Source organism: Parambassis ranga, chromosome 20 (assembly GCF_900634625.1).
Source record: "Parambassis ranga chromosome 20, fParRan2.1, whole genome shotgun sequence".
Taxonomy (NCBI): domain Eukaryota; kingdom Metazoa; phylum Chordata; class Actinopteri; family Ambassidae; genus Parambassis; species Parambassis ranga.
In genome coordinates this window covers 15,316,659-15,460,837 of record NC_041040.1, presented here as the reverse complement: position 1 = coordinate 15,460,837, position 144,179 = coordinate 15,316,659, and the positions used below count along the sequence as shown (strand labels likewise).

At 40.8% G+C, this 144,179-nt stretch overlaps 1 protein-coding gene across 2 annotated transcripts; it reads left to right on the top strand.

Annotated features, from left to right (window-relative positions):
• The first annotated feature begins 26,102 nt into the window (after positions 1-26,102).
• On the top strand, positions 26,103-124,260 carry cdh7a (cadherin 7a). Of its 2 annotated transcripts, XM_028432840.1 has the most exons (11): positions 26,103-26,339; positions 61,975-62,269; positions 72,561-72,680; positions 87,312-87,479; positions 89,394-89,581; positions 91,582-91,835; positions 93,288-93,424; positions 97,164-97,285; positions 109,829-109,946; positions 113,904-114,152; positions 123,746-124,260. In XM_028432840.1, exons 1-11 carry the CDS (start codon positions 26,103-26,105, stop codon positions 124,258-124,260), a joined length of 2,403 nt encoding a protein of 800 aa, XP_028288641.1. The 2 variants fall into 2 exon arrangements, with proteins under 2 accessions (XP_028288641.1, XP_028288642.1); XM_028432841.1 differs by lacking the exons at positions 26,103-26,339; positions 72,561-72,680 and having other exon boundaries at positions 62,242-62,269.
• The last annotated feature ends 19,919 nt before the right edge of the window (positions 124,261-144,179 follow it).

The window sequence follows — 144,179 nt, the reverse complement described above, 5'->3', positions numbered from 1 at the left end:
AGAGCTTCTGCTGTCACTGTCAGTCATTAACAGAAGCCACAATGGGTTCTGACAGATGAAAGAGGCAAATTAATTCACAACCAATATTAGAATTTGAAGTGTTACCATCTTGGCATGAGCGGGCTGCGTTCTTGCAATCTGCTTATTTCACAGGAAATGCAGCCAGAGCTGGAAGACAAACAAATCAACAAAAAAAAATCAACTCCAAACTTGGATTTTTCAATCATCTTACTTTACATAAATAGCATCAGCATGTTTTTCAAAGCCATGTGTGATGTCAAAATTACATTATTTTTTCTCAGATGTTTTACGTTTTGCTGCCTTTAAATTATTTAGTGTGGACTTTCCAACAAATAAAACAATATTTATACTTCTAAACACAATTTTAATCAGCACAAGAGGATAAAGAAATGTCCTTTTAATATATACTAATTCATCAAGTCACTTTACTCAAAGTGTCATGAGACTCCATTATAACTGCCTACCTCCACTTGGACTTCCTCCTTCCGTCTCTGTTCTGCTTCCCGATTGTGTAGCCGGTCCAGGCGATGCAGTTGATGCAGGATTGAGGCCATAGCTTTGTTCAGGCCCCAAAGGGAGGCTGGAGCCAGCGAGAGATGCCTCTCTCTTGTGTCAGGTTTTTATGTTGCAGTCGATGAGGCGGCCTGTGAAGGCAGTCAAGCGCTTCTCTATATACACTACATTTACCAACAGAGATTTAGATCTGTGGCTGGAGGTGCTAAAGTATATGACTGTTTTTCACACTAAGTAACCCCTTCTAAGAAATGAATAGCTAATACAGCTTTCCTTTGACTGTACAGTGCATTTACAAAAGGCTCATTGGAAGGTTCAGCCACTGTCCTTGGACTGTTAAGTTTGGTTTTTGTGGTCTAACATCATTATGTCAAGGCAGAATTAACACTAAATCAAAGGACCTCTCGTGCTTTTTAGCCACATAGGTTACACTGCTGAAACTGGCTTATTTCAGACATGGAGAACCTTGTTTTACACTTAAACGTTTAAGGTTTATGGTCTAAGTTAGTTGTTGTTGACTGTAAACGTTACATAAAATACTGTAGTAGTGTTCTACGTGGTCATCTGGGTGGCAGTAGCTTACCGGTGGAGCGGGTCATCCAATAACGGAAAGGTTGGCGGGTCAAACCCCACTCGTCCCAGGTTGTTGTTGTGTGTCCTTGGGCAAGGCACCTTACCCACATTGCCTCCAGCACACTCACTGGTGTATGAATATGTATGAATGAATCGGTGGTGGTCGGAGGGGCCGTAGGCGCATATTGGCAGCCATGTCTATCAGTCTGTCCCTGGGGAGCTGTGGCCACAGTAGGTGTGAATGAATAATGCATTTCAACGTAAAGCGCTTAGAGTGCCCAGCAAAAAAAGTGCTATATAAGACCAATGCATTATTACTGTTATTTTAAGAACATTTTCATGAACACCAAATTCCAAGCTAATGCTAATCTGCACTGCTAAGTGGTTAAATCAAACTTTATCTTCCAGAAACAACACAGTTTGATTTAAAGCAGGACTCAATCATCATAGCCAAGAAAATAGTAGAGAGGTTTGTTGGAGATGGGAGGACTTTGGCTGCTTTGCATTTCCCAATACATGAGCAGAGGTAAACCAATGTCATGAAGTAACAGTCTGAGCACCAGTTTCCAATGAAAACTACCATCTGTGCTGCTGATAGATGACCTGGAAAAGGGTCGCAGTGTTACAGGGGCTATCTACACTGATCTCAGCCACAGGAGGAAATCAACAAGATTCAGTTTGGGAAGCTGTTATTTTACCAGCCCACAAACCCACCATTATCGAACACCCATCATATTCTTTCCCAAAACGAAGGAGGAACTCACTTTGACAGTCGAGATGATGTCATTGTTTTTGTGGACACCAATCTGGAGGTCCACAAAAAGTGGATGGAAGTGATCCATGTATGTGTAAATTGAGGTTTTCTAAAATGGACTCCCTCTACCTCAGGCTGCAGATTTATTACTCACACCTAGTGCAGAGTGGTATCAATTTTCTCTCCAAGAAAATAGGTATATTTCCCAGCTCTTCCTATAAATCTTGATATACACCACTATCTCCCAAATACATTCTTATCTAGAAAAAAACAAGTATAAACGTTGACAGGCAGCCTCAGCACACAAGAATCAAGTGGAATTATCACAGAAGCCCTCAGAAGTTTTAGAATCAAAATGCTTGTAATTTAGTGTATTGTTAGCATTAGATTATTCTTTTTTTAAAAAAAAATCCATTAAAATAGAGTGCAGAATGGAAACTAAAATGCCATAAAAACATGGAAGCATCTGCAGTAACTCAAATCTGCATTCTGTCTCAATAATGAAATTTGAAAGAAAGCCCTTGAGAGATTAGGGATTCCCCTTTGCCAACAGATGTTTGTGAAATGAAAGAGTTTCAAAGAGAAGAGGCAGGAGAGGGGTGGAGGGGGTGGAGGAGGGAGTGGGGGAGGTGGGGCAAGGAAGCAGCCGGAGTGTAATCTTGAGATGGAGGGAAAAGCGTTTGGGTTCTCTCAGCATTTTGTGCAGCGGGGGTAAGGGGGACAATGGATGTGGCTGATTTCTACATTGTAAATGTATTAGAGTGCAATCCCCCAGCAGAGGAGTGCTGCATCAGGATCAAGACTTAAACAATGTTGCCTTGCCTTTATCTCGCCGCCACACTCTCCAACAGACCTGCTGGAATTGACTCGCAGTCTGTTATTCCCAAAAGCCTGAATCACAAACAGCTCCGTCTCCTTCAAGTGCGACTTCATTACAGCTTGAAATATGCTCGTATTCAAGTATACATTGCTCTTATATTCCCCGGCTTGTGTGACATTTGCATCGTAATTTAGTTTACACAGTTCTGTGGTGTGTTTTTTTCCCCACTTCTCTATGGGGGGGGAAAAAAGTTAACTTTATGATAACCTGCAACCATCTTTGACCTTCAGTGATGACACAGCATCAAATACTGATACCTGAGAAAGAAATTGCTTCAAGATGGGAGATACAATCTTCTATTCGCCCTCTGCACAAATTCAACTAAAAAGAACACTTGTTAAAGACCTCCACTTTATTGGGCTGAAGCTGTCACATCTGATAAAGCTCACTGTAACCGAGTGGGCGACCCAGGGACAGCGGAGAGACCGGGAGATTGGTTGGTGCCAAACTTGTGTGACACTAAAATGCACCTTTCACTCTGAAGAAGATAATTTCAAACTGCAGAGAAGGAAGAAAAAAAATAAAACAGATGTCACACAGCCTCAAAATGAAGAAGATCCATGAATTAAAAATATCATCACTGCACCGCACATGTTTTGGATCACCTCAGACTTTAATGACGATCATGAAAAACCACAAAAGAAGCAAGAGAAGACTTGCAGTGTGCAATCGTGAATGAACACATTAGCACATGCTGACAGATGAGTCTTAATTGTTACCTCTGGCAAATGGGACTTCACACAAAAGAACAAAAGCTCTCCTCCCAGCGCCCTGTTTGATGCAATGTGACGATGACCTTGCTGCAATGCACCCTAAGAGTTTATCTTGACAGACTCCCTAAGACTGTCTCTCAGGTGTCGCACTGATAGACCAATTCATTTAACTCTGTCACGATCCGAGGCTTTGGAGGCTGCTGCTTGATGAATCCCTATTGTTCCTCTCCCTGTCTGTCTGTTTGCACTCCTTGAGCTACATTACTGTTTCAATAGCCAATAAACTACCATGTGAAAAAACAAATGGTGCTGTTTTCAGTGAACACTGTCCTTTCTGTCCCATGTGTGATTCCATGGTAACAATTATAATAACACCACACACTGCTGGACACATTTTATTATCGGTATATATTAAAATGCCCAATTAAAAGAACTTTTTTGCAGCTCATTACAGAGACAGAAACCTCCGTGGTATTTTGTGAAGAGATATAGACCGATAGCATTTAGGTTGAATGCAGGCATAAGCACTCACAAAGGGTGCTGTTGCAGGTAGAGAGTCTGTGAGATTTGCGGGTCCCGGCGCAAATCCCGTGGGAACCGGCAGGATTGATTTTGTCTTGAGCGGGAGCGGGTGGTCAAAGAAAAGAAAATACTGGGTTGCACGATTAAGCTTGAGTCAGAGCGGCGGGGCAGTGCATGGAGAGATGTGAGGAGTCAAAGGCCGCAGTTCAAAAATAATTTTTAAGATGATCAATACAAAGTCTAAGCTACTGACATGTTACAAGGCAGAGAGCTGGATTTTTGCTTGTTGCAAAAGCTGTAACAGAGTTCTGGCCTACGCTGATAAAACTGGCCCATCAGGCCAGCAGATGGAGGAGAGGCTATGACTAATTTTTATTAATGTATTAGTGAAAGTTTTGTAATCTTTGGTCTTCTATATTTTAAATCCCATTACTCTCATAGCCTAATTAGAAATACATCTAACAACTCTTTAAATCAGGGTGAAAAATATATATATTTATATGAAAACCGAATTATACCCAGTGTTTCTGCTTTCTCTATTTCTACTTGTGGTTGGGTTGTATACAGTGAGCGTTGCAGATGACAGGCAGTCTCATTGTGGCTGTCCAATGAACCCCTTGAAATGCATGTTATAATGATGTTCTATAAGTGAGGAGGCTGTGAGGTTGCTTAATGACACCTTGGACGGGGTTGTGCTGAGTAGCCAAAGTAGCAGCAAATGTAACAAATTACTTTAGCAGTTGAGTAATCAGTAAAGTAATGAGTAGTATTAATGGGTAAGTGACTATATATATATATATATAGTAGCATATATACACTCTGGCTCTCAGCAAGAAAGTGACCAAGCTGATATCCCAAAATGTCAAGCTATTCCTTTAAAGGCTTCATTTATCTTTTGTCTCATTCTAATCTCCATAACCTTACGGTTGTGTTGCTGCACTGAGGGGATGTGTGGGGAATAGAGCAGCATGACAGAGGAAAGAAAAATAACCAGATATCTTGTCTTTGAAAGACGATTCCTGTTGCAAAAGACATTAGCCGATAAGAATGATTTAATATCCGTGTTGAAAGGTCAAACACAAATGCAGGTTTATAGATTTAAATTCTGCTCAAAAAGTCATTTTGCACCTGGTTTCACAATAGCTTTGTCTCGCCTTTTATACCATTTATACAACTATGAAAAGAGACGGTGTCAAAAGAGTGATCGTCTTTTCTGCTGTCCTTGGACACAGATGCATTTGTAAGTAAATAAAGCTGTTTTATTCCACTGTAAGGAGCAAAGTGAGCCAGTGAGAAATGTATACACTGTAAGCTAACTCTTTGTCCGAACAATTGGCACAGTTGTTGTTTCTAAATAATTACCAAGAAAAATCACAATGGAGAAAGTTTTTCCAAGAGCAATTTGGTGGAGTACTTTTCTCTACAATGAATTGTTGTAGTTTCTGTTACATAGCCCTGAGTTAGTAAAGCTACTCTTATCTACAGATGCTTTGCTTGCAATGAAAAAATGATTACATTTATATGAAAGCAGAAACGACAACACTTAATCTGCTTTGATATGAAGAGACTAGAAACCATCATTGTCCAGAAGAGCAGGTGGACAATGGGACTAAGGGGTCTTTTGTGTCCACAGATTTCCACACATTACACCCCAAGGCCACTGGCATCAAGCAGCACCTGGGACTAGAAGTCAGCAAGTCACAGTCACATGTTAGACACACCAGAACAGACTAGATGCTTCTATATACTAGACCATCTAGTGGCCTTATACAAAGGTTTCTGTGGCCCATGAAAAAGCAGCATAAAGCACAATGATGTATACAAATGTTTCAATCAATCTACTTCTTCTCCAGTTATATGAGTTAACTAGAAACTAGCATCAAATTTATGTAAACACATCAGCCACAACAGTGAGCCTTATGGTGTAAGGCTGTCACTCACATATTCAGTAACAGCAGTTTCCGAACTCCCACAGTATAGTCAGGTTCATTGTTTAAGGGCCAGAGATTGGAGAGCAGGATGGATACGAGGGCTGTTTTCCTGCCTTGGTTTGTTTATTGCCTCTTATGCCCAAGACCTGATGGCCACGGCCATCACAAGGAATGGAGGCTAGAAAAACAAGATCACATTGCATATCTAGAACTTCACCATAGATGGGTTGTTGTTGGACAATTTCTCTAATAGATAGTAACACATGGTCTATGTTAGAGTGTTTTCAGCTCCTTTAAGTGAATAATCTACCAGAGGGTGAAAAATATTTAGGTTTAGCCTCTCTACTGCTTCTGCATTGTTTTTGATTTCTCGCTTTAATCTTCTACTTTTGTCTGAAGACATTTCCAGACAGCTCAATTTAATCTGAGAACACAGTCTGAACAGGGGGACTGAAAAGTCCTCTTATAGTCACCATCCTTCGGTGTAATGCGTCAACAAATCACCACAAGTGGTTGCGTCTGGCTGTGCATACTCATCTCTGAGCAGCTGGACTACCTCATTTCCAGGCAGGGGAGTGTGTGAGTGGTATGAGTGGTTGTGCCTGGTTCAGCGGTGGGCATGCGGATGTTAGATGAGCCATTGATCCTTCGCAGCAGGCTCTTCCACCAGGCGATTCCTCCGCTTTGCACCACCCCTCCCCCATGCCATTGACTTTCTGCCATGACGTTCCGCTGTCACGGCAGGACCTGACATTTAATGATCCTCTGATGGAGTAACATCACATTTATCACTTGCCGGCAGATGTGACGAGGTGAAATCTGAGGAAGGTGCACAAGCTGGAGCAAAAAACAAACAACACAAACCTGGAAGATGGCCTGCAATTTGAGGGACTGCAGAAATAGTCTTTAAAATTTCTTTGCGGAGACATCTTCTGCAAAATATGACAAGGGACAATCAGGATTGCATTTTCAGGGCAGCGCAAACGTGGCTTCTATTCCGATATGACATTCTCTCTACCGATACAGCATTTCACTAATAGCCAAACAACTCCCCGTAACAGCAGCTGTACAATCATACCTGGCACAGCAGGCCTGTCATGAGTTTGGATGTCTCTTCACTTTTGGTATTTTTAGAGAGTTTCTAGGGTGGTGTCATTTTTACGACTCAACCCTGCAAACAACCCCAACTTTCTCACATTAATGACCGAGCACCACCTCCAAGAGCAAGAAACTTGTATTAGTTTGTGGTGCTACATTTGGCAGAAGATGAGACAAAACGACGCTTTGTGTCTTCTTGTAGTTGTGTGTATAAGTGTATATAAACACTGCCATTAACAACAGGACGTTTTACTATTATAGCCAAGAAAATAGCAGAGAAGCTTGTCAGAGATATTTATAGAATTTATAGCTGCATTAGTCCACCTAATTCCTGGTTAATCCAAATATGGGAAACTTGTTAACATGTTTATTTCTGCTGTAAAGTTGGACAGTTCAACACAAGGGCATAGACTTGGTCTCAGCTTTGGTAGGGACCTCACCTGAAGCCCTGAAGGTACAGCTTCTTCTCTCTCAACCTGCTCCTTATCATTTGTACTGGATTTCTGAGTTTCCTATGGCATAGTTATAGTTATTATTACCTCTTGTCATTAACCTGATGGCTAATATTAGCCAGAGTTGGTTTATCCTGTATGCTTGACATCATACCAGTAGTCTAACAATTTAGTACAAAGACTGGTCATATTAGATAGGTTTGCGTTGGGTGGTAAAGCTAAATAATGTCAACCTGTTGTGGGTGCTTACTCTCTGTGTGTTGAAATAGCTCTGTATATATTTTTTCTATTTTAGTGGCATTGTCTCGGCTACAAAGCAGAAAATCGGACAAAATTAGTTTGAATATCAAGGTACTAGAAATGTTACTTTTTTCTGAGCGCATACAGTTGAGGGCTACCAGATAACTTACATTGTCAGCACAGCTCACTACTTGCCACCACTAGATTCGCTTTGTGTACATCCATGTGTGGAGAACGTGAGCCTGCAGGCCCTCTGTTTCAGCCAATGAAATTGCAGCATGGATAACTGTTGCTCTAGCTCTATAATACAGAATGCTGGCATGTAAAAAAAAACAAAACAAAACAAAACAAAATGTGACTATAATTATAGTATTTAATTGGAAAAAAAATATGTGAATAAATTCATATTTTTGTTATATAAAAATAAATGCTAAATAGGTAGGGACTAGTTTGTCTTCCCAAAATATTGGTGGTGACATCCCCCATGGTCCACATGCAAACTTATGCCCTTGGTTCGACATAGAGGTCTATGGAGACCGACTCACGTTTGAGTGGGCACAGAGTAAATGCAGTTCAATCAGCAGAGACCAGTAACAGAATGTAAAAATTCATTCAATTATGTACAATAGAATGTGCTCTGGTGTATAGAGAAGTGGGAAGAAAGGGAGGTGAAGCCGACGAAGATACATCCTCCCCACCACCTGGTCTAGACCTGGTGGTAGAGAGGACTTTGATGAAGGAGAGTATCAGAAGCTGACCTGGCCTGGGCTCCTGACTGGAGGTGCCTGGGGAGGAGGAGGGCTGAGGGTTCGATCTGAAAAGAACACTGACAGCAGAGTGGACATGTTTTAAATATGAAGCTTGAATGTGATTGTCTGCATGAGCAAGGACATGGTCACTGATAGGAGAAGGAGGTGCTTCTATTAACCAGCTGATAGAAGTATGAAAGGAAGGTAGGAGAGAGATAAGAGGAGAAGAAGGAGAAGGAGTGAGTGACCCAAAGTAAGAAATATAGAAGGTCTGATGCAGCCTTTATCTTGTGAGTCCTGTATAAACAGCACTATGATGGAAACAAGAAGCTTAATCGGTGTGGGAGGCTCTTCTAAAAATGTTGGCTTCATCTATAAAACCAGGAGTGCTCTGTTCTCTGTTTCTCCAAACCTGCACTGGGATGACCTGAATAAAAGGATCCGGCCTGCTAACATTCTGCAATGACAGTTGTCATTCCAGCTACAAAGAAGAAGCCTCCTTTAGTCTGCCTCTGTCTGATGTCACGCCCCACCCCCCATTGTTTCAGTGGTTGGGTTGTGTGGATGGTCAATTGCATTTGAAGTTAGACCATTTTAAAATACAGAGAGTTTTCAACTGTGCTTTGACAGTTCAGGACCAAAGATGAAAGCACTTACAGGTCGGGCGTCTCACCTAACCGCTGTCTGTTGGAATAGTAAAAGAGAGAATATTCAATAATAGATCAGGTGAGCCCTTTTTAGGAAGATATCCAAGGCAAATACACATAGATCCAGACAGAGGCTATAGGACAGCAGAGACCAGCTGAGACAAACTGATGTCTTCTTCCTATCCGATATACCGAACTGTCCAAAATCTAGTCCAAGTACGTGGCTTGAGGTATTCTGAATATCAGCAGTGGAAGTGTTATATTCAGAAGTGATTCAGATACTATTTGGTAAAGCAAAAAAAAAATATCCCAAGTGTGCTCTTGCCTCCAGCAAACGGTCTGAGTTACATCTAAAGAAAAAAAATCTGCACTGTAAGTTAAAATAGTGACTCTAAGGTCGAATAATAATGCGTCCCTCTGCGTGGCACATCGCTGCATTAAAAAGCTGCCTAACTAATTTTGACCAGGGATAAAAAAATAAAAAAGAAGATGAAAAAAAGAGAGAAAACAATGTCGAAGGACACTGAAAGAGATGTGTTAATTTACAAAAGGCTTCAGGAAGAGTTAATTAAGCCAGCTGCAGGATTGGGAGAAAGTGCTGAGTCCTGGAGACACAAAATATTTATTCATCAGCCCATTAATGTTTAATTCCTTTTTTCCCCTATTTTTAAAATGGAGAGAGAGAATGGAGGAAAGCTTTGAACATTTGACCTTATATGTAAAAGTGTAGGGTGAGTCTGAAGAGCCCGAGGGATCGTCTTAATCATTAAGAACCCCCCCCCCCCTCCAAAAAAAAAGGACAGGGAAAGAGAAAGAGAGGGAAGTCGCTGCTTCAGCCTGGATATTTTCAGATCAGATTATTGCAGTTTATTCTTTTTTTTTGTTTTCTGTAAAATTAATAATCTATAGAAGGTGATCCATAATTGCCGAAGACAAATGGATTTGTGACAAACAAATTAAAGCCTGCAGCGACTCAGCAGCAAGTATCCATCATGTCATACGTAACACTCCACTATAGTGAGGTAGCGCTCCTTCAATCCTGCTGTCTGATGAAAGGACGGGGCCCTCGTCTGAGGAGGAAACAGTCGCGTGCTTGATTTGTCTGCAGCCTAATTATATGGCAACAAACGAGTTGCCAATCATGAGAATATATTGTCTGGTTTTATCTCAGGAACTCATCAAGTCAACCCAATTAAAAGCTGCAATGAGAAAGACATCGGCAGCGAACAGGGCTCTCATTCAGTTAATTCATGATTGCCAATTAAAATAGAATAGCGTGCAAAGTTGTAAAGCTGTCAGGAGGGCCAAGCTAAATTACCCTTTTCCACTTTGAATGATGGATGCGTTCATTGCTCTCCCTTATCTTATTTATTCTCTGGGCAGAAGAGGGTGGGTGCGGGTGGTGGTGCGATGGAGCAGGAACAGTTTAAAGAATGTGTCGCTAATGAAGAAGGTCCCTCCTTTTTTTGGAAGAATCTGCCGGTGGAAGATTGTTCAGCTTTTCTAGAAGAGAACTTAATTAAATCACATACAGTATCCTAGGTCTTTGCAAGCGGCCCTTAATTTGTTCTTACAATCACTTATAAAATGAAATCTGTATATTATATTGATATTGATATTCCTCGGCTCCGGCTGTATGTGCGTCAGAAACATGCACATCAGTTATTTTTCCGTCTAAAATTCACTGTCAACAATGGCACTTAAAATGTGTCCACGACAGTTAAAGCGAAGGCAACTTTTCCTGGTTGTGTCTTCTGCACCATTAGCCACCGTTGCCGTACTATTGATGGCCTAATTAAAACGTGTCAGCCTGAAATATGTCACATTTTTTAAAGGCTGAAATTGATAGCTCACATTAATTTTCCACTTTCTCAAAATGACCTTTAATTTCGCTCACCAAATGCAGGCTTGTGTCTACACTGACACACCCTCTCGTTCCTGCTCCTGAAACAATATGTCAAAGCGCTTTGACAACTCACGGATTGGGAGGCAGCCGTTAGCGGGAGCGGCGCGCCTCAGAGTTCAAATTGAAGTCACTCACAGATTTTAAATATCCTCCAGAAAATGATATGCCAACACCCCCCTGTGCAGTAATAGCTTCTTCTTTCTGATCATCAACATAGCTGATAACCCTTCTAACCACGCTTTGACTCATTTTCATCAGGCTCATTTTAAAGGTTCTTAAAGCCACAGTGCAGAACTTTTGTCTCCCCCTACTGGAACAGAAATCATTACACAAACAAGAGAATAATAACATAATTGGTCAAACATCAGAAATGTTTAGGCTTTCTCTCAGAGACTTCTCCCTCCTGCACCAGGGCAGGAATGCACTTGTCCATAATTGTCTTGATCAGACCCACATACCGTGAGCTATATAAAAAGCTAGCATGCTCACCTAATTGTGACCCTGCAGGAATTGTCCAGGAATTATTGACTTAAGGACGTATGTGGTATGTTTCGTATTTAATCTGGATCAATACTGTTGGTGTAAAGCTAGTCTGTTGGGAGTCACTAGAAACCCTCAAATGGCCATTAGAGCAATTCTGTCTTAGCTTCATTTCTACATCTTGGAGGTTTAACTTGCTTCTGTCAAAGATTCGTTTTCCTTTAAAATAATGCTCACTGGCAACTCATAGCAGTGTAAATCCCCACTCGTCCATAGCCTGAGAGGGTCTGCGAGACCTGAACCAGCACTGTGTAACTCTATGTGTTTTGGGTAGGGAACTACACATGATATGCTTTATAGTGTACATCAGACATGACTGCAAAGCTGCTTATAAGCTCAGCTGATTAGATATTTTCTGATCGGGTGATATGGCAGAGCCTGCAAAGGAACCAAAGATCATCTTGTCTGAGAAAACAACGAGAAAAGTTGTTAGCTAAAATGTTTGCAAATTGCTAACATGAGCATCCCAGAACATGCTTCTCTTGAAATATTTGGCTAGAAAATACAGTTTGGCAAATGAAGTTGTGTGGCTTGTGACAAATGGGTCCATTATTGGTGATAATGAGGTGACACAACCGACTTTAAATCCACCACTAGTCTCCTAACTGGTAGATGCCGAAAAGGCCCATGTAACACTGATCCAGGAAACGCCTTTTAGTGAAATGTCTTGTTTGGACGCTATATCCTAATTTATTTCACACGTTAGCATATGTGAGAAAACTGTATGTCAACACCTCCCTAAAGACAGTAGTATTTGTAAAAATTGGTAACCCTTTCCGTCCCACTTCCTGTTGCAGTTTGGTCTCTTTCACTTGTTTCTGGCAGGCCCAGCTTTTATATTTCCCCCTTTGGGATTTTCTTGTGAAAGCAAAGCAAGCCCCGAGATCCAGAAGTGTCACTGCAGTGAGGTTTTCCTCAAAACAGGTCAGAGAAAGTGATAGTTTCCGTTTGGGTTCTGGTTGCCAGGACTTTGTTCCCATTCTCCGGAGACGTGCTCCACAGGTCAAGCTCTTTGCAACAGATTAAAAGAGAGTGTCACCCGGCTGGGGGATCAATGGCACAGCGTAGGAAATGAAAGCTGTGATGGACGTGGAGGACCACATCAGCCGCTGTCACCATGTGTCTACTCAGAGCATTCTCTTCATCCTGGCAGCTGGCGGGGCCTGAGGGGGGCCCTGTCAGCTGACGCCGGCGTGGCCCCGGCACATTCCTGAACCATGGAAAACCCATAGGGGCCTTTTCTTGAAAAGGCTTACAGCTCTTCAGACACTCGGACCATCTACTCAATCAACTTCTGCCACTCTGTAGTTTGCTGTGCTGCTGCTGCTGCACCGGAGGAGAACTTTTCCAATTTCAAACACGGGTTTGTCCTCACATGAGAAATCAAAGTGTTAAAAGTGAAAAGAAAAAGAAGAAAAAGAGAAGAAAAAACACAAGACAGAGAGCGGTGAATCTGTGGTCCAGTGTGTGAGTTTGTTTTGTGATCATGCTGATAATCAGCTGAGCTCATTGTTGCTTAATCCTTATTTCATTTACTGATTGCGCCCATTTTTCAGACAATGGATTTAATCACCATTTGACGTCCTCCCTCTTTTACTTACTTCCTCTTCATTTGTCTCTCTGTGCCTGGAATCTCAAACATTTAAATCTTGAAATATTATGAGGGGTGAAATGTATCTAAAGATAGCTGAAGAGCCGTGCTTTTTAACCCTTCTCACGTTTAGAACAAAAAGCAGGCAACATATTAGAAGATCTGCAACAAACTTCTTTGCCATTTTCTTGGCTCCCATGATATGCTAATGTGACTGTACAGAAGACAAACGCACTTATTTACACATTTTTAATTTTGGAAGGGCAACCCTCTCAACCACTTCAACAAGTGGAAGTCTACAGCCTATATTTGACAGCCTATAGCTAGCTACAATAGCTAAGCTAACAGTGGTCTTATCAAGGATCGTTTAGGTATTCAGGAAACTCACTGAAGCCAGTGGCCATGGGGGAAATCAACAATTTACAAAAGGCTGTTTTGTCACTTTCATGCTTCATTTGAAAGCAACACAGGTTGTTTTATAATTACGCCGAAAGTTTATCATTATGAGGCAGCATCTTATGACAAGCTGAGGTATTCCCTTCCTTCTCTTGAAGCCTGTTTTCTTTCTTATTTTCTCCATTTTAGAACAATGCCTGACTTTATATTCCCCCTCTGTGCTCAAGACCAACTTGTTAAAGAAAATAACTGGTAATGTATTTTGTTCTGTTTGCCATCCACCCCCTGACTCAGCAAGTGTTCTGGACTCAACCCCATTCACATAAAGAAATTTTAATGGGCAGAAAGTCTCTGGCCTAATGAGAGATATTTGAAATATGCCAATAAGAGGACCTGTTGTACTTCTTCAGCCTTCATTATCCGGTGGATTCCGTCACCCTGCTTCTCATCTGTGCCCGTGTTTTCCCATTTGACACTTGTTGGTTGATTGAGTCCATTAAATTATCACTGTTCATTTCCTTTTCTTGAGAATGGGGATTCAGTTCTGTTGCCAGCAGGACAGTTCAGGCCCCCGCAGGAACACAGGACACCATTTGATTTTCAGGATCAGGATGCTTTTCGGCTGACACAAACACCACCTGGGCTGTTGGCCGTGCTGTTTGTGTTCACCTGTGTCTTGCAAGAAGAATGGAAAAAAAAAGGCGCTGCTTGTCTCCTTGTTACATGGTGGCCAGGAAATGCGGGGGCTTGTTGGAGCAAACAGAATGCAGATGCTTGTGGTGTGGGAAAAAAAGAGATGTGGAAGGAAGAGGAGCGAGCAGATGAAGGGATGGAAGGGGGGGTGGGAGATAACAAGCCCTTTGCCAACCAGGCAACCATGAGTACTAGTGCTCTGCTGGAGTGAATGCAACAGGCCTGGCTTTTTCAGGCTGACTACTGGAGCATGTGAACACACATCTTCCCCGCCATGGGAGAGGGGGTCTGTCATGACAAAGCCAATGTCTTCGCCTTTTTTTTTTTTTTCACCATCCCTTCCTGCTCCTCATCAATGTCTCCGTCTCGTCCTTTCCTCATGTCTGTCTTGCTTGTGCTCATTGTTGTGCTCCTTCTTTCTCCCTCATGGTATGTAACACAGGGTGACATTATTTTTTTCTCCCTCTTTTTTCAACTGAAAGAAAAGCATCTGGCTGCATTCAAGGCTTGTCGTCAGAAGCTTGTAACATTTGCCACCTTTCAGGGAAATCCTAATTGAAAGGACAACAAATAACATAGACATAAATACATCCGATCTGATATGCAGCTTCAAATGCTTGTTAATGTAAAGGAGCAGCGTTGAAGGACAGACGACCAGCTTGACTTCTCACTGTGGTATATTCTGCATAATTCTGATCTTTTATGTATTAAATGTCCAACCTTTTGCAGAGTTATAAAGCGGAGTTACAAAGTTTGTATAGGATGGCAGCTGTAGTCACCTTGGATTTAAATCAGTTATCATGGATAAAAGGAATCCAGGTATTATAATAAAGGGCTTCATATCATACATAGAAACTTCTCAAAGTGTTCCTGCAGTGAAACAGCTCTGTTCTTTATTCTTCTATAATCATAGTCATAAAGTCATATTAATGCACACAGAGGAGTCTACCTGCTTTTCTGTTGGGCAGAATACTTCCATGCTATCATGCTATGTTTAGCATAAGAGCAAGTACACAACAAGAAATGTTCATACAAGTAATGAAGTTAAAGTGAGAAGCCGGTGCCTTGTAGTTTTTGTGTCAGCTTATCCGCAATCTATGTAAAAAACTCACAATTATGACTTCCTCTATTTACTCATGAGCTCAAGTACAGGACCAGTACCATCACCTTTGTGTGATAGAATGGGTTGTGTGTTCTTACACAGGTTATGTCCCAAAAAATGTCTGGGCTGCACTGTATGTATGAACAGAAGTCTCAACAGAAGCTGTACTAGCTATCACTCAACAGGAAAAAGCCAAAGTAGAGGGTAGACATGCTATCAATGAGTATGTTTGAGTAAAAGCAGAATTTAAGTAGTTGCTGTTTTTGTCCAAAGCTACTGTGATCGACATGGACTCCTCCTTCATCTTAGCAGGACAGGCCCAGTCATTATGCCCGCCAGCCTCTTGTGGTTGTGCCATTAGTGCATATAAACTCGTCCACCTCTTCACTAGTGTAGCCAAGAAAAGACAGAAGGGAGAGGTTATTTTGTGTGTGTTATTTTTGAAGTACTAACCAAACCCTGGTGTCCACACATATTAATTAAAAGTGAAATTTAGAAGTAAAGGACAGGCAGATATTACATTTTTTTTGTTGTTGTAATTTTAATCCACACACAATTATTTATGTGTATTCACATTGGATCAAGCAGCCACACAGTGACATTAACAAGCTTTAGAAGAGCCTGAAGTAGTGTAGTTTAAAACACAAAGCTCCACTGAGTAAAGAAGCAGCAGTGTTGTCACCACAATTATACAAATGAAGAGAAGTCATCTGATCTGTTGTTGATATTAAAATACAGATTAGTCTTCATCCAGTGAGAAATGAATGGCGCTCACAGAGAAGCTGCCCTCTGCGACTTCATGTTAACATATCTCCTGTGATGACAGTATTTGGCTTTTTGTAGAGAGTTGCGGATCTGAGTGTGAATTGAGAGCATGGGCTAAGCTGCCACAGCTCTCCTGCTCAGTGACACACAGAACACTGAATGCCAGCGAATGGGTGCGTCATTAGGATTCGGATCAGGGTGCCGTCTCGGCCGACACAAACTGAGGTGAATGAACATGTCTGTCTGCAGTGAGACGTTTCTCTTTCAGGACCTGCTGTGACGCGTCTGGAGGGAAATTGCTGAGAATGACCTCTGTGCTTGTCTGTTATCTGCACCTCTTCTCTATCTCGAGTATTTACCTCGATTTTTTTTCTCCCCATACTCTCTTTTTAAGGGTTCTCTGTCTCCATCTTCTTGAGGAAGATGTCACTTTATTTCCAGGAGTGGAATCGGCCGCCGCTGTTTGAAAGATGCCATGAGTTCATGATAAACTCTCAGTAACATTGATTATTCACACAGATGCAGAAGATTGTCCTTGAAGAATGACTGGCTCTGCAGTGTTGGCAGTCAGTGTCACCAACCGGCAAGTCATAATTTTTGCTTGTGTGCAAAATTGCATCTGCAAGCATGAAAACATTTTGCAAAACACCTGCATATCAATGAGGATTGAAGCAATTTTTATATATGGAGGCGGCAGGCAGGGGCGCTGTGCGCTGCAGAATCTGCTGCAAGAAATATGAGCAAAAAAATAAAAAAAATCTAAAATGGGAGGTTGATAAAAACCTGTTACAGTAAATTATTCGAAGTCTAACCCTCTGCAAGACAAGTTCTAAGCTGCAACTCAGCAAGATTGCCATTCCTCCCCTGTAATCTATTTAACCCTCGGGGGAGCAGGAGCGGTACGGGCTGAATTAGTGTAATCTGAATGAGGGTTTCTTGAATATGGCGGTTTCAGCCGGTGAGGAAACTGACAGACAACATGAATATGACCATCTGAATCGATACGGCCAATCCCCCATGATTAGGTCATCCATTAGTTCACTTGATCTTTCAACCCTTTTACATTGCGTCTGATGAAAAAGTAATCACTCAATACTTACCGCATTAATAGTCCAAATCCTTCTCTGTCAGAAAACAGGAGCAGGAACGTTCTGATGCAGCGTATGCAAATAGATTTTTGTTTTTTTCGCTCATGGTGCTGAAGTCAGGACGACATCAACTCCCCGGCCTTGTCCCTTGAACATCAAGGCCCCCTCCGCTGCCTCTGATCCGCGGCTCTCTGCAGCTGTGTGAAATGGATGTTCACATCCAGCCTGCCTGCTATGCAAAACCCTCGCCGGCCCTGACGTGTCAACAAGGAGAAAAATCAATCAGCAAACAAGGAATTTAAATAATAAAAAAAGGAGAAACAATTAAGGGAACATTTAAAACTTATGTGCAAATGTCTTGCTGCAATTATGGAGGAGAGAAGGAGAGTCAGAGATGAATTAGAACAACCCGCTGAATGGAATTCAATTTGATGATAAATCGGAATCCCGCTGTCAATATCACGGTGTAAAAAAAGGTCACATGCTTTGAATCATTGCGCTGCCAGTGCTAAGAATGCAAAGGCCAACATGGCGTAGAGAATTCTGTTTTCATAAACTTACAAACCAGAATCAAACTAATTAAACTGCGAGTGAAGATTTTCATATTACTCTGAGGATTTCCTTATCTGTATCTGCATAATAAGAACAACCCGATGATCACATGTGGCTGTTTCATCCTTGTTCAGCTGCTCTTCCCTTATCCTCACTGATGCTCTGAAAAAAAAGCTAACACATGCTATGACAGCTCTTTAGCTGTGTTTTCTTTAAATGTCCAATGGGGAAATCAATACCTTGTTTAGGGCTCAAATTGTCCTGTCAATGGTACAATCATCTGTTTCCAATGACAGCGAACGGCACTTACTGGAATCATAATGTCAGCTGTCTTTTAGCAGGTCAGAGAATGACCTGCAATTAAATTTACTGATCAATGTACTCACTTATTTAGCTTGTGTGATTAGCAGCACCTATATGTGTTATGTCCATGCATTATGCAGGCACATATAGCCTAAAGGGAACCTCTGCAGTTGCCGTGGGGTATGTGGAAATTTTGAACTAGATTGACAGTAATTATCATTAAATAAACATATATAAATCATATATTTATGTGGAATCTGTGATGAAGGAAACAAAGTGTGAAGAAGATGGTATAGAATAAACCATCCAAACAGTGACCTGATTAAATGTGTAATGTGTACTTTAACAAATACACTTTAACAACCAATGCAAATAGGTCTCACCCATGTTTTCAAGTGCTTTGGTGCTTTAGTTCATTTTTGATGTTTGCTAACAGCCAGTAGACATTCGGTGGTAAAATAATTGTCATGATAAAATCTCCCTGGTTTCTTACCAGGCTTCAAGCTTTATGTTTGTAATTCTGACAGATTAGCACCCTCTAAACAATAATCTAGTCCCTAATCAACCTTCACATTCATGTCTTTGGTATGTGGGAGGAATGTGCAGAAAGACCCCACCTGGGTTTGAACCAGAAACCTGCAGCACTAATCACTGCACCACTGTGCTACTGCTGTATTGATCTGATTAGGTGAAGTTATGTAAGGATGAACACTGACTAACCACTGACTGTAACTGCAAATGTGAGGTCAGATCGTCTCACTTTGCCCCTAGTGGCTGGCTGCAGTATACGTCTTAAACCCCACCTCCTCCATGTTAGAGGGCGGGATATGGACCCAGCTAAGATGATGTATAAAGTTGGCTTATTGATCACAATTCTGTTTCCCTTATTGAGATGGAACCAGCACATTGTGTTTGAAGGTGGACACGACGTTGTAGCTATGCAGGTCAGCTCCAGTCCGTAGTTCACAGTGTCAGGTTGGCATTAGCTGCTACCTGCGTCTTCAGTCCCTGGGGGAGGCGTGACGATCCCTTGCAACATTACGCCTGAGCCACTACAGTTTCCAGTGACTGCTTTCATTTCATTGATTGTAGGAAAAAGACAATAGCTCAAAGCCAAAACAAGCTCTTCAAAGGGAGAGGGAGTAATTCGTCCAAAACCCTGCTGCACCTTCTGTCCCCAGCATCAAACCTTTCATCGACCGTCAGCTGAGAGCTCTCTAAGAGACTGGCACTGCTCTCTCTTATAGGGCTCTGGAAAAAGGGTCCGCCCACACGTAGTCACCAAAATCTGAGAGCCAAAAATCAGTGACTAAAGTGAGGATGACGACATACAAAAATAATAAAAACATGGACCAAAACACCTAAACATTAAACAACAACTTAAAGTCAAACAGGCACACTTAAACACACACTTAGGACTTACAGTGGTGTTAGTGAATGGCTTCTAAGGTTGTGTGTTTGTGATTATATATGTTTGTCCTTGCAGGTCATATTTTATTAATGTTCCATAAGCTGCTACAGTGTGCCGTCACTGTTTTTCTTGTTAGTGTGTGAACAAAAAGACCCATCAAGCCGTGTGTCACAGGGGAGCAGATAACTGTAGGCCAGGTGAGTGGAGGTCAGAGCATCCTGACGGAGAGAGAAGAGATGGAGGGAGGGGTGGTGGGTGGTGGTGGTGGTGGAGGAGGAAGAGGAGGAGGAGGAGGGAGGGAGATGTAATGGAGGCATGGCGGTTAAATGCCGGGGCCGGCCGAGGAGATCCGGAGGGAGCGGGACGTGGGCCACATCACCTCAGGCATCTCCTGACCACGCGTGATTGATGGGGAAGAGCTGACGAGCCAAGCTCCCAATGTCACTCTCCAATTAAATAACTCTCACCGCTGAACTGCTGCCTCTCCCCCCCCACCACCACCTCACCCATACACACTCCCCTCCTCCTCCTCCTCCTCCTGCTCCTCCTACTCCTCCTCTTCCTCTATTATGACACACAGACTCTCCACATGCACCTCTCCTTTTGTCTTCTATCCAACCGTAAACATCCTCTCTGGTCTTCTTCTTCCACATTATTTTCTGCCTACTATTATTTGCTAACTGCTCTTCCAGGTGTGACAGACAGAGGCTGCTCTTTCGATTAGTTTGGGTCAGTGCTCCTTTGTGACAGAGTTATTGTACGGTCTCCAAAATGCAAAAAAAAATACCACAGAGAGACAAACACAAAGAGGCCGATTCGGTCATGACTAATGCACAGAAAATGTAATGTGCACACAGGTAAGCCTAAGCAGTGTGTGTGTGTTTACTGTCACTAATTAGGAGTGTATCTAACACTCTCAAAGGTCTGTGAGAGAGGAGGCTTGAGAGAGGCTGGCCTTTCTGTATGCTGCATTCCTCTGTCGCCACAGGAGCAGCTAATTGGCTGAGAAGCAGAGAGCTCAGGAGGGACACAAATATTCAACATATTGTGTGAATTAAGGTGAAATAAATTGATGAAAATGTGCCAAAAATAAACAAAACAAAACAAAAAAAGAAAACTGGAGGAAGTTTCTTTTTATTAACACGTGTGACTTAATTAATTCTCAAGGTGAAGTTGGGATGCTGGATTCCTCCTGTTGGTGGAAGGTGTCAAGAATTTTGTATTGATTTTCTCTTCACCACCAATCGTTTCGCACATGCCATCTGCTGCCAAAAAACTTGGCAGCTTCCAGATTCGGTTCTTCGTCTCCTCCTGCCAGAAGCGCCGCGTGTGTTTTCTGGCTCCCTCTTAGCTTAACTTATTTTTGGTCAAACTCTTCCGATAGGCTCCACTCCACGAGGATATTTGGCACGTTTATTCCTTTCGCGTCTCCGCTCTCCTTCGCTCGCTCGCTCGCTGCTGCTGCTGCTGCGCGTCTTCTCCCTGTTGTTGCCCATAGGAGAGATATAGAAACCCAAAGCCCGCAGCTGCTGGGGTTCCCTGCACAGACTGGGAGAGAGGTAGAGAGGGAGAGAGGCAGCACTGCGCAGGAGGGAGAGAGAGAGAGAGAGAGGCACAGAGAAAGAGAGGAGTCAGACGTGCCACATCCCTGCCATGGGTGAGCATTTACGCGCGATCCAGTAGCCGATCACCAGCTTCTGCTGCTGTGCCATCAGGACTAATTTCACCATGGCAACTTTAAAACTCCTCATTTTGACATAAGCTGAGAAAAAAAATCAACTTTTACCACCAGGATCAGTGTGGCGGTGAAGTTATTCCGTCCTCTCTTTGGTGAGTAATTCTAACACATCTTAAAAAGCTGCTTCATGTGTTTGGATCATCCTTCACTGCGTCTGTCTGTGCATTTATCGTCTGCATGGGTATGCTGTGCGTTATTTTGTGCCCCACGTTGCTTTATAGTGTAATTAGTATTCCACGGACACAGGTTTCCTGCGGCGGTCGCTCACGGAGATGTTTACTGTCGGTGCTTTTTTTCCGTGATTCGCCTCATGTGCGTATTTTTCCTTTGCCTCCTCTCCTGCGTTCTTTTTTCTCTCTCTCTAAGTTGTGTGAAGAGATGTTTAATTGATCTGTGTTACATGATGCGAGCTGCTTTCTCTTATTGGTGATTGAGAGGGGGGAAAAGGATCGATTCTAGAACAGGTGCGCATCCCTGCGAACTTTTTCCCCCTCCTCCTCTCTCTCTTCCTGCATTGTGCAGGTGTGTTGACAGCCGATGCGCAATGATTGATACTTAACAGGAGTCAAAGCAGCCAGGTCACATGGGTGCGCACGGCACGAGCACGCAAAGGACAGTTATACCTGCAGAAAATAACCTGTAATCAAATTATGAATTTTCTCGGATTAAAAAGAGGGTAAGATGTTTCGAGGAAATTCATAAAACTGTAGAATAGCTGCAGTGGGATTAAGATTAACCATCACAGAAATTGGCCCCTACTTGTTTGAGGGCCAATACAATGAGATTATTATGCTTCATTGACCTGATATTGTCATAGGTTTTTGTGTTGTGCAGGTTTAAAATTCAGTTGTGTTACCATGCAGCAACAAGGGCACAAAGATATGTTTGTATATGTATAACTTTTTTACAACAAACTTTTACTTTAAAATCCTTTAAATTCATTATTTCTGGTCAGAAGACGAGTCGTTTGAGTTTGGCTTAATGCTAAGTCTTCAAATCTGTATTTTCTTATATAGAAGAGAATTATATCATAATTCAGCTTCCGTGATGCAGCCAGCAAATAAGGTGTCAGGAGATGAATTCAAATGAACACTGGATGAGATATTAGAAATCAGCGTGTGAAGGGGAAGCCCACCCTTCGACCACAGGGCTCGGGTTCAAGCTCCTGCGTCAGCACAACGGCTGCTCAACGCCCTTGAAGAAAACAGCGAAGCCCCCACCGGCTTATTGTCGCTCTGCAGCTGACCCCTGTGCTCCTCCAACAAAGACGAAGAAGGACAAAAAATCAATGGAGCGCTGTAGTATTCTTATTTTTCTGAAGGTCTTTTAAGATTTTAACTCTGAGCTTTAGAAGTTGTTGATTTAAAAAAAAAAAACTCTTTGACTTCACAGCAGTGTTTTGGGGAGTAGAGGACCATGCACGTTCACAGTGATGGAGGGGAATATGGATCAGAGGAAGCGTGCTATTGGTTACTGAGCGCTGTAGCACTGGTAATCCTGTTGTGAGACTGGCAAATGGGATTAGAACACAGTGTGTAAGAGAAACAGAGCCGGGGGATGACTGGGAGGCTTTACGTTCACGGCTTTATCTCACATTTTCACTTCATTTAGCATCGACGGTGGACAACAATGATTGTGAGGCTCCTCCACAGGCGGTGTGGCAGATATTTGATTACATGTTACAGACAAATGATGATGTGTTGTGATGATATGGGGCTTTAATGCAGGATAATCTGCCTTGATTAATGAAGTGTCTTTAATTTTAGGAGAACATTGTGCCAATCCTTGATGTCAGCAGTGTTTTATATGTTTGACACAGTCAGTCAGAGTACGTGGAGACATCAGGCCTGATGAGCTTCAACAACTTCCAGCAAGTGAGATAATCCATTTTAGAGAATATGTGAATTTACTCAACTTTTTGAGGTTTTTCTGCACCTGACACCAACAGCGTCTCCACAGCACAAACCATATTTAAGGTTCTACACATTCTATCATGCTGGATACCAGCTGGTGCAGCTTCAGCAGGACTTTCACCCAGGACAGATGAGTTTGACTCCCACCTGATAGCAGTTTAAGTTTTGCATCAGGGGGTGTGTAAGAGCCTGTGGTTGCCTGGTTTTGTGTACCAGCCAAACTCTTTCTGTCTGCATGAGAACAGGTGCTGACGGATGAGAGGTTTTGCCTTCCTGCATCTAAGACTACATAAAGTGAGAAGACTTTAGAAGAAGAGACTGTGTGCCAGCGTGATTGCACGTCCTGAACTGGCCTGCTATTCATCATAACAATAGGGAACTTATAGGAAACTATATTGAACTTAACCCCTTCGGACTGATGCAGAGAGGGATCTTCATCGATTAGATGGATACTTACTGAATGCATTTATTAAAAAATGTGAAATTTAAAAATGAAACTCAGACTCCTTTAGTGTGTTGGACACGGTCCACTGGTCAACTGTCAACTTATGATTAATCACATTAGAATACATATTCGTGGTGACAGTAGCTCTGATCCCACCAGGGAGTATAACTAGCTTTGTTTAGCACTTTGTGTTAGCTTTAGGCAACAAAACTGCTTGGTTTGGTCAAAACTTGGGTTAAAAGTTATCCACATGTGTTTTTATGACTCCAACCCCCCACAAAAATATAAAAAAAAACCATTGGTATCCTCCATTTTCCATTTTCTCTGCCTTTATTGTGAAAGTATTTGCTGCTGTGGGTTTGTGTCTCCTAGTCTCTTGTCACATCCATCTCTCTGTTTGCCAGTAGTGCGGTTAATTTAAAGCTAGATATTAAGTTACAAAGTGATGCTGCATTGGGAAATGAAAAAAAAAGCTTTTCCCTGCTGTATGAATTGCACAATAATTTCAAGTCAACTCGACTGTAAATCAGGAACAAATAAAAAGCCAATAATGGCTTTATTGATGCAGCTGCAGCTGCATTAGCGTTATCGCCGCTGTGTATCTGACTCGCTCAGGCTTTAGGGATGAGAAGCATTAAGTTGTCCGCTTGGCTCTGACTGACCCTGCGCCGATCTCCTCTCCCACAATACCACCGCTGCAACCTGCCTTCACAACTCGTGCTGCCCTGCAGCCAGATCTGCTCCACTTTCCACCTCTACCATTAAATTGTCATGTATAGGCAGTGACTTTGAATCAGTGTGTGTGTGTTGCAGGGTTAAAGTGTGTGTGTGTGTTTTTTTAAAGCAGCAGCAGCAGCAGCAGGAGATCATGGTGTTATCACAACTTTTTCCGGCCTGTAGTGGTTTGTGTGCTCTTTGACCAAAAATGTAAAAAAAAAAAAAAAAAAAACAATTCAAAGAAAAAAAAAGTGCCACAATAAATCCTCACGTGTTGATGGTGCTCACAAACATCTAGGTGTCTGCAGAGGTGACAGTCATGCTGCTGCTGCTGCTGTGATTTATCCCAGTATTAATTATTGGTGCAGGATAATGACTCTGCTGTGCCAAAGTACAACAAATCACTTCCACAGGATGTGCGGTGCTGTGCTGTTTTTATTTTGCTGGAGGGGGGGCAGAGAGAGAAGAGAGAGAGAGGAAGTAAAATGAGAAGTGGAGAATCTGTGTGGGAAGAAAGAGGTCACTGTATGCCAAAGCAATTACCTTCCTCATCCAGGGCCCTGCCAATACTCCACGTTAGAGGAGACACAGAGAGGTCAGTGAGGGGAGAATAAATATACGGCATGGTCAAACACTCCGAACGTCTGAGCACCTACGAACTTTCTGAGCTCTCTATAAAAATATTTATCGTTGAATTGGACGGCGGTACTACACAGTTTACGTAATTGCTCAGCTGCTCTGTACTGCCAGGATGTGTTGTGACATGAAGAACATTATCTGTCAGGAGCGGATGCTTTTCTTCGCTTTGACAAGTCTTCATGTTCTGGCATCTTAGGGGGATCTGTCACAGCGTGACGACGGCGGGCAGACAGATCCCCTTTGCATGTGCTCGGCCCGGGCAACAGACTGCTCGGAGTAGAGGTCAGGAGCGCCCGGGCCATCATGCTGCTGACAGCTCAGATTTATTTTTAATCCCGGTGATGAGAGCTCACCACACAGATCATGTGGCTTGTTAGCCCCGCTTTCACCATTAGGCCGCAAACTTATACAAAGAAAATGTGACAAAATAATGACCTTGGTGAGGTAAAGCCCAGATAATTGAGAGCCAGCTGAAAGGATTGTTATTCTGTGCAGCCACCGTTGTTTCATTCAGTGTGAAATGTCTTTGCTGGCATGCATTGAAAAGCCAGGTCATTTTCCCTCCATCTTATCCTTATTAACATTTTGACCTCACCCAGTTTGTCTCTGGCACACGTGTCAGGGTGTGTGTGTGTGAAGGGCGTGTGCTGGTTATATATTTACTGTCTGTTCATTTTTGACCAATTTCTTGGTGATTGGTGAAAAATGTCATTATCATTGCATCAGCAGGCACATTACTCGCTGTCTGAAGTGACTGCGGTCACAGAGGCAGTTTTGCTGACGGTCCTTTCTCTCTTCTCTCCTCTGTGTCTTTGTCTCTTTGTCTTTTTCCCCCTCCTGCTCTCTCTCTCTCTCTGTTCTGATAGGTGCCAATTATAAAGGCCCAGCGCTGAAGCCTCCCCGGTCGACAGTGACCCTGTTAGCCAGCTTTAATGTCAACTCTCTGGCTCCAAAGTGGAGGGAATTACCCCACTTTTAGTCTCCAATCAGGAAAAAAAGAAGAGCAACACGGCAAAATGCAGAGCTTGACTTTTTTTTCAAGCCAGCGTCTGACTGCGCCTGCTTTCTGTTGAAGCACGGGGTCAGGACTGTGTGGATAAAACCCTGAGGGTTTTGACATTTCAGCTTTTCTGTGTGTTTTTACCCCCCCTTTCTTTTTGTAATTTTTTGCTCCTTTTCTGGCCTCTGCACTGTTTGGAGAAGGGCCCAAATGATGGGGTGGTGTGGCTCAGGCGCATGCAGAGCTCTGGCTGTCCTGGCGCTGCTGTTTCCCTTGAGGGAGAGAGGCTGCTGGGGGCTGAGTCCCAGCTCTGGGGATCTGGAGAAGTCCCCGCACTCTGATCCAGACCCCTGGGAGGTCCTGCACAGGCACAGACGCAGCTGGGTATGGAACCAGTTCTTCGTATTGGAGGAGTACACAGGAAATGAACCGCTCTATGTTGGCAAGGTAAGTGATCTGTAACTGTTAATGGGTCAGTGTTGCTACATCCAGACCAAAGAATCAAATGTGCCTGAATCCCACTATGATTAAAGTCATACCCTATTTTCTGCAGGTTTACTGCACCTGTACAGCACATACACATATCAATAACCTCTTACCGTAACAACCTGCAGAATCTGGGACACAGCAAAGCCTCACAGAGTGGTACATATTCCCATTGTCCTATATAAATGAAACAAATGAAAAGCCAAAGCGCAGACAGTGTGGGAAGGTGTTTTATTGCGTTTTATTCCAGCCAGGTTGAAGTGTGCTCTCGTGCAAAAGCGCACTTTTAGCCCAGACGTCGGTGTACAATGTGACAAGGTAATTTGCATTGTAATCAGTCCCAGGAAAAGGTGTTTATATATTTATATATATATATTACTCAAATGTGTCTGTACAGTAGGTGTTCTGCCAAGGTACAAGCTGATAGATCAAAGTAATGCATATTTTGGCAGGTAAATAAGTATAAAACCCTCCCTATGACATTTAAAGCAAGGCACAAATGGCGTAGTTAACGTAAGGGTGCACTGACAAAGTGACTAATCATGCTTTTATGAGAAATGGCAACACCGCTAGTCTGTTACATGGATCCTATTTTCCACAGTGGAAGAAGTATATACACAAAACACTGAATGATACTTCAGTATTATTACTGAAATACTGTTTGGATTTGTTTTTTCTTTCTTCAGATCTCAGAGTAAATGTCTTTAAATTTGCATAATAGTGAATCCAGGAGTCGCCTCACATTGTTTTGTCTGACAAAAAAGAATTAATATTAAAAGTTTTCTTTTATTTTGTTAACAGTAAATAAGATGTAAAAATATGTGATTTAAATGTTCCACTGAGCATTTTTATTGTTTAAAAATGGCAACAGGAATGTCAGCTCAGTAGGCTAACTACTATGCTAACAGGCTGCTGTGTAGCCGGCAAGCCATTCAGCTACAGAGGAAGCTAACTATAGGCAGCAGCTTGACCACCAAGGGTTGAATTAATCCTTTCAAAATAAAACCTGATCTTCTCCGTTTACTTACAGCATGATAGGTGACAAGGACCTGCAATGATGCTCAGAGTCTGGAAGTTAGGTTGTGGTGCAAAAAGTTCTCAAGCTTTTATTTAAAAGTTTCGGATATTTAGTAAGACATATGTTGACAGACAAAAATAACAATAATAAGAAGAAAGAATGGACTTGTTTAACAAGTTAGCTACAATAGTAACAGGCAGATCTGAAGTCTGCTAGGTAACAATTTGACCTTAAAACTCATAAAGCAGATTCATAACAATAATATCATAATTAAAGGACCGTAACTGTATGTTGAGTGCCACCAGTTTAAACAGTATCTCTTATTATATAATGTAAATACACAGCAGTGTTGCATGATCTTCCCAACACTGATGAGTGTACATTGATAAATTGCAGTGTTTAATAAGCATTTATGTGAATTAAATTCATATAAACACTTTATTTATAGTGATAAGCAGTTTACTGGTACAATAATTATGATAGAGAAGCAAGGTGGCATCATTTGTCCAATAATGGAAAAGAAGAAGAATGGAAAAAAGCACCACATGTAGCTATAAGCTATACAAAGCAGCAAACAAACTGTGCTGTGATATGAATCTAGTTAAGGTCTAAAGATGTTTGTGTTGATTCAAAGACTCCTGCAGTGTGAGGGGTCTCAGCAGCACAGGATGAATGGACAGCTCCAGCTAGAGAATGGCTCCAATGTGTGCACTGTGAGCCAGATGGGTCTTGGATTGGTCTCCAGATCCCCGTTATCTTGGAGAATTTTCTGGTCTTATTATTAAATTAGTTTTCATCTTTCTGCTCATCTGCAGGATAATCATTCTCATCTGCATGTATTTGCCGGGTCTGCTCTCACAAGCCCATTTCCTTGCTGTCTCTGAACTGGATTAGCGTCTCCAGCTGGAATTAGGAAACATTTGACTGTCCTATTGTTCTCAGCTCTGTTTTCTTGCCAGAGGGATGCTGGAAGAAGTCATCTAAATGAGAATGTGTGTATGTGTGACACTGGCTGGAGTTCAGCTAAAGGTCATTTCTTGTCCACCAGTGATCTAAAATAGCATTTCTTATGTGATGTGCGTGTGCATCTCCAGATGTCTCTCTGCTGTGCTTTCTTTTTTTTTTTTTTTGCTGGTGAGCATCTGTTGTGTGATTCAGGTGTTTTGTCCTTGTCCAGCATTGCCCATTTGAAAGTTAAAAAAGCGAGGCCGGTAACACAGTCAGGAATTTGGAGTGCCTCTTTTCTTTTATGCACGCTCGTGTCTGATTGCTTTTCTTGTTAGTAAATCCCAAAGGACGGGAACGGACTGATTACTTATTCATAGATGTGTAGAGATCTGCTTATCCACATGCAATATACACAAACTCATTTGCAAACCCGCTTTCTAAGTGGCCTTCCTTTTATTTTTTTTATACATGTATTGATTGATCTTTTATTGTGTTTGTCTTTTCATTCAAGCATCGCAGGGCAAAGAAAACACACACAGAAGCAGACATGTTGAAAAAAAAAATCAAACATCTTTACATCTAACCCCGTGCCCGAGCTCAATCTAACCCTTTCAGAAATACTTCGCTCCCTGCGGGCAGAGCAGGCTGCCTGGGAGTTTGAGAAGCTGTCACATTATTTGTTCCCTTAGATCATAGTTGTCATATGGTGTGTGTGTGTGTTTGTTTGATATCACAAGGGCAAGCTGCCGCTGTAAAGAGTCTAGGCGGGACACCCTGACCTCGTGAGAGACACGGAAGGTCCTGCCATGTCAGGGCGATGACCAATGAATACCTCACATAAAAAAAAGCTGAACCTCACACTCTAAAATTTGCAGCATTTGCAGAGTAACATGACCCGTAATTGCTTTTGTCAGATGTATCTAATACGACAAACAATAGGAACCTGTGTCCAAACAATGGCACGGCCGCTGCACAATTTTCGGTCATTTGTTTTGCTGGAAGCAAAAGGGAAATATGATATAGTCAGTAGGAAATAGGAAGTCATCACTTTGGTCTGGCTGCTCCCTTTGCATCTGCAGTCTGCTTGGCTTTAATGCATTCTGTCAGATTCTGAATTTCACAACCAAATGTCTCATTATGCCTTGGCACTCAGCCTCGGGTAAGTGTACTGGCCTGGAATCAGCTGCAGTCACATCAAGCCAGTGGAAACATACATTAAACAACCTCAAACCACACAGGCACACACACACGCACAGCCTCTGCCACAAAGCGGTGACGCACATATTTAAACAAACGCTGGAGCAAGTCACCCACTTAACAAACACTTGCTAGTAAACATGATGAGATCTCTGCAGGGTATTCCTGTGACTAAATATTTGCAAGTGTTTGTAGCATGTGCTGAATAAGCGATGTTAGGACCAATTATGTAGCATGTTAAATTGATTTTTGTTTGTCTCGCCTTCATTTACACATTAGAAGTTTTTTCCTCAGTCATTTCTTGAAGGCCGGCATACTACTGTAACATTTCTGCAGCGTTTCATTTAACACATGCTGGATAAGTAATGTTCATGCAATACAATAATGTCATTTTTAAAGTCTTTTTGTATTTTGGTGGGACTAAAACTTGTTTTATGTGCTCAATAAGCTATGGATGCAGTAATCAGTAGTCACTTTTATAGCACATTTTACACATTGGGATATTTAAGGCTTTAATACTTTTAATTCCAGTTTTATGTGCAGATTTGCAATTTTATCTGCATCGCGGCTGACGATGACAGAAGTCAGGGTTTAAAAAATAGGGAGGTCCAAAAGTCGATATGATAAAATATTGAATATGCAAAAATATGGCACAAAAATATGATACCTGAGCCTTCTAAAAGTACATTTGTATTATAAAGTAATTGGACATTCACGCTGTTTCTGAGCCCTGGTGACATCACCTGACATGTGACTCGACCATGAGATGATAAAAGCAGCAACACAGTCAGCATACGGTGGTGGTATATTGCTGTATGTAAGACTTAAACACTGTCAACGCTTTTGTTTTTTAATAGCTAGGCTTTGCTTGTAGTAAGCTTCTTTTTTCACTTGCTGTAAAAAAAAAGAACTTACTTGCAGATGGGCTTAGTAGTACGGCTTAAGGTAAGGTGTTAAAAAACAGGGTTAGCTAAAGGTCATAGTATGTCTAAAAAAAACACACATTCATTAAACACGTTTTAAAATAGAAACTTTTATCTTCTGCATGTCAGTGCAAATCAGTGGATACTACAGTTTGCATAAAATAAAATAAAAGCAACATGCAACATGTTGCATGACTTTGGTGGAAATTGGTGTGTTTTTCATACATGTTTCGGTGATACCAGGCTGACTGCTTAGGGTTAGGGTGGAATTTATAACATTTTCCTTCTGTTCAGCAGCACTTTTGTAAAAACATAGGTTTCAGAGATGTTAGGAGATACTAGATAGCTTTACTTTTTAGAGTATTTTCCCTCTATTCAGTAACTCTTGTAAACCTTGCGATTTTATATAGATTTATATAGATTTATGCAGGATAAACCAAGGTTCCGAATAAGCAAAGTTAGGAGCAAATTTAAACAGCGTTAAAACATTTCATTAACGCTCCTTGATTCACACTTTGTAATATTTCACATCTATTGAGTAACTGTTTGTAATGCTTACTTATTGTGAATGGGAAAGGTCACAGATAAAGTGAAGTACTGCTTCAAATCGAGGCTGGTAGGAACACACAGACACACAGCCCTTATGCTGAATCTCACTTATTTATAGAGATGTCTTCAAAATTGGCAGTGTGACTAACCATCCGGGTAATGGATAGACTTATTTCACCTTATAATTCAGGGTGCTTTCAGGCGGCACAAGCCTGGGCTCTCCAGCTACACATACAAAAGGATGTCTTTCAGTACAAATAAAACCAAGTGCAAAAAAATGTCCTGATGGAAGCTAGTATCTCCTTGCAACAAGTGGTTGTATCATATTTATCGCCACTCTTTATGAGCATCCATCATGAGTCGTTTGACCTGGTACTGAGACCCTGGTGTTGTGTATGACAGTATTTCAGTGTAATCATTAAATAATATGCATCCCAGGCAGCAGGGATAATCCCACAGAACATGCTACCATGCAGGCTACATCATTAGCATTCCATGCGACGTTTACTGTCAAATGGGTTAGAATCATACAGCGCTGGGCGTCGCTGCAAAGGTCAGTCTCAATAGCATCTACTCGCACTGTGCTGGTGCCGCAAACACATCAGTGCAGCCGGGGAGTGCTGAGAGCAGCATGTTGAGCAGGAGAGGAGGGTGATTCAAGCTGACAGGAGGAGGGGGACATCATACACACGGTACCCAGGGACAGGAGCTCACATAGCGGAGAGCTCATGAGGCATCCTGGGGGCTTCTGGGATGGTGGGAAAGCCTTTATCTGAGCCAGGGAATCAAAGAGGATAAAAAGAGCAGCGTAAAGTAGACAGGAGGGTGGTTATCAGCGGGGTAGGGGAAAGGACAGGGGAGGAACAATGTTTACACTTGGAATATCTCTCTTAACGCACATATAGGGCCAGGGCCTGAGTCAACAGCGGCGAGGCAATTTTTAGATCAAGTTCAGTGAAGTTCAGGACCAGAAGGAGGTCGAGACAAAGTCAAGGCAGAGCAGGTTAAACAGAGCAAGTAGTTATTTTACAGTATTTTGTTCCCTAAAAATGTACACATCAAAACAAGCACACCATGTATTGTGTTTTTGTTTTTACTAAGGTAGCATCAATATATCAGACGTCTGAATAAAAAACATGCCAGCATTTAGTTCATGGGTGTTGATAGGCTAAAACTTTCTCATGGTATGTGATAAATATTTAGTCCTTAGTTCATAGTGTGTGGCATAATGTTCATTTATAGTGTGGTATTTTATCACAATGCAAACATGTTAAAACTAAATATAAAATAGAAGGATATGTGGTGATTTAAATTTGGCAGAATCATTTTTTCAACCTCATGAATTTGACATATTTTGGACAGGCACAGGTACACACCCTTTCTGGTCTTTCTATCCTATTAAACAGGAGGTCCAAAGTGCCTGTCTCCATGTAGAAATGCACTGCTTATTATGGGATTAACATCCTCCTGGGGTTGCAATCCAAAACAGTCCAAAACAAATATGAAGTATTTCTTGAAGAAACAACATGATGCATGATTGCTAACAAGCGGGATGTGAGGGTTCTTGCTGCGGCCGATCAATAATGATTACTGTCCTCCGTGTATTTTGACTTTTGATTCGTGAGTGACATCAATGGAAATTGCTTTTCTATCAAATCAGGGCTGGATCTAACAGGATGCAGATATGTATTTACTCAGATGTTACAAACAGCCCGTCTCAACATCAGCTTTTTGAGAGCTGCTTGCTCTTCTCGTCCCCTGATTCAACTGAATTTGATAAATCTGTCAAATGAAAATGTCGTCTTGCAGATAAGGTGCTAAAAATGAAGTACAGCCTGTGAAAACAGGCAGAGCAGCAGTAAGAGATCCACAATGTCTCTTTTTTTTGGCAAACTTATGTTATTATTCATAGCTCGGATTCCCTCACCCTCCCCTTGTGTTACCCCTCAGCGATGGTCTCCAGATTTATGGTGGTCTGTTGATTCCTGGGTGTAAACACAGGTACGTCATTTTGCCGTTTAGATGTGCTGCTTGACATGAAGAACTCTTTGTTGTAGCTTGTAATAATGTAAATATTTTAAAATTAAATATTAAGGTATGTAAATGGCAGGGGGAAAAAACGATTTGAAGTTGTATTTTATTTTGTTTTCTGCCTCTATCTTCTTTCGTGTCTGAATTTTTCCTGAAGTGCTGATGTATTGAAATTTCAACATCCCCAACAGGTTTGATCCTGAATAATTCAAGAGAGGTCCTCAGCCTGTGCTGAGAGTGTAGACGGACTGTGAATACACACAAAAGTTAAGTTTTAGATCTCTCTTTTTTTTCCCCCTCTACAAAGAGGATAACAGGTGACCTGGAGACTGTTGCATTTGGTATAATGGGGGTATCAAGTATTCAGTGAATAAAGGCAGCAGGGCCGGGCTCAACTGCATACAGGTACCTCATGTTTTACAAAGAGGATGGTTAAATGTCTGTGACTTGGTCCTTGTAGATGGTTTGGTGAAGTTTTAAAAGATAAATGGGAAGACCGTTTACCTTTTATGTACTGTGTTTAGCCACTTGGGAAGCAGAGAGATGCTGGTCGGAGGCTACTCCACCATCCTCCTCCTTATAAAAGGCTGCTCGTTTTACCAGGGATTGACTGATTGCATTTCGCAGGAATATCTGTATGAAATAAAAGTGCGTCTGGAATTGGTTTTCATACAGCCTGGTCCACCATTAGACATGAGGTAATACCAATGTTTCCTGAGAGTGTGAGATTCAAGGGATATTGGGTTCCTCCTTTTACTCCAGAAACCTTCGGAGAGTTGCTCATTGTTGCTCAAGTGTGTGTTTGGAGGTTGATTCATTACCTTCTGCTGCTGATGGGACTCAAGTTTGAAGTCTATCAAAACTCTTTCATTGAATTTGATTCTAACAAACACTGAGGCCCTACAGTAATCCGATTGTTCCGCACTTTCAGAGGCAGTCTAATTTCAGAAAAACCCGTCTGAGTGAGAAAACAGGTTTCCTCTTACAGGTTAAGAGAGGAAAAAATAATGCAGTTAACACAGCCAAGATTCTGAAGGAGAAAGCCAATTATATTGTTGTGTGCATTGCAACTGTTCATGTGAGTATGTGTAGTATGACTTTAAATTTGACCAACTTTACTAAGAACAAGCTTTCGATAACATCAGACAGATGCTAGCTAGGCTAACATTGGCATGCTTTTTCAGACCTTTTACCAAGAACTGAGAAGTGACTAGGTTTATGTCAGACTTATAAAAGTGTATCTTCTATGAAGTTTTAGGACCAAAAAATACAATTTGGACCTACATGATGATTCACCCTTTGGAGAACATGAATATCTGAACTACCTTTTGAGATTACCCTAATCACAGATGTTGAGATTTGACACATTTTTATCAAAGGTTTCCAGCAAAATATCAGCTCATTCCTCAGAGACTCATTATTATAATTAAAAAAACTCGATAGGTAAAAAGCTGAAGGTCCTACATAACCAGAGGGGGATTACAAAATCATGATCATGACTCATTCTAGACTCATTTAAATTTAAAAAAGTACATTTCATAACGATTTACAAGTATTTTTACCAAACTTTGACTGTAGTGCTACATGTACTTAAATATTTAGATATATTTGTTGTGATAAGTGAAAATGTTGACATGCCATGACAGTAGGATTCATCCCATTGTCTATATACATTTTTTTAGTGATAATTTCATATAATCAAACTAAAACATCCTTTAAAAGATAATATATATATATATATATATATATATATATATATATATATATATATATATATATATTGTCAGACATTTTAATTTTATAATTGTTTCATCACTAATTCATCATAACACAGAGAGAAATCCCTGAGAGGGTTTCATCATCGTCTATGTTTGCCTATTTTGGTGGCTGGCATAAGGGAGAAACCTGCTTCACAAAGGTGTGTGATCACAAAAGGCAGATGGAGAGAGGGGACACTCAGCTTTATTCTGCAGACATGATGAAAGAGAAGCTGCTGAGCCCACTGTGCTGTCGGCAGGTAACAGTCGCTGATCAGATCCACACAATAATTACATATAAGTCTATAGAATAAGACACGATGGATAGAAACACTGAACATGTTCAGATCAATGTCGAGAATATTGACAGCAAGAGCCGCACAGCATTTCCTATAATAAGCTGAGTGGAGATTGCTGTTTGTGTATCAGTGGTAGAAAGTGTCTTGACGTCAGGCTGATTTTTGGAGAGGGTTGAAGGGAATGCATAAGCGAGTTATCTGACTGTCTCACCTTAACCTGATTACCCGCAGTAATCTGCTTTTATGTGTGTATGCATGTTGAAATTGCAGCTCTGCTAAAGTAACTTGAAGCTTTCTATCTCCTCACACACACACACACACACACACTCAGTTTTCATCCACCCCAACCCCCACTCTGCTCCTCTAGACATTTACCATCCAATGGATGAAGGGACCCTAATATGCTAAAACCGGGGATGCATTGGCCACCTCTCGCTGTAATTAAATTCAGTCATAATGAATCATAGCCCCTAATCCTAAAACAGGCTATATTTCCACAGGGAGCAGAAATGACCTACATGTACTGGAAAAGCTCTTAGTATAGCCTTTCTGCTACAGCTCTCTTTCTTGGCATCCACCCTGAAAGCATGACAAACACACAAACCTCACTTTGAGCTGTGTTTAAAGTAACTGACAACTGTGGCGTGCTTATTTCCATATCAGTGCTGTTCATTTATATATATCACACAGGGCGTAGTTAACAAAATCTGCTAGCTGCTTCAAACGCTTCACAGAAAGTCATGTCACACTTTGCGGGTTTTTCTTAACAACGCGGTCACATTTTGCAATTTAGAAAAAAAAAAAAAAAAAACTTGTTCGGCTAGTTTTGTGACTTGAATAGCAATGCCGTGTGACACGGCTCATTGCTCCGTGGAGAAGAATCTGTGCATAGTAACACGAGGCAATTAGGGTATTGTATGAGCCAGTCATCGCTCTAATGTTGGTGATTCACAATGGAGCCTCTGTACCTTTGCTCTTGGAGGTGTATTTTATCATTTGCAGACCATGTTGGTTGCAGCCCAAGATACTGTCAGCGGTTTATTGTGTAAAAAATGCGCTCGGCAGCAGGAGAACACAAAGATAATGCGTACTTTGTTTTTTTCTGGTTTGAATGGTCACAGATAAAGAAGAAACAGTGGATGTCATTGAGGGAAGTCTATTAATTATGTGGTCTTTCTTTATGTGTTTGAATCACGATGTTGAAGTCATTAAGCCGTTGTTTAATTGCACACAGTCACTAATTGAATCACAGAATGGCAAAAATTTCAGCTTTTGAATTCAGGCTTTTATTAATGGGGCTGCACTATTGATCATGTGATACTGCAAAACAGATTTTTTTTAAGCTGAGCAGATTGGATGTTATTTTTGGTAAATTATTTACTCTCTTCTGCATGTATTTCTCTTAAATAGAAAATGAATGCACTACTTACACCTGGTGTATCTGAACAGTAACATTAGTTGAGGCAAGCAGCAATTCTGGTATCACTAGTTTTTGAGTCAATTCTTCCCATAAATGATTTATACAGACAGAAATTTGCCTCTACTATTGACGGTTATCTCCAGACAGTCCTCTGAAGTCCTGTTATTTGTTCTGTATTGCTATAATTTGGTAGCACCCAAGGAGGAGTATTTTTCTTCAGGATAAAGCACTTTGGTGTCTCCTTCTTCAGTCCCCATCAATAGAGTGTATACAACTATAGATGAATGGTGTGACTGTGACGTCACCAGGCTCAACCTGGCTAACCCCTGAGTCCCTCTGGATGTGTTTGCACCACGTTCCAGCTACACCACAACAGGTGCAGTTGATTCAGTCTTAAAATCGCACCAACCAGATTGAGCAGGCAGAAGGTCAGGAAGGGGAGCGAGCCTAATTCCAGGTTAGTCCGAATAGAGGCAAAGAGGCGGTGTGTGAGTGGAGCTAATGTGGCCGTATTGCTCGTTACTGGTTAACACAGGTCCAGGTGGTAAACTGCCGTTTTTGACCCTTCCATGTGGGCTTCATTTCTCAGCCCCAGAAGTTGCCACTTGTCCTTATTCCTCTCATAAAATACCAGCACACACATTGGGGTGTCATCAAGTTGTTCCAGCAAAGACAGTGTTTTTATATAACGTGTGACTATGGACTATGGTTGTGAAATGTGATCTGACTCATAAGAACATCTTCCCAGATGGTTCTGTGTGAATATCAATTTGGAACATGAAGTTGCCCCAAAGGAAGTCTGTGAAAGGTTTACAAAGTGTAGCACATCATTTGGTAATGTGCAGGCACAAAGCATTGTAGGTTTGTTTTAATATTTTACACAGCAGTAAACCACACTTTAGTCATAGTATTACTGTTTTTGAGCAGACCCACATAGTAGCAAAAGAAACATGATACACGATAACAAACTGTTCAAACAATGAATATGTTAAATACAAATATTGTATGGTATTAGACTGAAAAAGCTGAAACAATGCAGGACTTATCCCTGCAGTTCTTTGACCACACAACCCTCACCCCCGCTTCCATAGCATCCAATTATACTATCTACATATTAATTAGAAACAATGAATATGCAGTCCCCTCCTAAAGTAGTGGGACAGTGAGGCCAATTCCTTTATTTATGCTATAGACTGAAAACATTTGGGGGAATATGAAACAAGACAAACTTTTGCATTCTTATTTTGTGATTTCCAGTCTTTCACTCCAGCCTCTTTCAGTTGACCTACCACTTTTTTTCACCACTTTAGCAGGTGGAACACATGCTCTATAAGGTTTATGTATGGACATTGACAATGACCAGTCTAAAACCTTCCATTTCCTGCCACTGACGAACTCCGTTGTTGTTCTTGGAGTGTGTTTTGGCTCAGTATCTTGCTGCATGATGAAGGATCTCCCAGGTCGGTTTGGTTGCATCTTTTTTTTTTTTTTTAAATTGGCATATGTTACATCATTAATTGAAAATTAAACTTTAGCCAGGTGCTATCTGCTATGTTGTCAGATCACATCCAGCTGTAAATGTCTGGCAAACATAATGGAAATGGGCACACTGTTCCAGCTACAACTGTATGTTGTAGTCTGTAAATGGAGTTCAGCTGTAATGTCTGTCAAGCTGTACTCAGACTCATGACTTGCCTTCAGCGACAATGCTAACATTTCATGTTTCACAAATGTGACATTTCCAGTATTCTTCAGTTTATCTTAGCATTTAGGCATTGCTAATATGCATTAAACTTAAGCTACTGCAGTGAATGCTTTTCAAGGTTACAACCATATTTGTTGTGGTGTTTAAAATTCATCCCAAGGGGAACAAGATGATCTGCAGTAAATTTAATTGCAATCATCTGACATTTGTTGACACATGTCCCCCAAAATTAACTAGAACTCATTCTCTGGGAACCATGAATGCAACATACAACATGAGGCAACAGTAGTGCTAATCCATTTTGTAGGTGTTAATATAATTAGAAGGATAAAACCTTTGACCTTTGTAACCTGTAATTGGTGAAGAGCTTGAAAAATGTCATTAAGGTTCATCTTCTGAGAACAATTAATTAATGCTTATCCATTGTAAAGATATTGATAGAATTTCTGGAAAAGCAAACAATTTAACTTGCTGTTAGAACTACATGTGAGAGCATGTGTGCTTACCAAAGTCATTAATAGTCATCCTCTGGGAACCACGACTTTGGAAAACCACAATTAGTGGTGATCTATTGTAATGATGCAGATATTTTTTTCTGGGTATGCAAATAATTTGACATGCTATTAGTGCTACCAGACTCAGTAAGATGTATCCTTTTTGAATCATGAATATATGAATTGAAATTAGTGCCATGCCATGATAAAGATACTAGGTATTTCACTGAATAAGCAAATACTTTGACAGATAAGCGATACCAAATTCATGAGGATTCATCCTCTGGGAACTGTGAACGTATGAAAAAAATGATAGCAGTCCAACTTGTTTTTTGTTGAGGTATTTCAGTGTACAAAAAAATAATGACCCAAATGAGTACTGCAATTAGAGCCATTTCATCTGACCATGAAAGGGAAGCTGAGGAAACTAAGCTGTATCACTTTGTTCAGAGGTATTTCATTCAAAGCCTCAGCTTAATGACCAAATTATGTAGTAAATAATCAGAATGATGAAGTGACCTTTGCCGCTCTCTCTCCTCATCTAAGGTGCAGGCGTGGCAGTAAAAGCATAATTGCTTCAGTGAACACAACGAGCCCACCTCATTACTGACTCCACATGACTTATTTTGAAAATTTGATGCAGTTAGGATCAGACGTTGGGGGCTCAGGGCTAATTCATGGAACCATAACAGCAATAACTGTATTGAAAAGCGCTGGTGGCTGAATCAATTCTGCTTCTTTTCATTCTCTTACCCCAAAGCATTCATTCAATTTCGGGAACAACGGGGATAAGTGGATCTTGGCCGGTGCAGATAATGTTCAGTTGTAATTTATCTTTGAGTTTTTTGTTATTTTTTTCTGTTTTTTGTGCCCTTATAAACCAAGGGCAATTTCCATGAGTGGAATTTAAACATGCTATTATATATATAAATTTTCATCTAAAGGGTCTATTCTTCCTTTTTTCACTTTCTCTTTTCCTTCATTCCTCCTTATTCTGCAAATGTGAATAATTACTTTTACAGCTAACCTGTATAAAATGTTTCTCAAAGTCATGAAGACCTCAGGCTGGCAGTTGGCTCTGACCTACAAACAGTGTAAACTAAAGGTGTAAGACAAATTATTTCTCCTCTTTTAAAACCACATTTCTGTGATTTTTTTTTTTCCTTCTTGCCAGCAGACACTATTTTGACATGCACAGCTCAAAGTTTTGTTAAATTCAGAGGCTTCAGAGAAGTTTGAAGGATTTCTGTGAAGATATCATGTTCTTGGAACTCAGCCCATTCATTTTCTATGGCGGAGATGAGTTCATAGCCTGACAGTGTTAAATTATGCCGAGGGGCTGAGGCTATGCAAAGACTATGGGATGATTCAGAGATGGATTGGGCTATGATCTGAGGTTGTTATTGAATTTGGCTCCTGATATCCCTCAGAATGAAGAATGGAGTCAGTAGAGTGATTTGCTCTTTTTTTCTTGGTGCAAGACTAAATATATTCACTACTGGAGGGATTGTGTGCACATCAAAAGTCTTCCTTCCCAAAGGCCCTCTCATGTTGGGGTTTAATAAGGTATTTTATTGTCTGAAGTAGGACTGCTTGTTTGAGTTGTTTGTAATCCCTTTTGGATCGTAGCAGCACAGTTGGTAGTGTAAAAGAAACACCGTTATCCTCGTGTTTTCTTTTCTGTCTCCACAGCACAGAGCTTCAGTTACATGTTATAATCCAGGTGGGCTTTTTCCCCTCCCCTAAGAACTAAAGGAAAGCTTGAGTCACAGGGGGCGGGATTCAAGTTATAGACTACAGTGCTAGTAGTGGGCGAGGGACATGTTTGTTGGTTATGTTATGTAGCTGCAGCACCATGGAAGAAAGGTGAATAGAAAACATCTACAAGGTGAAGATGTAACCGGAGAGTAGTCCTTGAACGTCTCATTGTTGAGTGTTGTATCGATCTTAAGCGCTGCCTTCAAAGAATGAGTATTCCTACTGTAAATGCTGAATTTGTGTTGTGTTTTCCACTCCTGGTTTCTAGGTAAAAGCCCATTGGTCACATATCTGACCATGCTGGGTGGAAAAAGTGGAACAAATGAATACAATTACACATTTTCCCTTTAATGATATGGCCTAACCATCCATTTCTGACATACATTGAGCCAAATAAACAGCCCTGGGGAAACACACTTCCGTCTCTACAAAGCAACTTTGTTTACATTGTGTTGAGTCAGATGTATGTTTACAGCTAGAACCTCTGTTGTCAGGCAGCACTTGGTTCTACATTTGCTCATTTCAGGCTTAAAGTTACCAAAACTAAAGCATGAAGGTTGCCTTGTAGAGTCCATTCAGGAGCATGAACAGGGAATCACAGTGTTGAATGGAGACTAGGTCAGACTGTGTTTTGTGTCCTTACTGTAATCCATCAGAAGATTTTTACACATTGTGGTAACACCTATTTAACAGGCTCTTATTGTAATTAAAATGTTCATTTAATTAAAGTTTCATGAAAAAACTCCAGTGATTATACAGGAGAAAAATAAAAAGCTTTTCTTCCAGTTTGAATAATTGAATCACAGCTTTTAACATGAGTAGTACCACATTGCACATGGTTTTGATTATACTCACTGTAATTTAAGTTTAAAATAAAATATTACATTATAATTATAAAAACAGTATTACTTACACGTGTTGACAAATAGGTTGCTAGATGTATCTTTGCTTTTAAACATAACTATTAAAGCACAAACTGACATTAAATCAATACACACAATTATACAAGTCATTCATCTGGCAAGATTGTGAAGGGACTGTCATTACAGCTAAGGTTATACACCACAGTATGGATGCAGGACCACAGTGTGTCTGAATCTCTTTATGTTTAAAACATATAGCAGGCAGACTGCAGCAGTAACCCGATCAGGCACGGCGACATCTCCCTCGTGGCAATCTGACATGAAAAATTGGCACTGTATGTGATACAGTATAGGAGCACAGTTTGACTTTCAAGTCAAAAGCAGTGAGATGTGTCATAGATTTGAAATAGACTGAGTACATACATATATATTTGACTCTCAGCTGAAAAGTGCTTCACTTGACAGCAGCAGGAGTTTTTCCCTGCTAAAGCTGAGAGCTGCAGGGATTTGAAAGCAATAATGTACAGATATTTTTATTAAAAATTACTTTATTAATCATTAACATAATTTTTCATGTTAAGCACGATTTCTAAAAAAGTTATAAAAAAAAAAAAATCACCCCCTGCACAGTTGACACCAGAATCATTTTTTGTTGCAGGCCAGGTTACAGAGGTGGATCCCATTTTCTGATTAGGTGAGGTGGGGTCGTGCGCCGCCACACTGAGCTCTCCAGGAAATCTAAAGTCTACTTTGCAGATGGTTTCCTATATGATTGGAAATAGAGGTGTAGGTTAGGGATACTCAGATAATTGCAGTGTGCATCTTCACCACTAGGTGCAACTTATGTCTACACACAGGCCCTCTAACATTAACCTAACAGCTGTGGCCACCGGATTCTGATGTCAAATATCAAGGATTTATGTTTGGAGGAATGTAACACAGCTGCAGCTGACAACAAGAAAATGAACACAAACTCCTCCAACCCTCACACCTGAGTGTTTGTGTGTGTGTCAGCATGTGCACCTGCTGTTTCTAATACAAAAAAATAAAAAAAAGTAAGTAAGTAATAAAAGTAACTTTTTACAATTTTAGAACCTTTGTTGTGAAACAAATATGTTTTGCACCTTATCACACATTTTCATGAGACTGGGTTGAACCTAATGTTCGGACGTGGATGGATGGATGTTATGTTGTGACAAAGTCTTATCAGTTATGTGTTACAGTTTAATAAGGTTATCAGGTTGATGGCACCTTTTTTTCTATAATCCTGACACTATTTTGCTGCAGGAAATCTGTGATTCCTTAAAATGAGCAAACAAATGTGACATGATCTGTATTGACTGTTATCTGATACACTGTCGACACTGAATGTGTGAACAAGTCTCACCTGTTCACAGTGTTTTTTACACATAACGCACAGAGAGAAGCAAGTGCAGCATGATGTAGTGCACGTGTCAAACAGTTATTTAGGAGACTGCCGTCATATGTATAATATAGTATTGACGGGTGCAGGGCCATGCTGACAGCGAGCTGTGGGCTTTCATGATAATTAGCCGTGGACTGTAATGCAGCTGCCTAAATGCATTGTGGGATCATTTGTGTCTGTTTTATTTCCTGTAGATGATCGCTCCTACTTTACATGGCGTCCCATCATTTAAAGTGCGCCATATAAAGCATATCATTTACATGACGTTAAGCATGTGTGTAAATGAGACGTGCAGTGTAAAATTAAAATCTCTCTGTTCCTTTGAATCTGAGACAGGCTGATTTTATTATATGTAAATTCACCTCCGAAATTAGCACATTAGGTTAAAAGTTTGTGAATTTAATCATCGACTGTCACAATCTCAGTGGATATTAATACTGACAGGACTTAATGCAGAAATGCCACCTTTAGTAGTGGATGTAATTTAAAAGAATATGAAGATCAAGACACCAAGAAGAACTAAAATTAAAACCACTGAAGAGATCATACATCTTAAGTGAATATCATTTTTTAAATTAAGTGAAGTAAAGTAAGTATTAAGTGAAACACAAATGAAAAGTCTATTTGAACACCAGTAACACCAGCAGATGCTCTGCTCTTAGACAGAGAATGTTTCATGTATATATTATTATTATTATTATAACAAAAAACTACATCTGTTAGCTTTTGGTTGTTTTTTTTTTTAGGATAATAAAGTTTTTTTTCCATGTATATCTGCTGCAGACAATGACTCTATCAGCTGTCCCTGCCAAGTACCAGCACCCCCAATCTGCAGTTTGTCAGCCTCCGTATGCCTAATTCTGCTGTCTTGCCCTTAATGTCTGTGTAGTAAACTATGACGTCATGCGATCATTCCGTTTGTAATGATGTGTTCTTGCAGATCAGACTCTAACAGCCTGCCTGCACTGAGCATTAAAAATGTGCAAGCCTTTGTTTTACTTGTATAATGGAAAAACATGCATTAGTGTAAAAATCAGGTGTGAATCTGTCCCTGCATTGTGCAGATGTGGAGGACACTGCATTTCAGCCAGATTAAGTTGTAAAATGACTCTCAGGATGATTTAATAGTCACAAAAAAGACACTTTTCAACTGATTTATTAAAGCAAAACCTGCTTAATTCACTTACTTGGCGTTTAGTGCTTAGAAAAGTGCCCTTTCTAGTGTTTTGATAGATTGGTTAAGTTGTAATTCCTAAAATTCATTGTACTTATCTCAACCTGATTGCACTAACTGTAGCACTCAGCTCAAGTTTGTTATGACTAAAAATAATCACAATGGTTTAAGCAGAAATCCCATGAAATGCTCTACTAATTAAATGTTGTTTTTTATTTATTTAGTTCAGTTTCTGATGTTTTACTGAACAGAATGATAAAGAGAGAGAACTCTGAGCTCTACCTCACTCACTGCATAATCTCCAAATAGGGTGGGTCTTGTGTTTTGTCTTGTGTACTGTAGAACGTATGGCTTATCATTCGGCAACATCACCTGAAGGTTTCTAAAGAACTGTTCTGGGGCACCAAGGGTCGCCATGATGGCAGCGACTGCGTTTGCCTCTCTTAACTCCTGGTTAATCCAAATTCAGGCACAGAAGGGAAGCATAACTGGGAAGCAGGAAGCACTTGTCTGTCACTTAAATCAGTCTTGTTCATAATTATGCAAAATGTTAAGGCTTATTAAATTGATTGATGACTCAGCAGGTTGTAAAGGTGTTTTGGGGGGATTTTTAGTGATGTTTTGAACCAGCCCACAGAGGCCACAGAACTGCAGTTTCTGACAGCATTGGATTTATTTATTTTTTAGCTCTGCAAGTGGCCGCTTGGTTAAAACTGCTACTACTGGTGACAACTGCTCCGAGTTTAGGTTTTGGAAAAGACTAACAGAGTAAGAGGGGCTGAATTGGTGTGGATGTGTAAGGCTTGCTTCACATATTTTATTTTGAACCTGTCTGAATTTCCAATAACACAACTCAGACTTTCATATAGTCTGTTAATAACAATAGGATGAGAATGAGTTGTAATTGTCCTATCTTCAGATTAACATGCAAAGGAAATAGTTAGTTGTCTTGTGTCTTTGCTTCTAGTAACTTTTAGAAGTAACATTCCATCCTGTTTTAAAATGATGAGATTAAAAATATGTACATTCTGCCAAGCCATGCTGCTCTGGTTTGATTTAGAATCACAGACCATGAGGAGTCATGACTCTCCCATGATGCCCAAACTCTCGCTGACTCCTCATCTGTTGGCCTCGGGGTCTTCTCAGCAGACGGTGGCATACGCAGCAGAGATGTCGAGCTCGCTCTGGTGCTGTCTGGGGTACTTTAGGCAGCGACGCGGCCACAAGCTGCAGATGAAATCAGCTGTTCTTGATGGTTAGATTCCCAAACGTGGTGTAAACAAAACACCACATAATGGCACATTTACACAGAAAAGTGTGCAGTGCAGTGGCAACTTCAATTTATTGTTGTAACTTATTTAAACAGAAGCTGGAATTTTGCTTCCATGACAGTTTTTAGTCATTTCTCTTATTAGTACTACTAGTAATAAAAATCCATGTCCGATATACATGTGAGTATAAAAGCTATTTAGAAATTGAAATCTTATAATTACGACGACTCCCGACAGGACATGAATGCAGCGTTAGACCATTAGCTAAATGCTGCCGCACATAAATCTCCCTCAAGCATTTGTAATTGACAATTTCCTCAAATTGTCTCAAGCCTTAAATAGCACCGTCAGTCGCTCCTACATTTGCTGCGCTGCTGATTTGCACATGTAAATATGGATATAAGCGTTTGGCAACAGAGTCCTCAGAGGGCGTCTGTTTCTCAGCTGATGTGACTGATATACAGCTCCATGAACGCACCGGCTGTCTTATTGGCCCAGACGACGAAGAAACTTCACATGCTCATCAGAAATCCTCTTCACGCGTTAGCTATGACTTTTACTAAAGGCCACTTTCAATAAATGTCAGGCTCCAAACATTGGTAAACAGTTTTAGCTCTGATCAAATTCCAGAGGGGTGGTATACACGCTGAGGTTACCATGTCTGTAGGATTACAAGGGTTCCACTTCGGAAATGGCACATTAAACAAATGGAGCTTTTCCCACTGGTGACGGCAGTATTTATTCCCACCAGTGAGGAGGCCTGCCCTTTCACTTCATGTCCCGCTCGTCTGAATGGTAAGCCCCCCTCCCTGTACAGGCCCGTTGCTGATGAGGACCCGCTTCACTCCTGCTGGGAGCAGCTCCTGACAGATGAAATCTTTTTATTCAGATTCTGTGGATCAACTTTTTCGGTACATTTTTCCACCTCAGTTTTGCCAAAACATTAATTTAGAGGAGTTGAAATAGGAAGATTGGATCGTGCTGTTTTCTCCTGCTCCGGTTTTTGATGTGTACCTGTGATCTCAGACATCCTTTTCAGTATTAGTTCTAAAAGAAAATGCATGGTAGTATATGGTATTTTAATAATCATAAGAAATTAAATATTTACTGCTAAAAAGAGCGATCAGATAGGGTTAGGGTTAAGTTATATATAAAAACAGACATGGCTTAACCCTTTCAACCCCACAGCAGTTAAATAAACAACACTTCAGTATTAAAATATGGTAGCTACAGCTGTTTTCTTATTAAACTATATTAAAGAAAAAGGGTTGAGCTTGTAGAATTTAGTGACATCTAATGGTGAGGATGCAGATGACTACCATCCTTATTTCCAAGACAGCCAACCACTGTAATAGAACCTTCCAGGATGTCATGAATGAGTTTTCTTTCTGTGGGTTGGCAGGGCCTAACTCCACCCCTAACTCCAACCTAACCTAAAAGAATTGGGCACCCACCTGCCACAAAAAAAGTCTATGGATAGTTATGAAGTTACCCTCAAGTGGTTATTAGAGGAACTGCACTTTAGGCTTTGTTGGCTTTAGAAGAACCTATAGTGGCTGCAAATGTTCTGGCTGTTGTACAATATATAGATATTAGAGGAGGCAGATGACTCCATGACTACATGAAAAGTATATTTATATCTGCTTCCCGATTCTTTAAATTTGTGATGTTTTAGTGGGTTGCATGAGGTCACGCATAAAGGCGATGAGTTGGTTATTGTTTCCTGCTGTGCTATTTTGGTACAGTGCTGCTCTGAACGTTTCTCTGTTACTTCCAAAAGTATGAGAGGTCTTTTGTGATGCTTTGAGAAGTGTTACATAAATTTATTTTACCCTTTCAATTAAATCTGGCAACTGCACACAGATTAGAGTCTAAAAGAAAAAAAACATTGTTGATTTCGTTTTTTTTTTTTTTTTTTTCCTTTATGCTGACAGGAAATGAGTTGAGGAGACAGAAAAACACACATGTACATGTTCCAAATCCTTACAGGCCAGAATGCCCAGAAGAAACACTTTGTCTGCTAAGGTCTTAAATGATTAAGTAATAGCAGTCCTCCCCTGTTTCCTGGAATAGTGTGATTTATGGCCAATAATAAGGTGGTTATCGTCCTCCTGATCCACATCTCCAATATTTGGATTGTTCATTGTCCTTGTCGGTCATCTTCAGCTATGTATTGTAGGTGACGAGCCCCAGAGAAGAGATTATTGATGTCACTGTCATCAGGCGGTCACCTCGGAGCGATGAGTGCTCTTCACTGAATGAGTTTTTAATCAAAATAATGTGTGTCAAAAGCCATCCAAACCTGCGGAGAGCCTGAGTGCATGTGGAAAACAAGGGTAAACAAACATCAGCAATTATCTTTGCCCAAGCATACAGAAAATATATGAATGAAAACACTGTCACAATCATTTAAGAAGAAGTTGCGCTGGTGGGAAATGTATGCAATTACATATATATTTTTTTCATGAAACATTTTTGTGTATATATTTTACCTGGAGACATGAATTATTGTGGACGTACAAACTATTTCATCTTTCACACATTATTTGCTAATGCCTAACCTGCCAGATATTTGTTGACTGATGGAAATGAATGGAAATGAATAGACAAATATATCAGAGAGTCATTTGCTGCATCCATCTTCACAAGCCTGAAAATGGAGCTATGCTTTGACACAGGTCTGCTTTGAGCTACATAAACAGGCAGCAAAGACTATGAGAGTTGTAGAAACAACTCTACAGTTACTAAAACCCGAACAACTAATCAAAGTGTTTTCTGCACCAGGCTGTAAACATGTTTACATGTTTACTGACTTACTTTTTGAGTCACCCTCAAGTGGTCAGGTTAGGAACTGCAGGTTTAGACTCCAGCCTTGTAGGCTGCCACTCACTCTGGACTCATTCTATAATATGACACTGTATCTAACTATGGATAGAGCATCCATGACATCACCCATAGGTGTCATTATGTTGGCAGCTTTACAGTAAATATTGTTTTTTTCTTAGCCCTAATGGTTGCCACTTATTCTAATTATGAGGCTTACATGCTGATGTGTAAGAACAGTCAGCTTTTCCATCTTTTCATTGTTAGGTCTTTGTGGCTGTTAACATTTCTTGGTCATTTTATTGATGATTCCTTTAAAGCTGACCTGTAAATGATGCTGGAGGAAGCGTTGGATTTATCCTTTGGGGAGTGTGAATATCAACCTTCACGGTAATCCATACAGATCTTTCAATCTGAACTGAAAGTGTCGACTGCCAGACTGATAACGCAGCGTTTCCATGCTGCTGTCAGGCTTTGTCTAAATATGAATTAAGTGGAAGAATCTTCCCCACACACAGAGGAGGAATTGTGATTATCAGCTGCTTTGGAGTGGCGTCCCAAAACCCCTTGCCAGACAGTTAGCCCTCCACAATTTAATTAATGTGACTCTGGTAACTCCCGTGTGTGCTGTGCGACCTCAGGTGTGATCTCGACAACCCCACACCACTTTTAATGGCTTAAAAAAAACCATAACAAGTGGTATTTTTCTCTAGTTGTTTTAATGATATCTGTAAAAGCAGACCTGTAGTTGTAGCCTCTTAACGAACTCCCAGGGCTTTTTTTTTCATTTTACAGCCAATGGGGGAAGACAGATGGAAAGCAGCCACTTTGGAAGGGCCCGCCATCTTTGTTGGCAGAGGTAGCGCTTTCTAAAGTTCCAGAACATTTTTAACATTTTCAGAGGAGACAACACAAAGCTGTTTTTTTGTGGGAAGACGTGTTGGAGGTTTCACCTTACATCCTTGACATATTGTAATAATTGTACGGGAGAGCAGTGTGTAGTGGAAGTCACTGCGGTGCTGTGCTGTGCTTTGACAGCTCAACTCCTTTTGTGTGTAATTTTTCATCATTTTTTTTTCTCAATATGTGTTTGATTAAAAAAGTTTTCCACTGAGGGACAAAAAATGCAGAAAAACTCTACCCAGCCAACATTTGTAATGTAAAAGTTTAGCCCTAAGAAATCCTGAAAGCAGAACACATACAAAGCACCATTATGATCGTGAATCATCTCACTTTGACTCAGAGGGAGTAAAAATACTCTTTTATATGTTTTCTGCCTTTCAAATAGAAAATTAATGTGATTGTTGAAGCTTTTGGTTGTAGAAAAATATTATAGTTATATTTTTTATTATATTGGACTACTGACATTAACCACAAAGGGCATTATGTTTGCTACACTGGTTTATTTAGGTGAGTTTAACCCTCAGGTGTCATTATGGACATTTTTGTCCATTAGGGTAATTTTTGCCTCTTTACCTGGCCACCATTCTATCTGTGTTGGTGCATATGGCACAATTTTTTGTAACAAAGACTCTCTCTAGACACATTTTAGAATTCAAATTTCAATTTTTCTAATACATCACCAGAACACTGTGAAACAAGGGTTAAAATCCTTAAAATTATTAAATGTTTGGTAGTTTTGAGCAGAGCTAAAGTTGTTTAACAGATTTATAAAGAAAATTATAACAAAGTATAAGCAGAAAAAATATTAATCCGTTAAGTTTTCATAGCATTTTTTAGAAGTGGACATTTTTGTCCTTAATGACATCAAGTAATCTAACTGGCATTTAAAGGGTTAATGCTTAATGCTACGTCACTGAAAACTCTATATAAAGACCTGCACTTAGGTACATGGGCCTTTTTTCATGTATAAGAAATGATATTTGTCCATCCACATTTGCAGTGACTTTTGTATTTTTTGACTGTACACACACATCTTTTTAGGCATCACTATTGTGTGTCCTATTCTGTCATTAATATTTGATGTGTTGTACAGGGCGTACACTTATATAACATATTTAAATTTTCTCTAAATGTTTAATGCAGCCTTCTGAGGAGGTTGCCCTTCATTTTACTGTACATCTTGTATGATCACAGCATTTTGAATCTCCCATAATGGTCATGTGGTCTGCTCTTTAATGAAACAGTAAGCGCCTCCGTCAAATATAATATTCTTCCACATTTGAACGCAAATAAATTGAGTAAAGTGCTATGCAAATATAAGTGAGTGATATCCAGCCCTTCATTTTAAGTAGGCAGCCCTACAGTTGAAATAAAATATGTCAATCTGTTATAAATTAATAAAATACAAATATTCATAATGTATGACCTGGGGCTGCAGTCAATAGTAATTTTATAGGAATGCAGAATTTCACAGGATTTCAAATGCTGGATGAGCAGAGTTGGAGCATGAAAGCTGGACCAGAGGTTCAGAACAGTATGTCAAGTGATATTAATAGCCCACTGTACTGTACAGTACAGTACGGTACTGTGTATCCTGCCCTCGTCCTTAGCTGTAAAAATGAGGTATTTTCATCATTATGCCATCATTTGTGTGTGCTGTTGTCATTGTGTGTCTCAGATGCCTGTAGCAATGTCACCAAATGGACTTTTGTCAGACACCATTTTGCTGAAACAGCCATTAAAATTCTGAGATTCCATTCAAACCAATTGATCACACAATTGAGCTGTCATGGTTGTTTGTAAGCTCTGCATGTCTGTTACCATGGCAATCCAACATGCTGTGAAAGGTTGCTGTATGTCCTGTTTTTCATAGTTTCTTTGTAAACATAATTCACACTGTGAATACAAAAGGTTTTTTTAATAACAGGGTGGCAAAAGGTTTTGATGAATAAAGTAAATATTTTTATGTTTTTGTAAATACATTTTTTTAAAATTACCTTTTTATTATGGACTCTTATTATAGCTTAAATGGCACTGCAGTCTGCCTGGAGTTTGTGTTCAGTCGACACACAGACTTTTACATTCAGATATTTTAAAGGCTGAATGTAGAAATGCAGGCTGAACACATCAACAAGTCTGGGAGAACCCAACAAATAAGCTTATCAGGTTTACCTTCACTCTCACTTTCATCACACAGATCCTTGCAACTCAGAAAATGTAACACTCGCCTTACATTGTAAACAATGAAGGCGTCATGTTACATTTTCACTTAGCCGGCACATAAAGAATCACTTATATATCTATATATATATTTATATATCACTTATATATATACAAGTCTGCAAATAGCTAACGACCATCTTAATTGGTTACTTTGACAGATTTTTGGTTTGTATCAGTGATTTTTTACAGTGTATGAGCAGAGTGTTTTTATGTTTTTTGAATAGTTTTTTTTTTCAGTTCAGTTCTAAAGACTGAAGTTTCTACCTTTTGTGCTCAGTACCATTGGGCACTGTGAAGCCTGATTATTGACATGGAGTAAAGCTGTGTTGTTTTACTTCATCATTTTCTCTGAAATCCTCACAGATGTCTCAGATTAGAGGGATTACTGTTGTGTGATGTTTTTGACAGCATCCTAATTTTGATTAAAAAACACATTTAGCTGCCAATTTTTTTTTTTGATTCTTCGCATCAAATAAATCTTCATTTTCAAACTGTTCTTGTCATTTATAAGAAGGAGAGAATGTGATTTACATAAAGATGTCTGACGATGTAACAGTCATTTGCTTGGGGCTGACAGGTTAAATGCAGATTGTTGTGTTTCCAGCATCTTCCACACCGATGCCAGTGTCGGTTAATAACAGTCACCTTATGACCTTTTTTATTCTGTTAAGCCTGCTCTGCTCTGAACTTCTTGCATTGACACCATCTCGGATGGAAATACTCTCTCCTTCTCACTGTCCTGCTTCTCATTCCGTCCATCAATAGGCTGTCAGTTGTAGCCTTTACTCACATGCACATGAAAAAGAGGAGTCGTCACAACGATAGCATCTAGAGGAGCCTTTTTGTGACAAAAGAGCTTTGATTCCTTCCCCAATAATACTTTGAAAACGATGCCTATTCCTGTCTTCCATTTATGTGCATCTGTGTGATGAGGGCAGCTAAATGCCACCCACACACACACACACACACACAGAAAATACAGTGAAAGCTTGCCCTGATTGCTAGCGTGATTACTTTCATTGATGTGGATGACAAGTCGGCATGGTGGGAAGACTGGCACACCAGAGAAGGCAGCGGGGCACCAGGCTGAAAGGCCTGAGGAGCACTCCTGCATGTCTTTAATTAACATGTGTGTGTCAGGGGATTCTCTGAACCTGGCCTTATTGTGCAAAAACTAAATAAGGAATTTAGTGTTAGTCACATTTGAAATAGATTTGGGCAGCTCTGATGTGACGGATGCTGCGTCTCTCTTTGATTTCTGTGTATCTGTCTGTATTTGAGGGCTACACTGTGACTGTGATGCTACACTGTGTGTGTCCTTTACATTAGCACTGATGCAGCGCCACAATACTTACAGTTTCTAAAACATCTTTAGTGTACAGTATAATGTGCTATATAGTATTTTAGTGGGGTAAACCCATGTAAGACTCAGTAGAGAGGTGCATTCTGATTGTAAAGACAGTAATTAACCATTGAGGTCTATGTGAAGACGGCCAGTATGAAGTAATAAAGGAGGAGAAATGTTCTTGTAGGACAGCTGCTCACAAAAAAATTGCTCACTAATAATGAACAATAATGAACATATTGTCTGCCCATTAATGCATTACATGTACAAAAAAATGTAGTTAAATGTAGTTAAAGCATTATTAATATCCTCTAAATATACGCCACAAAAAAAAAAAACAACAAAAAAAAAACAACCCACTAACATCTGCAGTGGAAAAGGGTACAGTTATCATTCAATCCCAGGTCTGCAGCAGTCCCAGGGTTTTATCAGCTGCAGTCTTTTCCCTTCACACTTCCTATATAAATTCACAGATTGCCATGTTTCCTGCAAATTTCATCCATCTCTGTTCAAGCAGCACTCACCAATGTAACAGAGTCACCAGTCTCCATGCTGTTTTCTACCCCCAGAATCTGTGAGAGTAGGCGTAGGTTTTCTGGCAGTGCGTTCATTATTTTAGAAAAAAAAAAAAAAAAAGAGAGAGACTTTCATCACAATTGGAAAAGAGTCACTTTCCTTGTACTTGTGTTTAAAATGCTGCATATAGAGTACAGTACATGTTGATTTAATATTCCCCTGCATGGTGCAGGCTGCTCTGTTGTCTGTCAGATCTGGTTTAATTTTTTTGAAGCAGAGTCTCTTGAGCACTGCAGCAAATACTGAGCACAGACCGAGGCACCGTCTGAATAAATGTCCCTGACACCCACATTCAGGATACTTTTTTTGTGTGTCTAATGCTCAAAAACATGAATGAGTGATTTAATAAGTATTCTAATAAGAGATTTAAAAATATGTGTGTAGAATTTTGTAGCATTAGCCATCTTGACTGGAGCAGAGAGGAAATCCCAATTCAATTTCCCCTCGCTGATGCATTATCTCCTCTGTGTTGCGGCTCAGACAGCAGGTGCAGATACGAGCCGCCTGCTGTCTGATGGAAACAAAATGTATAAAAATGCAGTCAGAATTCTGAGAATCATTTTTCTGACTTTGACTGAAAGCCGTAAACTGGCTTCACACCAGAGCAGGGAAACCTGTCTCATCCCCGCTGAAAAACGGCTCCTCAGCATTTTCACATTTATCCTCTAAAAGGAGCTGTCTGCACTTGCTTTGTACCTGCTGTCAGCTCATCACACACGTCTGTTTGGACAGATTTAAGTCTATTAAAGTGCCTTTTCTTTTTTTGCCCCATTGTGAATCGGCTTACTTGGGACAGAAAATAGAATTTCAACCAACAGCAGTGTTGTTACTCTGTTGTTGGAAATAAAGTGACACTTCAATTACTTTAGCTTATATTTTAACTGCTGTCACTGCCAACATACACACTTCAACTAGAGCTTGCCTTTCAACTTCAACTGCTTTTATCTCTCCTACAACTGGCAATTCAACTGTCTTCAACTCAAATTACTTTTGGCTTTTATCTTGAAGTTTTGCTTTTTGTTCTTCTTGTAAACTTTAGGGACTGAACAGCCTGTTACAGTTCCACTGTATATACATTAGTTTTAATCCATCTGTACACCAAGCTTGGTATATTTTTATATTACATGGTTCCATGGTGTAATGGTTAGCACTCTGGACTCTGAATCCAGCAATCTGAGTTCAAGTCTCGGTGGGACCTGAGGGTTGTCCAATAACCAGAAGGTTGGTGGTTCAATCCCAATCCCCTGGTCACTGTTGTGTGTTCTTGGGCAAGACACTTCACTCTAGCCTGTGGTGCGCCTTGCTAGTCATTGTATGACACTCCTTGGCAGCAGCCTTAAACAATTTCCCTCTGGGATTACTAACGTATCTAAAAAAAAAATAAAAAATTACACCGGTAGTTTTGCATGCAAGTGGATGCTGTGTCCAGGCATGCATTCTTTCATACAAGTCTGGTTTCATAGAATAATTGTTCTACCATTTTGCATGGTTTAATATCTCAGATGTAAAATTAAGGTGCAGTTCAGATAAGTGATGTCTACTTGTTCTATTGTTTGCAGGCTGACTAGCAACCAGTTTATAAAGAATGGAGTTGAAGGACATGAGGCGCCTGTAGAATTTATTTGAAGTGCTTAAATCTGAAATAATCCTTTGCCTATGCTTTTAAAGTTGACTTTTGTCCCTTTAATCATCAGTACAACATTTCTTTGGGTCCTTTTATTTTGAAAATTCTACTTTCCATAGGCACATGTACAGCCCTCTCTCTTTTGTCAGCTGTTAAATCATACATTGTTGTATAAGTAACAAAACAAAAATACACTAGTGAATACCCCACTGTTGTTTTTGTTTATTTTTTTATGTTTATGTCTTTATAATGGTTAAATTGGGACTACAGGTATCATAACTGGAGATGAAGGTGATGCAGCTTCTTGCTAATCAAAGCATGTGTGTATGCATTTTGTTCACCAGTTATTTTCTGCAATGATAAATAATTGGAAAGATCTTATTGGCTTTATATTGATAGGACCCGTGTGATGCTAACTTCCACCCTAGCCTACAGAAATTATTCATCTTCTGTACTCTATAGCAGACCGCACAATATAACAAATCATCAATCAACAATGTCTGTCAAACAATGTATGTCAGGAAAGGGTCACCTTCAGGAGTAAGATACCTATAAATATATAAGTTTATTGCTGAAACTAATTGCTTCACAATATAGAACATTGACATTTATATTAAAACATAACAAAATAAGCATGGAGGGTAACATGCAGAGCTCATGTGTACAGATCCCATGCATCTGTGCACCACTGTGTGATAGCTGACACTCTCTCCATGGTGATTACTAATACCCCACCTCCCAACTTAAAATTGAAAGAGGAGCGGCTGAGCTGCTCTCAAAGCACAGCACCATGGATACTCACCAGAACATGGCCCAGTGAATAGATGAAAAGCCAAGCATGTCGGGAGCTGATGTCAGTGACAGCTGCACTGAAGCCCCCATCTACATTTTTAGCTCCTTTTTTTTTTGTAGCAGAATGACCCGCCGTTGCCCTGTCTGCTGTTCTTTTTTATTTCAGTTTTATTTTATGTGATGAACTCCCTGCTGGCTTTACATACGGCACATTTAAGTGCCCAGTAATAGCCTTTACTTTCGGTTGGATGTGATACAATGAAACGGCGCATGATTTACTCTGTAAGAAGGCTTGGTAACTCTATGTGCAGCTTTGTGATAACGCAACATCATCTAAAGGAAAGAAATTAAAGTGCACTTTCACATTTTATTTTTGAGATGTTTTCTGCTCTGTCTTGCTTGCTGTGACCCGTTTTAAGCCCAGCTGAACAGAGGTTGCTTGACTCTGCACTGGATCCAGCATTGCTCTCACTTTTTGTATCCATTTGAGCCTGTTCACAGTCTATTGAATAGAAGAAATTGTGCTCTACTGAAGAGACATTCAAATGCAAAGCTTGAAACGTGCATCCTGGGCTTTAAGCATTTATTATTTTGGACTTACCCATCCATTCGTATAACCCACTTTATCCTGTACAGGGACGGAGCCTAACCCAGCCATCAACGGGCAAGAGGCTAAGAATATCCCAGACAGGTGTCTATGACAGGCTTGATACATAGACACACACACACACAGTGAACCACTCACACCAATTTTACCAATTAATCAGACATTATGCTCATTTAACAACAGGTGAAAACAAAACCGCTCGTGATGTCTGGGGGACTCGACCCACAGTCTCCTACATGACAGTCTGCCGCGGTGCCTCAGACGTTATTGACTGTATTTGTCACATGTTTGGATGATCTTATGTTATGTTAGCATAAACATAATCATTTGTTGTATCTGGCAGTTGTATTATTGACTAAATGGCGTTTCCTTCTTTGCACACAATTCTAACACAACATGAGATTGTTTGTTGTTGTGCACACATTTTTACCACGTAAACAAGACATCAGTGTTTAGATGATAGATAAAACAGTCATGACTGCACAGTAGACAGCTAATGGCCTCTATATTTACAGTATCCACCAATGCATAGGCTTATTGTTTATACCTTAAAGGTGGTGTTATCATGGGTTTGTCCATACATGCGCAGTCTTTGCCATGTTGTCTTTCTGGTAACAGTGTTCTGAGCACCTGAGCTCGAATACACAAGCAAAAAACTCTGACTTTCAAAGTCAAATATTAAAAGTGAACAAATAGCCATCTACATATGTCCAGGCCTGGTAGAAAGTGTCTGCAGTGTGATGCAGAAGAAGTTTTCTCAGCTCTCAGCCTCTGTAGGAAAGACTCCATGTTTTTCTCCTTTTAGTGTTGTACAACCAATTGAGTGAAAAAGGGAACAAAACCGAATTACACGTCTTCATGTTGCACTGACGAAAGTGAAAATTCAAAAGCTAGAACAAGTTGAACACGGTGTGCTGCAGTTTCTGTGAAAGGACAAGCACAAATCGGTGCATTCTTTTATGCTTTTTTACCCTTCTCCCTCACTACAAGGTAAACAAGCAAACACAAAGCTAACAGGCTGCTCCCCGGAGAACTGCCTGCATACAAAGTGATGATAAGTGTCAGCAGTGATTTCAGAAGGGTTCATGTTCAGATCCCTCCCCTCCTTCACAATCCCTGGGAGTGCCTTTGAGCTACACCGCTGTGCAGTGCTATGGCTGCATGCTGAGTTACACTCACCTCAAGGGAAGCAAAGAAAAGAAATACAGAGTATTTACATTTTTGCAAGTGAAGCAACTATCAGTAAAAGTAATACACGATGAAACTTCAAATACAGCCTTAAAAAAAAAAAGCACTGACGCTTTTATAATGTGTTGGATTAATGAGAGATAAAAGTATTTGACCAGGGTGTAATTTTAATAAGCCCTGCCAAACTATACATATTTAATGGCACCCTCAGTGAGAGATGAGATTTAAAGATGGAATGTGAGGAGCCGGTTGCTGCACTGTTGTGTGTCCTTCTTGAAGCCAGAAGCCAAACAGTCCACTGAAAAAGACCACACAGTTTGTTTGACCCCCCGACCCAGCCTGCATGCTTTGTGGCCTGTCAGCGTTGTCCTTCTCGTCCATTGGCATTTACTGGAAACTGCCACGGATGGCTTCCTCCAGATTAAATGTTGACTCTCTCCAAGACTGACAATTTAGCTCAGGTTTGCTCCTGACAGCGGGAGATGGTGAATAAACAGCAAGCTCCATATGAGAGGCAACATATGCATGTTTAGGCTTGAGGACACAGAGCCAATGCAATCATCGTGCCCCCAGCACGGCATCCATCAGCCCGCTGATGGATTCCATTAATAAAAGACCTTTGGTTGTTGTATCCTCTGTTCAGCGTGTACTCCTTCAGCGCCACCAAAATAATATTGACCTAATCACTCTACACCCCTGCAGCGCTGGCTTGCAACGTGAAATACCACTGTTATTTATCCCGTAATGAGATGTTGACATTTAAAGATAAATTGAAAGAAGAGTATCAACAGTAGTCCTGTGTGAGTACACTGTAATATGAAAAGACGTGCTGTACTCGACAACAGGCTTTTGTCATTGCATCAAACAGGAGTTTAATTGAAAAGTGCTGTAGGCAGTGCGCTTATTGCCATTTTGAAATAAAATCATGATGACAATAAAAAAAAAAAACTGGTTCAAATCTCTACTGTAAAAACTGTTTTTTTGAGGTGTGGATATCAAAAGCCTTGCAGCATCAAATGGGTTCTGGATCCGGACGCAAGATTGCCAGCCTTTGCCCTGGGTTTTGTCATAGTTAGCTGCTGACCTCAGCTGGAGTTCTTGCAAGCAAAGAACACAAATGTCATGCTGTCCAAGAGGAAGACGTGCTGGCAGAGTTGTTCTGAGTCTCACCACGGTCTCCGTGGCGGAGGTTACCAAGATTGTTAAGAAGCACCACATGGTGCTGTGGGTAGAGGAAATTCACATTGAGAAGCAAAAGGCTAAGCCTCCTGTTGGTAACATGCCTCTTCAGCATCACTTGGAGTTCAGGCTCCTGTAGGAAACAGAGCAGTCTGCCAGATTCCAGCAGACAGATTCAGGAAAAAGAAATGTTGTTTGAGCTCTTGAAACGCTGAGCAGCTCTCACAGAAACTAGTCTTTGTAGTTTCTTTCAGTTAGGAAAGATTATTCAGTGTTACAGAGCAAAACATGTTGAACAGACATGTAAAAAGCATGAAGCTCAGTCACAGATGAAGAGACAGAACCGGACCCCCCAGAGTCTAGACGATGCTGGTAGAGCAGAGGTACCAGATGGCTGATAGAGACTTCAGCTAAGAGTCCCTGGGCAACCACAATGAGGAGAACAGGGTCTGAAAGGCAGAGTGACAGAACTGGGATGTTTAGTGTCTAAATTTGAAGGCGCAGCAAAGACAGACAACTGAATCAACTGGGACACAAGTGTTTGGCAAAAGTAGAGCTTTGAGTGTCTGAAACCTGCCTGTAATAAACAGCATATCCTGTTTTTTTTGCATGTCTTGAGGTATTTTTTTAGTAAACTCTTCAATTACAACTGAAAAACTGTCAGTAAGACCTTTATTCTGACCGCATCAGACATAAAGTGTTTATAGCTGGCTATATTTGAAGGTGGAGTAGAAACATGGATGTTGTAAACAATAACAGATGTAATATTGTTGAAATGTTCATTTTCAGTCTCTCCTGATGGACATTTATAGTCTTGTTCAACCCCTACAACCTCTGCTCTCTTTGCTGATGATGCAGCTCCGTTGGCTTTACGAGGCATCCAGCATGCCTAAGAGGTGACGGAGGTCAGCACAGTGAAGCCTGATCATTCAGTAAGAAAGCAGAAAGTTGAAACTAATATAAAATCACAGCATGGAGCATGACTTCAGGTCTAATGTCACATATCCAAAGCCGAAGATTTCACACATGAAGTGCTGTTAGGTGAGAATCATGATTGTAGTGTGCCAACAGTTGTATTTCCACCATTGTGATCCAATGATTGTAATTTAACCGTTTTGGGGCATGTTGATTGCTGTGAGACAATGATGGGTTGATGACTGCAGTTCAGCTTTTGTGTGAGAATCATGGATTTGTAGCCTAAAGATATTGGGCTGATAATTGTTATTCAACAGTTGTGGGCCAACAAACATTAAGTTCGCTTAATGATTTTCAAAATATAAATAATGAGCTTTCCTTGAGAGGAGGCTGATAGAGCTACAGGCAGACTTAGACTGATAGAAAAAAAAATTCTTATCTGGTTCTCCCTGATTTTAGTAATTCACAGATGACAAGATCCAACACCTGGTGAATCCAAAACACGATTGCAGTGCAGATCTTGCTGCCTCAAGTGCAGCTATAATATGCACAATTTTAACACCTAACACTCAAGAATCAGAAAGAGCGCTCCTTGAAATGCTTGCTCTGCACACTTTACTACCGAGGTGTGTTTTTTTTTTATTTCATGTTGAAGGTGAAGACAGAAATATGCACTCTGCTAAATGCTGACAGCTAAAAATGGTCCACCTGCCCGTCTTTAAATACCAACAACGGCCTTCCCCTAAGATATATGTCAGTTTTGTGTGATCACTCTGATGTTAACCATGTTGAAGGAGGCTGATGGCCGTCAGACAGCTCTGACTTCAAACAGGATTATTCAAGGTTAGTTCCTTGTCATGATAATTTTAATTTCTTTCTTCGGAGTTGTTCAAGGATTATTAAGTCGGAGGCTTACTTTGAGAAGGGGTCCTGAAGTCATCTTTAAAGTCTTGACTTGCTCTTCTGAGATTAAAACTGTCACAAACAGTGTTGTATCGACTACAAAGGTGCGCTGATGAAAATGCAGTTTGTCTTTTTTTTTCTTTGTAAACCTGTACAGTATGTCTGCCTTCGGAACATCATAACAGCTCCTAATAATAATTTTGTTTATTCTAAGAAACTTTTACAGTGGAAGCCCACAGGCTTTGAGATGAATAGAGTTTGATTTAAAGGTATGTGTTGTGCCTTTTAGATTTAAGGAAGGATGGTATATACGCTCATTAAGAAGCACCGACCTGACAGCGCGACTCCTGGTACACACTCTGAGCTGTTGTTATTGATCCTCAGAGGGCAAAACCTGTCAGATCCTTTTTGCTAGTGGATAAAATTAAAGACGCTTTATGGCGATGAGAAGAAGCTGCAAAACATATTTGAGCCTAAACCCTGAGGGATGATTGATAAGTTTGTGCACTCAATAGATTTTGTGGTATTAAGTAAAAAATGCCACTGGAGGACAGTGATCTGATGATCTCCTTGTTGTTGTTGTGGACTATTTGGTCTATCTGGTCTAAGATATAAATGTATGAGAAGAATAAATTGTATATGTTTTAGGTCATCCCGGGGCCGTGAACTTCTCAATCATCACAGAGAATACTCTCATTCGTCAAACCATCTGTGCTCATTTTATTCCAAAGAGAAGAGAAAATATAATAAAAAAGGCAATAAAGAAGCACCACATGGAGGCCAGCCTTCACTTAGCAGAACATTCTCCCTGGTATATAAGTGGTGGTTTGAGTGCTGGATTTGTGTGTCTGTACCTGACATTACAGTAGGAGGTTTTCCACTGTAGCAGATGTATTTTTAATAAGACGGCTCCCAGCTCGGCTTCACAAGCACATTTAGAAAGCTTTGCATAAATCTTTGGCAAAATGTACACTGGATGAGAAATGTTTCCTGATCTATCTGGACTGGAAAACATCTGCAGGTCCATTCGGCGGCATCATTGTAGTTGTATTGATTCACACTTTTCTATGAGATGAGTTTGTTATTGCCGGTGGGGTGGGGTGTTAATGGAAAATTGGTAGTTTTATTTATAATGACCATTACATTAGTTAGCAAGTCACTGTGCTATTACATTAAGTGGCAGCATTTCATTTCATCCCATTATTTGTCGTCGGATGCAAATGGTGACGGGGTTTCTGTAATTCATGCATAAATGGTGCACGTTTTTGATCTTTTGATCTGATTTGAATTTTTGGACCGATAAACATGATGTGTTTGCTTGTGTTATTTGTACAACAGCTCCAACATGACAGTGAAAATGGTTTAAATGTTGAATATTTTATAAGGCATTTACATTTTTTAACGCTGTTTGATATTTATAAAATGTATTAAATAATGTGAGTGCTCTAAAATACAAGTTTAAATTCCAATCCAGTTCAATCAATTTAGCTTGTTATCTCTGAATGGGTAATGTGAAGTATCACTTGTGTAATCATTATTTAATGATTCTTCGTGTAAGAGTCCTGTAAAGAGGACAGAGGCCCTGGAGTCATCCTTCATGAGGACGATCATCAGAACTGAAATATTTTTGTTTTTCTTCCTGTTTACTGGTTTCATTCATTTTGTTTTTCTTTTGCTTCAACCAGCTACACTCAGATGTGGACAAAGGAGATGGCAAGGTGAAGTACGTGTTATCGGGCGAGGGTGCCACCTCCATCTTCACCATTGATGAGAACACAGGAGACATCCACGCCACGAAGCGCCTGGATCGAGAAGCGCAGGCTTACTACACCCTCCAAGCTCAAGCTGTGGATCGACTCACCAATTTGCCTGTCGAGCCAAAATCTGAGTTTGTGGTCAAGGTCCAGGACATCAATGATAATGAGCCCAAGTTTCCTGATGGGCCGTACCTGGCAGGGGTGCCAGAGATGTCGCCGTTAGGTAGGAATTCTTTCTCCATACACACTCTCTCTCTCTTTAACTCTCACTTTCTCTCTGACTCACCATCGCTCCAACATCTGCATTTAATAATTTTCCACCTCACTGAATTCGCCTTCATCTCTCAGTCTTTAGGTCATTGGGGGGGAGATCGGGATGTGTGCAATATTAATTTCTGATCAATGCGTCGGCTTTGTATGAATGAATATGCACTAATCACATTGGGCCCAATTTAAACTGCATGAAGCTCTCCTTGTTCATGAGCTCCACATCCTCTGAGGTTGAGGTTAAATTACTTTGATTTGGGCGTCCCTTGGCCGGACAGGTCGGGCTGCTTCTTTGTCCTTTTCATTATTAAAAATGCACTGCACTGCTCTTTAAGGGTTCAAAATACTTCTGAGTCAGTTGTTGAAAGCATGATGATGTACAAAAATTCAAATAGCAAGATGCCCTTGGAACTCGTGTCAAGGCAAATAAAATGTGTGTAGCACATTCAGTAACTCAAAGTAATTCACAGGAGATGCCGAGAATATGAAAGTCAAAGAAGTGGAAGAAATGAAGCTAAAGAAATCAACGGGTGTTTGAAAAAGATAGAAATCTACTTATAGACGCACTTTGTTGTAAAAGTGTTGAACGAGACTGTGAAAATATGCAATGATATATAAAATATGTAAGAAAGAGCGTAAAGCTGTGAATTTACTTTGTGTAGGATTTATCAGATCACAAACACAACATTTATGTAAGCTTGTGAGCCACAGATGATCGGACCAATCAGCATCATCATTTCTAAACACATGTTTTAGCTAGTTTTCCTGTCTCCAACATGCTAACTTACTCTCAGCAGCTTATTTAATTTTCATGGGATTATGTTATAAAGTTTACTACTATTCTAATGTTAGCATGCTATCATCTGCTGCTATCAACACAAAGTAGCCATCTGAATGGAATTTCATGGACCATAAGTATAACAATTGGACCTGATGGTGGCGCTAGAGCAAAAGTCAGATGCTGATAAAATGTGGCACAAATTCTTGTGTGGAAGCGGATGTCATGCTAACCTCATGACTCAGGAGTGAATGCTGAATATACGCACTGACACCAAGATAAATACCATGCTAGTCCAGCCTGTACCTTAAAGGATATCCCACTGGTTTGCTGGTACTGGATTAGTCAGAGGATCATCAAAGATATTCTGGCTCATCCCTCTGAATGTCAACAAATGTCATAGTAGTGCGAGATACAAGGAAAAGTCAAAAATCATTACCAAAATCATTATAATTCACTCTCAAATGTCATGGCAGTTTCCTGCATTACAGCTGTGTGGTAGATATTTCAGTCTGAAACAAAGCGATGGACCGGCCGCTGTCCTCAGAAGTTCATATTCTGCGGATCACATTAGCATTTATTACTGCAAATGCTCCTGTTATCTGTTACAAAAAAAAAAAACACTTCTGCTTGAAACGGTCATATCAGACCTGTCTGTGACTGGCTGCATGGTCAAGATTTCCTCCAAGGTTTGCTGCTCAGGCTCCAAAAGCGAGTGAATGCAAATGAGTGACAACAACATCCTGAGGCCATTCAACTTAGCAGGTGTATGAGGAAGAAGAGCGAGAGAGAGAGAGAGAGAGAGAGAGAGAGAGAGAGAGAGAGAGAGAGACCTCCATATTGGTAAGCCAGTGTGTTGTTCATATAATCAAAACATTCAGTCAGTTCACCAACGCCAGTTTTGAGGGCTTCTTATTTTATCTCTAAAATGAATTTTCTAATTTATCTTTAATGCTAAAAAGTATTTTTGATCACTGGGAAACGGGCTAAACTGCTGTTTCCTAATGCTTTTAAACACTGACTGTATTGTGATGAGGATTCTGGTGTGCCTTCATTTGCATATTTATCACTTCACATATGCCAGCACAGACCTCTAGGCTTAGAAATGTTGATGAGTGACACATGTTTGAAGACTAACTTCGGCAAACCTAAGGTCTGAATCAGGCTTGAAGGCCACTGGCATTTTTTTTCTCAACAAATTAGACTCAGAGTTCATGCTAGCCAGTTCTTCAGGTGCCAGCCTGCTGAAAATGTTTCAGAGAAATGTCTGAACCAGATGAATATATTTCTATCCATCCATTATCTTGTCACTTATCACATAGGGGCAAGACTGTAAGCAAGAGCAGCTCAGGCATCCTTAACTTCCTCCAGCCCCTCCTAAGGGTTCCCAAGGCGCTGCGAGACATGCTGGGAGCTGTGGTCTAATCACATGTGAGCTGTGACTGGTGGGATGGAGGCAGGAATTAGCTTAGGTGTCAGGAGACAGAAAAGGTGGCCTGGGATTTTCATTTGATTAAAAAATACAAACAGAAAGTTGGAGTTATACAAAAAACTAATTTATGTAAAATGATGTTATGCAGTCATCAAATATGCATGTAAGGAACGACAAACATCATTTATGTGAGAGCGCTCAACACTCTGATAGCAGTCTTCCGGGTAAAGTGCAATGGCAATGTTATTATAAGATAAAAACTGAATACCGATGTAAAACAGGAGTGAATGGCAGGCAGTAATTGGGTCCCATCACTGGGTCCCTGTCAGAGCTGTGAGTGGCAGTGTTACACAGTTTTTACAATTTAAGGATCTATGAATTTCGTCATCAATGGCTGTACACGAAGCTCTCCGCAGACATCAGCAATGTTGTTGGCAGCCGCTAGCTACAAGGGCACTGCTCATATACTGAAAAACATAAACGGGTGCTGGATGTATATTTTGTCTTTGAAGGAAGATAAAGACCAAATATTCCCGGATTTTAGAAAAGAAGTGTGTCTATGTGAAATATATACTTTATCTTCCCTCCTCCAGCAGCGTGCTGCATGTGTATGAATCGACCTACTGGTCAGGTTGTCAGGTTGTAGCTGATCGTTACAAAGATGTGCATTGAAGTGGAAGGGTAGAGGTATGTACAGCGCTGCAGGTGTTCATTCAGGAGTCTCTGGTTTGAATCCCCCCTGACACTGTTAGCTGTCTTGTTTTCACTTGCTGTTAACTTTGATTATCACACATGTTAAGGTTTGTTTTTTCAATCACAGAATTTAGCATTAAACCCTACTGGCTAAGGGTATGCATTGAAAAGCAAGGTTGGCTAATAACATCTTAGAACATATTTATTCACAACATTAAACATTTTTTTAAAGAAAAAAACTAACTAGCTAACTAACAATGAGCTCACAGCCCCATAACATGTAGACATGTGGCCGGGATGTACATACACACACACGTTCCATTTTCAAGCACAGAAAGGGCTTAAAGAAATATGCGAGTGTAAAGTAAATCAGTAAATTAGTAGGCCAAAACAAAGAGCTGAAAGACACTTTACAACTCCATAAAGCTGAAAGGAGTCTGGTTGTTTGAGTAAGTGCCTGCAAAAGCTGCCATTTAGTGACTCATCAACACGTGGTAAAAGAAAGAAAGATGTGTTGCAAAATGTTTTTAATGTTAGATTGTCTGATATCTTCCTGAACCTGACCCAACTGTGATTGAAGGTAGGACAAGTAGGAAAGAAAACAGTACAGTATAACATGGGATGCAAAACCCACCTCTAGGGTGCAAGTCCAGAAAAGGATTAATCCTTGTCAGTCTTTATAGCCTTTTACTCCCCTCAAAGACACTGTTGTGGGATTAATCCTTTTCTGTTCCTTGTATCAGTACAGTATTTATACAGACATTACACTTTTACTTATGAGCTTAGAAAACGTCACCCTGATCCTGGTTCTCAGCATTGCCTCATCACCTCAAACATGCGTTGTAGCATAAAGATGGAAATTAGTGAAAACAAAGATGTCATGGCTCCCTCAGAACGTTCAAAGTCAGAATGAAAATTCAAACAGGCATACAGTGGCACTGGGAACTCTTCCAAAGGGAAGCAGTGCTTTGCTTACAACACAGGCAGGGAGATCTCTGAAGGATTACACAGCTGGCTGTCAACGGGGGGTACAGAGCTCAGGCTTAAGGAACCAGAGGATTAGAGTACAAGGGCTTGGAGTCTCGCGTCCAAACCAAGATAAGACAGCAACTCGGTACATCAACCACAGAGGAGGGTGCGTTCGCACTGTGAGCTCCGAGATGCAGGGTCACCCCCGGCACTTTATTTAGTCTGCCAGTTCCTGTGAAGGTCTTCAGCACAAGTTGTGTGAACAACGGGAGAATAATGCATTGGCTCTTTGTAAATATCTGCTCCAAGCGATTATCAATGCAATAAAGAACAGGGAAGGGCCAAGCACCTCTTGTCCTCAATAATTCCTTTATAGATGTCTTTAAATCATTAATGGTAGCAGCTTTGCACCGCTGATAAATGGGTTCAATTTAGAGGAAATCATGAATTTAATTAATTAAAGTAATTAGAGGCAGTACTCGTCCATACACACTGAGACCTTATGGCCCGAGGATCTCTGAAGGCTTTTGTCTTAATCACGGCAGGGATGTCAAATAAAAGACAAGAGAGCTTGAGGACAGTTGGAGGTGTGACAACCGTGAGCCTTGGCTCTCTCTCCAGCTGCACGGCGAAGGGCCAAAGGAGCAGTTTGAGGGCTCATTACAAGCATAGAGAATGTAATGTCAACCCAAGGCCACAGCGCTTGAATTTACTACTCACCAGTCCTATATCCAGCTGTCATAGTTCCTGTCTAATTCATGAGGGTGGAGATCAAGGATGGGATAGTCATTTAATACTGGAAATGAAAAAGGCGTTCCAGCTTAGGGAAAGTTGATTTAAATGATTTTTTTCGTCATCACAAGTGGAGGTTCACTGCAGATTTTTTCACTTTTCATTGTGAGGTGTAAATATACAATCAGGTTCTTCTCTACGTATGATGACCTGGATGACTGAGAATCTTCATCAACATACAATCAGGTACAATCTACGATAAAACATTAGAACATAAATTATAAACCTCAGTGTTAAATGTGTAAATTCTGCTTTAGGTTAATTACTGTGGACAATATTATCCTGAGAAGTGTTCCTAGTTGTTCATCTTTCCCTTTAACATACATCAAAACACCTCTGAGTATAATGCAGTGCACGGTGACATCATCACCTCAGGGCTAGAACATCATGACAGTAGAACATGTATGGCTGAACATTAGGAGCATCATAACAGCTCTATGACAGTTGTATTGGGTTAGCAGGTAAAAATTAATACAGCGGACAGTGAATATATTTGCATGTTAAAGACACAGGCAAAAACCAGCAGGCGCTTCAGCTTTCTTCATGCTGCTGCAGGGAAATATGGATTTCAATTGCAGATTTGTAGGATTGCCTGCAAAGTTACTTTCAAAGAATAGAATCCTAATTTGGTCCTGATAAAGCTGTGAACACCCCCCCACCCCCTTACGACCACCCCCCACCCCCACCCCCCCAGCACTGAAAACATGCAGCTAAAATGGAAGTGATGTCAGTTCCTTAGCAGCTACTTCAAAAATGAGTCAGTGTTGTCACACATAGAACCATAGTGGTAAAGATTCTGCTATACTTTGTCACTTTAGTGATGACTTTGATGTCCTTGTTACTGATGGAACTAGCTTAGCTCGCTGTGGTGGCCCCAGCTGTCGCCATCTTGACAGCTTCATACTCAAAAATGGGTGGAGCTACTGCAGCTGGTGCAGCTGATAGCAACATACAGTGCTTCACATTTGTCATTAAACTCATAATTTGGACAGTTAAAGGTTCAGTAAAGTGGCTGTGTTACAGAGATTTCTCTCAGTTTTGGAGCCACCCTCAAGTGGCCATCTGAGAAACTGCAGTCTTTGGCCCAGCTTGCAAATCACCTCTAAATGTGCTTTGACTCCATGTCTGAACGCGGCCTCAGTAACTTTCTTTAAAAGTTTCATATTTGCTTCGCAGTTGCAAATAAATGTGAATTAAACTCAAAGCAATAATCCCTGCTCATCTGAAACAGCGGGGAGCAGGTGTGGTTGTGCATGAATGCAATCAACTTAATTAACTCTGGCAGCTTTGAATACTTATGAAGGCCTTACAAAACGACAACGCTAGAAGAAACCGTTTTTTAAAATTGACTTCCTGTAATATATGTATATCAGAATTCAATTTTCTGGCCACGTATATATTTGTATACATTGAGAGGATGTCAGCTTTTATTAATATAAAAAGTTCCATCCTGGGTCACATCGCTCAAAAACATTTACAGTTTTGTATGTGCGAGTGGCTGAAGAATACCTGTCTCCGCTTCAGATTAGGCATGCCACATTTATTTTCATTACAGGCAGATGACAGTTGCTCGCTGAGGATACAGAACTGATTAGGAAACCTGTTTTTGTACACAGCTGCACAGGATAAATAAAAAACAAATGTCAAGATCTGATTCATCAACAGATGACGGACAAACGTTGAAGGGACACTGACAGGGCTGAATTGAGTAGCAGACGACAGCCTGGTGGAGCAGAGAGAATCTGTTTAAGATTTCAGGGTGTTCAGTTTGTTTGACATCCTGCTCACCTGACTGGTGGTGGTGCCTTTCATACGAATGTTATTGTTTGAGCGGGATGTTTGTTGGACTCCACAACCCGTAGTAAACTGCTTAAAAATAAACCTTTAAAAAGCAGAGTCCATATTGAAAGTTAATTTACAGCCTCGCCCGAGGAGTGATTTTAACTATCAACACGTAATAGAGATTCAGACATCGCCTGAGTTCTCTTTCATACAGCCATCCTTTGACCTTGGTGTTTTAAACTACCTGCAATATAACCTGTCATGACTAAGAGGTGATGATATAATCTTGGTGTCCTTCTACAACCAGTCTGGTGATAACTTCTCCAGCTTCACTGTGCCTTTTTTTTCTATTATTATATTGTTCACATCCAGGGCCAGAGCCTGTTAATTCTGCTTTATGACCAGAATGGAGGACTCTAATCTTCAATTTCCATGATCACTTCATTCTGTAAAAGCCTGTAAAATACATCCCATGTTAGAAAGTGAGAGTTTTATTAGGATGTTTGCCTCAAAGTAAAATATCACCAACTTGTAAGACAGCACTTTCTGCCATGTGCTAGGGCTCGGGTTTTCCCAGATGTGCAGCTGTGAAATATTCAAGCATCAACCTGCAATTCAAAGTGGAGAAGGGTTATTTTAACAATGTCTACGGCTGATGATTTCTAACAGAAAACGCAGCCTGTTTGGGGTAATTTAATAAAAGGCTTTTCCTCCCCATCATCATATGTATATCAGTTCTTTTACCGAAAATTACTTTGCATAAAAAAAAACCCAGACTGGAACAATAGAGCTCATTTATACTGTAGTAAATGACCTATTGAAATTGATTGGTGCTGATTGGCGCTGATTATGTTTTCTCTGTGAAATCTTCAAACGCCTTCCTTGCTTTACCTTCCGAGCCACGGCTGTCAGCTCGAGTCACGTCAACCCATGTTCAGTCGATGCATTTAAAGAGAAGTGCAGAAGGAGTGGCGTCTGATGTCTCTGCTCGCGCCTCGGAGGAAGTGTGGTAGAGAGGACAGTACTGTGCCGCATGCTGGAACAACAGTTGTCAGTTGTCAGCAGTTGAGTTTGAAAACAAATTTCCGTCTTGTAGGCTGGGAGGATGTTTGGGGATCTGGGGGCCACTGCTGGGCAGTATCACAGAATCTGGCTTTATATCGAGCAGGTTTTTAAACTTTATCTGCACAATAAAGTCAATAATGTCATGTTTTTGTCCCACTAAACTACAGACTGATAGAAAATGTAGCATTAACTCATAAACTGCCTCAGTGCACTAGCTAATACCTGGTTGGTAGTGTTATGTTGGAAAATAGATGTAATAATTTTACAATATTGGATAATAATAATGAAATTAGAATAATACAATATTAATTTGTAAAGATGCTGTACATAAGGAACATGCCTGCAGCAGATGTATAGTAAACTAACTGATGCTACTTTACAGGGTAAAAACGGTAGCTCTATAGCCTATAGATCGCATAGCTGTGTATGAATGGATGGTGTTAGCTTAATGCTTAGCTTAACGACTAACACACAGGGTAGTTTTAATTCTGACAAATTTGAAGCTTCTTTCGTCAACAAAGTTTGATTGTGCACACACACCATACCAAAAAATAATAACTAAAAACTATCTTCATCATTTGACACTGTTCCTGTCAGCATGTAATGGCCTTTCTACACTGTGCAATTTTTAGCGATCTTATAAGACAATTGCATTCACTATGCGACGTGAATCTAATAAACTTTGGTACGATCGCCAAGTTTGATGCATGCACATTGTACAATGACCATTTACTGAATCGCAGCCGATCACAGGTTACGTCGTATGTCAACATGTGAGGAACCTGTCTCACAGTGCGTCGTAAGACCACCGTTTTAGAGCCACAAAGATATCTCCACGATTCTCCTACTGCGACAGCCCAAAATCGCACAGTGTAAACCGGGCATAAGGAACAACAAAAGTTTTTGTAAAAGCTTTGTCCTGAAGAGCGGGAGTCGCTATGCCGATGTGCAGAGACTTATTTAAAGTTAAGTGCATCCTCAGAAATGTTCTGGCAGTGTCTTCTGGTGTTGTTGTGCACCTTTAAAAGACAAATACTATGTATTCTAACTAAACTAAAATACAGCAACCAAACCAGAAAGAACATGTTCACCTCACAACCTGTTCCATTTCAAAGCCGAGACTAAGCTAAGACCCAAACTAGTACACACCTCCAACCTGTACATTGTAGAAACTACACAACCACTCCACAGAAGTATCTCTCAGCACAGGAGAGCCAGCTTCATGGGACAAGACTCAGCAGTCTTTCTACATCTCAAAGAAAAAGGGCACTTTCTTCCGAGGACAACGTCCACATCTTAGACTGAAAGAGTTGTCAAGGAAGTCATCTATGTTAAGCTGGAAAAACTTTCCCTTAACAGAGGTGGTGGACTCAGACATCGTCTTTCTACCACATACAATGCAGCTTCCATCCTGTACCAGGAAGTTTCACACACACACACAGTGTCACATGTGCCTAGCATGAACAACGGGCCATCTGTCCCCCTGCAGTCACATAGTTGTTAGACATTAGACACACCTGAGCATCAACAGACAGGTAGGTATGCAGACATTTAGAGCTTTTTTTATGTGAGTTCCTTTAAATGGATTGTATTGTATATGAAATGTAAAACCTATGCCATGTGTTCATATTTTTGATGAACAGTAGTGTGTTTTGGTTCCTTTCGATTCTCAAATATATCCTTTCTCTCTCCATTTATTCCACACTAAACCACAGTTTGCCTACACTAGAATCTGACAGACTATCCTATAAGCTGTCTGTGTTACAGGGCTGCCTCTCATATCAGATATCATTTGTTTTTCATCGTTACAACTTTAATATCATCTCCCGGAGCAGTTTGTGGACTCTAAATCAGTGACTGGATGGGCTGCCATCTGTGCATGCTAGCACAGATTTACACAAATATAAAGAGTTATTTAAGAAGAAAGGGCAGGAGGAAAAAAATGCCTCCCAACTGTCTTTTTTCTTTCTCAAAACCTAGTGTCATAAAAATCTTTAATCTGAAGTTTCATTCAGCACTAATTGGAGCAACACAAAGATGTAGTGTCCTTCTGTAACATTGCTGCAGGACAAAGTTAAACTCTTTGACTTTTCTAAAACCAAAGATTCCATTTGTGTGATGTGTTAGGAGATACATAGTAATTATGCCTGGTCTTTTGTTTGGTGGGGGTGAAGTGTCTCTTTAACATGCACAGATGGGGTGCAGAACCCATTTGGCTGCTGAATTAGAATCAACAGATTGAAGTTACCAGAAGAGATGCTGGCTTCTAACGGATCTGTGTGAGGCAAATGGAAACAATGGCAACGAAATGATTTCCAAAAGGCTAGGAGTTTCACTTTAATCCTGCTGCAGCATCCCTGCAAAGCACCACAACTTAAAGTATGTCTGAAGACAGCCTTTGAGGACAAGAGCCAGTGCACAGCAACACATCGGATGTTTGGGTCCTGCTGAAGAGAGACTGCTTTAAACTCACTCAGGGAAACTTGTCTGAAAATAAAATAAAAAAACTGAAGTCGTCCTAATAAAAGAAGACAGTGTAAGGACTAATAAGATTTGCTTACTGCCTCAGAAGTTACATTCTCATTGCTTTCCTTTTTTTTTGTTTTTTCACGCCTCCCTTTTAAGCAGCATTGGTCACACACTCTGTTGATATGATGCCTATTTCCACATTTAGCTCTGTTTGACTTGGCTTCTGGATGTTGTCTTGGAAACTAATGAAGGCCTGTCTGCCCACAGGAACCATGGTAGTGCAAGTGGCAGCCACAGATGCAGATGACCCAACATATGGGAACAGCGCCAGGGTGGTCTACAGCATCATCCACGGACAGCCGTACTTCTCGGTGGAGCCAAAGACAGGTGCGTATAGAGGAAGTCTATACCACAGGTATAGAGATATTGTACTGTGAATACACAGAATCATCGGTGAGCTTCACATTTATTTTGCATTGAAGTGAAGTGAGGCTGAAGGAGAAGCAGTTCAGAATCAGATCAAACATCAACCATCTGGAGGAAGACAAAAAGGGTGTTTTTCTGACTTCATTTGTGCTTATTTAGACATAAATATTTGAGCAGCTATGACTACTCACTTACTGTCACACTCAAGATACTTTCAAAATATGATCTAATTCAATGAAACACAAAAAAGATGCTGTCTCCTTGTTTATCTATTCTTCTCACCTGGAATGCTGCAGTGGAGAATTTAGTCACAAGCATTACTCAAGAGGGATAATAGGATAGCGTGTTTATCTCCTTCTGTGTTATATATATTTACATACGTTTTCCATGTAATTGCAGAGATCATCAGGCCTTTCCTATGACAAAAAAAACGATTGGGTAGTTACACTTTTGTAGCATTGAAGGAATTCCAGTACTGAGTATCCCAAGCAATCAGCACCAGTGCTACCCGTTCAGGACACTTTAACCCCTGCAGAGCAGACATATTTGTCTCTTTTATGTGCTCACGTCCACTGGGGTCACAGTAAACATTTGCCTGTGTCTGTCTGTTTTGACGCCTACATCTGACAATACTAATGTCTCGCTGAATGTCTCATCACTATTTAGTACAGGGTTTGAGATAGAATTATAGCTCTTACCTAATCCTCCATCAACACTATATCTGAAGGCAGTAAACTGACACAGGCGCATCAATAGGGGTTGAAAGCATTTCAGCACTTTGGTTCTAGTGATGCCTTAAATCAGGTCTCTGGTCAACACAACCTCACAAGATTTATGTTTGTTTTACAAAATGCACTAACAAAAGGTATCTCACTGATGATTTTACACAGTACATAAGTGAGTAGTATACAACGCACAGTGTTTTTATAAAGGTCAAAGTCACACAATCGACACGTCTCACCCTCGATGGCTCTGTAGGAAAAACAGTGTGACCACCAACCAGCCAATGAGGCTGTTGGAACAGTGAAGTATACACTATATAAATGTTACTATATATAGACACCGTCAGTAGGTTTATTTTACAGAATCTGATCAAATAAAATGTAGCAGCTAGCATTAGCTCACTAGATCAACAGCTTGTTCAAATGGCATTAAAATGCCTTGGTGTATGTATTTAAACAAGGGTGTGTTTTAGTGCCCATAAATCCTTTAAAGTGGCTTTAAGTATGCTCATACACATGCAAATAGCTAGCTTTCAGTACACTTGAACTGCACTTTTAGCTCCGACGAATAAATGCACTTTGCAGAGAATGCAGCAGACAATCAAGTTATATAAAATTAGATATCAGTATTCAAAGTAAAAAAAAACAGTCACAGTCTGAGAAAGAAGCTAATATTAGCTGCACCTTGGCTGTGAGGTGGTTTGTTTACTCGTGTGCCATTTTATCCTGAGAAAGTGCAGCGGCAGTCCTCTGTACATCTTTATCGCTGGCTCATTAGCCACTGCCCTGCCGAGGCCCGGCTACTTCATGCAAAGCACTCTTGCAAGAAAAGAGAAAAATATGGGACATCCCATAATGTTAGGCTTCATCCTCTGCTTGAAGAACAACATATACGCACACACACACACCGCAATTTTATGAATGTGGTTCCAATTCATGAAGTGGGGAAAGCCACTGCAATGCAGGGATTTATGTCGCTTATTTTTCACGCTTGGGCAGACACAGAAATAAGAGAGATGCTCGACAAAACAAACTCAGCTGTGACCTGTAGGGTTCACTGTAAACATTCAATAAGCCCAACAACCGGAAGAAAATGGAGCATTCAAGAGAAATGAATGTATATCACAAGAAAGGAAATAACTTCATACTGTGCCGGCGTTATGGATGTGGTGTCTGAGGAGGAAAAGATGTTGTGAGCGTCAACATTCATCAAGACATTTAGCTGTGAACTGCTGCACAGTATCACAGAATTTCTATGTTGTTTTTCACTTTCTGGAGACCTCCGACTAATGAAGCCTCCCGCTGAAGCTTTCATTAGTGAACATTTCCATGTTACCACATTTTTGGGGTGAACATTTACACGTTTTATACACTCTAAATGAAAAAGTTCCTCATGGATACTATTTAAGCTCCGGCAGTTCCACTGGGATTCTTCTAAGGCTGTAAATCTTTGACTGTAAGTGAAGTTCCTTGTGTTGCTTAGAAGCTAAAACGTCTGTGGGCTAATTAATGTGTTAAAATGTTGTGATCACCTTCCTAAGAAAGAATTCATACCTGAGTGTTTTTCTAAGTTCTTTTTAATGCCATGTATGAGGCAAGTGCTTCAGACGCCCATGTTGATTTGAGCGTTGATCCTTTCAGCCAAATAATAGCTGATATTTTAGTGCAGATTTAGCTGTGAGATTGATGTCACATTTTAACAAAACGTCCAATAATATGAAGTCTCACTGAGTTTCAATGACACGTTGCCACTTCTACAGTATGCACTCAATCACAAAGTCATTGAAAACCTCTAGTTTCTCATACATCCACATTCATTGGACACACTGAATGAACTCAATCTGTAGGAAGTATAATCTCAGCCTTTGTTGACCATTCACCTACCAAACAGAAACACTTTGGTTTTGCCTTTAAGTCTAATCTGTAGCCTGTTTTAGCTAGATTAACCCTAACCCTGCCCTTTAGCTGATAAATGCTCCAAAACAGCTGGAATGTTTGTGTTTCTGGGGAATAAACACTCTTCTTCTACCCCCTTTACCACAGTACTAATATTGTCTTTGAAACTTTACCTGTGTTTCAATCCAGAGGCTACAACCTCTGGAGGACGTGGCCTTCTTGTGAAGGTAGAGCTGAGCAGTGTTAAATTAGATGGTTAGGCCTATGAAGGATTTTCTGTTTGGTTAATCATCTGTCATCTAGCAGCCTTGACCACTGCAGCTCAGTTTCCAATGAATCTTGGGATAGCTTTGTGAAAGGGACAACCTTGTCGCTCTTCTATGATGTAGTCGGCCTTAGAAGTCAGCCTCAGAAGGATGCAGCACTGAACTGAGACGTTCAGCTTTTGTCTGCTCGCTGCTCACTGTATTGTGCACAGCCTTGTATTTGGAGTAACACAGTGCATCTGTGGGACACTGAACCCCAAATTGCTCTTAGAGAAAAAAAAACACAAAACTATCTGCCAAGTGAGTTTTCGGTTTAAGCATGAAAAGTTGCTTAGTGCAGCGTTAAGCATAAAACCCAAAGCACAGAGTACACAGATAAATCCCACATTGGTACTCTTTCTGTAGGACAATGGCTGGTTTATTAACCTGTCAAACACACACACACACACACACACCACAATGTGCACCCAGAAGCAGCCCCTGGGCCCCTTGCCAGCTCCTCGGCTTTCTGCTGCCCATCTCTGTCTGACCACGACTGATTATACTTGGCTCTCTTTCCATTCACGTAGAAGGTGATTGGATCTCACGGTTATGAGATGCAATATCGGTGTCAGGATTGAATAGCGTAGATGGCCGTCATAGAGGCATGACTCCATAGATGGGACTCGATGCAGGGAAGCATGAAGACATGTTCTTTTGTTTGACAGGAGTAACCTTAATAACAACCAGCTGCAAAAGAAAAAAAAAGATGACTTACAGGAGAGTACCCTGTCTGTCAAAGGGAAGCCTGCTTTGTGTTTTTTTGAAGTCTGTATACTTTAATGAAGTTTCTTGGGGATTTTTCACCACTGATATCGCTGCCTGAAAAACTGTAATTGAGAGAAATATTAGCCGTGTTCACATGGTTACCTTCGTGTTCATCTTCATTTAGTCACCTTTCAAGAAGGCATACGTTGGGGAAATAAAAATGTATGCTACTAAAAATTGCTCCGCTGGTTCCCTTTGGAAAATTAATTCTGTTGAGTCATCAACTTTGAACAGTGTAACACCTTTTTTCTTTAGAAACATGCCACCTATTGCATTTAATGTGATTTGAGAGAATCTCAGCAGCTGATTTTAACAGGTTCATTATAAAATACCAGTTTCAAACATCTTATGTGACTGGGCATAATTACTTTATTTGTTTGAATGTCATGGATTATACAGTAGTATCCGGCTGAACAAGAACTAAAGGTAGTAGTACCAAAAAAAGCTGGCTCTGGCCATTTGAGCCGGCCAATCAGAGCAGAATGGGCAAATAAATCCCACCCTGCTAGCTGGAACTTTATAGAGCTTGAAAAACTGGGGCTTCATTTATCATATAGCGCCCAATAGAAAAAAAAAAAAACTGGCAGAGGACTGATGAAAATTTGACCACTCGCCTCCGGCTGCTCAACGATCTTCAACGATTCTAAGAATGCTTGTATCTATCGACGGCTCTTGAATGAGACTTCCAGAGACCAATACCAATTAGAGCGAGAGACGACATTTACTTAAGTGGTGTTCAAACAGCATGTCGGCCCCATAAAGTCCCCATTATTCTCATATCATGATTTTTTTAAGTCTCTCAGCTCAATGACCAGAGCTCATACTTTTCACAGCCTTGGCCGACAATTTTCATTACGCTAAGTGGATTCTTTAAATCCCATGCTCGATATTTTGAAAGCTTTAATGGGTTATGATTGCTTACTTTAAGTGGCCTGTGTTCTCTTACAGTCAATTGTGATGCAAACGAGACTTAAGTTTGTATTTAAATACCGTATGCAGTGGGTAGAGTGTGTGCTGAAAGCACAGGGATGAGCGAGGATGCAGAGATGTCATCAGATGTCGTACATTGTGTGTTCTGTGAGGAGGTCAGCGTGTCTTAGATGTTAAGAGTGATGTAGACACACAGTAGACATTTATTTACATCTAAAGAACACATCTGTGATGTTGTTTCAAAAAGTGTTGAGATGTGTGTTGAGTGTGATTGTGAAATGATATATGACCTGCACCTTCCCCTGCATTTTATCTCCTAGTTGTTCTTGTTCAATTGGTCCTTTGTTCTGCTGTCCTTTGTCACTTCTGCCCTAATCCATTCTCGCCTAGAACAGCCCTAAAGAGATCTTTTGTGAGTGTCAATAACTCAATGGATGTTAGCATGCCTACATGTGTTTTTTATGAGCTTTTATTTTGAAATCTACTCACAGAGACCCAATGTGGTAGCTTAAACTGTAAATACACAAGTAAGTTTTATTTATTTGCAACGCCCAGAGTCACATGTTCTATGTCTAGTTATATGATTATATTTAAATGTGTCACTTGTTCAGTTGTGTTAAAGTTAGAACCAAGAGAACCAAATGTGTGAGGGAAGTTGTTCAGGGTGTAGGTTCAGAAGAACATTTCTGTCTACATGGAATATACAATCCTGTAGATGCTAATCAGAAGTTTAAGACTACTTCAGACAAACCTAAGAAAACTGTGACTTCAATAGATGATAATCAAGTCCTGGACGCCTGAAGTTATGATAACATTATTTGAGCCAATAGATCATGAGAAATGTGAGCTGAGATGAGCTGTTCAATATTAATGATTTACATAATGTTTAACATAATGGTATTTTTATTTTTTACTTTACTCACTGTTTGGAGCCCCTCTAGGGAGAGGCCACTTTGAAAACCATTCTTCCACTGTATAGTCATGACACTAATAGACACTCATTTTTAGTGTCTTTTCCATAACTTGCTAAAATTTATGCCCTCACTTTAATGGAAGATGCCTGCATTAACTGTGGGTATAAACTCCAGTCAGCCATGAAATTGATAATGTAATTAGTCTTTAGTCTTGGAGGACTGAGTGCACTGCGAACAATACCTTTAAAAAGTAAACAATAAGCTTCTCAAAAAGTAGCTTCTTCAATATAACTACAAAACAGCGCCCCCTTTGGACACCTCTGTAACTGCATTACAGGTGATCCTGTTACATCTGCTGTACAGTCAGACTGTTTGTGTTAGTTTTTAACATATTGTCAATACCATGTATCTTACAGAATGCACTCTGGAGGGTTGAGACAGGAGCTTTTAGACACCGGCACCAGGATTGAGTGTTGTGGGATGAGCTTTGTGCTTCTGTCTTTGTAACTTACTAATTAGTCCCATTTGCAGCACACGCCTGGGCCATAGCAGAGGGTGACTTTGACAAAGTGCCTGAGCTGAAATACACTCTGAGCTCCGCACTGCAATACTGCACTAGCGATTAAGTGGCACAGGGCTAATGGTCGGGGGAGGAGGAGGAGGAGGAGAAGAAGGAGGATGCATGTGACCCGGTGTTAGGTGGGTAGCATCATGGCCCTCTCTCGTCTAACAAGTCTCTTTACTCTGGGTCTTAATCCCAAATTGAATCTACAAGGTGCCCTTGGGAAAAGTACTTAATCCCGAATAGCTCCAATAACTTCCTTGCAGTGCATAATGTCGGCAAAATACATAAGTTGGCATGCCTAAAGGTGCTCGGTTAAGGCAGCATTTTGTAATATATATTGATTGATAGCTTGTAGTTTTAGTTTGAAGGTGAAGCAGAATTGGTAATGCTGTTCAGGACTGTTTTAATTGATGACAGGCTCAAGGAGGTTTGAACAGCTGCCTGTAGCTTCACGCACCTCGTGTGATACGGCAAGTCCTTTAGAGACAATTATCTGTGCACATTAACACTGCTAAGCATGGCCACTTGCAAACCCCCATCACTGGAGTAACAAGAGAGGAATTCATTTAGCAGGGAACCAGCCAGGTGTCTGAATGAGAGGATTAATTACATTCTGAGGAGGGGGTATTTAAGATGTGACACAGGGTGCCTCTTGAAAACGACACGAGTATGATGTCTGAGGGAGACAGGTGATAGAAGCCTTGATGGACAGCTCTTTGTCTCCCTGCTCGGACTGAGAATCTTATTAAAGTGAAATAGCTCAAATAAAGGAAAAGGCCACGTCCAGTCCTTGTGTACTCTGCAAGCTGTGAAATTTGGACACTGAAAGAAAAAAAATCGGTTTGGTGATTAAGATACTAACATGGCCTTTTTGTGTGCTTCTCTCATAGGGTGACCAGGCATAACCACATTTAGGGTCTCTATTTTTAACATTAGCAGGACAATATTTAATGCTGGGTGACCGACAGGAACACCTCTTTGTTGTGTTACTAAATGCTAGCTTGGCTAGTGTGTGAAAAGTAGTCATGGGGCGGTTCAGGAAACTGTTCGGTACATGTGTCTCGATTTGGGGTGTGTCTTTAGTTCATTCAGGACATGCACATCAACTAATGCAGGGAGGCATTTTTTCCCACTGGCACAGAGACAAGTGTTGCCAACTTGGCAACTCTCTCGGTAATTATGGCGACTTTCCAAATCATTTTTTGTTAAAAGCAACTAGCGACTTTTTCTGGTAACTGTTGCTGACTGACGTGAAAGCACGTATCGTTCTGTCCTCAACTAGCAGCTCCCTCATCCTAAAGCCCTCAGTGGTAGTTTGAACACTTTCTGTCTATGCCACGACTTTATTCCTCTTCCCTACAGCGTCCAAAACAATTGCAAGCAAACTGTCAATTATTCAAATTGTATGCTGATGTCATTTAGTGGGACAGCCAATGGGACAGCCTAAATTTCTTACTGAGGAGTACCAAGCACTTACACAAGCAGTGACAGAATGAAAACTTCAGAGGGCTCAGCAGCAACACAATGTAATAACTGATTCTTAAATATGTTAAATGTTGGATAATTACAGGCTATATATTTTATATGATCTCCTGTATTTCCAGAGTGTTAAAAAAGCAGAAAAAAACCTTAAAAACGTAAACCAAACTCAACTGATACAAACCGAACAGTAGATTTTGTGAACCGTTCCCCCTCTGGTCAAGACATATAGGAGGACAAATGCTGCATCCCGATGGTGGGGCTGCATCCTTCAAGGATGTGGTCATTTGAGGTCAATGCTTGATGGGCCACAGGCGTAGCCATGGAAGGTCACACCAAAGCTTATTTAATGGGACAGTACCGTCTGGGGAATACTTGGTGTTATTGCAATGTTCTAAGAAAAGAGAGAGATTGTGTCAAACCCATTTTGCAGGTCAAGAAAAGTGCAGTTTGTTGTAAAGATGTTAACAAATATTTAGCTCTGTGTGAAACTTCTCAGTGAACTTGTGAAGTGCACATGTACATTTCTGTATGTCACCAACACTGCAATCACTCTGGCACCCTTCCACAACGAGGGAATATCATACAGGCTCTGGTCTCGTGGAGCGGTGCAGACATGTGAAGTTGACTCCATAAGCATAAATTCACAGTTACAAGTATGCCAAATGTGAAGATCTTTTTATAACGTACTTTAACACTCTTTAAGGACTGAAGCTTGATCAGCTGTCTGAGTGGCACAGGAATGTGTCCTAAAACCTGGAATACCTCCTGTTCCAATGCTGCTAAAGTCAATGTTTTTTGTTAAACTGGCTCTTGGTTGGAGTTGATAGATTATCTGTTTCAGCTGTGCTGTAACAGGTTTACAGTGTAAGATTAGCTTTTTACTTGGTGATCATTTTTGGGCTTCAAAAATCAAAAAGTGTAGAATGTCTCACTTAAAGGTAGGAGAATTTGAAAACTCAGTGAGAGTCAGCCAGATTTTGAAAGTAAACACACGCCCCTTTCTCTCGGAGCTCACAGAGCAGGAAGAGAGTGACAACCAGCCAATACTCTGCGCAGGGTCTACCCAGAGGATTGGCTGATGTTTTTAGTGTTTTGTAGCTTCCACAGATGATTCATATTCTTCGTTTTAATGTGAAACTGCCGAACTAATTGGTTGCTATCGGATTGTAAAGAGAAGTTACACTAATTTAACAAAAAGTGCATCACAATGAAATCTCCTACCCTACCTTTAATGACATGGGTCAGTATCACATCCTTTTGTTTGTCATTAAGCTTATTTTCTGCAGTTTCTGCAATCTTTCTGTCTATCCGTTAAGGCCAGGATGGACAGTATACAGCTATGAACAGAGTGTTTGTGACATCGGCTGAAGAGGCGTTTTGTGTCTCTGTGGGATGCTCTGACCGTCACCATGTTGGTGGTGCCACAGTCTGCCTAAACTCCAAATACAGACAAAGAGGCGGAGTATCTTGTCACTGAAAGCAGTCACAGCCATAATTGTGTGTAATTTTAAGAGAGTTGTAAAAAAATGGAACCCTGTACAGTTGTCACTAAGAGGGAACCTATTAATACAGACCTGTTTTTGAACCAGGCTGTAAGCATGTTTTCTGCTGTAAAGCTGTTAATTTTAACATGAGTGTCTATGGGGATTTACTCACTTTTGAAGCCAGCCCCTAGAGGCTGTGGGCTGAACTACATTTATAACGCCTCTGTATGGGCTTCACTTCTCAGCCCTGCAGGTTTGCTGCTTGGAGGAAACCTGTGAGATGCTTACTTGTGGGTGAGCTTAAAAAAACGTGTATCTTTGCTGCACCTTAAGGAAAAGCAGGATCAATAGTAATGGTAAATGGAGCATAAGTGATCCATAATGTGCATGGATGCCTAAAATCTAATTATTATACAATATCATGCAAGACTACAGATTAATTTAGCAACAACAACAAAAGAAAATACATGACACTTAAAATGTTCTTGTTCTTTTATACTAAGACATAATCTTGGATATTTTATTGATACATAAACTGTCCCCAGTTTTTATTTCTCTGTCCTCTTCTTTGAGAAGTGTGTGTGTGTCGCTGTGGCTTTGCACTGCTTTTCTTGCTGCACTAAATCAAGAACATTACAGCTGAAGGCTAGATATAAATCTGGCTGCCTCCTGCTGTTCAGGCAGGTAATATAGAAGGGGGGGTGTATTTTTTTTTAATTCTAAACACAAAACAACACACACACTGTGTGTACAGAAACATTTTTCCCATCAGCTCAGACTGACACATGTCCTGCTCTTTTGTAGCGTAGCACCATGTGGCCTTTTCACACTCATGGATCCCTGTGTAAGTATGGTGACCTGTGATTAAAGCATGATGCTTGAATGTCACTCAGTAATAAACTACCCGGGCTGCAGGTTTTATTCCCTGTTTGTATGGCCTGTTTTTTTTTTTGTGTTGTGGGATCTATTCCTTGTAAGCGGACCGCCCGGGGGTTTAGCAAATCACACACACACTGCACCCTTCATGTTTAAGTGTTCATCACCTTCATCAGCACCTCTCATAGCTGCACGCAGAGCCAGAGGGTTCCTCCAAAGTCTGCACTTTTCTTTCTTTTCTTTCATTTTTTTTTATTATTTCCTCTTCCACAAGACAAATGTCAAGTATCTGGGCTTTAGCAGGGAGCGTGGCCCACCCGTCTGCCGCCAGTGGTGTGGAGACAGCTAGATAAATGCGCGGCTACAATGCGTCTGGCTTGCACCGGAGGCAAGGAGTCACGGCGCACTGCGAGGCCGCGACAGAAGGATTTTAATCATCGCCTCTCCCCAGGAATGACACCAGCGCCGCACGGGGTAACAGAGATAGAGAACAAGGAGGAGGGCGAGGGTGGTAGTCAGTGGTTGGTGCTGGCACCCAGCAGACAAACAACAGCCTTGCAACATCGCCGTGTGGATTTGCGGTGTGTGTGTGTGTGTGTGTGTGTGTGCTTCTGGCAAGTCGGGAAAGAGAAAGATGTTTTTATTTATTTATTTATTTATTTTGCTGCTCAGTGGAATCAGTATTCATGGCATCATTAACCACAGCCAATATCTCTCAGGCACCAACACACCCAGATGATATTAAATAAGTACATCAATTGTGTGTGAAGCCTATCTATGGTTTAGGAAAAACATTCATCTGTCTTGACTGTTTGCCTGCACAAAGTTTACATCTTATTATTTCACCTTTTTTAGGAGCCTGTCCGATGCAGCTGTTATAATCCAAACCATTATCCAGCTTCCTCCTCGGCTTTGCTTCTCCTGCATGTTTAAAAGATTTTCTGTTTCAAGTCTACACATGCACGCTTTTTGTCCCCGTCGTGATGTTGTACGGAGCAGAGAACAGAAAAGTTTTGTTCTGTTTGTGTCTCAGCTAGTTAGTATTTAGGGAGCTTTGGCAGGATTGAAGGCTTGAAGTAACCTTTTCTGATGCAACTCAGTAAACAGGGTTCATAGGTGTCACTGCAGCAGGCACCAGAGCAGTGGTGGTGCTCTTTAATTGGCTACGAGGTTACACAGTGGAAGAAGCAGCCGAGGAGCGATGAATGGATGGATGGAGGGAGGATGTGAGGGATAAACAGAGCAGATGGGTGAATATCCACAGCACACACAATAGATGCCGAGATTCACAGCATAAAAGCATTAGGCTTAAAAAAAAAACACACAGATGACATGTTTTGACTTTGTCATTGAGGCTTAAACAGAGGAGAGAGAGAAAGGCAGCTGCGCCCTCCCTCAGCACTGTATGACAATGTCCCGCTGCTCATTATTGGATGCATGACTGAAATGGTGTGTTTTGTAGAGCAGCAGCTAAAGATTATTGTTTTATTGACCAACGTCATCCCACTGTAAGCCCACAAGCAGAGACTTGAGAAAAAAGAAGTGAGCAGCTCACTATAATTTAGTAAACTGAGCTGTTTACTCAGAGCGGCCAATAACAGTTTTTAACTGGTGGGAATGTAATGACATTAATAAAGGATGGCAGAGAGAGAAAATTAAACACTTAGTTTACACTTAGATTGTTTATTTTGTAATACAACCACGATTGACTTCCAAAAAGCAAGTCATTTTATTCGCAGTCTTTTGACCCACTTTTCTTGGTTTGTTTGTCCTTGCTCCTCTTTCTGAGATGTGAAATCTGACTGTGTTTGTGTTTGCTTTTAATTTTTACTCTCCTGAGAACCCGACTTAAAATCTTTGCTCGAGGAGGAGGAGGAACGGTGGGAGAGCCATGCGGGGCTGAGGATGTACTTTTGGGTTAGAGAGGAAATGTTTTTATGTGCGGACTATTTCTGCATTAACCTTTATCACCTGAATGAGGCTTTGTGCGTAAAATAAACAGCACACCTGCCTTCTCATAACACACAGACCTTATGTTAGGACATGCCTGGCCCTGTGGCAGCAGTTTATCAGGTATTTGTTGGGGATTAACAGCAGCCTGTCTCATAGCCCTCGTGTAGTTGTGTGTATGCTGTTTGCTGGATGGGGCTGGCCTCTAAAGGCCCATACACACAGTCTGCTCATTGCAGCTCTGCTACACTTTTATTCCACCTTTCTGTGCTATCTGAGACACAGAATGGCAGAGCAATGTGTATCGCCTATGACCCGGCATCAGAAATAGTAATAGGAGCTGGATCGACTACTGTGGGAATGGGTACACCTCTGACCACTTCTGTGTAAACAAGAAGAAGAAGAAGTGTCTCATGTCTCCCAAAAATGGTGGAGAAACTTGTTGTAGATGGGATAAGTTTTCTTTGTCACATAAGTCCCACTGGTGTATGTGTGAACGAGCAATGGTAGCGCATAATTGTAGGCCAGTCCCTGTGTGTTTAACCCACACTATGATATATTTTATATATTTAACACTGACATACATGGTGTAAATCAAACAGTAGGGGGGGCAGGACTCTGTGTGTCTTTATCCATAGTCTTTACATCCCCAGATGTTCATGAATGTTCATGAATTCTGTTATTTTATTATTTTAGGACTTCATTGAAAACAAACTGTAGTGCTAATGCAGCTCTACATTCTATGGTGCAGATCAAAGAAATGGAAATTTAAAAATCAAACAAATTTAGCTGCCTTAAATCCACCTGAGGCATCATGGGATGTTTTTACTATGTTTTACTATATTCAGACTTAAATATAACATTATTAGTGATTTTAGGTGCTTTCAATGACCTCATAAATGTCCAGAATTCGGGTCTGTTTATGGAAAATATCTTCTAAATCCTCCCTCAATCACTGACGTTTACTGTATATGTTTGATTTTTGTTCTATGTAGCTCTGTTAAACCTCCTGCACTCTGGCTAAGAATAGGTTAATGAGACTGTTTCAACAATAACGGTGCAGCCTAACAAATGCAGGATGCTAAAACACTCTGTAATTTATCCAAACATTATACTGTAAATGACCCATTGTGCGTAAGAAATGATTGATTAGCGGCGCTTTGTGTGAAAAATAGAATTGATTCTGCTTCAGCTTCAATCAGCAGACATGTTTAGCAAACACATTTGAATGCTTCTCTGTCTAAAAACAACACTGTCACACTCATCAAGGGCACCGCTGATTGAGAATTGTGGCGTACGTGTAATGAGCAAACATGCGCATTTCTTTCTCCCTCATGAGATTGGACCTCAATTACATGTCATTTTTTTGTGTAATTTAAAGGATTATGGGAAATTCTTCAGGTGCCAACTGGAAGAAAGAGCCCCCTTTGATCTGCTTCATCAGGCTGTGAATGCGATAAAGCAACTAAAATGATTCATTTATTCAGGACCTGTGTGCTGTGGCTTTGTGAGGCTCTTAATGAGTAATCTTCCATGTTCTGTAGGAATCTTTAATAAGTGCCGTTTAATGAATGAAACACATTGTGTGGTAAGTCATTAACTTTGAAAGCAACAGTGATTGCTTTTGAAGGATTAGGACACTTTTCTTTGCATTTAAATGCGCTGCGTTAATTTTTCTGGAATTATCATCTTTGCAGTCAAGAGATAAAGTCAAGATTAGAAAAACACCATTAATGAAAAGATTTCTGTGAGCTTTTCAGTATTTTGTGAGGGCGTTACAACATCAGCCGGGCGGCGGCGGCAGCAGCTCAGGTGCAAACAGACAGCTGCTGACAAACACCAGTCATTTGATGCCAGTGTTGTCACATCTCTCGACATTTTCTGATACAGATCAATCATGACAGGAGGACAGACAGATAATGCCGGCGCCGGCGGCTAAAACATCCCCTTGTATGTGCTCACTTCTCTGACAGCGTCTTAACATTAACCTCATCATACGTCAGGCCACTAAACTGTTTGGAGTGGCGGCGCATTTTAGGGCACACAGGAGACACAAATCATCGCTGGTGTGTAAACAAGGGACGAGCCACTTTAGACCTTTAGCACAAGTCACTGTTTTCATCACTGATACTTGAAGGGCTCATTTGAATAGTCTTTTTCAGTCTAAATTCATATTTTAGAATCTCAAGCTTTGAAATGAAAGGACCCTTTTTAGGACTCAAGTAGTCTACTTACAAGCTGAAATAATTTTAGGGTAAGAAGTGTAATTTTGCTGATGTCTTGTCTGTTGGCTTTTTTGGTGATTTTGTAATAAAAACACTTACAGTGAACAACCCAGTCATTTTGGTGGATGAAAAACTAGCTAAAGATGGAAACAACAACAGCCCTATAACATATTGTTTGAAGCATATTTTTGACCTGACCTTCACTGATCCCCAACAAGGCATATGTTTTACTTCTTAGATGACCATGGAGCAAAATGGATAACAGGAAAGAATAAAACACGAAAACATACATAACAATACAGCAGCTAACAGTATAACTGATATTGTTTAACAAATAAATGGATCAAGTAATTCTAATAAGCATAAACATGCCAGGCAGTGTATGTGAACATGCTTCAGTTTATTACATATGTTTAAGATTAAAAGGTTGGAGACCTTCCACCTGAATCCTCTTTCTCTCTGGCTCTCGCTTCAGGTGTCATCAGGACGGCTCTGCCTAACATGGACCGGGAGACGAAGGACCAGTATGTGCTTGTCATCCAGGCCAAAGACATGGTGGGCCAGATGGGCGGCCTCTCCGGCACCACCTCTGTCACCGTCACCCTCACCGATGTCAACGACAACCCGCCTCGGTTCACTCACAGTAAGACTCTGTTCCCTGATTGTCCCTACAGGGTTGATTAAGCTTGTGTGTCATGTTTTCAACAGCTACTCAGCAATCAGAATAAAATCACCACCTCCATGGGTTGTTTTTTTTTTCTTTTTTGGTTCAGCTGAATGGAGCTTACAAGATTTATTATCACTGTAAAACCACTTGAATTCAGAGAACATAAGAAGGGCACATTTGCACTATATGCAATGAATGCAGTGGTCTAATAAACTGATATTATTTCACCCTAAAAAAGAAAGCATGGGAAACATTTACTGTATTATGAACTAAAACAAGAATTATGGTAAAACAAACTTTCACATTTCCTACAAACAAATCATTCCCATTAAACCTTCACCATTACTCGTTACCTCATCCGTTTCCTATGCTTATAATAACCATGTTCTAATCTCATTCCCTCTTTATCTTTGCGACGTGCCTGCTTTTGTGTTTTCAGCAAACAATTGGACTTTTTTTTTTTTTACAACCAAATTAAAAACCAGCCTTTTTTGCAAGGTGTGCACCTCCCTGCTTTAGTCTTCATCAGAGCCGGTGTTTGCTGCAGTGTTGGATACCAGGATCAATCAAGCTCCGTTTTTTTGTTGTCAGCCTATTTCACGGGCTGCTAATGGGTTCCAGGCCGAGCTTTGGGATTCAAAGGCATGCAGTGCTTCTCATGATAATCCGAAGCGCCGGCAATCGGTTTACCGCTGATAGCCCAACCACTGTCTGGCTGGTGCACTCACAACTGGACTGCCATGAAGCTGAGTCAATTTGCTGATCCCTGGGGGGGGGAGAAAGGTTCAAGTTTGCACAACAAGTCATCAATGTCGTTTTAACCCAGTGCTGTCACGCTGAGTAGAAAGAGACTTTGGAGGAGTTCTGGGTTTTGCTCCTGCTGTCGCACTCACGGGGTCATGGGTCAGAATCGATACACTATTATGGAGTATCAGAGCTGATAGAGTCTAGGAGCAATAGCATGTCCAAGGGGAAAGAAGGCCAAGGTTAGCTCCGTGAGAGGACAGGCTTGGAGGAGGCGGGGGTGGGGGGTGGGGGTGGGGAGGTAGGTGCAGGGGCAATACAGAGGGAGGAAAGCAATTTTTTGGTCTTTTAAAGAGCTGCTATTCCACGGCAAATTAAAAAGCCATTATAAAGATTACATGGCGGCAAACAATGTCAGGCAGATTAGCATTTAGACGGTGGCTGAGGGAGACACTGAGAGGAACACAGAAAGGTCTGGTAATGAGCTCTGCCATGGTGATTGGGGAGATTATGATTATGAATATGATTCCCCTCTTTATTCTTATAAGAGTACTTTAAATCCGAAGGGTCAGACAAAAGCTCAGAGAACACAATGGAGAGTTTTGGAGTAATAGAATCTTTGAGTGGACATTTCATCCTGTGAAATGTACCAAAGGAAATTAAGCGTGACTCCTGGTCCTGGTGTGGTTTTTTTTTCCCCCTGTTACTTTCTTTTTTATTAGTTGCAGGGATAACCTGTTACATTCAGACAGTATTCAGGAAGTTTTATATTACATTAAACTTACAGACACGTGAAGAAGAAAAGTTGGTCTTTGATTTTTTTAATTGCATATTTCACTTTTCCGCCTCCTCCACTGAGTGAGAATGAAGTGGAAGCAAAGTGCTCTAAACCATGTGTGTTCCTGCTGTGTGCTACACCAGCTGAATAGCAAAAGCAGAGCTGCTTGAACATGACATGAAACTAGACACTGTAAGCCAACAGTTCAATGGGTGAAGTGCTAAAGCAATGAAAAGTTGTTTAAATTATTGATATTGTTACACATTGATTGATATTGATGTCACAGCAAAGTTGTATAGCAAAGCTGCACTGCTTGAAGGGAATTGGTATCGAAAATAACACATCACGTTAACTCTTTCCTTTTCCAGAGAACTATCAGTACACGGTGCCGGAGTCTCTGCCCGTCAAATCTGTGGTGGCCAGGATCAAAGCAGCAGATGCTGATATAGGATCTAATGCCGAAATGGACTACAGGATCATGGATGGGGATGGGCCGGGAATGTTCAACATCACAACAGACGAGGACACACAAGACGGGGTCATCATCCTCCTGAAGGTACGGCTTCAACAGCGGATTGTTTTTTTTTGTTTTTGTTTTTAACAACATAACAACAACTCTCTGGGCAGCTCGTCAAATTCAAAAAAGAGCCAGTGAAGCATGACTTGTTTGTACGAAGACCAGAAAAAAAATATTGCTCAACCCTCGCTCTTGAAAGTCAGAGAGTCAAGGTAACAATTTCAGCCTGTATGAAAGCTGGCGGGCCGTTATGTTTGGAATATGACAGATTATATTTCTACCTGCTGCTATTAGATTCCATTCTCTAAAAGGCTCATTTCTGTGTCCTTCGTCTACACATGGATTACTAAATGTGTTTCATTTCACAGCTAAATATAGCTCCCAACAAACACACAAGCTGCTCTTGTTCAAGAAACATTTCTTTAAAATATGATGTCATTAGTCGGGTTGCATGGATCTGGGGCAGAGTGTACAGACAGTCTTAAAGAAGCAGAATCAAGCACTGCCTGCAAGTAATGAAGGTATGGGATGGACAATGATGTTACAAGGCAAACTTCTCCCATCTGCAACAAATTTCTCTCATGTCAGAAGCGCCTTACTCAACTGGTGCACTCATTCACATGGCCATGAGAGGGCGCATTGCTACTTAAAGGTAGGGTAGGAGATTTCATTCTGATGCACTTTTTGTTAAATTAGTGTAACTTCTCTTTACAATCCGATAGCAACCGATTAGTTTTGCAGTTTCGCTTTAAAACGAAGAATATGAATCATCTGTGGAAGCTATAAAACGCTAAAAACATCAGCCAATCCTCAGGGACAACCCTGCGCGGAGTATTGGCTGGTTGTCACTCTCTTCCTGCTCTGCATGCACCAGAGAGGTACGTGCATGATGGCCGAAGTCACAGACTGCAGTTCGTCTTCAGGTAATGCGTCAATGTGATTGGGAGGCGTGGCTTCAGGGTGAGCTCCGAGAGAAAGGGGCGTGTGTTTACTTTCAAAATCGGGCTGAATCTCACTGAGTTTTCAAAATCTCCTACCCTACCTTTAAACAATCACTTAAAAAATGTGAACAATACTGTCATTTTCTAGTTGAAAAGGGACTGAAAAAGTTCCTCCTTCCGTTTCACCATCTCTGTCCACGTCTCACTGTGTTTAAAATGTCTTCAGCACCTTTCGATTAAGTGGTAATCACTAATGACAAATCAGCATTGACTGTCTCCACCTGCTCTGATCAAAGCAAATCACTCCAACTCCAACATTCACTACCCTAACAGCTCTGGACTCAAACGTCAATCCAGACACATGAATAAATAAACCCAACGTAAAAAGCCATCTATTCATTTATATGGGAAATGAGTTGCACATTCTTACCTCAGTTTTGCATGCTACACAGCTCATGGTCAATACATCACATTTCAGGGTTTCAGAGGGCTGGAAATGGTTTCTCCCCAGGGCCACATGGATGTGACAGCTCATTGCTGTCGCTCTTTTTTTGTAGGGCAGCGAGAGCCATTGTTGGCCACAAGCACTTCTTGTCAGATGGGCCAATTTGATCCTTTGTTTGTTTTGCACTGTGCTCAGACAATTACAACATGGGAGAAACTCTCTGACAATGACAGTGTCAAATCAATGTTCTCCCACAGTATATTATATGTTGCAATATGGAGTTCAATAAGCCAGACGAAATGTCAAAATGTTTCAAAAGCATTCATTTCAGAATGCTTTTCACCATGTTGTGCACCTTTCTTGGAATCAATATGATTGCTTTCATGGCACAAAGTTACTATAATCCATCACCGTGTTACTCTGTTTAAGTCTGAGTGTTAAATTGTAATGGTTCCTTGGAGTCCACATCCTTAATTGTGATCAATACCCCCGCAGGGATGATTTACACATTTACATACATATGAGCTGCTCTTTTACAACGTCTGACTAAGAATGTCAAAAGTGCCACAGTGTTTATATAATTCATATTTCTGCAGACGCTCAGATTTTGACGAGAAAATGCTTTGTGTATTCTTCCCGTCTCTCTTCTCCAGCCTCTAGACTTTGAAACAAAGAGCAGCTTTTCTCTGAGAATCGAAGCCACAAACAGGAATATTGACTCCAACTTCTTGAGCTTGGGCCCATTCAGCGACACAACATCAGTCAAAGTGACAGTGGAAGATGTGAACGAGCCACCGCTGTTTTCCACGCCACTTAGCAGGATGGTTGTTTCTGAGGATGCCAGAGTGGGCACGTCAATTGGGAGAGTCTCTGCCCACGACCCAGATACCACCAACAGTCCAATCAGGTAACTAACGATCTGCTCACTCGCTGTTACACAGCAATAAAGGACAGGCATTTAATAAGGGAAACATGCTTCCTCATTTGAAGTAGCAATTTGTCAGTTGTTGAAAAAAATCCCCGTTATGGTGCTATACCTAAAATATCCTATAAGACTCTAAGAGGGTGGTGGTGCTTCGTGGGTTTTTGTCAACTCAATGCTGGTTTCTAGTTGTCATCATTAGTGTAGGATTGGATCAACTTCACAGTTTCTATTATTTCTAATGTTCTAGATTTCTACATATATATACATTTTTTTTGCACTAATTTAGCCATTGTTTGAGTCACAAAGTGTCCATGATGAAGCAGCCTCAATATCTCAGGACTGTTTAACAATAACAAACACCTTCTGGAGAAAGGAACTACACTCTTCTTTTACAATTTACTCCCTTAATATCATAGACTTCTGTTCGAAAATAATCTTACAGAGTTTGTTTTTGAATAAATGTACTCAAAACATCCAAATAACTCGAAATAATGGGGTTAATCCATTCAGCTGCTCCACATTATCTGCAAACACAGAATGTGTAGACCCTCGAAAGTCCCCGCCGTGGCTGTCACAGTGACAGTGCCAGATGGTGGGAGGGCTAAGGAGTGCAGCATTTGCAAAAGTGAAATGCCATCTTGAACAAGAGAAGGGCATTCCTGCAGGAGGGTCAAGGCTCAACACTTGTGCCGTGGCATTTATGACTCAAAACAAGCACTCACATTGTCAATCTGTGCCGTGTGACTCTGAGATCCCCACCTATTTTGCATTAATTGAATGAATATTGTGTGGTATTCATGCCTGGTCTGTTAGGATTGTTAGTAATCTTAATCAGAAAATCAAATTACTGCACCATTGTAGCTGTAAATTGCTCCTGTGACTGTTATCAGTGCCTGCAATATATTTCACTACATCTGTTGAAATTAAAATTATTGTGGAACTAATGCAGCCACAAGAGTCAAATTACATTGCAATAATACCCTTTGGATGTACGCTAATTGAAGTTGTAATTTTCTCTAGAAATAGGAGTTGCTGTGTATTGAAAGGGTTTGATCAGTGTTGTGTGCTGAGGGACAAGTAGACAGTCTTCAGTTTTATCAAAATTGTAATAGGGTTTTGTTTTATTCATGCTCTAAACTTCGATATTGCTGCTGCACATTTGAATTTAGAGCAACCTCCAGACTTATCAGGGCTTTTTTAGAGAGCGATTGACAAACATCTTATGAGCTATACAGAGTGTGAACACGGTGTATTGATGTTTGAATAAAGCTAGCTTTCTGTATCAACTGAAAAATATCTATTGCACTGTTTGATGAGAAAAAAAATCATCATAATCTCCCCTCAGAAAGTAAAAGAAACACTAAAATGTCAAATCAATACCTCTATCCAAAAGCAATTTTTTTTAAAAGTAAGTGTGTGTGTGTGTGTGTGCAGGTACTCCATCGATAGGAACACAGACTTGGAGCGGTTCTTTAATGTGGATGCTCTAAGTGGGGTCATCAGCACAGCCAAAGCTCTGGACCGGGAGGTCAACTCAGTCCACAACCTCACCATCTTCGCCATTGAGAGCAGTAAGTTTACCAACAGCACGAACATGTCATGTCATATCAGAGATGACTGTATAGCGTGTAAGCATAACAATGTGTAGATTCCTTTTTTATACCATGGATTTTTGTGGATATCGTTTCAAGTCAAGGAAGTAGCACTCTCTCTCTCCATTGACCGCCATATTTTTTGACTTGAGCAGTGTCTTCTTCTTGATGCATCAGCTGGTGGGGGTACTTGTGTCATAATATAATATGTAGTGTTGTGCACAGACATTGGATAAAAAGTAATAATTTGTAATAATTTGTGGCTGTGTGTTATTATCTCGCCATGAGATAGTTAATGCGGTCATTTCCATGCGAGACTAGACTGTTTGTCTGATCGTTAACATGTTTGTTAACAGTTTAAATGAATTTCATTTTATTTTAATCTTGGGGTGAACTACAATGACTTAAATCACTTGCGGTTAGGCATGGAGTAGTATTTCTGCTTCAGCTTCCCGTAGTCAGAGAGCACTGCGTACAGCTCCTGGTACGAGGGAGGATGCTCGTGGTTAACCCCCCGTCACGCAGAGCTTTAATGAGGACCCAGAGCACTTGTGCTTCCTTGCAGGCTGCAGCTTTATTGTCTTTTAACTTCACATTGTACATTTAATTCTTGCCATTAACAAAGAAAACAACTCACCACAACGTCTCTCCCGGTGTCACACACACTCACTCGCACCCTCATGCACACTCATGCTCACACACTCACTGCCCAGTCCCTTAAAGGAGATATGCCACTCTAATAACAAATAATTAACAAGAGACACTTTATTTGGCTGGTCAAAATGCATGGGCTTAAATGCTAAAGACTATGCTGATGTCAGGGAAGTAACAGATTTCATTATTCACAAGCTGGACGACCTGGGAAACTACATGGCTACAGGTGGATGTACAACAAGTCCTTAAAGAATGCTATTCATGCAAAAAAGGAAGATGTTCATTTAATTCTTGCAGCTCTGGACCCTGACACCTCAGCCATCCAGGAGGCTAAACCGTAGACACTGGTCCCATATTATTAATTTTTTGTATCCAATGTCACCAGGGGCTCCATAATATAGTGTAAAAATCATCACTATAACTAAGTAAATCCTGAGCATAATGCATGATGGTACATGTTGCTAATGTAAATGATCACTTCTACACTACTTTTTTATGATGCTTTGTGGGCTACATTGAGACCACTATACAGGGTTTTGTAGTTCTAATTACACACAGTGCTACAAAATGGCCAACACACGCCTATAGTGAGTAGTGGGTGATACACAGACGCAGCCTCTCATTTCATCTAGTAAAATCAACACTCTGAACTGAACGTTCTGTTGTGACACAAGCTGTCTTCAAATTTGCAAATGAATAATGATGTTCAGAGAGCTATCTTCTTTCAGTCTCTGGCTTGTGAGCAAGTAATCACACATGGCGGGACACATGGGGGGAAGTAAAACACCAGGAGAGCGAGACTTTCAAAATAAAACATGACCAAACCGCAAGAAACATAACACACAGCTACAAACACACGAGGGAAGCAAGAAACAGAAATGAAAACAACGTATCAACACAATGATACCAAAGTAACCAGGAAAACTGAGATTTAACAGAAAACAGGAGTAACAAACCACACAGATCCAAACAGAACAAGGAAAACAATAACAAAAGAACTCAGGATCATGACACTTAGAGAGAACCTTAATTAGCTAGCACACAAGCAAGTAGCTAATTAGCCACTTAAATGTCTTAGCTGTAATTTAACCGGTAAAATGAGAGTCTTGTTTTTCAACACAAACATATAGGTTTGAAATTTGCATCTAAGTAAAGCACCTACTTTGTGGAATTCGCTTAAATAGCCAGCTGCCAGCTGCCAAGCTGCAGCTTGTCAGTTGCTTTAGTCTAGACCTGGGCAAAGCATGGTCCGCGGGCCGCATTGAAGACGCAAGAGGGACGGGTGTGGCCACACAATATTAAACAAAGGCAGCAAAAGTCAGCTGCTGAGCACGGCATTACCAGGAACGTCTTCCCAACCCTCCTTGTCTCTTCCACGTTGCTCTACTGTGTCATCCCATCTACTCTCGGCCGCGCTGTCTACATTTTAAAAATGCTGCGCGACTATGCTGAAATGTACGGTAAAGCACACGGAAACTCTATGGCACATTCAGATGTTGCCGTGTTACTCAAAGTAGACATGGACACACACAGAGAGGCCAGAGGAGCAGCCAGTAAATGACAGCAAGAGATTCTTACAATGATGAAAATGTAACAGGAGCATATTTATAAAGGATACTGTGCCAGTGGTCTCCAATTTATATTATTACTTATGAAAAAATGTGGCCCTTTGCTTTTCTTAAGGAAGTCTATGTGACCCTCACAAAAAATAATTGCCCACCCCTGCTTTAGTCTGTATTTGAAAGTAAGTACTGCCACTGCTTGCTAGTATCATTAAGAGGATCAAATCTGAGATCCATTCTGTCCACTGTACCGTACCACAGTCTTTCTCTGCTGTGAATAATACAGCACACAGTTGTTGGGTTTGTTGCACGCCTGTCGGGGAATGTTAATTCACACATAGGACGGTCATTTTGACCTCCATGTCTCCGTGAGCCGTGGGGACGAGATGCTGACTAAGGGTAGGGCGCTCTCGCCCACGGGTGAACAATGTTAATGTGATGTGAAGAAGTGCTGCATGTCTTTTTGTTCATCTATCAATGACTCCAAGGACATGAACACCTTTTTTTTTCTTATCATTTTCCACTGCTATTATGCGAACACAACGGACAACAGTCATCAGGGCTGAGTACGGCAGACAGCTGCGTCACATCAGTATAAGTTAAAAAAGACAAGCAGCCTGTCAGCCCAGCACTTCCTCTGCTTTTATATCTTCAGACTGAGCACTGTGTGAAAACGGGTTTTCAGTTTTCTTTTTCAAAACCTTTTTTATCCTCCTTTCCTTCAAAGATGTGTTTTTATTTACATCTAACAGCACACAGATGCACTACTTGGTTGATTCCCGAGTGTGAGCGCCTGCCTGATATAGCAACAAAGAGAAAGGCAGAATATAATAATAGCCATATGAAATGTCACAACAGTCCCTCATGCATGAGGTACTGGCTTCTGACACACACTGACACTCGGGCGCTGTTTTCAGCTGAAAACATCTCTGAGTTCACGGACTGGCAGAGAAATCCACTGGCCCTGCACTGCCTTCACTCACAGTATTTATAGTAAATGGCTTCTTTGTAACCGAAGAGGGTTGCAGCGACTCTTTGGAATGTTGCGCATTTGAGGTGCAGTCACTCACATTTCGTCCGCTCTGCCCAGTCCATGCTATATAGTGACAACAAGTTTGTGGCCCCGGGCTGCGTGTGTCCTTTTTATCACCATCAAAATCAGCCGGGCCCGAATGTCAGAGCGTCATCATCTTTGGCCGGCATCACGGGCGACGCCAGGCCGAATCATCATCTCGCTCTGAGACGCAGCCATTTAGCCATCAGTGTGTGTCAGGCAGACAGAGGCGTGAAGCCCTCTGTGCAAGACAACAAGTCTAATCACTCTGGCTGTGCGGGTGGGGACGCCAGCTGTCGGGAGCTCACTGCATATTTCATTACAGCAGCACTTTTTTTTCCCCCCTCTTTGTGATTAATTAAAACACAAGAAAGATCAATATTCCATAATTTGACAGAGTTAAAGCATAATTAAAAGAAAGTTTCTCTTTCTCTCTCTTTTCTTTCAGAGGATCCAGCTCAGATTGGGAAAGGCATCACCCTCATCACAGTGCTGGACATAAATGATAATGCTCCAGTCTTTGCCATAGACTATGAAACCCTCCTCTGTGAAAATACCATGCCGGGACAGGTAAGACCCAGAAACAGCTCTGCAGTCAGTGTACCTTTCCTTCCCCTTCCTCCTCTCTCCACACTCGCTTGAAGTTCGTCTCACAAAGACAGCCTGCTGACTCTCAAAGCCATTAAAAACTCTCTCTTCCTCCTCAAAACAAGTCCGATGTGCACATACAGTACCCACTTCACAGCTCGAGGTCCTTCCGGGGAGACCGCATCATTAGTATGAAACACATCCTTTCCATTTAATAGCAGGTATTGTAGGTGTTATCGTTCATTAGAGATGTTTCTCTCATTCCATACTGTCAAAGCTGACCAAATTAATGGTGGCGCTGGAGTCTGCCTGTGGTCCTAATCCACAATAATATCATGGCCTAATGTGATATCTCATGCTGGGACGGAGGGGTGTTTCTGCAGCGGTTTGACTTTCTGTTCGGGAGGCCTGTGTAATTAGATGATCAGCTGCGGTGGGAGAAAAAAAAATGCATCACAATATCATGTGAAGGTAACCGGAGGGATTTCAGAGTTGGAGGAGGAGAAGCGGTGCCCCCCCACGTGCTGCATTTTTTCCCCTTTAGCATTTGGCCTCATTGTTGTTAAATGACTTGTGTGTCTGCGGCGGCGATCCGTCTGCTTCTTGGCATTTGGAAAATACAATCAGAGGCGAAGGGTAAAGGAGGCGTGTAGACCTGAATAAGTACAATTGATCAGAATGATGCATTGTATTGGAAATGGCTATTAGGCCCTTTTTAAATATGTTATTTGCATTCATATTTCCAGGCTGTTTGTCACCGTGCTCACGGGAGGGTGAACAAAAAATAGCAAATGATTTCATTTGCAAAAATGAGGGGTTATATTTCATATGTGTGTTTTATTTTTTATTTTTTTCCCCCTGTGTGCATAATGCTTGACCACAATGTGGGTCTTTTTTTTCCCCCAATGAGGCACCACGGGTTCTCTGTGAGGGTCTAATTTTTTTGTAACGTAAGTGAAGTTTCGAGCTGCCTTGAGGTATTTTAGTAAGAATTTAAATGTAGTTCATCAGATTGTAGCTGTAGGGTATAGCATTCACTGGAATAAACACTGCCTCTATATTAGCTGCCATCATTATTGAAGAACCCATTGTAGCGGACCTGAATGTCTATTTTTGTTTAATGAGCCCGCCACTTATCCTCAGACGATTGTTGTTGCACGCCGATATTAAATTTAGAGCCGCACAAGGAATTATCTATCATCCGTCAATATTCCAAATTCAGCAGAGAATTTGTACACCCCCCCCACCCAACACCACCCCCACCAGCGCCTGATAAATTATGACACACAGGCTGAAACAAAGTCATTCCCCGACAATCACAGCAGCCTGCAGGACATAGCAACAGCCACTGCCCATGACAGCATCATCAGCAGTAAAAGGTACAGCAGATCTGTAATTACTCAGCTGAAGCAGACAGATTGCTTACTCAATAGCTGAGCTGCGAGGTCCCCCCCAGGTGTAGCCGGGAGCCGCTCTGCTGTAAAGGGAGGAACTGCTGCTGCTGCTGCTGCTGACGGAGGCCTCTGTCCTCGTCCGTACAGCCGGCTGACGGGATGCATTCAAATTCTGAACCATGTACTTAAATACTAATGCAGTCAAAAAGAGCAGCCATGGCTCGGAGCTGCTTTTCTCTATGCTAATAGGTGGCATACTCACCAACATATAAAACATTTGTTTTTGTGTAGCTGCACCGAGGAGACTGAATGATGGAAGAAGACTTGTGCTTCCTCCATTTGACACTATAATAGAAAAACGCTAAGCTAACTGCCATGAAATGTTTAACCTCGGCTATCATGACCACATTTGATTCACCTGTGTTGGCTTTACAAGCACTGGAGGAAGAGAAGTCTCCTCTCTCTCTCTCCTTCTCTAACTCTCACTCAGATGTGCTCTCAGATTTCAATTTGGCAGATATCAATACTTGGTAGTACTGATGTAATTTAGTCATGTAAAAGTGGTTTGAGTGAGTTTGGGACTCACCCTAAAATACACCCACCCTGAAAGTTTCATTTTCGAGATTGCCAAGGTAACAAGTCCCAGAAATAACCCCCCTAAACTCATAGGAGAGCTCACTTTTATTGGGTACTTTTTGTTTCTTCTGTTGACCAGTGTAGCTAATGTTAAACAGCTAAAGCTACAACTGATGTAACATTGTTTTATTAGGCTGCCATACTTTTATATACAAATATTATCATATAAAAGGTTTAATTCGCCAGAGCATGCATATGCATTTAGTCACACATTTTTCTAAAGTACCATCAGTGTTATAGGGTTGAAATGGTCATGGTTCCTGTTTTGAAGTGTGAAATATGTTTCTTTGATTTACCCTGAAACACACAGGGGTCTGCTGTGTTCCACGTGGGACAAACATGAATGTGAAGGCTGCTTTCTGTCCTCTCCTTCACCTCATTGTCCAAGTCAATAACTGCCGCAGACAAGGAGTGCTTGTTTTCTTCTTCTTCTTTTTTTTTTTTATTTTCCACTAATTCCTATTTCTATTCAATCTGGTTCAAATGCAGCCTCCTGTTAGGCAACTCTGAAGTGTACCAGTGGGATTGCACCTTCAGACTGAATAATGAAGGAAAGCAAAATGGAAATTTCATGATGAAATTTACACCCCAAAACACATACAGAGCAAAGGGAAGGAGAGAGGTTGACATTTGAATGTGAAAACACAGTTTGAATTACAACTAGGTGTCGGCTGTCTGTTAGCAGACAGGCAGGGTTGGACTCATAACCTGTCAGATATGTGCTCCAGCACCTCCCTGATTCCTAATTAATTAAAACGCTCCCGCTGCATACTGTATGTCCAGCTGTTGGCCGCAATAACTGTGTCTGCTTTTCTGTAAAGCTTTGTTAAAAATCTAAGGCCGCCCACTCGCTGTCACGCCCATTGGCTTATTCACAGCTGCGACGGAGATGAAATAATAACATTTGCCAGTTGGGGCCAGGGTCGACTCTGTGTCTCTGTACCACAGATTAACAGGGAGTGCAGGGACGGAATAACCTGCCATTTTTCAGGCCTAATTAAAGCCGTCTCGTGGCACTGGGGCTCTCCAGAGATGCCACTTGTTACGGATCACCGGTGCGTCTGTCTTCTGCCATAATATTAATTGATATTATGATGGGGTGGAAGGGGCATGGGCAGTGGGGATAGTGAGGAGGGGTGGGGTTATGTTGTACAATCACTTCAGTGTAACCATTACATACATGAGTGGACTTGGCATTCAGCTGGCCCCGATCTGCTCCCTGCCCCTCCCTGCACTGCTGCAGGGTGATGCATTCTACTTTGAACCTAGACGTGGGAATGTTCTAATTTACTACAGTCTTCAATCAATTCATTCCACAGTCTGTATAGACATTAATATTTATTACACTGTACAAAATGATATACTTTTTTTAACATATCTGTCTGGAATACTGATGATAGTCAGCAGCAAAGGAGTCAGTGTAGACTTTTAAAAACTCTTGGTCAAGAACACTTGTTTCTTCCCCTGATCTGTCATACTATTTCCTCATTACATGCAGTGTCTACTGTCACATCAATCAACCAACAAAACTTCACAGCCCCAGCCAGCATTCAAATTATCAGTTTATTATAGGTGTTGGATCAAGGTGGGAGATGAAAACAGATATGTCGAGGCACAGGGGAAACAGAAAACATGAACACGTGGCAGCATACTGCCTGCTCTATAAAAAGACGGAGCAGGGAGCAGATTTAATCTCAGATCTCACCAGGAGATGTCTTTAGCCTCGGCAGTTTGGGCTTGTCAGGATCATGCCAACAAACACACTTGATGCCAAGAAGTCTCTGCAAATAATAATTCAGACGGTTGATGTGGAGTGAATGAAAAAGGCTTAGGAAAAAAATGAAGAGACATTTGAAAGATGACATTTGTTGAATGACACATATTGATTGTCAATAAAAAAAATGTGTATGTGTGTGTTGATGGGTGCTGTGAAAAAAAAAAGTTCCGGGTGTCACTTGTGGGTGATGTTTAGGGCGTAGGAGGCTGAGACGGAGCAGCGCAGGCTGAGGGGTGTGAAAGCGGCAGACCCACCACTTCCTTCGTCAACACAACCCCTGGTGACAGCTGTCGAATCTCCATGGCAACCAGTGCCACCTATTTGATGCGATGCTTATTTATACTCTTTAGTTCAACTTTGAAGTGGCTGGCTTGATCTTATTGTGTGACTCATCTGCCAACAGGGCTTTAGGTGGCTCAAAGGAAAGACTCTTCGGTCATATCCTGCTCAGAATTGGATAATTACACCTTAAAGACTGTGTTATAACCAGAGCTGAGACTTGAGAGAACTGAAGGAGTGGATTTTAAAATGCTATGGAGTGTTTACTTCACTGGTGTCAAAGAGGGGAAAGTGTGATTGGAGCTTGTTACTGCTCAGATTTTTCTCAGTCTTGCCGTGCTACATTAGCTGACATTACTTCCCTCATTATAAAGGCCACATTTCAGACAGCCAGCGCCTGAGTCTGAGCGCAGAAACACAGCAGCTCAGTGGAGCTCAGACGCTTTGTGTCATAGTTTCAGTGAATTATGGTCATTGTAGTTTACTAACACACTTCAGGCAGCGGGGAGAATTAAATCTTGACTGTGTGAGCTGCACTCCGGTGAGAAACAGACATGTTTTAGTTGGCAGGGCGTTACTTGTGGAATCACTGAGTGAACAGTCGGGATTTGGTCTGTGAAGGTTCAGCTCAATCATCCAGGTGGCACCGTGTCTGGAGGAAACAGAATACAAATAACTCCACTCCAAAGAGTCTTCAAAAAAAAAAAAAGCCCAGACTCAGAATTTGGCTTTGGATTCAATAAATCATGGCTGAGGCCTGAGCATTATCTTGGATATGGTCTTATGAGTACAATATTGTCTTATTCTGGGTTTAATTTGCTCCAGAAGGTTAGGATTTATGCAAAAGACAAAGATGTTTTTTCATTGTTAGCAATTTATAACAACACATTAAGCAGCATTTTAGCCTATTAAAACACCACAGAAACATTTCCACAGATAAAAGTTGGGCAGCACTCTGTGTACAGCTGATTTAATGAGACAAAATAAAAGAACAGTACTACAGTTTGTGAAACTGGTGCAGACAGAAATTAGTTCGCTTGTGTAGTGCAACAGGTAAATAAAACAAAACACAGTCCATGTGACAGCCCAGGTTTTTTCCTCCCAGAGGCCTAATTGATATTGTTTTGAATGCCTGTTTTGTTTGTGCGGTTGTGTTGACTGTATTATCTTCAATATTAAAGCAGGAAACAGATTTTTATTCATCCCTGAACAGAAATGCAGTTGTTATTGTTGCAAACATTTAGCATGACAGAGAGCACAATAAAAGTATAAAAGTCCCAAAGAAATATAAGGTTGTATAGAAACATATGCAGAAGAACTGATGGTGGGTTGAGTGTGGTATATATGAATGATGAAAAGATCTTAAATATTAAACTTCAGTCGTCTGGCACGAAAACAAATACTTATAGTCTGTCTTCCAGCTGTGCAAACATGAAGAACTACTACATAAATCCTCAGATATTGAGGACGTAGGCAAAAACGATGTAAAATCTGGAGACAGCAGCCATCTTGGATTTCAAGATAGGGTTCCTCCAGTCAGTCATAAGTTGAAATTTCCTTGTAAAACTAAAAGTCTAGATTGCCCCATTGTCAGCCTGTATTTGTAGCTTAAGCTGGCACAGAATCTGTTTTTAGACGTTCATATTGATTCACTGGCCATCTTGGATTATTAGGTCAGGGTTCAGGTCAGGTCGGGTTTCATCCATGGGTGAAGCCATTACTGTGAAGACACACAACTTCTACTCTGTGTATTAGGTGCCGGTAACAGTATCAGGAATTGTTCTGTCTGATAGCTGCTATGGTCTGTAACTGTTGTCATGACAGCTATTTAAGTTAACATAATACAAGATGTTGATAAAAGTCTGAGGTTTATTTACATCAACATTTGCAATTTAATTAATCAGCTACAGATATCAGTGGAGTTGTCAATGACTCAAAGTTTCACTGTCTGTGGAGCGTTCAACGTCTCCACAGCTGCTTCTGTTGTATACAGTTCACTCGCCGTCTATAGTAGTATACATTTTAACATTCTTAAATACCCATGCTGCAATCACATATCAGTTGGTAAACAAACAGAACAGCTTGTCTATAATCTATTTAAATAAAAACAACTTTTCAACACTGAGTTCTCACACAGACACATTTCTGTCAAAATGTTTGCGGTTTAAAACCCAGCTCTGTTTTATATTTATGCTTATTATCTATTATTACATGCATCTGAATGATGAAGTGTTGATGCTTTCTGCTGTTGGTAATGAAAAGTATAAGCTGTCAAGTGTCACCTAACATGTTCTCATTCAGTCCACAAATCACTACAAGCTCCACTTCCCCTGTAGTTTGTGGAAACGTATATGACTTGCTGTCACGTTCACAAACAGGCTGTTTATGGTGTTGTTACTTGGATTGTGCTGGATGTTATTCAGCGTGCTGGATCCCATCATCATCAGTCCTAGTAGAGTATTCTTTGGGATTGTTTCAAACAGTCTGTGGTTATGAAATGATCTATTTTTAATTCCTCAGTTGGGATTTTTGATTAACATACTGATACATTTAGCGTTCAAAACTGAGGAAGCAGAGGCTGAGATATTTTGACTTTTAGTCATTAGTGTCCATCACACTGAACCCCACATTTCCCATGATGCAGCCCCAGGCTTTGATTGATTCTTTATTTTTTTCACTTTTTAAAATAATAATTATTTTAATATTATTATTTAACATGAAAGTCAGTTGGTGCTATTCTGTCTGTGCTTTGAATGAAATTGCACATAAAAAAAAACATCAGAAACATTTTGATGTTTTTTATAATAATTTCTTTTTCGACCATTGAGTGTGAGTTGTCCTTCCCATTTTTCATTGAACTTTGTGAGCTCCTACAACAGCATGTGAAGGTACAAAGAGCCCAGCAGATGAACAGGGTCATGTTGTAGGTGAGGCATGAGAAGTATTTATGGCCCTGTGCTGAGTGAAGGATAAATTCCACTGATGACGGCTGTGTGTTGCTATGACGATATTCATTAATAAACACTGACCATCGAGGATTAATCTTCTTCTAACTTAAACACAAACAAGAGTAGCTTACATTTCCAGATGTTTTGTACATATTCTTATACACTGACACCAACTGGCAGTGGATAGGTACTGCAGCTAGACGTGCATCTGCAAAGCTCCTTTGCCCCCTCAAGCTTCCACTAAAGAGAACAACAGCTCCCATCGTTCCATCCATCAGCAGTGGTTTGACTGCTGCTCTGCTGCAGTGGATGGAACCTCATTTGCATATTTTTTAGATAATTTGGCTCCATTTGGTTGGAAACTTGACTAATGAAGTTGACAAATATCCTGACTAGATTTCCCAGTGGCGATGATGCTGTATGTGCGATGCGTGTGTGCATATGCTCCTTTTGTTGTTAGTACATTTCCCCGAGGCGACAAATAGAGACACCTTTGTCCTTTAATATCCTTTTTGATCTGACACGCAGCCAAGTGTAAACTAAAAAAAAAAAAAAGCTTTAATTCTGTGATTCATAGGCCTCCTCAGTCGTGCCTTCCGACAGGCACCAGTCGACTGCCGCTGTTAATGTCTTTCAGCGAGAATTTATGTCTACATCCATGCCCCTCTCCTCCTATCTCCTCCTCAACCCATTAGAGGATTCCCTACCAAAGGTTCTCCGGAACGCCTTGCATCAGAGCCACACTAATGAAAGGCATTATACATTACAAAGTGTTTGATTTAAGGATGATTTACAGTCCTCTCCCTCTGCAGTGAGGAATGGAAACCCTTCTCGGAGATAAGCTTCGGATCCATCTGCAATATTCAAAGGACATCAAAGGGGTTCAAAATGTGTATAGGATTCATCGCCGGTGTAAGAACCACAAAGAAAGGTTTCTATCAGACGTGAAAATTTCCATAACAGAGTGTGAGTTATTATGATCCCACGATCAATGGCAGCTTTGGTGATACGGAGCCGAGTGCGCGTACGCCGCATGTTTAGGTGCTCAATTGTTGCGTCTACCTGTCAGTGATCTGCCGCTGACACAAACATCACTCCGCCTGTGTACACAGATATCCAAATGTTCTTCAGCTACACGAGATAACCTTTCTGCATCTCTGATATATATTTCCCTTCTGCTCTCTAAACACACACAAAAAAGCAGACTTTGCCATTTCTTTTTCGCTGATGAAAGAGCAAGTATTTTAATTTTGTTAAGAAATAAGAGTAAAATATTCATGAATTTTTCACCCCGCCTGCCAGTTTTAATAATTGGCAGGATGTCGTTTACCACCTACACACACCCCTAATACCTGACAGCTTGTAACCAGCAGCATTTAATCACAGCTGACAACTGATAATCCATGTCTGGGCACTGATGGATCATTGCCTTCTTCTTTTTTTTTCTAACTTTGTTTTTGTCTTGATGTTAGACGCAGAGCTGTTTGGGGCTGGGAAATGTGATAATTTAGTGTGAATTGCTTCTAAGAATCTCTTGGATCCTGTCCACGGGTGTGAGTTGTCACAGGGTTGAGTTTCTAGATTGTCTACAAAGGATTCAGGAGGCTTGATCTAAATTTATAAGGACACTGCTGCAGTAACTCCCACTTTGATGGCCGTCGAGCTGGCTATCATTTGTCGTCCATATGGCATCTTGGTGTGTGATGCGCTTCCCATGTACAGCATGTACCGAGTAATATTTTCTCTTTATTTTCTTTCTGCAGCTCGATTTTAAAGCTTTGTTTGTGTTCTTTTGCAGGGGAGAGAGATAACTTGATTTTCAGATAGCACATTTGTATGAATGTAAAATCATTACAGCACATGCTGGTGGGTGTAAATAAATTGCTTTATTTGGTAATTTGATTTCCTAAATTATTTATAGTTGTCAACACTGCTACATAATAAAGGGAGTGAGGTTTAGTCCTGGCTTCTGAGGCAAAATAAAGTGGGCTCAACAAATAGTATTCACTTGTTTAACTCACAGACATGAATGCGTGTCTTGCATCGCCTCAGGATAGAGCAGTTCTTATCATGAGTCATTTTCATACTTGTAATAATGAAGTAGGAACGCCTGGCTGCATCGCACACGCATTTATTTTTAAAGGCATCAGCGTAGCAACGTTCAGTGGACTGACCTGATGTGCTTATTTTTTTATGTGGCAGTCAAGGCCAGCAGGTCTGATCGTCTTTGAGATATTAGCATAAGAAAACACAGTTAGCCAGTCATCTGTGACTCTGCACAATCTGATGATAGAGGCAAAAGTAGCGTCTGACTTTCCCAGTCATCACACATTTTAATTATCCAAAAAAAGTCGGTCTCACAGCATGGCTGCTGCTGTGTTTTCTCTGTCTTTGATTGCACACTTTTAGGACAAAAGCAAGATTGAAATACACTTTGTTTACAGGCATGTACACATTCACAAGTGAATTTTACGCTTCACAGAGGTGATCTGGTCAAGTAGAAAAATACATGCACAGAGCAGGGCTTTGGTGATTTAGTGAACTTATTCATGAACAGATTCACCTGATGTTAACATCATCGACATGCACCCCATCAGTCTGCTGCACCTAGAGGTTGTAAGTTTTAGGCTATAGAGAGAGCTATAGACTATAAATAAAAAAGGATCCATCATGCCACTCCAAGGTGTGGTTCATAACGATACCATCTTGTTCATGCCACCTAACTTTTGGTTGTTGGGTGGTCTCTGAGGAAAAAACACAATGCAGGATTTAATCATTATTTGAGCATTCAGGACAGTATGTGGGGAGTAAAGGCTGGCCTGTGCGGTCATATCCAACAGAAGAATAACTCAAACAGTGCACTGCAGTATGTTGTTTATGGAGCTGCAGACCAGTCAGGGTGTCCATTCTGACCCGAGTCCACTGATGGAAGCACCTACAATGAGCATCATTGGATGCAGCACTGGACTGTGAAACAATGGAAGAAGGTGGTGTTGTCTGATTAAGCTTGTCTTCTTGGACATTGTGTGGATGGTGGAGCACTGTGGAGAACACTGCACCAGGATGCACTCTGAGGGGAAGACGAGCCGGTGGAGGCGGTGTGATGCTTTGGGCAACATTCTGCTGGGGAATCTTGGTTCATGTGGATGCTACGTTGGCACCTTAATAAGCACTGTTGCAGACCATCAGGGCCAGCCCAAGCCTTTATGGGGCCCTAAGCAAAATTTCATACCACCACCTCAGCATCAGATGCTTCATCATCCTATAGGCTGCACTGTGTGAAATACACGCTACTGAATGTCTAATATCATCTTGTTTGTATTAATCATTATTTTATGATAAATTAGACGTTATTTTTTAAAATAGAAAATAACCCTTTTTCATGGACTTTTGGTGTGTAGCAAATATGCTAGTTATTATTGATAGCCCAGGCTAGTATCAGAAGTTAGGAAACCATCTGGAGAGAGACAGAGATAGAAGATTTGTGTTTTGATGGTACCTTATATTATGGACTTTGCAGACAAACAACACAGACATGAAACAAAGAATCTGAATGGCCATTTCAAGTAGTTATCAATTTAAAAATTACATGGTTACAATCGATGTGATTGTGCCTTAAATGTTATTCATTCAACTTCCCAAACTCTCCCAATGTCCATATGCCACACAGCGGCCCGAAAGGGGCAGTGTGGAAATTGACTGTGTGGAGAGGGACGTGGCAGAAGTAATGCAGGGGGGCAAAAGTTTGTGTAGGCTACAGGAGCCTCCTACCAGCCCAACTTGGAAAGGGGACTCCTCAGGCTTGAGGTGGTAAAGTCTTTTCCCATCTTGAGTTGAGATGAATTAATTGAGTTCAGGCTCTAGGCCTTATCAGTAGCTCGCCATCAAACATGGCCTGGATGAGACACAGGGCCAGGGTTTCAGTTAGTGTGCACACAAATAACAGTAATAATTACTAGCTGCATTAAATACGTTTTCCAATTCAATATCAATGTAACATCCATCAATGTACATCAATAAATATGATATATCAAAATAGATCACATACAATATTATCAATTATATGATCAATATTGATTAACAAAACTGTTAGCGTGCATCAATGTATATTGATATAATATGTATATTCTATAATATTGAACAATATTATTTTACAAAAGGCATTAAAACAATACTATAATGCACAGTACTAATATAGGACAACAACAACAAATTCAATCAATTTGCATTGATAAAGCTTCGGTCAAGTTGTATGTAACCATTCAAAGAGTAACAGGACATTATTGGAGTTATGGACACCTAACCCTAGGTTTGCATTTTTTTAAAAACAAAGCTTAAGCTTTTGCATGAAAAATACAGCGGAGGAGAGAGATTACTGATTTTTTTACCCAGGTTACAGGCCCTCTTTGGGGCCCTATAAGCGCCCGGGGGCCCTAAGCCACTGCATAGTTCGCTTATGCCTTGGGCCGGGCCTGCAGACCATGTCCACTTTTTCATTAGTGGACATAGACATCCTTGTTGCTTCAGGATAGTTTGAGGAACACAGGTGTTGACTTTTAAATTCCCCAAACCTTAATTAAGAGTATGCGGGATGTGTAGGGTTAAGTCTGGTTTCATGGATGCCTTACTTGTACTTTATAGGACTTCAAAGACCTGCTGCTAATATCTTGGTGTCAGACACCCCAGCACAGGTTCAGAGGTCTGGTGGAGTCCAGGCCTTGAAGGATCAGGGCCGTTTTACCTTCAAAACAGTGACCAATACAACAGGTGTATAGTTATATTAAAAACATATCATCTCAAAGCTCTTCATAAAAATAGATAAGTAGTTATATTAAAGAACTGTGTTTCTGCTCTAATGCACCATAATAAAGCTCTGCAAAGACTGTTGTTGCTGCAAAGATTATTTATTTTGTTTTCATGTCTTCAAGAACATTTTATGTTTCTTCATAAAAGGATTGATTTCTTTTATTCTGTAAATGTAAATGAACACCTCAGCCTATAGAAGCTAATTATGTAAAACTGTTTAAAAAGGCAAAAGAAAAGTTGGTTGGTACTGAACGCGCTGGTTGTGTTTTTTGTCTGGGGACTGAAAGGTAATCTCTGGACAATGATTTGCTTCAGAGAAATCACTTCCAAAAGAGAAAACACTTCATCTCTAAGAGGTTGCCAAGCGGTTGCCAAATAAGCACTTACTGTACTTCAAGAGATAAATGACACAAAACCACAGCCAAACATTATAAAACAAATCTTTTCCCTTTTATCAGAACCCAGCTGGTTTTCTCCGCTTCACTTGCTGGACATTCAAACAGGATTTATACCTTGTAGGTAAATCTATGACAGAGTGAGGAGAGCTGTATATACAAAGGCTTGATGACAAGCTCTCCTCATATCATTGAGGACAGTACACGCTAGCCCACATCAAACAATTTACACCTACTAAACTCACCTAACTGCTGTTGAATGTCTTCTTTTGTGTCCCTGTTGTCCTCAGGTGATCCAGACCATCAGCGCCGTGGATAAGGATGAACCTCTGAGCGGTCACCGCTTTTATTTCGCTCTGGATGCACCTGTTGCCGGCAACCTCAACTTCACTCTGCGAGATAATAAAGGTGTGATTCTGTGATATTACCTTCAGCCTGGATGGCTTTTGCTTTTTTGTGATTATTTCTGGTTGCACGTCAGTGTCTCAGCCACATTTTTACAGAAATCAGAAGCTTTAGAGTATCTGAAGGTCGGGAGAAGTCAGAGAAGCAGAAGTGTTGCTAACTAAAACATGGGCTGTAGGAGTGTTTTGACAGTGGATCGTGCTGCAGGAGGTTGTTCAGTCATCTGGTGGACTTTCCATCACCACCATCTATTATTAACTTTAATCTTACTCAGTTTGCTTGAACTTTAGTGTGCAATGGTCTCTGTGATTTGTAGGAAAGGTGAGACATGAAGAGGATTCTATCATCAGACTTGTTGTTTTTTGATAGCTGGTGCTATTGCTAGAAAAATGCTTCATTTTTAGGTCTCATCTTGACTTTAACAAAACTAACAATAGAATCAGAAATCATTTGTATCCATGGCTGAGAAAAACTACCCTGATGTGCCAGATGGTTTGTTACTCCGAACTCTTCCTTGGAAACTGAAAGATCAGGCACTTTCTAAAATACTTGGCAGGTGATTGGATGAATTCTGACTATTACAGGATAATTTCAATCCAGCAGACAGTCACATCATTTCTACACTTGCCAAACTCAAAACAACAAACTGTTTCTGTCAGTCAGGGTGTGAGAGTGTCACAAATATGAAGCTTTGCCATCATTTTTAATGTGAGCAATAGCCTATAGACCTTTAGACCATGTAGTAGACAGGGTCGTTACTATGGTAACCAAATACTCATGGTGTGAGTATGTGCATATGATCGCAGGCCCTCCCTCCACCTCCATGTTCCTCCTTTTAACATTAAGTTTACAATTTGTCATGATACTGTAGTTATGATTTCTTGAAGACATAATCCAGTGTTGAATATATGATATTGTTACATGTGTAACACTGTAGTGTGGAATGAAGTGCATAGCTTGTAGCCTGAAAATGAATTACTGTGCAATCTCACAGATTCTGGGATAACAGGGAGGACTGAAAATGGCATAAAAATGTAAAATAATGCTAAACTATATTTTCATGCAGTGTAATTAAGAATGGGAAATGGAAACTAAAAGTCTTCGTCCTTGTCACAAAGTGTCACATTGGGCCTGTTATATCAAAAATCCCTGTGAAAATTGCCTCTGGCTATTGGAGTCTGTAAGGGGTGTTGGTCAAGTTAGGTATGGTCTATTTGCTGCTGACTTCCTTCAAATTGAGTCTGGCAGCAATGCAATTGACACTTTGGTGGCTGCTCACTCCAGCACTCTACATCCACCCTGCATCTGGCCGCGATCCACTCCGCAATCTGACTTAGGAGAAGTAGTTCAGAGTAAGTGGTGCCTCTCGGCAAGCCCGGCCCTGCCAAATGAAACCATAATTCTGCTGTGACAATGCCCCCGCTACCTTTTTTTCTGTAATTGTTCATCATAACTGAATGCAAAAACAAACTTTCCATGTCTAAGGTAACCCAGTTTGTGCCACAGTTCTGCTCAGTCTCTGTATGATACATCACAGCCTGACATTAACCTTAATGTATGAGTTGAAAACTGCCTTTGTGCCGTAATGATTTGATCACCACCTACATGCAAAACAGTGGGAGGAAGAAGAAAATTAGCTTCTCCTATAGGAAAACTTAAGTGTTCATTTGCATATAGCTTTAAAGACACTTGAGAATAGCAGCTGGCTCCATCATTACTAACCTACATAATTCCCCGCTGGTTTGAAAAAGTGTGTGCAAAGCTGAAACGCCCTCTGAGGTGGGCTGTGTAGGAGCTAAGCCCTGACTGCCATGTTACCTTTCAGAAGGTGTGAGTCCAGACTTTCCAATTAGAAGGACAAAAAGTCCAACCCCATGGGTTTGGTTGTAGTGCCTGTGGTCTCACAAAATGTTCTATTGTTTTGCAAAAGGTTAAAGCAGTACTAAAGCACTACTATCATGCTGCTGTTTTTGACCACTGATGCTCACTCACTCGCTGTAAGTGTCTGTCTGGGTTGACATACATTTCAGATTAGGCCTAATTGTCCCAAAGTTTAATCAAGTCTAATGCTGATATATAACTTCTTCTTTATATGAAATATGTTCTTTGGTAATGGCCTGGCCACCAGAAACAAACACAGTCATTACCATGCCTTTCCACTTCTTTAATTTAATGTATTCACTGTGGGTATACAGCATGTATGATAATGTCTCAGCTTTGTGTCCTTTAATCCCGCCCGGCTGTCGTTGCATATGATATGTCTGCAAATCTTTCACAATAAAAGCCCTATTAAGAAAGGAGGCTTTTCTCCACTGAAATGCACAGGTGCTTTTAAGTTGAAATGACAGAAGAGTTCGTGTTAGAAGCCTAAAACAGGCAATCACTTATCAAACAGAAGAACTGTATCTGAGCAAAGTCTGCCTGAAAAAAAATGGCTTTACTACAATCTGAGGTTTTCCATGTAGGAATTATTCATCAAAATGTGTTGGGCAGTCACTCTCAAGTAGCCCTGCAGTAGTCACTATAAACATACCAACCCTAGGTGGTCATTCTAATGTTAATCACCGTGTGTCCAGAGCATCTTTCCCTGTAAACGTAGTGAGTGTTTGGCATCTCAGCAATATATAGGAATTAACATGTTAATACATTATGCATTATGCAAATGACCTCATCACTATTGTGATGAGGTCATTTTAGATAATATGTAAGGATGAATGTTAACTTATCTGCCTCTCTATTATGTTATTATTCAATTTCAATAACCTGTTTATATGGTTGTGCATCCCCAACATGTCTCCCACGCTGCTTGATTTACCAACACTGGTACTGTAACCTCATCTGGCAATGCGTTATCACATTTGGCTTGACAAATCAGGATAAAGACAAACTAATGAAATGTCAGTGTAAAAAGGGTATGTTTGACCAAATTCAATAGAATTCCTACGTTATATTGATGCAGCTATGGGATCAGTGCCATTATTCAACATGACACTGTCCCAGTGCATAAAGCCAGATCTGTAAACAAAGCTCTGATGTGAAAGAAACTTGTCCGGCCTGCACAGAGTCCTGAGCTCGACCCCATCTAACACCAGGAACCCTCTGCCTCATTGAATAAAGTCACACCTTGCAAATGTTCTTGTGGCTGAGTGCTAGAAACACTCTAACAAAGTCTTCCCATACAAAGTGTATTGATGGTCAGAAGTTTGGAACATGTTCAGCAATCACATTTAAGTTTTCATGTCACGTATGTCATGCTTACATGACATTTACTATTTATAGGTGTTTTATACCTTGCTTCCCACAGACCATTGGTCACACCAGGCACCAGAAGACATTTGTGTAACATCTAACAGCCAGCTGTGCTGAGCATATTGCTCTGATGTTACCAATGTGTCAAAAACCCTTCTGTATTCTCATTTTTACCTTATTGGACCGCTAAAAAGCATCCTGAATATCCCTCAGACAAACAAAGGAGGTTGTCCTTCAAGGAAAGAAAATCTGAATTTCAATTGTGCTCAATTTGAAGTGCAGTTCAATCTAATGATATAGTTGTGACGAGATGGCTCGTTTTTAGCTGCTGTAATGGACCATTGTTCTCTTCTCGGCTGCCTGTTTCTCTCTCATGCACTGAGATCTCATATAAGATTCCACCATCAAACCGAAGCTGTTATTAGCCAACAGGTGGCGAAGACCAGAGAGAGACACCACAGTGTGCCATATAATGAATTGTGCTAATGACACCATCTGTTGACGTTCCTGCTTTTTATAATAGTTTCAAACAGCACAAACAAAGCACAGCCATCATAACTTAATCTTTAAAACACCTGTTATTCATATATTTGCAGTTAATTGTTCATTTGTAGCCATTACAGATGATCTGCAAGTTAAGCACAGCTTCCACTGCTTTTTCTCACAAGTCTGATCGATATGATGCCATTATGCTTCTGCTCTATTTTGCAGACAACACAGCATCCATATTGACAAAGCGAGGTGGCTTCAAAAGGCGTGAGCAGCCTGTGTATCGACTGCCCGTGTTGATTGTGGACAGTGGAAGCCCTGCCCTCAGCAGCACAAACACTCTCTCCGTGCGTGTGTGTGACTGCGACTCTGACGGCGTGGCCTTGTCTTGTGGAGCCGTGGCCTACACGGCGACTGGCCTGAGCACTGGCGCCCTCCTGGCTATTTTGGGCTGCATCATCACACTTCTGGGTAAGACCTATGTGACCTCAGTGTCAAAGATGTAAGTCCATGTAACAACAAGCTTGTTTTTTTTGTAGCTGAAGAGATCAGTAAAAAGCTCAGAGTGCGCTGTGTGGTGACAGAGCATTTTATATAACCTGAGTTTATTCTTGCAGTATCTCCTCCTGTTTCATCAGATCCAACATCACATTATAAAAATACCCAATGTATAGAAGCTTTGCATTTATAACAGTATTACCAACAGAATACCCAGGAAGCTGGGATTTATGGGAACTCATTTAACTTTAATTTCCATATGCAGTTTGTTTATTAGAAATTTGCAGCATGTCCTCATTTGGTCAACAAACATATGGAAGTATTGCTTGATGTCATCCGATCATGGGACAGATACAGCTGCAAACGTCCAAGTAAAGGAGGTAGTTTGGGGATGGTGGGGGTAATGCAACACAGTGGATTTACACTCAGGAGTCCTAGGTTTGAGTCCCCCTGACACCGCAAGTTGCTTTGTTTTCACCTGCATTAACTTTTAATTTTATTGCAGCTGAATTTGGAATAAAAAACATCTGGTTATGGTTAGGCAATAAAAACAAGTAAAGATCATCTTAAACCAGGGGTCGGCAACCTGCAGCTCTTTCATCCCTCTGTTGTGGCTCCCAGGCGGCGAGCTCATTATTATTAAAAAATAATAATAATCTGAATAAATAATGGCCGTTTAATTTAAATGTATTTTATTTTATTCATTTAGTTTTTTCATAGTAATAGTTGTTTCTTTGGAGATTGAGATGCTCTCGTGACATTAAATTAAAACTTTTAATATTTTGTCAAAATATACATAACGGTCGCGTCCTGTGCGCAGCACCTGGGACATCGGACAAACTCGTGTTCGACAGCCTACATGGAATGCCATTCCTGACACTTATATGAACATGGAAAAGTTTGCATCTGGAGTCCTGTCGATCTTTGGATCCTCATACTTGTGCGGTGTTTTCCATCATGAACTACATTAAAAGTAAACATCGCTCGAGCCAGATGAGAGCTCAATCCTTTGTGAAAATCAAAGCGACGTCTTACAGCCCTGAAATGGATACGATACGCTGTGCAGTGAAGTTCCAAAGCAGAACTTACATTAACGAGGTGAAAGAAATAATTAAACAAGCTGTTATTCTGAAAATAAACATATTTTTATATCGGACCCTGAACTAACGTGTTTCATAATTCAGGTTGACTACTGTAGCCTACGGCATGGAGGAAATTAATGACGGCACACTGAAATCAAAATAACATATAAAATGGCATTTTTTGTTCAGATAAATATTATATCTATCTATATTAGGCCTATATATAGATTAATATTACCTTCAATGTAGTGGTCAGATAGGTGTAGATTAGTAGTTAGGGGTTTGTGGCTCCGAGTGTGCTCTATTCAGTGGGAAACTGGCCCAAATGGCTCTTTTAATGCTGAAGGTTGCCGACCCCTGTCTTAAATAAATTCATAACATTTAATACATTTTATTTTGTCACTTGGTCGGCAAATCCCTGCCCCCATGAACACATAGAGACGGAGCCACAAAAAATATACACTCATGTCCTGTGTTCAAGGACTTGATCACAGATATAACTGGGTGGCATTTAGGTTGGTTGGTTGGTAGAGCGGTTATATAAAGTTCCACTTATAACAGCAATTGAAACAAGTGTTATTCAGGATGTTATGCACCCTCCTGCGGTCATGTGAATAAGTGCAAGTAAAATCTTAGGTTAGGTGGGACTTCACTGTTATAGATTATTCTGTAACACAGATAGCATATTTTATGTTAAGTAAAATCATTTGTGACTAAAGCTGTGAAATATTCAACACACAGAGGAATAAAAAAAAAGGGAGTTTAGTGGAGTACAAGTATAAAATGGTACTTGGATAATAGTCAAGTGAAGTGCACCTCCAAATTAAGCTCAGAAAATTGCAGCACTTCTCACTGGCCAGCCAGCAGTTTCATGTCCTCAGATTTGGACAATTATGGAGCAACCAAAAGAAAACGGGCTCAGCTCATTCTAAGGAAAAATGAATGTCACAGCACTTACAGCTGATTCTGTATAGGACAGAATCACAGACACTAGAAGCACAAAACTACACTGAATAAAAGCTAAAAACGTTCTCCACAAGCAGATCTGCAGGAAAGCAATAAAAGAAGCAGCAGCACCACCAGCTAATAGCTACTGATGTTACACAAACAGTGACTGAACACAGCCCAGACACTTGGCTGTCATTGTAGATGTTAGCAAATATTAGGCTTGCTGAAGTGAAGCAGCAGTACTGTGGATCTGAGCAAAGAGTAAACCTTTTAGAAAGAGTCGCTACAGTCCCTCAGCAGCACTGTGTGTGTTTGTGTCCATGCTGCTTAGCACTAATTGCAAATATGATGAATGGCAAACACACCAAATAAAGAAGGCAGCAGTAAAAAAAAACACACCAAATAAACACACACAATGCTGTCAGGAAGTCTCCTTATTGCTTTGGTTGTACCTGTATGTGAATGATCAATTAATCACTGAAACATCAGTGAAAAAGAATGAACTCATTCACAGTAAGAAAGGGAGTCTAATTATGGTATATGAGCTCAGATAATGAGATCTGATGTCATGGCGGAGACGTTTTTACAGAACATCTTCTGAGAATATCTAAACTGATCTATCTTTGTGATGGGATTTTTATATTTTACAATACTCTCACAGGAGAAGAAAGAGCATGGATTATAAGAAATATTAAAAAGATGCTCGCTTGGTCTCCAATAAAACTCTTGACTACTCTCCTTTCAGCAAAAAAGAAGAAGAAACAAGCATGGTTCAAATGATCTGTTTAGTTGCAGTGGGAATATGTTGTGTTTAAGCAGACAACCTTTGCAGTTTATAGTTAAGTTTTAATAATAATAATAATAATAATATTTAATTGAAGATAATGTAGATTTACAGGAACTGCAGCACACCTCAAACTTTACAACACAGTCAGCTGTGCATTCTTCGGGCAGTTGCCTTGGCTAACACACAGTTGCATCTGGAGGTCTTGAGAGGTCAAACCTAGGGGAGATATATATCCCCTCACACTTCCTCTTTGGTAAATAGCAGTGACCCCGGTCAGCCCACTCTGAATAACAGCCTGTATGTTTACAAGTAAAATACCTTTGAAATCCTGCCAACAACATCAATTAGCTGGAGTTGGTGGGCTGAGTTTGAGGAGAGGGGTTTCAGAGTTTCTTTATTTTGCCTGAATGCTTTGCAGAAAACATCAGATAAAATGTATTATGTGAAGAAGAAGCACTTCCTGGTAGAGCTTTACTGTATATTAACTATCTACTTTTTGCCTAACAAGTGTGGTTTCATTCATCCTGGTGCAATGTTTTCCAGCTTGGGATGAATAAAGTATTTCTATTCTTTTCTATGTACACATATTTGGGTTTAACATAGCCTGTGTATAAATCTATTGTACAAAATATAAGCCATAATGTCTAGCTTATTTATGCTGCCATGTTGGAGCCAGAGTCAGTAGGTGTTGAATTTGAAGCTTGCATTACTATTCCGCCCAAACACTCGCCCACTTCCTCATCGAGCACATTCTTCCCTCAAATTTTTGTGTAGCTTGGCTGCTGACTTCAAGGTTACCTCCACCTTTTTTTAGAATATCTAACTGCAACCCGTCACCATCAGGGGGCAGGCGGGCTGTTTTGGTCTGATTTGTCTGAGTTTGGCAAGATCTAAACTTGTTGCATAATCTGCAGTGTCAAACGTAGCTCAGTTTATTGTCCAGAGAGCAGACATTGGAGAGCTGATGCTGGGTTGTATTGAACCCTAGTATAGGCCGCTGGTCTTCTGCCCACTAGTCCACCTCCTGGCCTGCTGTTTATGATGTCCTCTTCGGGGACAGCCCCAGCTGGTGGTGGTCTTAAGTCTACAATGGCCACCCAGAAGTCTGCAGGTGATAGATCATACAGTGTCAGCTGCCACGGGGAGTAAACAAAATGGAGCAGAAATATTTCAGCTTTGTTTTGACTGATGACATTGACATTGAGTTCAATAGACACAAACATAGACATGTTTTTCCAATTTGTCGCTGTAATCTCCTTTACATGCCATTAATGCTTCCTGAGTTTGAGAACGAGCACACAAATGTGCACTTTCATTGAGAGGATGCAGTTCCTGCAGGCAGACTGAGTCACTGATGAGATTTTAGATACATTTCTGTGGGAACTCTTCTCCCAGATACATGTCAGTGTGTTTTATTAACTTAATAATAATTCTAAGAGGTTGTAGAGATAAGGGCTGAATGGAATACTGCATTTCAAGGGCACTCATGTTTTCTAGAGTGACACCATATGTTAGTAAAGAGACTTGTAAATGAGAATTCATTAACATACTCTTAAAGATGATGCAGCGCTGAGCCGTCACCTCCAGGCTGCATTATTGCTCATAAAACCCGCAGACAAAGCCCCATCAGAGCAGAGTCATAGTTTAACGCTCAGGTGATCTTTACTGAGGGCTGAGGAGGATCTAAACAGCATATATACAATGACTGAAATGAGATCTCTGATGGGGTCAAACTTGGCTTTTATTCTGCTCCCCTTGAAGTCCGCCTTCGTTTCATTGCAACAGAGGATACTTTTAGTGATGAATGAAAACTTCAAAAGAGCAACAGGGGGAAATATGTTGCAGTGCAACCCTGGACCCGGCGTCACTAATGAAAGCTGGCTCTATTTTACACAGAATGGCCTCAGGCCACAGGCTCAGAACTAATGGCCTCCGGTTTAATACCTCCAAGTCGCCTTGTGTCCCTGTGTTTGTGTGAATGTGACCGTGTGTCCTCGGCTGTCCCCCATCAGTCTGTTTTGCTCAATTGGATCAGCCTCTTTCCTTCTTCTCTCTGTTTCCTCTTTGTGCATAATGCCCACCCCCACCCCTCCCCCGTCACAGGCCTCCTCCTTCCCTTGTATTAACAGCCCATGCGTGACCGCTCTGCCCCATCCTTTATTCTGATCTGCCGTGATAGTCTTCCATCAAGATCTTTTTCAATCTGCAGGTAGCAATCGAGGCTGTGATTGCATGTGATTGTATTGTTGCAGATGAGACACGAGGCAGAATAAGACCTGAGCTACGTCTCACAAATGTCGTCCTCAGGTGGTCTTAAATCTGCTTCCCTTTTTCCTTCATCCATCTCTCTCTTTCTCGTCATTTGAGAGGGAACATTCACTCCCACCAGCAACCCCTGATTCTAGTTATCTGTCATAGCCTAAAAACCACAATGCATGTTGCGTGTGAAGGGCTCTCTGGAGTTTCACTCCTCCTCTTGTCATCACTTTTGTCTGAGACGTTCAATCACATCAGCCGGCTGAAAATGTGCATGTGCTCACCCCGCCCGTCTGCCACCAAGCCACATAGGGCTGTGTGGTGCACATTAGCATTAGCGCTACATACTCATAAGCTAAGTGGTCATTAATCACAGGTTGATATTTTTAGATTTAATTACAGAGCTTGTCCTCTACTTAAATGCCCGACTGTTTTTTTTTTTTTTTTTTTTTTTTATAAATGTCATTTAAAACCTTTTTTAATGATACAGTTGCTTTTGGACGATACATCCAAACTACTGAGATGATCATTATCTCGTTAAGATCTAGTGCCTTTTTCCCTCCAGTATAGGTCAGGTATTGCTCAGTCCTCCAGAGGGCCAATTAGGACATTACGTAGCACTGCAAATCTCCAGACAGTTATTTCTATCTGAGTATTACTTATCAGACTCATTCTATAAATCACCATGTCCATTCAGCTGTCTCTTATTTTACTGTCTGTCCCCTGTGTAAGTCCTCTGTCTGTGCCTCTTATTTATGTGTCTGTATTCACCAAGCAGAGCTTTTCTTTTTCAGATCTCCATCAGCAAATGGATGCTTCACATTTAAACTGTGCAACTGCCTGCTATCATTACTAGACATGCAAAAACATGATTAAAAAAAGGAATTTATTTGTTTATCTTTGATATGCCAAAGCTAAAAGATAGAGAGCTGCTTGCAGTGGGGTGCTGAGAACAAAATAAAGAGGGAAAAACAGTAAATACACAAAGACACATAATCTGGACAGATGCGCAGATATTATCAACAACAACACAGACACCACAACAACACAATTACAGAAATGTTCTATAGCAGAATAAAAAACACAAACCTGTTAAGGCAGGGGTAGAAAAGTGTGCCCTCGTTTTGAACATCATATAAAATTCTGTATGTATGTAACGTAATCTGAGCGTGAATGTGAGGCTATGATTATGAAATGTTTTCTCCAATTTAATGCATCTCATGGGTTTCCTCTACAATCTTTATTTATTTATTAGCAACTGCTTTCTTTTTTTAGAGATCTAAAAAGTGTGCGCATTTGCTGGCATCTAACCGAAAACACACTGAAAGAACCCATTGACTTTGAGGAAAAGTGAACAGGAAGTGCTAAGACACAAATGTATTACCTGGTTTTAGCAGACCTGCAGCTCTCTATGTAATGATAAGTGGCATTTGTATCTTAACACCTGGTCCTACTGTGGAAAGTTAACATACATTAGTCATCTATAATTAAGCACACAGTCACATCTTGGACTGTCTTCAGGTGCATGGATCCATGTTGCATCTTTACAAGAGAAATGTGGATTAACAACCAGAGAACCCACAGAAAGATGACAGTCAGAATGTTTTCACCTGCAATTCACCAAGAAAAAGTTACAAGTTAGCACTGTAAGATTCAGTTACATTAAAACACAAAACAAATAGAGATTAGCTTCACAGTTATGCGGAGTGACATGTTAGAAAAAAGGAGTCGATTACACAGATTAAAACCAGACTACTAATCTAAGTAACATTTCAATTTCTTGTCCCCAAGTGTCTTATGTCTCATACCAGAGTAGACTTGCCTGTACAAATGCCTCAAACTGCACTTCCTGATGTGGCCACTTGAGGCTGGTGAGCCATTTACTACAGACAATATATAAACCCATTCTTTTTAAGATAATAAGGCTCAAAGGCAGAACAGCTTTGAGTGACAGGTCAGTGCTTCCTGCCCACCTCACCATATGCTTATATGTGGATTAACTGGTTGTTAGGCAGACAGAATATGGGTAACTCCTGTGCTCATGTGTCCACCAACTTGTTTCTGTGCAACTTGACGTATAACCAGACACAACAGACTATGATATTTGTCAAGACAAACTGCACATATTTTGAGTAAAATAAGTAAAGTGTGTGTATAAAAACAACACCTACACTTCAACAGCTGTCTATGCACCCAAAAGACTTAAAGCCCTGCCTTCCTCATTGTCAGATTAATTACGTAGATCCTCCAGGTGTTCAATAATTTGGGATGAGTACTTGATTTTTTTATATAAACGACATGACTACAAACATGACCTCCCTACCATTAATCAGTATTTAAACATAAAGCTTCCTTTCATATCAGACAGCGTCCCAGCTGCTGATTAATACCTCTCTTATTAATTGCACTGCAGCATGCAGACGCAGACAGTGTGTGGGTGACACAATGAGTAAATAATCAGTTCTGGGTTCACCAGAATCACACGGCGCATAGAAAAATACTCTAATGAGAAAGTGATGCCTGCTGGTAAGAAAAGGGCAGCACAGAAAAACTCACCTTGTTTTCTATCGATTGCGCTGGGTAGATCATTTAAACAATTCAATTACAGCACAAGCCTTTGTAGTGCTAAATTGATCTCCTTTTCTTCTGTTTCCCATTAAGTATACATCATCAGTACATGCGCTATGAAGAGAGAGGCTCCTGTTGTATCACGGCTCTGTTTGCTAAACTGTCCGTGCAGGCTGGAAATCATTTCTTACAGGACCCATGGTGCCTGACACACACAAACACACACATACAAACACACACACACTCGCTATTTGTATGCTCAGTCATCCACCTGCTCATCCTAGTTGGATGTTGGCCTGTTTCCAGCCTGTGAAGCATCGTGGCTGCCTTCTAGGCATTAAAGCCTAAAGAGCTTTGCTGGAAAGCACTGAGAATATTCTATTTCAATGTGCCACTTTGTAATTCACTTTGGAGAGACCATACTGAATCGAACAGAATTTCGAATGACTCAAGTTCCTAAAATCAGAGGAAACAATCTTCCGCAGAAATGTTTGGCATTCTGTCTCAAAGCACTGAGGCCGTGGATAGTCCTGGTGCTATAAGACGGCACGGAGCAAAGAACAAACTGGGGAGCAGTCATACGGCTGCTGCTGCTGCTCTTGTTGTTGTAGGGTACAAGCAGTCACCAAATAGCCAACAGAGAGCTGCCCATTCATCTCCTGCAGTCTTTCCATGTGACACCCCCTTCCATCTCTTCCATTTGCTCCCTTATTAGAGGGTGTGAAGTGGTGTTTGAATTTGGTTCCTGGGCCTCTTTCTCTGCTGCCTGCAGTAGCTCGATGCCGAGAAGGAAAAGAAATATGGGCTCACAGAACGATATTTCACTGGCACCAGCTTGACATTGATGGATAGAGGATCATTAGACATTTGCCAGTTTGCTTGGGCGTAGAGTTATTTTCAGCAATAATGTATGGGAGAGGGAACAGGGGCTGGAGGAGGGCTTGTGGTAAGATCTCAGAGGGCCACAGATTCCAGTTTGGTGGAGTTTTGTAAGTCTTGAAGCAAAATGTAGGTGTTGGAAAACACACAGGGGGGACACAACACAAATTTAGATTGAATAGAATTTGCAAAGCAGCACAATTGAATTGGCGGGGCAGGGGTTTTCATTGTTGTTTTGTCAGACCTGCTCCCACAGACCTGTCAGATAAACTCATTCACTGTTGTTGATGTTGTCAGATGATCTTTACCAACCCCTTAACCTTTTTTAAGGCCTAACCTTAACTTATCACTTTTTATGCTAAAGCCAGATGTGGTTAAAAACAAAAGTTAACAACACAAAAATAAAACTGATAAATGAGTTGGAAGGGTTGGGATTTGTTGATGACTTGATCCCTGGGTGAACGTCTGGTGCTTTGGATAACCATCCACCTGCCCTGCCCACCTCCATAACTGGCCTTTTGCAGCTTTATGATAAGATGATGTCTGCCAATGCGATCATATGCTCTGATGATGCAAATGTTAAATAATGTTGTATGTTTATTCAAAACAGCTTTGGGTGTCAGTAGAACTTGAACCTTAGACTCTCCAAACAACCTCCTCCTTACTCTGATTACTCTGTTCCATGTTCGGATGACGTTTGTAATGTTGATATGTCTGTTTGTGACCCAATAGTAGTTTGTAGCTTATTTTACTCTTTTATTCTTGACTTTCTAGCTAATATTTTGTTTTTTACGTATTTCTACATTTTTTTTGCTGGTTTGTTTTCTACTCTCTCAATGGCAACATGTCCTGTCTTGTTTAATTTATATGTTTTTCCAATTAATTAGGCCACTCTGTAAGCTTTCCACTTACCCTCTGGCAGCTGAGTCCCCCCCCTGAGCTGCTCATACCCCTGGTTGGAAATTACTGAGCTCCTCCTGCATCTTTTCAGCTGACTGGCACAGAGAGAATGCTCATCATCATCACATGTCTGCTTTTCTCCGCAGTGATGGTTCTGCTCATTGTGACCATGCGTCGGAGGAGGAAGGAGCCTCTGATCCTGGAGGAGGAGAGGGACATCAGAGAGAACATCGTCCGTTACGATGATGAGGGAGGGGGAGAGGAGGACACGGAGGCTTTCGACATGGTAACCCTACGCAACCTCAACGTCATCAGAGACCCCAGCGTGCGGCGAGATGTCACGCCAGATACTCCTACCTTCTTTCATTACCCCACAGCTTCTCGGCCACCTTATAAATCCCTGCCAGACAATGTGGTGTTTCGAGAGTTCATTTGGGAGCGACTGAAGGATGCTGATGTGGACCCGTCAGCTCCGCCATACGACTCTCTGCAGACATATGCTTTTGAAGGTAGCGGCTCTGTAGCTGAGTCGCTAAGCTCGCTTGAATCACTAAGTACAGATTCAGATCAGAACTATGACTACCTCAGCAACTGGGGGCCGCGCTTCAAAAAGCTGGCCGACCTGTACGGCAACAGCGACGGCAACGGCGTCTTCTCATAGCCCTTAAATGTCTCTCTAAATGTTTTTCAGACTAAACAAAACAAATAAAACGAGTAATTTATTGTCAGAGAAAATGAATTTGTCTGCCTTCGGAGGAAAAGATTCAAAGACAACACAAGAGATTGAAAGAAAAACACTTTGACTTCAAAGGTTTGTTGGTTTGTTTACCTCCCTGTATGGATTTTCAAAAGCGTGCCATGGTGAGTTTTGACACAGACTTCAAAAGTGGCTTGACTGAGGAGGAAACCTTGTGTGCAAAAGACATTAAAGGTTTCAGATTTTTTGGGCTCGAGTCCAACCATTGACTGCAGAATGCATACATGTTGGAGCATTTCTAACAGGGAGGCACCTGTCCTTTCATTCCAGCGATGGGCACGGGCCCAGCACTCTTTGCTTTGATGCATTCCTTTGCTATCTTTGTGCAAAAAACAAAAAAAAAAAAAGAAAGAAAGAAAAAGAAAAAAAAAAGGTTTTCTCATGAAATGCTGCGTCTCTGGCGGCTAATCAGTACTCACTTCACTGTTCATACAGTATGAGGTTTTATTTTTTTCTCTCTTTCCCAGGTCGGAGGTGGAGACTGCTGACGAGGGGCTGTTTTTCATACACACATAAATTCACAGACTCCGTCATACCTCTCAACACTGTATGAGGTGCAACTGCACACACACACACACACAGTATACAGAATAAACAAGCTACTGATGTGCTAAGGAAGTGATGTGAGAAGTTGTGCAAATCAGTGAAAAAAAGAGTGACACTCGTCAGTTTGATGTCTCCGCCGGGTAACACAGGAATCATTTCTCTTCTTCTCCTAACAATACATTTTGCAGTCGTTGCAGCGTAGTGTTTGTCTCAGTCTGTTTTTTTTTCTTCCGCTTTTTTTTTTTTTTATTGCCAAGTCCAATGTATAATTTCTGAGCTATAAACTGTCAGGATTTAGTTGTTCTGCTTTTGTACATGGCAGGTGAGCCTGGGACCCACATCAGAGGGTTTTTCGCTGGATGGATGTTGTGTTTGATTGCGAGATTCACGCCACCAAGACTCTCTGAAACAAAACAAAACAAACAAAAAAAGAAAAGAAACAAAAAAAAAAAACTCAAGTGTCAGTCCTTGCCTGGGTGAAGTTGCAGTTTGTAAGTAAATGCTTCTGTAGTTTGCAGAGTCCAGCATATATTGTCATTCCGAAATGAAATAAAAAATGTTTGGTTTGAATATTGATGGTGAAAGGACACTGTATGATAATCATATTGTGCCGATTTTTTTTTTCCAGTTTAAAACGAATTACGTTACGACTGGGTGTCCACATGTACAACCGATATGTGTTATTATTTATTTTGAAGAGGCAGAACTGTGCAAATAATGTTTTTATCCTTTTGCTGAAAATAAAAATTGACATTCAGTTCCTTAACTGGCTGATGGCATTTGTGTCAGTGCATGTGCACGATAAACAAAGGTTAGAAACAACATCTGAGAATAATAATCAATGATTGAAAAAAAAAAAAATCACTTTTCGGTGGGGAGCTCAAGTAACCAGAGAAAGGAGAGAGGAAGAGGAGGGGGAGGAGGAGGAAGAGGAGAGGAGAACTGTCTTTTTTCACACCTTCTTTTGATGAGGCTTTTGTAGTTGAAAGGCCTGATAGAGACAAAGCACACACATGCGCCACAGAGGCCTGTGTGATGACTGCGAGGCGCACCGTCGGCCATTTGAGGAGCTGGAGTTAGCCGGGCAGTCAAAGGAAGGCTGTGTTCAAATGCTGCATCTCCTGTAATGACTTATGAATAAATACACACATATTTTGCATGTATAGTGTATAAATACGTAGAATATTTTCAGCCTTGGCACTGACATCATTAGTCCCTGCTTAACAGAATTCCACTGCACATGCATATTCAAAAATTGACATTTTAAACAGCACATTTAAAGAATGAGGTTAGGGGCTAAGAAAACAGGGTGAGGACGTCCTCCATCAACAACACTATGTAGTGTGAAATAACACAAAAATGATGAAATGCAAAGGATTTGATGTTGGGTGAGGCCCTATTAGATGTTGGATCAGTGTCAGTCGGTTATGATGATCAGGATTTATTTACTCAGGTCAGGCAACACTGACCTTTGTTCGCTCATCCAAGCATGTGGATTTTAAAGTTTGAAATTTATCTGATTTGATCTGATTTCCTCGGGATGAGGGAGGAGCTCAGAGGTCAACATTATGACAGTGATTATGACTTGATCACTGCTGGGAAAATGAATGCCAACTTCTACAAAGACCCATCTGCTGTGACAAAATGTTGGCAACATAAATGTGCGCTTCAACCATGACATTATTAATAATATGTTTTCTTTAGGCCAGTGATGTTTACACTCTTGTCTGTCATGTAATACTGTCAGAGGGACGTCTGATGGTCTCAGTCTGCAGCAGGTTAAAGAAGAGACCTGCAGCAGATGGTATGGCCCCCCACCGAGCCCTGATCTCTACATCATAGCATCAGTGTGGGATTACATAAAGCAACAGAGACAAATGCACAGAAGAAGTTCTCCAAGATGCTCCGAGCGACCTTTGTCCTTTGAAAAAAACTGTGCGAGACGGCAACAAAGAGATGCTGATCTTTGTTTAAAGGGCGCTTTCACTGAATATTGATTCAGGGTTTTTTTTATACTTTACTGCACTTTGTATGACATGACAAAATCCATTCATAGCATTACTGTTAAGGGGTCTTTTCAATGCTGGTTCACTGACGGGTGAACTGACACAGAATAAGTCATCTTGAGAAGATTGATTTCCATTTTGTCGTTTCTGAAATACATTTGTCAGCTCTCTTCCAGATAGATGTGAGTTAAAAAAAGCAGACAACTTGCGTCTCCTCCTGTGTTCCAGCACTCACAGCTTCCTGAATACAATTGACAGTATAATTCACACTGATGCAAGACGCTGCAACGAACTTGTTATGCATCTTTGCTTGGTAAATATGTCGTCTCCTTACAGGTATTGACATAGTTTTCAAAGCTTTGAACCTGGCAGAAACAAAACATCTGAGATTTTTTTTTTAAGCATGAGTAACCAAGGTCATCGTGTGAGCTCATTACAAAGCAGTTCCTACCAAACTTCAGAGGACATGCAGTGTTATTTCAGGTTATCCTATACCAGCATAATAAACACACAACAGGAGGTCTATGTGCACCTAATTCTAGTGGAGAGTCAAATGTAAGACCAAACAAACGTACACCATGAAGTAAACAAAGAAAGATTCTGTGCAGGCAAAAGTCCTTCCAGTGTTTTGATTGATTTGTTAAGGCATCATATTTATAATAATAATAATATAATCAATGTTTTATGTGAATAAATAAGTGTTAACACTTGGTTAAAATCTGTTTAATGGTTTCAATTTTAATAGTATAGTTTTCAATAACATTTTCTCTAAATTCTTTCTTTCAAACATATATGCCCTAGATCAGGGGTCTCAAACTTGCTGATATTTTGTGGCCCCCCAACTTGACATCAAAGTTTAATGTTAGTGTGGCCCGCACATTTTTCACACATACACTTATTTGCTGAGGTTTGCCCTGTGTGTTTTATATTGTTTTATCACTTAAGGGCTGCCATAGCTCAGCCACGTGACAGATTCTGGTGGTGTTTGTTGACAAGTTAGACAACTTGGTCACGTGGTTGGATCGTGATTAACTAAGTTCTGAGGTTCTATGTTCTGAAGAACTGTTCATGTTCTGACCGGTTATTAATAAAGATTGAGAAGAAAATTGGACCAGTTGTACTTTTTTTGTGAAATACTTGATGCGGCCCAGCCTCACCCAGACTCTATACCACCCCCGGCCCCCCAGGTAAGTTGAGTTTGAGACCCCTGCCCTAGATCAATATATTGAATTTTTTTTCTTTATTTTTCTTGTTTGTTTGTTTGTTTATAAATTAGAATTTTGGCTTCAGTCTGGCAGACGTTTAGCATTTTGCATTTTTGCATCAGCAAAAATAATTTAGTGTCATAGAACTAAACCTACTGTACCCTGAAAATAATGTAAAACTATGTTAGCATGTAGCATAAAGCTAGCTGCTGTTGAAGGGCCGTTTATATTTGAGTGACTCTTTTTATGTTTTCTAGAAATGTTGCACAGAAATGTTGGCACCACTGTGACATTAGCATAAAAAGAATATTATCATAGCATTGTGCTCTTGGATATGGAGTTACCATTTATATTTTCTAGCAGTGTAGTGAATATTTCTTCCAGAAACCCATATTGTATTTACTTTATTAATACCATTTTTGTGCCATATATATATATATATATATATATATATATATGACATATATCTTATTTTTATTATTATTGAGTATATGCTTTGGGTGACATACATAGACATACTGTAACGTGTACCAGTGTCTAAATATCATTAGCATGATATTTAGCATTAGGCTACAGTTGATGTAAGTGAGCACACTTTGTGACCTCTGCTCAGTAAACATTACATAAAGCTATACAAATGTTTTGTTGGACCTGACTCAACTTGTCTCTGTTTCTCTGGAAAGTTTTTTTAAAGCCAAAACAAACTGCTAACAAGTATTACAGTGATATCTTATCGAGATACAGCTGCAGATCACATAGAGTTCATGAGATTCATGGGAGCAGATAGACAGTGCTGCCAACACAGACATCTGATGTAAACTGTAGCAGGTGATAGCAACTGGGAGAAGACGCTGATTTTGATTGACCAGCTGTCAATCAAAATCAGCAGAAAGTGTCTTTAACGCGCCTGCTGCCCGGGGTACTTATGAGCAATCAGGGACCCTTTGCTATCAGGGGCTCAATCTGAACCTGGGCTGATTACTTGTGTTGGCCCTGTCGCCTTTGCTATGGAGGCCCTGGGCAGCTACAGACACTTCACTCAATTCTTATCATAACCATGCATCATCAATAAATTGCCCTGACGAAAAAAGGTGCCCATTTTCAGAGGCTCTCAGCGAGATGAGGAACAAGATTTCCCTCATACCGTCTACTGGAACATCTCAAATAGTCCATGGGCCAGGCGAGATGTCGGTACCACTCGGGGTGGCAAAGGTTGCTTATACTTTTTAAAAAGACACGTCTGTGGTCAACATTTTGGTATGATAACCCACTGCAGTCACAGCTAAATTATTGTTATCAGCTGTTAAAGTTACCCTCCCCGATGAAAAAATGCATTTTTGACACTGGTGCATATCTTGGTATTGGCCTTTGTTAAGGACACATTTCAATAATATTTGGTATGATGTTTAGGATCATTTTAAAGGTGACACACTGAGCTTTCATTCAAGCTCTTTTATGAATACTCCTGCCAGGTACAGAGGACACTGGAGCTCTTTTAACTTTTAATCACACACATTGTGTGTCCTATTTCTGCCTAAATCATCTTTTGTCTTTTAGTGCTGTGGCATCAGGAAGCACGAGAGATACAAAATACAAACACTTCAATACTGGCATGATTCTAAGAATTCAGGAAATGCAAAGTTTACCCACATGATCTAATTCGGGGGGTCAATGGCACCAAATCAATGGCAATATGGGATAATCATTTATCTCACAGTGACGTTACAACTATATAACTTGAATAAGTGATTGTTTTTATATATCTGATACATTACTACATTGGGTAGTTTATTTAAGTACATTAATTGCACTGGCTATATTATTGCAATACTACCTCTGCAGAGCTAGGGTTAGCATCTCGGCCGTCGTGAGACGTACAGCCTCAAGTGAGACATTTCCGTAATAGTGTCAGTGAGCCGAATACATGAAGTATTGAACTCTGTGACCTTCCGAACCCTAACCCTAACCCTAGATTTGACCCTAACCCTAATCCTACTTGTAACCTTAACCCTAATGTAAAAATGCATTTTATTTTCATCAGGAGAGGGTAACTTTAACAGCTGATAACAATAATTTAGCTCTGACTTCAATGGGGTTATCATACCAAAATGTTGACCACAGACATGACTTTTATAAGCAGCCTTTGCCAGCTTGAGTGGTACCACATCTCGTCTGGCCCATGGACTATAATAGAGTTTGACTGTTGGCTCTCTGTTAAAGAAATCACTCTCTGCTGTTGCCTTTTGGCTCCACATGCAGCACAGGTGTCCCAGATCATTTATCATACAATCATATTCTTCTGTTCCTAACATGAGTAACAGCAGTGTTGTGATTAAAAGACTTATATCTCTTATCAAGTTTGTGTTTTTAGGCTGTTGTGCCACACAAAACATTTGAATTGTTTATGTATGAAAGTCATTTTTATTCGGTGTGTATTTCTTTAAGACATTTAACTCTCAGACAGCCAGAGAAATCAAAAATAAAATTAAATTAAAATATGAGCTTAACTCTACGCCCTGCATGCATGTTTATGCATGTGGGCAATTTTCTTTATCTATCGGCATGAAACACAACTCCAAAGAAAGTCCGTCTCTATTTTCTCACTCTCACGCAGAACAAAAATAAAATAAATAATCTGCTGTCTGTCCCCACCGGGGGTGCCTGTTGGTGGCAAAGAAATGGGGCCCCTGCTCCGGCATCAGCTGGACGGCTCCTCACTGGTCCTTTGAAAAAGAGAAAAGGAGGGAAAAGAAGATCAAAGGGCAATGCAACGCCATGTTTTATTCTCTGTCTCTCTCAGCAGCGCTCACAGTTCGCCTGCCTTCAGCAAGAGGAATGTCAGACCTGAGGTTTGTGTACTCTGCAGTTCCACCCAAATTAGACTGGTCCCAGACCTGGGCAATATAAATAATTCTCTTGAGAGGTATATATATATATGTGTGTGTGTGAGTGTGCAACAGCTTGTTCTTCGGGCGCCTGGGGAACAAGAAAAGAGAGGGAAAGTAGGTCATGGTGGCAAGATTAGGGTAATAGAGTGTAAAAGAGGAGAAATGCAGGATAATCAGCGGGAAGAGGCGCAGAATTGATCCGTCATTGATATGACAGTGTCCACTGCAATGAAACCAGACAGACGCTGATGTGTCCACATTCATCAATCATCGTTGTCCTGGATCTGATCATATTAACGGGTGTACTGTAATGTGATGGGTGTGAATAAATGCTCTGTTTGGTGTACAGTGATTAACATTTCAGCTGGGTTACAATGTTTGAATTCAACTGATCCTGTATTTGTATTATTTAGTTCACTTCCTTGAATTTCTTCTTATTGGATTTGTTATCACAGAGACACATTCATGAGGTCAATGCTTCTTGGGGGCCGATTTATTCAAAGTAAACAAGAAGAATTTGCCTTTCTTGCCTTTGGACTTTGCTCTCCTCCAGAATGTTTTGATTTCACCACGCCGCTGTCTGCACTGTTACCTTCAGCTGATTTTATCCTTGCATCAGTCTGATGTAAATTTCATAATCAAAGGGTGAACGGGTGGCCTTATGTGTTATGCTTGTGTTTGCATTGACTTATTGCTGTACATCTGATGACATTTGCTGTTAAAATAATCACTAAAGAGGAACTGCAGAGAGTTCTGCTGCCTGCAGAACTTGGCCTTAATAAGAATAAAAAACATTTGCCAGATAAAATACAGGTAGATCATCAACTATGGGAGGTCATTTGTGTTAAAAAATGTTATGTATTTATTTATTTATTTTTACCACAAATGAGCCGCCATATGTCAACAAAATCACGTTGGTCATTTGTAGTTTTTTTTTCTACCAAAAATGATTCACCATTATTTGCAAAAACAAAACAAACAAACAACAAAAGTTACTGTGATAATATTAGTCCCATGTTAATCTGCATTTTGTTTCTCCAGGGATTTGCATGTATATATTTGGATATTATTGGCATGAGATTTGTTTTTGTCTGTCCACAGGCTCAACGAACAAACACTGTCAAACAATAGCTGCACTAATGCTCGTATGAAGATAAATGTCACAAAAAAAGTGTCATACATTTTTTTCTGAGCTGTGTTTAACTGTCATTGTACTCTTTCCACTCTGATATTACTAGAAAAGTAAGAAAAAAAACAATATCGAATTTATTCCTGTTTCTTTCACTCCCTCCACACACTTTGCTTTGAAATCTTGTCCTTGAAAAATAGAAAATACAACCTTGTTACATCATAAACTTTCTTCTCCTCAGGTGGCTGAAAGAAAATCTTTTTTTTTTTTGTGCGATGTCTCATACAAAATACAAAAAGAGCAACTGGACCGTCCCTCATAAACAACCGTCCTCAGCTCCTGTTCAGAGGTGTGAACGCCGAGCCGGTGTGAGAACAGGAGAATCAGCGCAGTGAATTAATGTAATTAGAAAATGATGCACTGAAGCCCTCTCCACTGATGATTGGCAAAAACATGTCAGGGCAACATCAGCATTAATGAGCCATAATCGACATAGGCCTAATTAGCAGCACTTTGTACTTTTACGTAGGTTTATCATCATTAGCCAAGCCTGGCTTGATATAGCGCTGAATATGTGGGTGGCGTAAGTGTTTGTTTATCATGTAGACACGAAAAATAGTTACATGCTACAACAGGCTCGGCGGAGGGAAGTGTATCTGTAGGCCCGCGTGTCCCATCAGGAGGGGCCTCTGGGCTAATTAGATCTCAAAAGACTGTGGAAACTGTGAAAGGAAACATGCATATTTAAACAAACAGCAGAACTTACTGTAGGTGTTAGGACTTTTTTTCTTTTGTAATTATACATTTAAATCAGGCTGAATATGAAATCATCTATCAATGGGACTATTACAGCCCATCCACAAAGCTTTAACACCTCTTCTCTGAGTTGTAGTGCCGCCGGCTGACATTTTCTGAGAGAAGTGGGGATGCACTGTGGTGGATGATGATGTTGTGTGTTTCTCTCTCTCTCTCTCTTCCTCTGCTGATCTGAGGGTGTTGTCTGACATAATTAATGAAAATATTCATCGATCATGTTCTCTGCTGCCCTCTGATTTACATATTTTTACATGAGGCTCACAGTCAGTTTCCTGCTTAATAGTTCACTGGCTGTTTTTTTTCCCTTTTCTTTTGTCATTTCAAGGTGTGAGCATGCCGGGTTTATTTTTCTAGGGAAACCGAACGGCACAATGAGAGGATGGAATTATCCTGGTTGTATTTAATTGAGTTTGACCAGGTCCCTGCTCACTGTCGGACTAATCTCCCCGCAGCACTGTAGTCTCTCTCCCAGGGAGACAGGGGAGGCCGATAAACTTTGAAGCTTGTGCTGAGAACCTGCTCGCTGCACCCTCTGCATTATTCATGATGCAGGGACCAGAGCATCTTCAAATGGCCTGTCATTTCCTTTTACCCTCCATCACAATGGCCATATGCTGCACGCAGTTAGAGGAGGGGATGCGGGGAAAGCAATCTGTGGCTAAGCTTGGCCAAACAGGTACATGCTAACAGGTAAAATCCACACAAAGGAGACAAGTGGGAAAGCTTTGGGACTTCAAAATAAAAATACAAAAAAAAAAAAACAGAAGAAGAATCTGCCGTGCCATATTTCAATCATTCAGAACTAACCTCCTCCCACTATCTCCACCAAACTAAACACGATGATATCCCTGCATCCCTGCCAAGCTGCAGTCTGTGGGAAAAAGTTATGAAAGGACACACGAAGGGAGCAGGCGGAAGTTTTCTGCAATGTTTTAACACATCCATCCGAGTTTTCTGACTTTTTTTGGAACTGCACCTGCATAATTGTTCTCATAGGAAATGAAAGATGTAAATCTCTCTCGCAGTTATTATTTCTGTCTCCACAACTAAACAAAGTGCGGAGGCGTAATCGAGTATAAGTTGCATGGTCTTCAGCTCCTTCTCTCAGATCTGTGACACTTTGTCAGGCGCCCCGGAGTCCTTTCAGTCGATGTTCCGTACGTTATTTGTATTTACAGAGTTTGTTTGCGTGACAAACAGCACACAAGGCGCGTCCCTCCAAGCTAATTGGGACTGCCGTCATTCGGCCTCCCTAATGTCTGCCATTCAGCATTAACATATCATTAGCTCTTTCTGGGACCGTTCACTCAGAAAATTAGAGGTCTCCGTGGACCTGCAGCTCCATCAATATAGCAAAAACAGTTGACACCTTCTCTTTGTAGTTCTCAGGAGATGGAGGCAGAATGAAGATAGGCGTGGGAGTCACTTCCTTGATTATAAAACTTTGTGTTAGCAGCTGATGGAACATAATCCAAAAAGAATTTTTTTCCCGACCTTCACCTCGATGTAAAACGACAGCGCTGACAGATTGTGGAACGTGATAAAATTGCACGTATGGTTCCCGAGGGCAGACGCAGACTCTGCTACAACAACATCAGCCTTAAATGCTGTTGTAAAAACCCTGTCCTTGTTGAATGGTGGAGATGAACGACCCTGCCTTGATACCTAATGACAAAACATCTGGTGCATTGTTCCTACGCTGTGATGGAATTGCTGCAGCTCCAGCATTTAGTCTTTGTAAATACCTTGTTTTGACACCTTAAACGGCACAAAGTCTCACGTGTTTTTGTTGTGGGTTCACACGCTAAACAGGAGGCTGAAAGCTCTTCTCCTCCAGGGTAATTAGAGGTTGAAATTATATCCAAATAGAAATACAAATGTGCATCACCACAAATATCTCCTCTCATCTCCCCCATACTGCACGAGTACTACTGCAAGAGAGCAGTACTTCAGAGTTCTTCTGTCCTTTCTTGTGTGTGTTTTTCTGTACTATGCATTATAAACTTATAAGAGGTTTCACAAGTATTCTTTTCCTCCACAAACCCACTTTTTATTTATATTCATGCTCAAAAACACATTTCTCTTTTCCTTTTTACTGACATACATCCTTGTGTGTCTTTGCTTCTATTTAATGCTCGGCTCTTGAACTAATATATTATAGGTTGTAAACAGAGCATTTTTCTTTGCATTCATTATCGTTTCCTCTTGTTTTAATGAGTTCTGGTGGAAACAAATCAAAGATAGATATTTGCACAAAAATGGCACCCCACATCTCTAAATGTGTGAAAAGGGGTAAACTGCAAAGTTTTAATGAAGCACATGTACAAGCAGTGCAACCAATTAATTTATAATAAATAAATTATATATATATATATATATATATATATATATATATATATAGAGAGAGAGAGAGAGAGAGAGAGAGAGAGAGAGACTCGTCTCATAAACATTTGATTCATCCAGTTTTAAATGTGTTTTTTTTTTTCAATATTGGCTGGAGGAAGTGTCTGGTGAGAGGGAAGTCTGGGTGTACCTGCGGTTGAAGATGGATGGATGGATGGAACCATGAAGATGTCTCCTGTTTCTTGTGTCGTAGCTTTTGTTTGCAGACACTATATGTGCTGTTGTCTTAAAGGTAGGGTAGGAGATTTCATTTTGGTGCACTTTTGTTAAATCAGTGTAACCCATTAGTTCGGCAGTTTCGCATTAAAATGAAGAAGAATATTGTGGAAGCTATAAAACGCTAAAAACATCAGCCAATCCTCCGGGTGGACCCTGTGCAGAGTATTGGCTGGTTGTCACTCTCTTCCTGCTCTGCGCGCACCAGAGAGGTACGTGCATGATGGCCGAAGTCACTGAAGACAAATTGTGGTCTGTGACTTCGGCCATCATGCAAAGGATACTTTTAAAAAGTATTCAGTTATAGAATTCAGATTACATGTACTAAAATATAATTTGTAATGTATTCTGTTACATACTCAATACAGTATTTACAGTATATAGTTGGATTACTTACACACTGAATTGCATTTCAAGTAATTGAACACAGCAATCACCCCCTGCTTCCTACAGAGGATGGTATTAAACATTCACAACAGCTGACTGCATTCACATCAATGTTATTCTATTTAGAGAAACAGAAACAAAACGTCATTTTACACACACGAAACAATGTTTGAATACGTACACAAATCAGATGTTCTTCATTTATACCTGACTGCAAGGCATATGTTCCTACTTAAATGTTCATCAGCCTCCGTTTTGGATGGAGTTAGCTAGCAGCTAATAGCTAACTAGTTCACTCATTCAAGTGATGCTAACAGTGTACCTGTTGTCCCAAAAAGTGATCATCTCCTAAAAACTGATTTCCATCGGGGGAGCGCACACAGAGCCTTAAGCTGGATCCATACTCCACGAGACAAAGACATTTTCCCCCCCTGCAGACGTTACGCCCACAAAATGACGTCATTTTTTGTCTCTGACCGCCCGCTGATCCGCACTCTTGTGCACAGGGTCCGGGCCGAACTTTGTCTTTCAAGGCTGTGCGGCAACCATGCTGTGATTGGTCGGAATTTATTGTGGGCGTGATGAAAGTGGAGAAGCGCAAGAGCCTCTCCAGGTATATAGGTAGGTGTATAAACAGCACTGATTCAACAGATTTAGATAAGACCATACCGGTTTTGCATGATGAGCAATAAAAGAAAGAAAGAAAGGCAAGTCAGGGTGATTTGTCACCAATAACTCCAGACAGCCATTCACACATACAGATGGTGACTGTTATTACTATTCTATATACTCCTACATACCCAGGCATAATAGGCTCGTTAACAATGTCTGTATATCTTTGCTATTGTTACTTTTAATGTCGCATCTTCACAGCTCATCACCGGACAGTTTGAAGGATCGCAGGCACATTGGAACACAGTAGATGTGCAAATGTGGTCATTAAGGCACAAACACTGAATCTTTGCTATTGTTACTTTTAATGTCGCATTTTCACAACTCATCGCCGGACATCTCACGCTGTTGCAGGCACCCTCTCTGTATAATGCCCTCTTGCCATGGCACAAGTCCTTGTGGTGTGTAAAAAACTCAGCAAAGTCTTTCCTTATAGTTTAGTGGGCGGGCCGTATGAGGAGTTCTGCACACGCGTCTCGCGGAGTATGGTACCTCAGTGCGGAAAAGACCTTTTTTTGTATCTCTTACCACCCGTGGAGCGCGTTCTCCGCTCTTTGTCTCGCGGAGTATGGAACAGCCTTTACAGCTGCATCACCGAGTGCATGGAGTGCATGGAGTGCATGGAGCCTCCACAGTGAGCCCAGGGGCTTATTTCTGACTCAGAACTACTTCATTTCATTCTTGTCTGTGATATTTACCAGATTACCCCAACCAGCCCCATGAAGACCTCTTTAAAGGGTCAATACACTGCAGAATTGTGTTTTTCACCTGTCAACATGTGCAGCCAGATGGGAACATTGATGGATAAACATGAAGAACGAACATGGAGGAAGTCTAATTTAATTATTGCTCGCTGTTTAATATTTTTTATATATAATGTGTCTCTATGTGACCTTCTACATTAATCTAAAATAATTAAATTAAACATATGAAAACATCTGCTAAGCACACTAGCAGATATATAATAAATATAAGAATATACACATTCAATCTGTTTATGTGTATACTATATCAGCCCACACTAGAACCCATAAAGGCCACAATAATCTAGAACAACATGTTGTTGCAGCCTCTGTGTTTTTGTTCCTGCATCGCATTACTGCTGTTATCGTAATTCAGTTACCAGCCCGATCAGACAGAAAAGTTTGAGCCATGCAGGTCTCCTCATATCAATCAAATGAGGAATATATCCACATAGCTGGCAGCCAAATAAACCTATCTGGCCAGGCGACACGTTCGGGCTCCTAACGGGCGTATCAACACATGCGGGCACTGACTAAATATTTCCCGCAGACGACCATTAGAAAGTAACTGTTACAGTGGTAAAGGCTGTCTAATCCCTGCTGGTGTGTGTTTGGAATTCAGCAGACAGAAGGAAGCTGATCCAATTCCCTGCATCCTGCAGGACACAGATCTGCATTTCCTCTGCACTTTGATGAAACAGCAGCCAAGCTGTCCGCCTCCATTAACAGCCCCTCTGATTTTACACTGTGCTCTGACAACTCTGTGTGTTTGTGTGTGTGTGGGGGGTGCATATAAGGGAAATGTCTCAGTGCTTATGCCTGTGATGTATGTCTCGGGATGTGCATGTTTATATTGCTTTATAGAGCAGTGTGAGGTACCACAAGTGGGACAGTGTTTATTTTTAGGGCGTGTGGACCAGAGAACCAGAAGAATATACAGTATATATATCAGACCCCATATTTATTTGATGTGTATACTGGGTGCAATATCACAGTATAAGGGGTGATTGATAAATTTGTAGCCTTAGGGAGCATTCCCTCCTACATTAACAAAAGCTTATGTTGGCTTCCTGACAGAAGTTGCCATCATGAACCTCCAGATAGTGATTCACAGCAGGAGTGATGTCCTCATTGATGGCGACCACTGAGCCCCTGCTTCATCTTGGGGAAGAGGTAAAAGTGTGAGGAGACAGAATAAGCTGGCAGCCATCACCACTGAATGTTGTCCTGGTGAAAGAACGCTCCTCTTGTAGTGGTTTTTCCTTCTGTATCTGTCTCAGAGATCAGTGTTGTCAGCCCCTGTAGCAGTGGGACAGTTTTTCCGGATCATCCACCAGCAGCAGTCAGAAAACAGAGGCCATCACCTTGATGCAGACCTCACTGATTTAAAAACACTTTTGTATTGTTCTTTGGACTATGATTGGCAGTGATGGACCCAAGTTTCATCCATGGTTACAAACTGCTGCTCTTGCAGTCTTAGTTATCCAGGTCAGCTCGAGGCAGGGCGACTGGACTGGACTGGTCGCAGGAAGGAGCAGCGAAGAGTCTTTACAAAAATGCTAATCCCATAGGATCTGCCTCAAAAAAATGTCAGAATCAGGATCCAGCTTGGTCATTTGGAATTTGTTGTAGACATCTATATGAACATGGACTTTGTAATGCTTCATCAAGATCTTGTCAGTAGTCTCTAGCCTTCAGTGTGTTTCAGCTTTCAGGTTCTCTACATGTTTTGTCAGTTCTCTCAGACATTCACTGACACAAGTTGTTGACTTCAAACTTTCTGTATAATCAAGAAAGGTCTGAACTGATCACTCAATGAGAGCTGAATTTCTCATCTCCTTCAACGTCAGGCCACAAACTTAGTACAGGTACATGACTTGTAAATACTGTCATTTCATACACACTATGTATATGTTTTACGCCATTTTCATCACATCTATATAGCTTAACTGTTTAGATTAATACATTTATTGTTTAGATCTTGGTAGAGGACACATATTTCCATTCTCTGGTCGTCGTGCTGCAGGTATAGATTGAGGCTGAGCTGCAGCAGCCCTGTGTCAGCAGGACAGCGGCTGTATTAAAACAACACATGGTGCTGTTTTTATTGTTATAAGCTGTCATCTCTTAATACACGTGTTATTAGTCTGAGACAAGGACACTGTGGTGTAAAGCAGCCGGCAGCATTTTCTAGGTCACATCATTCTAAGGCTGGATCAGTACGAACATGGCACCAATACTCACACTTAAGGGTGTGTTAAATGCCACACAGGCTTGTCACAGTTATGCAAAACAACGATCCACACAGCTTGAAGGGCAAGACGTGGAAAAAAAAGGAAAGAAACATGGCATATTTTTGTTCCACCTCCACCATGATGTGTGTACACAGGATGGTTAACTACGATAAATTGGCCCGAAATTGGCCAATGAGTTCAGAAGCGCTTGTAATGTGGCTTAAATTGCATGCCCTTTCAGGCAGGGGAACAAACCTCCTCAATGTCAGCGCTCTCTCCCACATGTTGAGTGCTTAGTTTGCCATGCAGTACAAGATCTCCAGGCCTGTTTAGTATTCACCCACTTGAGTTTCCTAAAGGTTACCAAACCTAATTAGACATTTATGCAGGATCTTCAAAGGTCCCTCCGTTATTAATGATGTGCTACTTCTGAGGACTGCATCGATGGCTTTTTTTTTTTTGACTCCAAGAGCACACTCCGCACAATATGCGCATACACAATGGAGACATGCAAGAAATGCGAGACTGGTGACCAGTTACACACAAACACACACACATTGATAAACAGAGTGGGTCATCACCACCAAACAAAGACTGTCCAATATGAGCCAACAATGACACAAACAGTAGCAAAGCTATAACCAGAAAGCCGCACTTTCAAAATAAAAGCCACCATATAATGGTGGAGTACACATTTATTTGTTAAAATTTGTATTTACTTGTGTTGTATTGTATTTCTTTTTTTTTTTACAGAGTTCTCTTACAAGCTCTTCACAATATAAAAGTCTATGGACTATTCTTTAGAGAAGAGTGTTATTTAAATTCTTACATGTACAACACAGCCTCAGACATACTCCTAACACAAATTTTAACCTTTGGCTGAGGCAGTATAAATGGTTGACAAGAGTCCCAGTCACTAATATTAGAGGCATCTACAACAAACTTCTCATTCAACATTTTCTATTCTTCCAAACAAACAAAACATTTTGTCCTGAGGAGAACATTTTAAATAATCATGTGCAAACACAGATCATTACAACTGCCTTATAAATTCTACAGGCTGTGTGAGTTTGTGTCATCTTTCATAAAAACGTGGAAATTTTAAGCCCTTTGGGGTTCTCATGTCAGTTTTGTTACAGAGCCAAGTTATCAATGCATAACTCCTATTAATACATGGTGACCATGTGTAAATCACGGCAGACCCTGAGTCTGATTTGATCAGCGTCTGAATCCAAAAAAACACTGTAGATATGCTGAGGTCTGTATCTGTGAGTAAGGCATCATGTTTGGAATAAAACGTCAGGAGAATGACTACAGCAGAAGTACAATCAGTACAAATGTGGGTTTTTGTCACAATCAGCTGACAGTCGAATAGTTTTGAGCTTTATTGAAAGTCGTCACTAGTAAAATAACAGAATGTCTCCTGTAGGATAATTCTTGCTTCCCTCTCAGAAAAAGAAGTTGAGCTCAGCTCTGTGTCAAACTGTAAGTGCTTCCTGCAGAAGCATCGTTTCCTCATGTCAGAATGTAGAATTACCAGAAAGCCGAGTGACACCTCCAGCTTCTGTTTGGCCTTTAACATAATTAGCTGAATCTGACACGGAAATTATTTCGTAATTATGCAGCCATGTTTACATCTAGTCTCTGTTATGCATTAGTAAAATGCAGTTGACAAGACACCCCAAATAAAATTCAATTTCCATTTATTATTTACATTCGGACTTTAATCAATTATGAATGACAGCTAATTAGCGGTGTGCAGGGGCCATCGCTCTTTGCCGTGTCAGAGTCGACTAAATGTACTGTACGTCATGCAGCGCAGACATTGACAAAAAGCCTCTCACCGCTTTACAGATTTAGGTGTCTTTTTGCTGAGGAGACTTCACTAATCATCTGTGAAAGTGCGTGCGGCGCGCACGCGTCCCGGTGCGTGTGTTTGATAATAATAAGGCGAGTGAAAATGAAGAGGAGCTAAACTGTGTAAGTCATTTCTCATTTCCTTGCTTCAGTGCCTGTCAGAAGAAAGCCCTGCATTTTGAATGATGGCTCAGACAACAAAAAGTGAACAACAAACCCTGTGGCTCCATAGAGGGAAGTGGAGGGAGGAAAAGAAAAGAGAAGAGAAGAAAGAGGCCAAGAAAAAAATGACAAATACACAGTTTTTAAAAAATGACCAAACCAACAAACAAAACAAAACAAAATCCCAATGTCAATACTTTGATAATACCACTGAACATGCCCTGAAAGTGAAACATAATAGAGAAAAAAAATTACCTATACAGTTGGCACTCGTACAGTTTTAGAAGGACCTTTCAAGGGGCTGATTTAATGTGAGAGCATCAATCCTTTAGCGGCACAGGGCCTTGACAGCAAGTGAAAGTAATCTCTTCTTTATTAATGGGACTTTTCACTTTGGACCCGAGGCCTTTGGTATTCCATAATAGTAGTTTCATACTACAGACCTAAGGAAAGAACAATATGAAATCAGATCAAGTGGATGTGTTATGAATGATAAGTGGAGAGCATTTCTGTCTGGATCCAGCACCACTCTTTGAAGGGAGGAAGCAAATAAGATGTAAGGAGCTGAAATAGCTGACACACTGATTATTCTCAAGGAATGATAAAAAGCAGACGGGGTGAAACCTTTCTTTAACGTGTTATTTAATACTAATCCATACAGTACAGAAATGGGCACGGTCCTCTTCCCAGTACTGCTGCTATGTGTCATTACCTCTTATTATGTTTTTGTGCAAGCTGTACAACATTACAGCGCAGGTAGTGTTTCTAAATAAAAGTCTGCAGGATGATGTAAAAATTTAGGAATTAATCCAATGTGGCAAAAACTGCAGTTCCAGAATGTCCACTTGGAGGCTTGTTCTGAAAGTGAGTCAATCACGGACCTCCGTGTTGAAATGATGTTAAAATACCCAACTTTGCAACAATAACAAAATGAAATTATTTTTTACAGAGCCCCTCTGATGACATGGTCAAAAAATAAATAAATAGTGGCCACAAAATATGTATAACGTGCGTACGAAATACTAATTCATGGCCATGAAATAGTTTTTCGTGGAAAAACAAATTAGTATTAGTATACGAACGAACCAACGAACGATGACCATGTCATCAGAGGGGCTCTGTAATTTTTAATATAACTCATTTAAGTTATATTAATGCTGCTAAAAGGGAAAGTTTAGCAAAATTAAGTCACAAAATTACCTACAGAAGGTATTTCAACCGCTGCTGTCACTACTTGATGGGACCTAATCCTACAATATATGGCTGCAATGTCTGATCTGTACCCGACATGAATCCTGTTCTGACCTCTGTTTCACCTGCAGACAGAAAGCTAGATTAGCTAGCTGCATTTAGAGTGAATAATTGGTGAAATTAAAATTATCTTTCAAAGCTGAACCAACAAATGAACCTAAAAGAATTAGGAAAGATGAAGCAGCTAAAAATCTTTAATGAGATAGTTGATTGTAATAAATGGTCTGCTAGAGCTCACAAACCAAAACAAAACTCTGCTTCAACCCTAAACGCCTGCACAATCCAGCTTGATAACAAACTGTCAGCTGTCTGGTAAAAGGTGCCAGAAGTGACACCTCTAAACAGACACCAATTAGCCTCTGACGAGCAACAAAACAACTTCCCAAAGTTTTTGCTTGGCATTATTACTTACTAATTTCATTTCAAAGTCTGACAATCCCCAAGACTTGTCGCAAAGAGGGGAAGCTCATTACTGGCCCAGAATAGCAGGAGCTCATGTGAAATAACTTGCAGGAAATGTATTCTATAAATCCTAAAATATTAAAGTTTGCATAATCTTTTAACACATTTGCTGTCAGATTTGAGCGTAGCACATACACCAGGGTGATAACAGCCTGATGGAGCTCACACATGGAAGTCTTCTCTGCCAGTGTCAGTTTGTCTGTATTACAGCCAGCTGAGGTGTGCAGTTATATTGATCAGCGGGATGCTGATGTTTACCGTTCACACCAAAGACCAGCTCATTCTTCTGCACCCGCTCGGCCGCTGGTTTCATTGTATAATATATTCATAGATACAATCTCACTCAACCAGATAGATAGATAGCTAGATAACCCTGTCAATGCAGGACTCAATCAATACTATTGATCAGTGTCATGAATGAATAATATATAGAGAATTCTATCTATCTATATCTATCTCTGAACTTTGTTTTGCAGCCTCACCACAGCTCGTTCTGAACTCCAACAGACTAACAGGTTGCCTTCTTGGGCTGATGAACATTTTCCATCTCACTCCACTTCATTATGTCTGCAATCCAAGCACACAAAAACACATATTCATGTTGCCTTTTCTCAGGAAACCCGCCACCGCATGCAGCTTTTTGCGTCTTTTTGTTCAGGAGTTGACATCTTCTGGTCTGATGTGAGTGTATTCATTTACTCTTTAATCGTACATTTCTTCTCTGTGTCAACAGTGTCACAGTTTACAGGCATGCTGACGTCCCCGGCATGCTCTAATGCTAGTTTCAGTGATAAAATGCATAACTAACTTGGTTATTTATAACCCAGTGGCTCTGTTGTTTGTGCC

Bases quoted from the DNA above. Each gene is read 5' to 3' on its own strand.
- cdh7a (XM_028432840.1), top strand. From the start codon at position 26,103: ATGATGGGGTGGTGTGGCTCAGGCGCATGCAGAGCTCTGGCTGTCCTG. The intron at 62,270-72,560 runs GTAGGAATTCTT...GTCTGCCCACAG, and splicing joins GCCAGAGATGTCGCCGTTAG to GAACCATGGTAGTGCAAGTG. The intron at 93,425-97,163 runs GTAAGTTTACCA...CTTTTCTTTCAG, and splicing joins CATCTTCGCCATTGAGAGCA to AGGATCCAGCTCAGATTGGG.